Here is a 144,179-nt window from a genome sequence, read left to right on the forward strand (position 1 = left end):
TGACCATTCAGTTAGCAGCCCAATGCCACCAGGGCTCCTAGATTTATGGATAGGAAGACTTAATATCCAAAAGTGTCACTACTACCCAAAGTGATCTGTAAATAGAATGCAATCCTGATTCAGAAATGGTACCAGGCTAGGTGCTCTAGAGCAAAACTAGTGACCTCTATCTGTCTGTCTCTACCTGTCTCCACTTCCACCTCTACCTATCAGTTGTCTATCTCTATCTATCTATCTATCTATCTATCTATCTATCTATCTATCTATCTATCTATCCATCTACTCATTCCTGATAAAAGTCTTCAACAAAATAGGTATAGAAGGGAAATTTCTCCACATAGTAAAGGTCATATATGTAAAAATCAATAGCCAACATCTCGTTCAGTGGGGAGAAATGGAAAGCATTCTCCTTGGAAATAGGAACCAGACAAGAATACCCTTCATAAGCATTCTTATTCAATATTGTGCTGGAACTTTTAGCCAAAGCTATTAGACAACAAAAAGAAATGAAAGGCATCCAGATGGGTAAAGAAGAAGTAACATGTACTATATTTTCAGATAATATGATTCTATATGAAGAAAACCCTAAAGACCCAACAAGAAAACTGTTGGAAATAACTGAAAGACTTGGCAATGTTGCAGGGTACAATGTCAACATACAACATACAACATCAATCGATTCCTGTATACTTAACAAAGAACGCTCAGAAAAGGAAATCAAGAAAATAATACCATTTATAATAGGCAACCAAAAGATGAAGCAATTAGGAATAAGCCTAACCAGGGAAGCAAGGAAAACTCTAAAACCCTACCACAAGAAACCAACAGTGACCTATATAAATGAAAGATTGTCCCATGTTCATGAATAGGAAGACTACATCATAAAAATGTCAGTTCTACCCAGAGCATCACACCCCAGAATCATTCTGTAAAGAAATGGAGAAATGAATCATTCATTTTGTATGGACCAGGAAGAGACCCACAATAAGTAAAGTACTAGTTAGAAGAACCTAGCAGGAGGCCTTTCACTTCCACTTTCCAACCTTAAAATCTACTACACAGTCACAATAGTCAGAAACCAGCTACTGATACAGCACGGTACAAACGGAGGCCATTGAAACAGAATTGAGAACCCATAAATGAGTTAATTTACCTACAGACCACTGATTTTTTTAACAAGGACAGAAAGACATTAAATAGGGAAGATTAAGAATCTCTTCAACAAATGGTGCTGAAAAAATTGGATTTCTATTTGTAGAAGGATGACACAGGACACATACCTCACACCATCATGAAAAACAAACTCAAGATTGATTAAAGAGCTAAATTGAAGACCTATGATTATAAGGATCATTCATGAAAAAACAAGGACAAACTCAAAGATGCTAATACATGATATAAACACACTATCAAACATAATGAAGAACATACAGCAGATGACAAAATAGATGGTTGAGATATCCTGAGATATGACTGATATATCACAAGACACTTAAGTACTTCAAAAGAGTGAAAAGAGAACCAACAGATTGGGGCAAATTTTGTGGCAATGCTATATTAATCAAGGGCCTAATCTTTAAAATAAAATCACTTTATTGGGGGGCTCTTACATATCTTATAACATTCCATACATCAATTGTATCAAGCATATTTGTACACATGTTGCCATCATCATTTTCTAAACATTTACTTTCTATTTGAGTCCTTGGTATCAGCTCCTCTTTTTTCCCTTCCTCCCGCCTCCCACCCTCGTGACCCCTTGATAAATTATAAATTATTTTCATATCTTACACTGACCGCTGTCTCCCTTCACTCACGTTTGTTGTTCATGACCCTGTGTGTGATGCATTGATTATTGTAATTCGTTCTTCCCCCCACTCCCCCTCCATTCCTGGTATCACCACTCCCATTTCTGTTCCTGAGGAGTTTATCTGACCTGGATTCCGTGTGCTGTGAGTTCTTATCTGTACCAGTGTACGCGCTCTGGTATAGCCAGAAGTGAAAGGCAGGACTGGGGTCATGATAGTGGTGTGGGGGGGTGGGGTGGATGGGTGTGGATGTGTGTAAGCCTCAATGAATCCCGGGGAATATTATGTTTCATTGGTGCTATACTGCACGATGGTTGACTCATCCCTTCCTTGTAACCCTTCTGTGAAGGGATGTCCCATTGTCTACAGATGGGTTTGGGGGGTCTCTGCTCCGACCCCCCTAATTCTCAACAATGTTTTTGTTTGTTTGTTTGTTTGTTTGTTTTTTGATGCCTGTAACCTGATCCCTTTGACACCTCGTGATCATGCAGGCTGGTGTGCTTCTTCCATGTGGGCTTTGTTGCTTCTGGACTAGATGGCTGCTTGTTTAATTTCAAGCCTTTAAGACCCCAGATGCTATATCTTTTCATAGCTGGGCATCATCAGCTTTCTTCACCACATTTGCTTATGCACCCCCTTTGTCTTCAGCAATTTTGTCAGGAGGGTGAGCATCACAGAATGCCAGGTTGTTAGAACCAAGTGTTTCTCACATTGAGGGAAGGCTTGAGCTGAGGCTGAAAATCTGTTCACTTCCTCAATGTATTGCCATATAAATATATGTACATAGGCCAATACCACTATTTTAATTAATTAGTGTATTTACATATGCACATACTGATGTTTATATCTCTATCCATACCTTGACTTTCTAGATCATGCCTCTGCTAAGGAACTAATCTTTAAGAGCTATAAGAATCTGCAGCACTCCAACAAGGAAAGCTGAAACAAAAAAAGACGACAAAGCCTTACACGGTTGTAGAATTGGGCAAGTCTAGTGCAGTTCAAGTCCGTGGATCAGATGTTGAACTGGAGGCTTCTCCTGACTCATGTATCTTTGAGGGATGGGGAATCTCGAAGGCCACTTGCTGGTGGATGTAGAGGCAGAGGAAACCACGGTCACCGCGCCAGGCTTCTGTGGGAACCATGTGTGCCTGTTCTCATCGTGGCCACTAGGTTTTCTTTTGACTCGTACCTTCGCCTGTCTTTGGTATCAGAGTTCTATTTGTTTCATGGAATGAACTCAGAATTTCATCCTTTTCCATGTCCTGGAGTAGTCTGCGTAGAATTGCTGTCAGTTCTCAGAATGTTCGGTGCAATTTGCCAGTGAAATCATCTGGGTCAATACGACTGTGGCCGTGCCTCTGTCTCAGTCTCTGGGAAAGGAAATGTCCACTTGTAGAGGAACAGGCTGAGCTGACGTCATGTTTCGGAACAGGTAAAGGGACCTTCTATCACTGGAGTGCTCGACTCTTCAGGCAGTTAATGCAAGTCAAACCAAGAGACTCTGAAAGAGTACTGAAAGAACACGGTCTTGGACTCTCCATCATGCTGCAGGGATTAAGGTGGCTGTGCCTTTTGAATTTGCCAAATTGATTGCCACAGCAGTTATATGCGACATGATCTGCTCTTTCATGTTCCTCCGAAGTTAGGATTCTGGGACGCTGAAGCTGGAGAAATACTTTGGGCTGGTAGGATGTTCCCATACTATCCAAGGATCCCGACTTCCTCCACAGAAAATCATTAACGAGACCTTTTGTCAATAATTACACAGTGCCAGGGATTAACTCAGGTTCTGATTTAAGTCTGCCATAAGGTCACAGCATTCACTCCCAAGACCTTTCACAAATTCTGTTAGTTGAACTTGGAGCCTTTCTTGGGCTAGGATACCTGGTACCCCTGAAATAAAGCCTAGCACAATAGGCTAAAGTTACTTCTTAAGGAAACATTTACTTAAGAAGTTACTTAAGGAAACATTTGAAACAAGGACAAACAACAACAACAAGAAACAAACCCGTAGTCTCAGGAACACACAGGGGAAAAACGAGGATTTTGAAAAGTATTTGCCTGTGGCACATTTTTGTTTTGTCAGCCAGTAATTTGCCACTAATTTTCAAAGAACACGTGAGTGAAAAAAAATGCGTAATTGAGGCCAAAATATACTACTTCCACTTCTGTGGAGATGGAACTCCACACTGCTTTGGACCCCGTGTCTTAAGTAATTCAGTTGCACAAGATCTCTGAAGAGTATTGAGAACAAGGTTATTTTGAGGTTAAGGTGCGGCCTGAACCAAGCCAGGGTATTTCCCATGGGCTCATTTGCATCTGAAAGTTGGTTATTGAATACGGAAGTTTGAAGCAGAATCATTGCATTTGGATTGCTGAGAAGAGCCTTGAAAGTACCAGGGGTTGCTAAAAGGACAAACAGCACTTTCTGTCCCGGAAGACGTCTGTCCAGAGTGCTCCTTGGAGGCAAGGATGGGAAGACGTACATACTTTGAGCATATTGTCAGGAGACACTAGCTCCTGGAGAAAGATTTCATGCTTGGTAAAGTGGAAGGACAGAAGAAAAAAAATAATAAAACGCAGGCCCTCAATAGAAGAAAGAACTAGGAGGCAAAGGGCATTTATAGAGGTCTAAATACAGGCATGTGCATATGTAAATATATTTAGACATGAGGACAGAAAAATAGATCTATGTGCATACATTTATAGGTTTAGTATTAAGGTAGCAGACTGACATTGGGCTTCTACTCAAATACTCCCTCAATGCAAGAACACTTTGTTCTTTAAACTGGCATTCCAATATGCTCACCTTCCAGACACGATTGCCAAAGAAAAAGTGGGTACATAATCAAATGTGGTGAAGAAAGCTGATGGTGCCTGGCTCTCAAAAGATATAGTGTCTGGGGTCTTAAAGGCTTGAAGATAAAGAAGAGACTATCTAGCTGAGAAGCAGCAAAGCCCACATGGAAGAAGCACACCAGCCTGAGTGATCACAAGGTATTGATAGGATCATGTATCAGGCATCAAAGAACAAAATATCATATCATTGTGAATGAGGGAGAAAGCGGAATGGAGACCCAAAACCCATCTGTAGGCAACTGGACATCCCCTTACAGAAGGGTCTCAGGGATGAGACAAGCCAGTGAGGATGCAGTATAGCACTGATGAAACATACAACTTTCCTCTAGTTCCCTAATGCTTCCTCCCTTCTCCCCATAATATCTTGATCCCAATTCTACTTTACAAATCTGGCAAGACGAGGGGATGTACACTGGTACAGATAAGAGCTGAAAACACAGGGAATCCAGGACAGATAAACCCCTCAAAAGTGAGAGTAGTGATACCAGGAGGGTAAGGGAAAGGTGGGGGAGAAAGGTGGAAGCAATCACAAGGATCTACATATAACCCCCTCCCTAGGGGATAGACAACAGAGAATTGGGTGAAGGGAGAAATTGGTCAGTGTATATAGCTATTTATAGCTTTTAACTATAAACTATATTTATAAACTCTCAAGGGTTTGTGAGGGAGGGAAGGGGGAGGGGGGAATGAGGAGCTGATACCAAGGGCTGAAGCGGAAAGAAAATGTTTTGAGAATGATGATGGCAACAAATGTACAAATGTGCTTGACACAGTGGATGGATGTATGGATTGTGATAAGAGCTATATGAGCCCCCAATAAAATGATTTTTTTAAAAGTAGGTCCTCAATGAGATGGATTGACACAGTGGCTCCAACAATGGGCTCAGGCAGAAGAACATTGGTGAGGATGGCTCTGGACCAGGCAGTGTTTCATTCTTTGGAGCATAGGGTCATAAGGGTCGAACTTACTGGAAGGCATCTAAAACCAAAAACAACATTATTTATATGTATGTATGTGCCCATTCCATCATAGATATGAATATTTATATATAAACATATAATATGTACACATAAATTTCAATTGCATCATATACATATGAAAGTTGGGCGATGAATAAGGAAGAGAGCAGAAGAGTTGATGCACATGAAATATAATATTGGGGGAAAATATTGAAAGTACCAGGACCCACTTAATAATACAACAGTAAGTAAAAGAAGTAATTTTGGTAAAAGCGAGTTTTATTCAAAATTGCAGAAGGAGCAGGTTTTGTTTATTGCTCAGGCTTCAGCCATTACAAGTTTATCTTAATATAAGAAAAGTTACAGACTGGTGGGATTATAAAGAGACTTTTCCCCAGCTTTGTCTCCCCCAAAGACATGTCAACATTAGAGGCTGTTTGCCTGCATATGGTGGGAGGTCAGATTCTTAGAGACATCCTTCCTGAAGGCAGTCAGTTGCTAGACTACTGTCTGGTCCTACCACAGGTAGCCCCCCCCCCAACTCCCTGCTGTTAAGGACAATGGGCTACTTCTCCTTAAAGGTTTGCAGTCAACAATTTGGTTCCTGTAGGAGGAGTTTACACCCTACTGATAATGGTTTCTAAGGAGATCCAGGGAACAGGTCAAACCTGCTCAGTGACATCCAAAGTTAGGCTGCCATCCTGAATCTAGGATCCACCCTTCTTGTCACATGTATGCCCCCAATCCCTCCTCTTCCTATTGCGTGTATATCCCTAAATTGTCCCCCCTCTCATTGCTGTATTACAACTCCTTCCTGTGATGTATGTTTTTACCTGTGATTAGGGGTCTTGCATGTCCCCCCAAAGGGATATAGGCCTGGGTTAGCAATAAAGAGCTCTCTCGGGTTCCCCTCTTGGCCTCTTGTCCATTCTCCCTCTCCTCTCCCATCCTTGCTCCTCTGGTCCCTTTCCCCTTGTCCTCCTTCTCCTCCCCTATCTCCACATGGACCACCAGGTGGGGCTGAGGTGAGCATACTACTATGAAATGTGTCTGACTCCATTATTTCAATCTCTCTTCTATCTCTCATGCTCTTGAGGACTTTACTAATATATATATATATATATATATATATATATATATATAATACAATTGTACAATTGTGCCTATCAAACCTATGATTAGTTGTGGGGGGCTGGCCTTCTGCCCACACAGACTGACTGTGACTCATTTGTTTCTATCCATATGTGTTTCAAAAAAATGTGTAAGTGACGTTTAAACAAAAACTCATTTGCAACCAAGTCAATGCTGACTCATAACCACTCCCCGGGGGTTTCCAAGACTGTAACTGTCTTTCTCAGAGCTGTTGGTGGTTTCGAACTCCTGACCATGCTTATCACAGCCCAACTAACAACTACATCATCACACATCCTCTTAAACAAGAGGGCTAGAAATAAGAAAACAAACCCTTATATGGTAAGGTAGACACTAGATTAGGGAAAATATGAATATCCCAAGATGGCGTAACTGCCACCTAGCCAATTCTGGCTTATGACTTCAAATCTTTATAGCAGTAGATAGGCTCATCTTTCTTCCATGGAGTAGCTGGTGGGTTTGAACCGCTGATCTTGTGATTAGCAGTCCAATGCATAAGCCACTACCCCACCAGAGCTCCTTAAGAAGAAAGTATATGGTACACACACACACACACACAGCTGCTATATTCATGTAGAAGCTCTAATAGCATAATGGCTAAATTACTCATCTACTAGCTGATAGGTCTGTGGTTAGAACCAGCCAGCGACTCTGATGAAGATGTGACAACCTGCTTCTGTAAAGATTGCAGCCTTGGAAACCCTAAGGGCTCTCAGATCTGGTATTTTTTGGTATGTGGTTATTTGTCTCTACTAAAAATGAAATAAAGCTTCTCTGTATTTTAACAAAGATGCTTTTTCTTAAAGGAGAGAGAGAGATAAAAAGAAATCCTGTGAGGAAAGTTTCCTGGAGTCCCTGAGCTCCGGTCATGGGGGCCTTAGGGTCTTAGCATAATCTATTTCTTTCTCGCTGAGCTCCAAGGAGCAGCAACTGAAGAAGAGGGTGCTGTAGGCACTGAGGCTGCTGCAGTGAACGAACCAGATAGATACACATGTCTGTTCGCCTGAGCTCATGTCCTCAGTCTTTAGTAGCAACAGGTAACTCTTGCTGAGTGTTGATGTGCATGAGTTGTGTTCTGCAGTGCACTTTCTCAATTGTCAATGGTTTTACATTTTCTCTTCTTCTAAAACTAAACTTGATGTGAGTCATCCTCTACAGAGTAGGGAAAATACCCTATTTTTTGTAGGTTAGTAACTGAAATGCTTGCTCTAAGATGGTTTTCATGAGAGGTAATTTGTTATTTTCTTTCCATTAATGTAGTTGTTGGTAGGTTCTGTTCAGTTTGCTCCAATTCCTTCTGAACACTGCCAGGTCACTTGTCATCTTCACAATTAGTACACTTGAGCCCAGTGTTGCCGCCACTGTATCAACCCATCTCCTTGAGGGTAGTCTTCATTTGTGATGCCCCTCTACTTTGCCAAGCTTGATGTCCTTTCCCAGGGACTGGTCTCTCCTGTTAAGGAGTATGCTGCACTCTGCGGAGCTTTCTCCACCAACACTGTGATCCACAGGCATCATGCCTTCTGAGGTCTCTCTCATTCATTGTCCAGCTTCCGCAATCATAAGACGGGAGTGGAAATACAATGGCTTGGGTCAGGCCTACCTTAGTTCTCAAGGTGACATCAGTAACATCTTAAAGAGGTTTTGTGGAATATATCCTTTGATTTCTCACCTTCACAATGATATGATTTTTTTGTTCTTTGGTACTTGATACCTGATCCTTTCAACACCTCATGATCACACAGGCTGGTGTGTTTCCTCCATGTGGGCTTTGTTGCTTCTGAGCTAGATGGCCGCTTGTTTATCTTCAAGCCGCTTGTTTATCTTCAAGCCTTTAAGACCCCAAACGCTATATCATCTTTTAATAGCCAGGCACCATCAGCTTTCTTCACCACATTTGCTTATGCCCTCTCTTTGTCTTCTGCGATCATGTCTGGAAGGTGAGTGTCATGGAATGCCACTTTGATAGAACAAAGTGCTGTTGCATTGATGGAGTACTTGAATAGAGGCCCAATGTCCAATTGCTACCTTAATACTAAACCTATAAATATATGCACATAGATCTATTTCCCCATCCTCATATATAAATATATTTACATATGCACATGCCTGTATTTAGACCTCTATAAATGCCCTTTGCCTCCTAGTTTGTTCCTCTATTTCCTTTTACTTTCCTCTTATCCCACTATCATGCTCAGCCTGCATTTGGGTTTCAGTAATTCCTCTAGGTTACATTGCCCTTGATCAAGCCCTACCAGGCCTCCTACACCCTCCTCATCACCGATTTTAGATCACTTGTTGTTCCCTTGTCTGTGGGTTTGCTAACACCCACTTCCTTTCCCCCACTCCCTCTCCCATGTCTCCCCAGAACCATCAGTCCTATTGTTTTCTCCAGAGTGGTGTTGTTAAGGCACCATGAACCACAGCATGAAACACTGTTCAGGGGTGTCCCTCCTCATAGCCCTTATGGGGGAGCCCATGGTTGCAGTCGCAGTTTGTCAAATCATTTTCCCTCTATTCCTTGTCCATGTGTGTGCAGTGATTGACAATGTTAAGTCTTGTGTCAGGGGCACTTTGTTCCTCAAGCTGACATCTTTACTCTTCAACACTGAACGAGGTCTTGTGCAACAAATCTGCCCAGTATCCTACAGGGTTCTATTTTTTTCTCCAGGGTTTTACCTCTTAACTACTACTCCCATGAATATTATGAATCCAAGCAAAATGAAATCCTTGACAACTTCACTCTGTCCTCTTTTTTTATTATGCTGTTGTCTGCTGGCCAGGTCGTGAGGATATTTTATTTTCTCTACACTGAGTTGCAATCCTTGGTTTTTATCAGCAAGTGCTTTGAATCCTACTTGCTTTCAACAAACAAAATGTGCCATGTGCCTGTCACAGCTTAATAAACAGCCTTGTTATCAGTAACACAAGTAAAACAAAACTCTTGACAACTTCAATGTTTCCCCTGTTTAGCATGAATTTGTCTATTTGTCTGGTTGGTGTTTTTTTTCTCAATTGATTTGCAACCCATGCTAGTTTTTGGTCTTCATCAGTGAATGCTTCAAGCTCTCTTCACTTTCAACAAGCAAGAAGGTACTGCTTTCATCCAGGGGCTTGTTAATGAGCCGTCTTGCAAGCCTTCCTCATGTACTCCAGCTTCTCAGATGACTTGCTCAGCATCTGGATTGAAAAAGTGAAGTGGAAGGAGGCAACCTTGATGCACACCTTTCCTGGTTTCAAAACATGCTCGATATTGAGAAGGCAACAGCTTCTCAGTCATATTTTGAGTGTCTTCCAACCTGGCACTCCTCTTCTGGCGCTATGCCAGACAATAGTCCACTGATCTGCAGAAGGTTTCAGTGGCTCATCCTTCAGCGTGGACTGCCTATTCCTCCTCCCTACCCTGTTCTCAGTCTGCAAGCGTCACTAAAACCTGTCCACATGGGTGACCCTGCTGGCATCCAAAAGACTGCGGGCATGTCTTCCAGCATCAAGTCACAGGCAAGCCAGTACAATATGACAAAACGACAGTCAAGTGGTTGTTTCTATGAATAAAGTGGCCCAATTGCATTGAACTATTTTACCAGGTACTGCACTTATTTACAATTGCTTCCATGTGAGTTTATATAACTGATAGTTACTGGACATTTATATCACTGTTTTAAAAAGCTAGCATAATTATAGTATATTTAAATTTCTTTAAATTGGCAAAAGATCTTATCATTGTATATGTTGACTACATGATTGAATTTTAATATTAATTTCCTCAAAAGTTGTCAGGCATAATGCATTTCTGAAATGAAATTCTAGTAGCTAGCAGTGATACATCCATACCTATAGACCATTCTATGGGTGCTCAGTAGGTGGCAGTGATTACACTCATATGAAAGCAGTTGTACAAAAAGAAAGAGAAAGAAAACAGTTGTATAGACATGCAGTAGCGGTTACGAGTTGGGCTGCTAACTGCAATGTCAGCAGTTTGAATCACCAGTCACTCCTAGGAGGGAAACCAAGGGTCGGGCGTGGGGGGTGGGGTAGCTTTCTACCCTGTAAAAGAGCTACGGTGTCACAGACTCACAAGGGCGCTCAGTTCTACCCTGCTCTGTAGGATCACCATGAGTCAACATCCACTCGAACGGGTCCAGTGAGTTTGGATTTGAGTTTTCAGTGATAGACATAGCGACATCCGTTTTCATTAGCTGGCAGTGCTATTTATAAACAGTTACATCAAAGTCCAGTAGTTGGCAGTATAAGTAGTTACACAAATACACCCTCCTCTAGAAATACTACAAGGGTGTAGCTTTCACTTTCAGAAACTACTAGATCTTGGCCATGACCGCTTCTTCTTTCCAAAGCTCCGCAGCAGTGTTTGCCCTACTCACCCTGCATGTGGGTGCCCTGAGTACTTTCATAGCTGCGGTGTATGAACATGCCGTCATACTGCCAAATAAAACACAGACACCGGTTTCTCAGGAAGATGCCTTGGCCCTGATGAACAAGAATATCGATATTCTGGAAGAAGCTATTAAGCAGGCAGCTGCGCAGGTATTCTTCTATTTTTTTGGTCAGAATTTGCAGGGTGGCGGGCTGCGGGGTGGGGGTCTCAGAGCTGGTAGAAGATTGTTGGCGTGTGCTGTCTAGTCAAGCTGGACTCACAGCGATGCTGTGGAAATGGAGAACTGCTTCCTAGCGTTTCTTAGGCTGACATCTTTATGGGAGCAGGTTGCCAGGACTTTTCTTCTGGGAGACAACAGATGAGATCAAAGCATGAGCCTGCCACTGAGCACAGGCCCTCTGCATCACAGGTGTGTGGTGAATGATCTGCATCACAGGTGTGTGTACCTGGAGGACTAATTGTGATTTGATTCGTTTTGAACAGGGTGCTCAAATCATTGTGACTCCTGAAGATGCCCTCTATGGATGGGAATTTGGATGGAAAACTGTCTTTCCTTTTTTGGAGGATGTCCCAGCCCCTGAGGTGGACTGGATTCCATGCCGAGACCCTCACAGGTAGTGTAGCGCTCACTGAGTTAAAGCCCTGTGACTGCCCAAACTGCTTGTTCACCAAAGCAGAGGGATTTGGACTCTGCATCGTCATGCATGTAGGTTGTCAGCTGTCTATTGTTATTGATTTCTAACTCTGACATTTCATTAGCTGACAAAGGAAACCTTCTGTGAGGTAATATCTTTAATTTTAAATGCCATTTAACAGCCTTCTGTGATTTAAAATCTTTATTACACTGGGGAAATATGTGAACAGATTCTTAGGAGGAGAGAGGCTCGTGAATGGAATATGATGTTCAATTCTGAAATGGAGAAGAGGAGGAAGCAGCAAAGGAAAGAGAAATAAGCAGCCTATGGGTAGGGGAAACCCCATGGGTAACTTTTGACCCCTTAAGCTCACAGCCACGGAGTGGACGCTGACTCAGAGCCACCCTATCAGGCAGGGCTGAAGTGCCCCTGTGAATGTCCGAGACTGGAACTCTTTACCGATTAACTAGTCACGTCTCTCTCTCAGAGCAGCTAGTGGGTTCCAATTGCTGACCATATGGTTAGCAGCCCAATGTGTAGCCATACAGTAAGAGGGTTCTTTTGGACCCCTTAGATATCATCAGTTCATAACTAGGAACCTTACTGATTACATAAATGGCCAATGAAGACACACTTTGTATAGATACTATTTCTGGCACCCACCAAAAAAAAAAGCTGCAATTTCAATAGGAGGTACAAAGACTTTCACAACGATGCAAGGCTGGCACCCTTGCTGCTGTAATTGCAGCGGCAGCTTCAGAAGACTTTTTCATTGTTTACAAAACAACAACAAAACCCACAGCCATTCAGTCCATTATGACCCAGAGGGACCCACTGTGGGATTTCTGAGACTATCAATCTTTCTTGGGAAGAAATACTCTTTTTTTTACTTCCTTGGGGAGGCTGCTGAGTTTGAACAATCAAACTTGAGATTAGCAGGCCAGTGCTTAGCCAACACCGCCACCAGGGCACCACCATTGTTTTCATGCTGGATTCATTATCTCAAAATGGTGGACGGTCCCAGTTGCAAACCTCAACCTGTGGTACATTATCAAGCAATTCAAGATTTTTTGTTTTTCCTGTAACACACTGACGTTCTCTGCCTCTTGGGAGCACCTCCAGCAGCAGCAGTGGTGCTTCACAGGAGTCCCATGATGTTAGCCAAGGATTACGGTCTTACAGTAGACATGAGGACAAACAGATGAGAGTGGCAAGAGATTACTTTTTCCTACAGGACAAAATGTACTGCGGAGATGAACAGCTCACAATAAGAGGATTAGCTCCAAACAGAGTTAAAAAATTAAAATATGCAAATAAGCCGACCTATGTAGTTCAAACTGGGTTGTTCAAGGATCAACTGCATTTAATTGAATTTATTTTATTTTGATTCATGTTATTTTATTTGTGTTAAGTTACATTAACTTATTTATATTAATTGATGGGATTTTATTAAAGTCATTTAATTTATTTTTTATGTTACTGAGTTGGATTTCAATGTAGCTTTTAAATATAATTTTGCAGTTGTTACTTAATTGGATTAATTAATTTTGTTTCTTCTTCCTTCCCTACATGCTTTTTAATTTAGTTATTTTATTGAGAAAAGTGTGAGGGGGCATGTGTTTGTGTACCTCCATCCTTCAGTAGAGCAGAGGCAATTACTGATGTAGGAGAGTGAATAATCATTTTCTGGAGCTAGACATATGAGATATAACCCGTGGCTTTTCCCCTGCAATTTTTTTTAAATGAGTCGTTTTGACATCAACTTTGGCTACACTAAGGCTCAAACTGTTTTTGTCTGAAATGATGAAAATAGTCTTTGAAACTGAAATGTCTGTATTAAAACTTGATTTAGATTTGGTCACACACCAGTACAAACAAGACTCAGTTGCTTGGCCAAGAACAACGTTATCTATGTGGTGGCAAATATTGGGGACAAAAAGAAGTGTGATTCCCAGGACTCCACCTGCCCTTCCACCGGCTATTTTCAGTACAATACCAATGTGGTGTATAATGCAGAGGGGAAACTGGTGGCCCGTTACCATAAGGTAAGGCATTAAGCCCTCAGTCTCAGCCATGTCTTTCGCTACTTGTTCATTCTCAGTTTCTTTAGTCCCTGATTCAAGACGCTTCCAGATTTGTTAGGAAGTTACAAGATGTACATGTTACATGGTTTCTTTTTTAAGTAACAAACCACAGAAAGAGTTTTGAAATCACTGGTGTAAAATAAAAAGAATATTTGTGTGATTTGATAGAGAGCCAGGAAATTAACCTCAGTAAAACTCATTCATCCAATTTTGAAAGCATCTTTATATCATTTCCATATTAGTTTCTAGATTGAAGTCCTCATAGTATCCTCTTTTCTTTATAGTAAAAGGATTTATTTGATTAATTATAAAAATAATGATCTCAATGAAGGACCATTTCAACACCTTTCTAGTAGGCTATGTATGCATTATATTTCACGTTGATTTCCCTCCTCAAAATAATTTTATTATTTTCATAAAGATTTCTAGAAACATCTTGCTTTTAGGTGCTGGAAAGTTCATGCCATCTCATACAGGCCCTATGTGACAAAGCAGAACTAACTGTCCTATAGCGTTTTCCAGACTAGAATATTGAAAGGGGCAGATTGGCAGTTCTTTTTCTCATGGAACTGTTGGGTGTGTTTTTGATCATTTCTGTTCCTTTACAAAAAGTCAAAGAACATTGCTACAAAATTATAGAGACCTTTATTAAACAAAAATTTCAAAAGTGAAGCTGTGGTTTCTCAACATAAGCTCCATTTTGGTCTCTCTACTTCTGAAGGCTGTGTTTCCAACTCCAGTTCACGCCACGTCGGTAGTTTTGGATTCCCGTGCCTTTTCAATGTTTTTTGAGCTTTGGGAACAAAAAGAACTCTGAATGGGCAAGATCAGGGCTGTAGGGAGGATGGAGCGAGGTTTCCCAATGAAATCCTCACAGGACAAAGAATGAGTAGGTATATTGTCGTGCTGGAAGAATATCCCTTGGGACAAATTTCCTGGCTTTTCTTTTCTTCTCACCTATGTAGTTTTTCCAGTTTCTTCCATTCCACCCTTCCCCCAATAAGCCCCTGCTGTCATCCTGTGTCCTCTGAGGAAATGTATCAGCAAGATAGATTTTTGGAAACTTCCCAAAATTTCGCTCACTTCCTTGTCTTAAATTTAACTGGCCCAAAGATGTCTTCAGAAGCCATTGTTTTGATTGGCCTTTTAAACAAAAGGCATCTTTAAAAGCAGATTAAAACAACAGTATTACCGAGAGAACTTAACTACAGCTATTCACTGATCACAGAGTCACGTTTCAAAAGATTTTGTCTGGATTAAACCTATACATGTATGAACTGGAGCATTAGTTGCAATGTTTTTTAACTTATTCTCTTATATAGGTTTTAATGTTCTCCTTCAAATCGCTAATACAAGGAGTAAAATGTCAATTCTTCCATCAGCTCATTTGCAAGAATGGATGTAAGCGGGTCTGTAAGTGTTGACTTACACTTAGTACAGTTAGTTAACCCAGTTGTACTTGTGTTGACTACCAACTCCTGGTGACCACCTGCGTGCAGAGCAGAACTGGCCCAGAAGGTTTTCAACGCTGTGCTCTCTCAGAAGCAGAAGGTCAGGCCTTGCTTTCAAAGTGCTCCCGGGGTGCATTTGAACCACCAGCCCTCCAATCAGTGGTCAATGCATCAACCATGTGTCCTATCCAGGGGCTCCAGGGAAATTCACGTATCCAGCCTCAAGTAAACTGCAGGATGGCACAGTGCGCTCTAACAGTAGGGGTCAGTGAGGCATCTGGGGCCATCCAAAGTTTTTTGGGGGATCTAATTTTCCCCTCAGGGTGCCATGAGGACCATTTGTGACTCTTTGGACACATGATGGTAAGAGTATCTGGGTCATGAATTTCTTCTATACTTTAGACCAGTGGTTCTCAACCTTCCTAATGTCCCGACCCTTTAATACAGTTCCTCATGCTCTGGTGACTCCATATGTGGGCATATCTGCACGTGGGCAGACCCCCTGGAGACAGAGGAGCAGTGTCCCAGTTCCTAAGACCATTGGAAATGTGGTCTTAGGTGACCCCTGTGAAAGGGTCATTCAACCCCTGCTTTAGACAATCAATATATAAAGAAATTCTAATGATCTTTGCCCCATTCCTCAGTATTTCCTTCTATGGTGACTAGTTTATGAAGCGATTGAACGCTGATTATGATATTAGGTTAGACTAGTTCTTCAGGATTTTCCTAGAATGAATCAAAGAGAATTTAGAGAATATACCCTCTGTCACAGGAAAATTGACAACTAAGTTTACTTTGGTATGCTACAGAGAGGGGCGTGGCCTCCGTCACTTAGATTATGACCCCTTTATTGTTTCTAGTATCAGGAATCTTCCATGGCTCCCAGTTGAAGAAGCTGATACTCTTTGGCATACATGGGCAAGTGTTTGGCTCCTAATTGAGAGGAAGAGAGAGAGAGAGAGAGAGAGAGAGAGAGAGAGAGAGAGAGAGAGAGAGAGAGAGAGAGAGAGAGAGAGAGTATGTGTGTTTGGTATAGACACATGTGGATAGCTCCTACTTGCTTTTCTTGGAAATCTACTCCTAGTCTTTGGATACATTGATCTACCATGATAACACTCTCCTGGTGTGCTCTTGCCGAAAGTCAAGTCTATTACTAGCTTTGGAAAGTTATGAGTCATTTCTTTAATAAACAGCTTTATACTTTTATTTCCCCCTCTGTTTTGTTATAGTACCACCTCTACAACGAGTTTCAATTTAATGCCACTAAAAAGCCAGAAATGGTGACTTTCGACACCACCTTTGGAAAGTTTGGCATTTTCACCTGCTTTGACATACTCTTCCATGAGCCTGCTGTGAGATTGGTGGAAGAGTCCCATGTAGATACCATATTGTTCCCTACAGCTTGGATGAATAGTTTACCCTTTCTGACAGCTATTGAATTCCATTCCGCTTGGGCAATGGGAATGAGAGTTAATCTTCTTGCTGCGAACCTACATCATCCCAGTAAACGGATGACAGGTAACTCAAAACAGGGTGATATTCGAAGATTCTAAGAGGGGCTTTCAAAAAGTTCATGGAAAGATCCCAGGATATCTTCCCTCCATTTTTTCCAAGAACTTTTTGAAGGTCTTTCGAAATGTTATAACCCGGCTCAATTGTTTGCCTTTTGGTTGGGTTTTGTCCCTGTTCATCCCCTTCTTATTCCCAATCTCAAAACTGAAGTTTGATTATAAAGATGATGGTTGTGCTCAGGAGTCCATGTGAATTATGCTGTTTAAATTTATGGCTAACTCTATGGGATGGGTGTTACCATCTCCTTTTTTCTAAATTAGCACCCTGAGTCTCAAAGAATACAGGTCATTTGCCGAAGGCTATCAGCCAGCAAATGGCAAAGCAGAGCCGAGCAGAGATGTCTCAGAAACACAATCGGAGGAGGCTTCAAAAAGTTTGTGGAAAAACTCTATCTTTTTATCCCATTTTTGGATGAATTGTTTGAAGCACCCACCCTTCATATTATAGTAGCAAAGGAGGAGGGAGTGTGTTTTTAATCTATTGTTGTGTAATTAATTGGCCCAACACAGTGGCTTAAAACAACAAGCCTTGTTTATCTTACAGTTTCTGCTGGTCAAGAATTTGGAAATGGTGTCACAGAGTAGAGGTGCCCTTGTGGTGTAGTGCGTACATGCTGGGCTTTCTACTCAGACACCCACACAGGCAGTTCGACTCTGACCTGCCAAATAGGACCACTACGAGTCGCTGTCGACTCCATGGCAGGGAGTGAGAGATGCTGGTCGACTCCATGGCAGGGAGTGAGAGATGCTGGGCGGTCCTAGCTCAGGTTGACAACTGATTAAGTTGCAGGCACTTGGAAGCTGGGCCTGGAGTTGCTGGGCCTGGAGTTACCTGAAAGCTTGATCTGGGGCTTCAGGTTCTGCTGTGAGGAGGGCTCACCCAGAGGGTTATTGTCAGGGGGCCTCAGATCCTCAGGGACTGCTGGTAGGTGGTCTGTTTCCCAGCACTTGGTTTTTCCATACAGCTATGTAATCTAGCTTGAAGACGTGACAAGTGACTTCCTCTAGCGCAGTGGTTCTCAGCCTTCCTAATGCAGCTGCCCTTTCATACAGTTCCTCATGTGGCGGTGATCCCCCCTCCCCCCACCATAAAATTATTTTTGTTGCTACTTCATAACTCTCATCTTGCTACTGGTATGGATTGGGCAACCCCTGTGAAAGGATTGTTCGACCTCCAAAGGGGTTGTGACCCTTATGTTGACAACCACTGCTCTAGAGTAAGGAATTTTAGAGGGAGAGAGGGAAGGAGAGAGAGAGAGAGAACTTTCAATCCAGGTTGCCTTTTATGATATAGTCACTCACTGTTACTTCCATCACACTCAAGGGGAGGGGAATTAGACCCACCTTTTGGTGAGAGGAATGTTGAAACATTTGGGACATTTTTGAAAGCCACCACAGTGGGGGAGCAACAGAGAAGTTTCCATTATTTCCCCTACCTTTCAGGAAACCCTGACTGTGAAGATTTTTATAGTGACCTTAGTTTCTGTGATGTTAGTAAAACAACCTTGTTGTTTTTAAAGTTATTTAAAATGAGACCACCCGTCGATGTCTTCCAACAGAATGTCATTAGATGTTCTGTGGCGTCATCTTTTTTTTTTTTTTAACAATTTATTGGGGCTCATACAATTCTTTTCACAGTTCATACATATACATACATCAATTGTACAAAGCACATCGGTACAGTCTTTGCCCTAATCATTTTTTTTCTCTTTTCTTCTTTTACATTTTATTAGGGACTCATACAACTCTTACCATAATCCATACATATACATACATCAATTGTATAAAGCACATCCATACATTCCCTGCCCCAATCATTCTCAAGGCATTTGCTCTCCACTTAAGCCCCTTGCATCAGGTCCTCTTTTTTTTTCCCCCTCCTTCCCCAGTCCCCCCTCCCTCATATGCCCTTGGTAATTTATACATCGTTATTTTGTCATATCTTGCCCTATCCGGAGTCTCCCTTCCCCCCTTCTCTGCTGTCCCTCTCCCAGGGAAGAGGTCACATGTGGATCCTTGTAATCAGTTCCCCCTTTCCAACCCACTCACCCTCCACTCTCCCAGCATCGTCCCTCACACCCTTGGTCCTGAAGGTATCATCCACCCTGGATTCCCTGTACCTCCAAACCTCATATGCACCAGTGTACAGCCTCTGTCCTATCCAGCTGTGGCATCATCTTATGATCAATATCCTTGATATGATTATAGTCCCAATTCTGATGGTTGCTTTGCTGTTATTAAAAAAAAAATCTCTTCTTCCATCCACAGGGAGTGGCATCTATGGGCCAAAGGGCCCTCTCATGTATCACTATGACATGGAAACAGCATCTGGAAAGCTCCTCTTTTCCAAGGTGGACTCCCAGCCCCGGCGCTCCCCTGACTACCCCACCGCTGTCGACTGGGACGCCTACGCCAGGAGCATCAAACCGTTCCCAACACAGAAACATGCCTTTGGGGGCAACGTTCGCAGCGACCAGTTCAACTTCACAGAGCTGTATGAAAGTGCAGGGAACCTTACTGTCTGCCAAAAAGAGCTCTGCTGTCATTTAAGCTACAAAATGTTAGGAAAAGAAGAGAGCGAAGTCTATGTTCTAGGAGCTTTCATGGGACTGCATGGGAAAAGGGAGAAAGAGTACTGGCAGGTAAGACCTACTCAGGTGACAGAACAAGGTAGGTTTTGTTTCTTAACATGAGTGCATGTGTTGACAGTGTTACACACAGACATACGATATGTACACACAGAAATACTCTGCGATGAATCAAATGGCATTTGTGATGGGAATCAGTATAACCTGATTGCTTGCTGTCAGCACTTTTTTTATTTTCTAAAATTAACCTGCCCATGGGTTGCAGCTCAGTAAGAAGGCTTCCTTAACTGCCTTTACTGATCTATCTATACATCAACAATGTTCATTTTTCATACTCAAAATAAGTAGCATTGTCAGTGTGAAATGACAGATGTCCTATATAGTGCTGATTATAAATTTGTGCTTTATGATGGATTTCTGTAGTTAGAGAGAGAGAGAGAGAGAGAAGCGCCAGGTCATCTTTTAGGAGGTAGTGAAAACTTTTCATCATCCACTTGACTCAGTACCACTGTTGCCCCGTGTCACCATTGGATATGCCAAGTTCATGACTTCAGTCTAAACTTATCTGTGAGTTTGTTTCGCAAATCATTTGTCATTTTCAATAAAGCCGGTAAGTATGAGAACCATGGTCCAGATTCCCTTATCAAAAGGTGAAAGCAAACCATCACCTGCCGAATAAAAATCTCTAGAGGCAGTAACTGGATCACTAAATACCTAGGGACGCTGGGGAGGAAACCGGGAGTCAACAACAAGGAACATGAGAGGAAAATGCTCTGAAATTGATTGTGGTGATGATTGTGTTACGTTTTTGTTTTGTTTTTTTGGGGGGTGGAGGGGTGGATGTTACCTTGGTTCTTGCTTCTCAACGTTGAAAGAATGCACATGGCAAAAGCACTTTTGTATCAGAGTAACTTTATGAGGGAAACAATGGGGTGGTCCTCCCTCCCAGGCCTGCAAAGGCCCCCATAACAGAGGTTAAAAGGATGTCAGGCAACCTTTGGAACACCTATAAAGTCCCAAATTGAGCATGCTCATACTCAAGCCCCGAGCCAGGTGAGAGGTACACCTGGGTGCCCAAATACTAGGCCCCAGGCTCATGACATCACCCATTGGCTTACCTGAGCCAATGAGGGCAACCAGTACCATCACCCACACCTCCCGCCCGAAGGTTTGGAATATTCTGGCTGGGGGAAGACTGCTCTCTTTTACCTTGCTCTGGTCTGTGGCAGGTCAGAGGGTGGGGTGCACATGCTCCGCCCAGGAGTGCCCCCTCAGGAGGGCACCGTGCCTCCTCAGGGCCTGCTGGGCCCCCTCCCCAGCCTCTTGGCGCACATGCTCTTAGCCTCGAGGGTTCTTGGGCTTCTGGCCTCCCAGATTCCCCCCAGTTCCACACGTGTGGGTGCTCTTTTCCACGTGGTTGTTCATGCCCAGTTGTGAATCCCAGCGCAGCTTCCGCGTGGCTGGACACGCTTCCCAGACATAGCTTGTATCCTTTTGAGATGGTAACACCTGAGACTTTTCCCGTCCTTCAAAACAGCCTACTCAGATCCCAAAACGCGCTCTGAGTAAATTCTTTCAGGGTGCGAAGCAGACAGTCTCAGGTAATCGAGGCTCAGCTAGTACATGCTATCTCTGGAGCGTTTGCAAGGCCGGGGCCGTGGGCAAGTTCCCCACTGGAAATGGCCGTTTTAGGGGCGCAGGGAACAACACCCGGAAGGAATACTGGAACAGGAGCTGGGAACCAGAGCAGGAAATCCCAAGAGAGTGCACCTGTGTGATGCTATGTCGCTGGTGCCAAGAGTTGTGTGTGGGCCTGCTTGGATTTTTCCTTAGGGGGTCTAATTAGTGTGCCTGATTTCTTTCCAACCCCTTTAGGCTGCCCCTGCCAGCCGATGCAGCCATCACTGGCATTTGGAGGAACAGTCCCCCCCCCCCCCTTTGTCCCTAATCTAGCTACCTTTAATTGCACAAGTCTTCTTGGCACGACGTCATGAACGTCTCTGACATTGTCCGCATCTCTTCTGCATAGGTCTGCACGTTGCTGAAATGCAAATCGACGAATCTGACATCTTGCGGAGAGGTCGTAGAAACTGCTTCTACACGATTTGGAATGTTCTCTCTAAGTGGCACCTTCCAAACAGAGCATGTGTATCCTGAAGTGTTACTTAGTAAAATTCAGCTGTCACCTGGAAAATTTGAGGTAGGAGAATTTTGGGCGGGGAGGGGGCGGGAGGATGGAGGTCCATTTGATTTGTTCTCTGAAAGCAAGTAAAACTGGCGACAATGTCTGCATCTTTCCCCTTAACGTTTGCCGTGTACAAATCTCACTCAAAGCGCCCTAGCCCTATCCGACCCGCGCCCCGGGGCATCCCTGAGAACCCCTCCCAGCCTTGGGGCTGCTCCCTCCCACTGCCCTCGGGAAACGGGGACTGGGGCTGGCTGCGTTCCAGAGGGGACCTTGCCTCCGCCCACACCCTCCCCATATTCCCAGGTTCCAGCGAGATTCACCGCCTGTGCTGGGGCAGGGGGGCAGGGGGGCAGGGGGATGGGAGGAAAACCCCCAACTGCGAGGCAGGAAGAGGGAGGCTTAGCTGTGGGGGCAGGGAGAGTGAAAGGACCCACTCACTGACTTGTGCAGATTCTTCCACCAGAAGTGCCCCACCTCCACTCACCCGGTTCCTGTTTGTGGAGCTGCTGGGCCTGAGGAGGAGGGGTTAGCAGTTTACACCCCGTGTCTACAGCTAGTGACTAGGTATTGACGTTGACCTGTCCCTAAAAATAATTGTTGTTGTTGCTCTCACGATGTTTAAGACTTCAATGGCATGTCCTGTCTCCAGTTCTCTCTGGTGTTGTTAGAACTTGGGTTGTTTATTGCAGCAGACTGGGATCCTTGGCATTTGCCAAATTCTTCCAAAACCTTTTTTTTTGTGTGTGTGTGGAGGGGGTGGACAAAAGTTTCATTTTGTTTACAGTTAAAGACATCTCTTATCTTAAAAAAAGCAATAATGTTCCTCCAAAGAAACACACACATCTTTCTCCGGCTTGGAAGAGCTCATTCCACGATCCTGTGTTTTAAAAAAAGTTTTTCTGAAACTGCGTGTGTCACAAAAGAAGAAACTAAGTCCGTTTCACTTAGACTTTCCCCTTGTCTGACCACTCAGCTTGTTGTTGGCCTGCTAGGCGGCCCGGGGAACAGGACCAGGTGGTTTGTGAAATCCTAAGTGTATTCCTGCTAGCACTTTCAGAGGAAACACAGCCAGGCTTCTGAGCTGTTTCAGAGTTCAGGCCTGACCCCACAGGTTAATATGCAAGAAACAGGTTTCGTACAATGAATAGGTGGAGATAAGCAGTTGTTCTTTATGATGTCACAAGACGCAACCGATTCTCCCCTGATCATTAGGAAATGATGGACACCAACTTTTTCTCCAAGGAACATGAGATCACCATCCCCTGAAGATTTATTCACCCTTTTATTATCCAAATCCAGGTGGTGTTTCCTGTCTGACTCCTTATCTTACTGATCTTGGTAGCTTCCTTCCCAATCTGGAACATCCCTGTGGATTAAACTTAAAAGGAATTTTTACTGTCCCGGAAGGAAGACACTATTAGATTTTGGACTGATAGCAAACTAAATCTTAAATAATGTTGTATTTCTAGTCTTGAGTTCTCGCTATAAAGACTAGTGTTTTGGTCTGATGGGGCAGGAATCAAAAGGGTTTTTAAGTCTGTGACTCCTGTCACTGGTTTTAAAATATGAACTTTGATCTCCCTCCCCCTCCCTTTCCCCCCCAGCCCAGCCCCCCTTCCCCGCCCCCCCCCCATTTACATGTGGAATAGAACACATGCAAAGGAAAACCTACTGAAGACAGTTGCATAGCCCAGCCCATCCAAAGAGTGACAGGGTCTTATCAACACACCCCATGCCCAGGCCCCCAAGCCTCCTTGTTAGGTTTCTGGGATGGTTGGCCTTGATTCTTCTCAATGCTGAAAGAATTCACATACCAGACGATGAGCCCCTCAGATTGGAAGGCCCTACAAATGTGACCGAGGAAGAACTGCCTTCTCAAAATAATGCTGACCATAGTGTGACGGATGGAGGAATTTCTGTGGGAGGAAAGCCTTCAGGACCTTCACTGGCAGATGGGACATGACTCAAAATGAGAAGACACAGCTGCAAACATCAATTGATAATCACAAGATGCAATATATGAAGTATCTATGCATCTAGGAGAATGGGAAGTCAACACTTGAAATAGAATGCATAAAAATCAACATTTTAGGCATCAGTGAGCTAAAATGTACTGGCATTGCCATTTTGAATGAGAAAATCATATGATTTATTCTCACTGGAATGAAACAATAAACAAGAATGGAATCCCATTCACCGTCAAGAAGGTCATCTCAACCTTGCTTGTGTAAAGTGCGGAGGACTTGAAGCACTTGCTGAGGAAATCAAGTATTTCAGCCTTCAGTGTGGATTAAGACTCCATGTAAGCAAACCAGAAGCCTCACAACTGGACCATAGGTACCATCATGATGAATGAGGAAGAGGTTGAATTTGTCAAGGACTTTATCTTACTAGGACAAACAGATCGGTTTTAGAAGAACTATGACCAGATGCTCTGAAACGGCAAGGCTGGCGAGACTTCCTCTTACACATGATTATGGGAGATAAGTTTTGCAGAGATTTCAACACACTTAACTGTCTAGAGATCCACATTGGTACCTATTACAAAGAAGGCCCACCGGAATTGTCCAATAATTTTTGGAAATTATCCAACAATATCACATGCAAATAAGATTTTGCTGAAGATAATTAACAAGTGTTTGTAGCAGTACATCAACAGGGAGCTGCTAGAAATTCAAACTACATTCAGAAGAGGATGGGGAACAAGGGGTATCATTGCTGATGTCAGAAGGATCTCGGCTCAAAACCGAGAGTACCAGAAAGATGCTTCCTTGTGTTTTATTGACTACACTAAGGCATTTGTGTGGACCAAACAAACGAAGGAATACTGTGTCACGTCCAGTGCACTTGTCAGGAAGGACTCCATGCTTGCTAAAGTAGAGGGTCAGCTAAAAAGCGGGGACCCTAAATGAGATGGATTGACACAATGGCTGGAGCAACAGGGGTCAGGATGACTCTGGGCCAGTGTTTCCTCTGTGGCTCGGAGTTGGCACAGACACCACAGCCCAGAAGAACAGCAAAAGCCTGGTCATTTCCTCTCTCTGGCTTTGTACTGACAGGATGGAGTGTTACAAGTCAGGTTGAAAGTGTAGGGATGCCTTGCTTGATCCTTTTATACACCCCTTGCTCCTCAGAAGCACTGGCTGAGGCTGAAAACAGAAATGTTATCCGTTACACAATCCTAGGAAAACCACTCCATCTTGCAATTTCCTCTCGTAACCTTCCTCATTGTTTGGATGATGTTCAAATACAACAATGTATTGTGATAACACTTCGTGAGGCAAGAAAATCAAGCACACAAACCTCGAACCAAACTCACTGTCACCAAGTCAATGCTGAGTCTTCGTGACCCTCTAGGGCAGGAGAGAATTGCTCCTGTGAGTTTCTGAGCCTGTAACGCTTTACAGGAATAGAAAGCTCTGTCTTTCAGCTGATGGTTTCAAGCTGTTGACCTTTCAGTTACCAGCCCAACACATACCCACTCTGCCACTAGAGCTCCTGGGGATAGTAAAGTATTGCAGAAACATCAGAGTTTCTTTTTGAATACTTACTGTAAAAGGCACAGTGGTTAGGCATTGGGCTGCTACCTTCAAGGTCAGCAATGCTTGTCTGCTTCTGCAAAGAGTTACAGACTCAGAAACTTACCCTAGCCTATGTGGTCACTATGTGTCAGCATTTATGCAATGGCAGAGAGGTTTTTTCTTTTGTTTTTGAGTTTACTGCAACGTTTACCTGGTTAACAAAGCTGTCTATAACTAAGAGGAAAAAACAAAAATAAGTTACAGGTATTGAACATCTTTTAAGTCCAGATCAATGTCAGATTGCACTCCATACTCACGCAATCTAAATTGCTGCAGATGAGACCTATCATTTCACAGAGTCCCACAGTGATTTTCATGGCTAAGAGAATCACCAAATGGGCAAACTATATGCACTGCTTAAGAGGTCAGCCAGTAAAGTGCAAAGCATATTTTAGGAAAATATACAACAAGAAATTGGTAAAAATGTTACGTTCTAGTTAGCACCTAAAAACCAGTCACTAATCTTAAATAGCAGGAGCCAAGGTGGCATAGTGGTTACCTTTTGGGCTGTTAACTGCAAGGTCAGCAGTTTGAAAACCTCAGTCACTCCTTGGGACAAAGATGAGGTTTTCTATTTCCGTAAAGAGTTATAGTGCAGGACACTCACAGGGGCATTTATCTACGCTGCCCTGTAGGGTAAACTATGATTCTGCGTTGACTCCGTGACAATGAGTTTGGTTTTTGGTTTGAATTTTGAGCACTTAATCCTATGAAAGCCCAAACAGACATAACATTATTATATTAGCGATGAATGACCAGAAAATAAAGAATTCCTGTTTAATTCATTTTAAACTTTTACTCCAATATAAAGTAAGATGTAGCTCTGGTATTTTATTTTGTCCCTTCAATGAACAAGTTACTAAAAGAGAAACCATATGAACAGTGAACACTTAGGAAGCAATGACGCTTGTCTGAGCAATCTTCGCTGCACTGAGGGAATTGAATTGATTTCTGCGTGTTCATTGTATCCTGGTACTTTACAAGATGCTTCAATGGTTTCCAACAGTCTTTTAAGAAGTCCTTGGGTTCTATGTATATAAAATCATGTCACCTGCAAATAGCAACCGGTTTACTTCTTCTTTGCTCAGTTGTATTTCCGTGATTTCTTTCTGTTATCTAATGGATCCTGTTTAGACTTTCTGCATGATGCTGAATAAGAGCTGTGTTGGGGGCATCCTTGTCTACTTCCCATTCTGAGGAAAAGTGTTTTCAGTTGTTCCTCATCAAGTGTGATTTAGGCCATTGGATTTTCATACATCGCCTTTATTATGTTCAGGAATTTCCCTTCTATTCCTATTTTATTGAGCGTTTTTATCAGAAATATGTGTTGGATATTGCACTATGCTTTTACCACATCTCTTGATATGATCATGTGGTTCGTAGTCTTTGTCTTGGTTGTGGGGAGGGTTACATGGATTTTTTCCAAATGTTGAGCCATCCTTGCATGCCTCATATGCATTCCATTTGGTCATAATGGATTGCTTTTTGGATATGTTGTTGATTTCTATTGGCTAGAAATTTATTGAGAAGTTTTGCTTCTGTGTGCATGAGGGAGATTGGTCTGTATTGTTCCATCTTTGTGGGGTCTTGCCTGGATATCAGGGTTAAACTGGCTTCATAGAATTAATTTGGGAGTTTTCTCTCCCTTTCTATATTCTGGAATTATCTCTGTAGAAGTGCCAACAGCTCTTCCCTGAATACTTACTGTGTAGAATTCCCCCGTGAATCCATCTAGTCCTAGCCTTTCCTTGGTTGGAAGTTTCCATTCTCTCTCTCTCTCTCTCTCTCTCTCTCTCTCACACACACACACACACACACACACACACACACACACACACACACCACCAACAACAACAACCTTAAATTTACAACAAGGAAGACAAATAGCAAAGCACGTATGTACTTGCTCCCCACCCCCACCCCCAACCCACCCCATTCTCCTCCCCATCCCCATCCCCATCCCATCCTACCTATAGCTCTCCTCAAATTTGGGGTCAGAGGTAGAGAAATTAACAAGAACTTTGAGCTACAACTATTTTTTTTCCCCTGAAGACATCTCTACCCTGGGCATGCTGGGAGACCTATAGTCAAAAGTAGCTGGAAAATCAGAATCAAGGTTGGGGCTGAGTAGAGTCTAGGGGATACCTAGCATGGGAGGGTGTTAAGTTTCTGGATTACCTTCTCTAGTTCCTCTTTTGTTAATGAGGCTGTTTAGGTTTTCTACATCTGTCTGAGCTAATTTGGGTAGATGGTATATTTCTAGTTATTTGTCCATTTCTTCTAAATTATCAAGCTTGCTATAGTTGTAATCTTTCCTAGTAGTGTGTTACTGTTCATTTTATTTCATTTGGATCTGTTGTGATGTTGCCATTTTCATCTCTAATAATTGATGTTTGCATCTTCTCTTTCATTTCCTTTGTTAAGTTTGCCAGAGGTTTGTCAATTTTGTTAATCCTTTTTCAAAGGAACAACTTCTTGGCTTGTTGATTCTTTCCATAGTTTTTCTGTAATAAACGATAATTTAACATTGTCTTTTCTTCTTTTAATGACTAACAGGTAGTGATTGATAACTTGTCAGTGATCACTGTGTATATGTGATCACCACAATACTTACCTACTAGGATATTTAGTTATTTTTCACCATTAATGAAGTATATGAATTATTTGGTTTCCCATTTCTTCCCTATCCAAAATGCAGTTTCTACAACTGATAAATCCATTTCCTTGCTATATTCCTTGGCACATGCACCTTTCTTGCAGAGAATTCTTGGTGTCTTCAGAGTAGACCTGGTCTTCCAATGTTTGAGCAATTCAGTCCCTATTGTCCTCTTTGACCTTAGTTAGGGCTTATTTTCCTTTCTTTTAATCTTCAGTTCTAGTCAGAGGTATAAATTTTAACAATTCATTCTATGGAGGAGCACTTGCGGGATTTGCCAATTTTCATGGTGTAAATATTTCCACCTTGAAATGTCATGATTGGATTTAACCACCAGCTGACAATATTCCTGGCAATTTAACAACCTGTGCTCTATTGGCTCCAGCACACTATTCTGCTAACCAAACTTAGTAGGGAAACAAGCTATCTAGACCTGCATTGTATATTACTGTCTCAGACTAGGTTTTTATTTTAAATTACCACTTTTTGCTAAGTCTGTTATACAGTCCGTGGGAGAAATTCCTAACTGCTTCTAGTTGTCCCAGGTCATACCTCACTCTGGGAAACAAGTTAGTCCGAGTTTTCTCTTTCAGACTTCCTAAACATCCATTGGTTTCCCATGACTCACTTACCTTCTCTCAGATACACGAACCCACCAATTCACGCTTAGCATCTACTCAGTTTTACTATTAACTTTTAAGTTCCTTAATGAAAGAGTATGACTTATACACTTGGAGCTGCTAACCACAAGTTTAGCAACTCAAACCCACCAGGGTGCTCCTAGAGAGAAAGAGGAGATTTTGTGCTCCCATAAACATTTACAGTTTCAAAACCAAAGGAGCTATTTCATTCTCTTCTACAGAGACAATGTGCGTTGGAATGGACTCAATGGCAGTGAGGTTGGTTTGTTTGCTACTTACCGTATGTACTCGAGTATATACCGACCTGAATATAAGCTGAGTCACCTAATTTTACCACAAAAAAACTGGAAACGTATGGACTCCGGTATAAGCCTAGCACCAGCAACTGGTAAATTTCAAAATAAAAATAGATACCAATAAAGTTACATTAATTGAAATGGGGAGCTGATATCAGGGGATCAAGTGGGAAGAGAATGCTTTGAAAGTGATGATGGCGGCATATGTGCAAATGTGCTTGACACACTGGAGGAATGTAGGGATTGTGATAAGAGATGCAAGAGCCCCCAATAAATGTATTTAAAAATAATAATAATGAATAAAAGAATGAAGAAAGTATTCTTAAGTTGATGGTGTTGCTGATTGCATAACACTTTTCAATGGATTTAAACCATAGAATTGTATGAGATATGCATTATGTCAATAAAACTGTCAAAAATTTTAAATTACATTGATTGAGACTTCAGTAGGTTAAATGCTTTTGAATATTTATTTCAAAGAAAGTAGTAAGCTAGCTCTGTAAGTGGAAAAGAGTGTCCACAAAAAACAACATTGTATCAATAATAACTTAAAAGCACAAAAACCTTAGCTGCACCGGAGAACAGGTAAGTGGGGCCCTCACTCGAGTGTAAGCTGAGGGGGGCTTTTTCAGCATAAAAATGTGCTGAAAAACTCAGCTTATACTTGAGTATATACGGTATGTTTTCACTGTTGGGTCAGCATTGGTGTTAGGCAGGGTTCCGTAGAGAAATGAAACCGGGACACTAAGTATGCGTATAGCTAGGTTTATACAGCGAGAAGGAATATGACAGCTAATTAGTCCACACCGCACTACAGAGGGCTCAGTTCAACTCACTTCCTTGGAACAGTTACTATACTGGAAGTCCTTTGACTCACTTGAGCCTCTGGTCCAAGGGCAAGGAAGCAGACAGCAGAGTTTATCCTGGGGCAAGGCAAGCAGAGTCTGCCCGCAGGCAGCAAGCAGCAGGGTGAGTCACCAACAGGCAGTAGCTCCAGAGCTTAGTGAAGCAGGCCCTGATGGACTGTTGAACGCAAGCAATGCAAGCCGACAGGATCCACCAGCCTCTAACTCAAGTGATGTGCCCACCAACACCATGGCGAAGCAGGTCTGATTAATTCCACATGTTCCAATTGGCTAGATGACACAACAAACCTACCTATCACAGCCCTGGGCTACTAATCACAAGATTCAAACCCCTCAGCCTCTCCTTAAGAGAAAGTTGAGGCTACCTGTCTTAGTAAAATTTTACAGCCTCATAGGTTTGCTATGTGTCAGTTGGTATTAACTTGAAGGCATTGGGTTGGCTTTTTTAGTTAGTTCCTGATTTAGTAGCCACGGACTCAAATATATCAGTAATCCTGAGGTTAATGTACAACTGGACAGTGTTCGGTTACATAAAGTGGCCAGGATTTGGAATCTACCTGATATCTTTAAATAATGACCGTAAAATTGAGTCAATTCTGATTCTTTAGGACCCCATAGAACCGAGTAGAATTTCCCCCCAGTGTCCTGAAGTTGTAACTCTTTAAGAGGAAAGAGAGCTTCATCTTTCTCTGAGGATTCAGGGTAGATTTCAACTGCTCGTCTTGCAATTACATCCAACTCATAAACCACCAGACCACCAGGGCTCCTATAGCAATCGTTTCTGATTACTTTGTTTATGAATTGATTCTAAGTTCTTGTTAGTGGTGAGTTTTTAAATTAAGGATACGGTTGATTGTTGAAAGTATCAAACCTTTTACAATCACTCTAGTCTTCATTACCTATAAACTAGCTGCTCCTTTCCTGTCCTGAATACTCCTTCCTCTTCAAGCAAGAGCTTCTAGAGCAGCGATTCTCAACCTGTGGGTCGCGACCCCTTTGGGGGTTGAATGAGCCTTTCACAGGAGTCACCTGGTTCATCATAGTAGCAAAACGACAGTGATGAAGTAGCAATGCAAATCATTTTATGGGTAAGGCGTCACCACGACATGAGGAACTGTATTGAAGGGTCGTGGCATGAGGAAGGTTGAGAACCACGGTTCTAGATTAATAATGGTATCTATGATGGTTTGAAACCATTAGTGTGCATATAACATATATTTTAATAAAGCTGACACTACTGTTTCCACTGTTCTTTAGGTACTAAAAGATGGACGTCTGGTAGACAAGAATGGACCGTCTGGACCTATTCTAACAGTGACACTGTTCGGAAGGTGGTACGAAAGGGACAGACTTCAGAATTCAGGCAGGACCAGCACTTCCGCAATAAGCTACCTACTGATCGCCACATCATTCGTGGTCACAGCTTTGCAAACCTTCGCCATGACGTAGGCGCTTCACCACACTTAACCTTTGCAACATGTATTTTGCTAAACGTGCCAATCATTCGATGAAACTTGGAAGGACTGTGCCAGTAGTAGTGGATCACCAATCATTTCTATTTTTTCTCCAGGAGTATTTTAAGCTTACAGTACATTTGTCCCCTTTGACTACTACCAATCCCTGGATGATTGAGTCAGACAAGAGGGGTGTGTATGTCTGAGAGGGGCAGAGAGGGGACCTTGAAAGCAGCGCTTCCAGGACACTGAACACAGAGCTGTGTCCTTTCGAGGGAACAGCTATGACTGAGTCGGAGTCATCACTGGACTCCATTTGCGCGAAATCAATCCGAACGCTCCTATTTTAAAAATTATTTCTACTTTATTGTGTTTTGGTGAGAGTTTACAAATTAAACAATTTCTATGCACATTGTTCAATGACATCGGCTATATTTTCCACATTATATCAACATTCTTTTTAAAAAAAGGTTTTTGGATGTCGTATTGACAACTCATATATCCCCGTGGTTAAATTGCTTTTAAAGTCAGTTATATATACATCAACGCAATCGGTTCCAGTGCTCACTACCCCCTCTTGTATTCCTTCTGTGCTCCCCAAATCCCCTGTCGTCCCTGTCCCCCGATAAACCCTGGCATCAGTTACTATCCCGATGCGTCAATTCCTACTGTGCTTCACCAAACTGGGACACCCAGCAGTAACCAAAAACAAAAACAAGATGAAATGGCAAGAATAAAATAATAATAATATTAAAATATAAATACAAATAAAGAGCAAGAAAGAAAAGATCACCACTAATACTTCAAAAGCCAGGGAAGAAATTTTTGTCATGGAACAAGCAAGAAATACTTGAGCCCAGATCAAATTGAGGTTTGAACTCTCCTAGATTTCTATGCTAATGATAAGGGAACATTTTCTTTTCAATCAGAGTACATTGTTGGTATTTTCTTAACTGTGAAAGTTGAGGTAGGTCAGGTGAACTAGAAGAACTGACAGCTGTTGCTAACTATTCATATCACCCTGGCCTACTGTATGCATACCCCCAAGTGTCCCATCTGAAGGCTGTGGTATAATAGTCACAAATCCCACAACGCAAGACAGTGACAGTTAATGGTGATGTTATTTTCCACATTGCGGATCTACTTGTTTCAAAATACATATGTATTTTGCTTCTTGGTGTATAATAGTATATTTCTTACTAATGATTTATAATCTCCAAATTATAAGCAACATCTGTGAGTTTTCTAATTTTATTTTCTATGTCCCCAATGTGCATTAAACATTTTCTTTAAAAAGTCACCTTTGAACCATTTATTATTTACTTTTATGTATTGTTGTAATTCCATCGTTTTGGATTCAATCTATATATTCTATTAAAATGCATTGGGAAATTAGGACTGCTTTTCTAATCAAGAAAGGAACTCTAGTGGAGTTGTGGGTTAAGCATTGTGTTAGATTGCCAGATTGGCCGTTCAAACCCACCAGCCACTCCCCAAGAGAAAGATGAGGCTGTCTGTTCCCACAGAGGTTTACAGTCTCAGAAAATCTGTGGAGCAGCCCTGCCTGCTGTCCTTTAGGGTAGCTGTGAGTTGGAATAGACTCAATGGGTTTGGGTTCTAATCCTGTGATTTGCTAATCATTAAGAGAAGGGAATGGTGGTCAAACACCTCCTGTGTTTAATTTTGAGAACAGTTTATATGCTTCATGCTTCCTACTTTGGGATATCAAAGACAGAAATTTTAAGAGTGGTGATAAATGTGCTTGTATGCATCTAATCGATGTCACGTAATGAGAAATCTGGCATTTCATTAAACGTGGAACACTATAGATTTTCTATATTTTGCTTTAGAAAAATTAGATGTGGTGAAATTGTTTTGCGGTGCAGACTCTTGGGCAATGATATGCCACATCTGGTGTTTATTTCACTGGAAGTCAAGAGCTAACCCTTAACACATTGCCTTATGTGAGACAGAAAGGGAGAGAAAGAGCTCCTCCCAGGTCCTTCGAGACAGTCCTGCCCCTGTCTGAAGCGTAGCGTTCATAGCTGTGTCTCGTGCAAGGACAACACAAAAGGAAGTCAGCAGTACTTAGTGGATGCAATTGTAAAGTTGGACTCATCACAATGTTTTAACCTCCTCCTAGTGGCCTTTCACTCACACACACACACACACACACACACACACACACACACACACACACACACACATTTTACTCTACCAAATTTGACCGAAGCAGAGTGTGATCGGAGCTAAATTTAAGAGTCTGTAATGATGGCACCTCCTAATCTTTCTCTTGTTTGTAAATCTTCTAATGCCAGAACCCAGGTTCTTTGATAGTCATCTTCCAGCCCTATCATTAGATTTCCTGTCAGTCCCAGTTCCTTGTGTTCTTTGGGGTAGTAAAGAAAGCTCCAGTGTGGTCTAGTCGGCCTGTCCACAGGAAGAGCTGCAGTTGACAAATCTCCTGGAATTGAAAGGGGTCTTTTGAACACGCTTACGTGTACTGATGAGTGGCCCCCACACCAAAAAAAGTCTTTAGAAATTAAACGCAGACATCAAAGGTTCCTAAGGGAGAGAGGGAAATGAGCTGACACCAAGGGCTCAAGTAGAAAGAAAATGTTTTGAACATGATGATCGCAATTTATGTACAAATGTGCTTGACACAATGGATGGATGTATGGATTGTGATAAGAACTCTAAGAGTCCCAGTAAAATGATTTTGAAAAATGAATAAAAGGCAGACTTGGAACACACTTAAAATATTTCAATGGCTACAAAGGAGCTACTTACCCACAAATTATTTGTTAAGAACACCTACATGACTACCAATTGCAGAACAAGATTTTATTTTTTATGAACAGCTTGTTAATATTTTTTGTTAACGTATTTCTCAGCTTACTTGACATGGACTTTTTTTTCGAGCCTCCAACATTCCAGGTGACAGCCAGAGACATCTACCTGCTGCTCCACCCGGGGACTTGTTTGGAGCATAAATACCTCCAAAAACATAGGTAGTTTCTCCTTAGAGGATAATGCATGGGAGCGGAAGAAGCTACACTAGGCCTAAAAAAGGAACTTGGCTGGGTCTTAGAAATATAAAATGCTAAAAGGCCTTGCCAAATTCCCTTTGAAAACATTCACGTATTCACATACAGATGCATGTTCCAAGTTATATTACATTTATTATAAACTATATAAAGGTTAGCATAGCAATCCCCCATGGACCCACTGTCAGGGAGTTATGAAAAAAGCATAAGCCTCTTATATTTTCCCTTCAGATTACACTCCTTGTTTTATCTTCCTCCTTCCTCCAGAGAAAATCACATATAACATTTTCACATATCATATCCAAGAATTTTTGATCCTCTCAAGTGCTACCTTGATATCTTTAAGTTCCACAGAACCTGGAGGCCAGGCCACGCGTTGCTCTGTTCTCACCACATGTGCCTGTCCGTCTGTCCGTCAGCAGGAAGGGCTCCCTTCCTCCCTTCCCCACCAGGTCCTTCAGGAAACTTCTGGGCTCTAACATTCCACATCTTACCTCTGTCCCCTCACGCCATCACTCGGGAGTGACAACTTCTTCCTGCTACGTGACTAAAGTGTTCCTCTTTTGCCCCTTTGCCGATTGAACCAAATTCTCATATTAAATGAAAAAGAATATGGATTCAGTTTTCTGATAACGTGGATAAAGCATTATTCATTTATGCAAATTGATGGACAGAGTGGGTACAGCCAGGCCTGCTGCACTGAAATCTTGGGCAGTCTGATGATGTACTGACACACAGATAGAGAAACCTAAATTGTGTTGCTGGTGTGACCCTGGCATGTTGTTCTGGTCTCTTCCCAGCCTGTCAGTGAAATGGCAGCATATCCATCGCGAAGCATCGTCTACCCTGACAAGTTCTTCACCCAGTGAGGGCTGCCGAAATCATGCACTTTGGCTGAATCACTGCGAGAACACGTGCATCATGGCAGCTTACTCACCTGAAAGCACCTGCTATGGATGCTTATGTGAAGACTCAATCATAAGCTGAAACAAGAAACACGACTATTTTCTGACTCAGCGCCATTATTTTCAACAATGCTTGAACCTGGACCTGCTTTTCTGGTTTGGCCTATCTCATTATGCATTTAGGTCTTCTGCATTTTCAGGTCTATTATTATTATGTATCCTCACAAATAAAAGGAGCTCTGGTGGTGCAGTAGTGATGCGTTGGTCTGTAAGCCTCAAGGTCCACAGTTCAAATCACCAAGGGAGAAAGGTGTGTTTTCTATTCCAGTAAAGACTTGTAGCTTTGGAAACTCAAAGGGGGCAGTTCTACCCTGCCCTGTAGCCTTATGAATCAGAATTGAGTTGTATTTGTTTTGATTCTAGGTCAGACAAGCCCTGTGCTGGATGTTGATGATGAATGAGATAAAAGTTCTGTTTCTTAAGGGTCTCAATCTAGAAGACAAAATACAGTATCACTATCATCATCATACCACTCATAATCAAATATTGAATAGTTACCAGGAGCCTGACACGATGTTTGGCATTCGCAAGCATCTCATTTAATCTACTTTAATAAAAGTCAGAGAATATGATAGTTATATGGTCAATAATAATGTCCAGGAAGAAGGGCCCAGCAGATGGACAGATTAATTGAATCTTGGAAGACAACAGAGAAGTCACAAATCAGTTGGGTATGTTCATCTTGGCATTGGAGGAGGTCATGTATTTGCAAACAGAGTTCAAGATGGCAGAGTGGTGAAGGAAGGAGAAGAACAGCAGACACTGGCTAACATGTAGGATAGAGAGATGGGCAGGGACCCTATCACTGATGTACTCAGGGCTAGACTCTGCACAGACACTCACTGACAAGTTTTAAAGAGTTGGGTTGCACGATGGACCAAACACTTAAAAAATATATTTGTTGGCTTGGAGGGTGGAGTGAAAGGGAAATCCTAACATGAAGTGGCCAGTCATAAGGGGACAATTGTCATAACCCCCTCAGGGGTGGTGGCAAGCAGGTCAATGCAGCTGGAGTGAAATGAAAAGGGGAAACGTAGTGAGAGTTGATTGATGTCAGGAAGCTGGCTTGTAGTGGGCCTTGTAGACACTGCAAGAAAGCGTTGGTGTTTTACTCTAAAGTAGGCAGGATATCAGTGAGAGGTTTCAAACACAGTTGTGACTAGGGTAGTCATGTATTTTAATCAGATCACTCTGGATGATGTGCTGAATAAAGTCTAAGTAGTGCAACAATCAGGTAGGAGGCCACGATGGTGACAGCCTTGACCACATCTAGGCCAGAGATGCGGATTACCTTCGCCACAGTAGCAGTTACGTGGTTAAAGACCAACTGATGCCACCTTCTAATGCCACAAAGAGTTACAGTCTCAGAAACTCACCAGGGCAGTTCTACCCTCACCCTCCTATGAGTGGGATTCGACTTGCTGGCTGAGTTTTGTTTTGTTTTGTTTTGTTTTGAGAATGAGAGAGACAGTGGAACTCCCAGGGGTATTTGACAAAACTAAAGAACATACAAGTCAGGAACTGAGCTTCTAGGAAAAGGGGTGGTTGAGAGGGCAAAGTCAGGAGTTCAATCTTATTCCTCTTGGTTTTGAGTAAGTTATTTTTGAGCACAGGAGTCAGGCTTTCAGGGGAAGGGTAGGGCTTGAGATGTATATCTGAGTCACTCGTGTGTTGCTGTTACTTAAGACCAGGAAATGGACGACGTCACCTAGAAACTGAATGTAGGTTTTCAAGTATGGAGTTTACCAATATGATACACAGGCCAAGGTGACCCACCCCTGCAGGGTAAGCCTGTCAGGGATACTAGGAAGGAGCAAGGACTAAGTGCCTATGAAAACAAAAGCAAATATAAATAAAAGTCTGAAGCTGAGAATGAGGAAAGAGGAAACCTGGGAGGTTCTAAGAAAACAGTACTTCAAAGAGGAAGTTGAAGCTGTGTCAGAAAGAAGGAGAAAGAATCGCTGAAGCAAGGCCCAGTGCTAGTTCCCGGGGGGAGAATGGCCTTGGGGAGTAAAATGAGGCCGGGCAGTGCTGGCAGTTCGGCTGAGGCCTTGTGGGAGCTTGTGTGGAAGTTTTCTATCCAGTTGGATAAACAGGTGGAGGCTTCTGTAGAAAGATTTGAGAGAGATATAATATTCATTAGTTTGTAGAAGGCAGTTGAAGATATAAAATAGGAAAGGTTCTGTTATGAGTTGGGACCAGGGAGAGGAGCTTTGGTCGAACAATGATCAAAGAGCAATTATCAGAAAAGGTGCCTATTTATCAAAGCGCAATAAGAATTCAGAGAATAGCAGCGAGGACCGGCAAGGTGAGCGGCATGAACCAGAATGTGGAATTTTGTGAGGAATCATGCTAGGATCACAGACGAAATCATCATGTTAATTAAAATATAATAAGGATGTGTGGTGCAATGGTTTGCTTTTGTGTGGCCTTTGTGAAAGCCATGGTCTTACCCCACTAACTGATTGTAGAAAGACACAGTCACTAGACCAAAAAGAATCTGCTAACATTCAACCATTGCAGGAGGTTAAAAACGGATAGTATTGAAGGGAGAAGTCCAAGCTGCACTGAAGGCCATGGCATACAATAAGGCTCCAGAAATGGACAGAATGCCGACTGAGATGCTTCATCAAACAGGGCCAGCCCCGGAGGTGCTTACTCATCTATGCCAAGAAATTTGGAAGAGAGTTATCTGGATCAAAGGGGTAGGGGGGAGCGGGGGAGAGGTGCGGAGGGAAGGGGACACTGATGGCAATGAATGGCACATAACCACACACCCGCATCCAGGGGGAAGAGCAACAGAAACCAGAGGGGAAGAGAGACAGCAGTCGGTGTGATATTTGAAAATAATTAACAATCTATGATCTATCAAGGGGCCAGGAGAGTTGGAGGGCTGGGGGAGGGAGGGAGGGGAAAAAAGCGGAGGTGATCCCAAGGGCCCAATGGAAAGTAAATGTCTAGAATAGAACGATGGAATATATGTATGCCTATGTCGGATACAATTGATGTATGGATTGTAACAAGAGTTGTAAGAACCCCCAATAAAATGATTTAAAAAAAGAAAGAAAGAAAGGTGGTCCAACAGAATGTAGAAGCTGTTGAAAAATACCATGAATACTCCAAGCAAGTAAATTTTTTCTGAAGATAATTAAAAATGATTACAGTAGTACATGAGCAAAGAACTTGCAGAAATTTAAGCCAAGACAGCTTTAGAAGAGGATGTGGAATAAAGGCTATTGCATAGATCGTCGCTGGAAACAGAGAATTCCAGAACGGCATTTCCCTGTGCTGCATGGACTGTAGAAGAACAATTGACTCCCTGGATTGCAGTGAATGATAGATAACATCCAGAAGAATGGAATTACTGACACTAAATTGTGCTCCTGCGGAACCTATATGTAGATCAAGATACAATGATTCAAACAGAATAAAAGAACACTATCTGTGTACCTTAGTGTTGTATCCTTTCACAACGCGTATTCTATCTGGATGTCAAGCAAGTATTCCGAGTAGCTGGGTTTAACGAAACCTGTAACATCAGAATTGGAGGGAGACTCATTGAGAAGCTGTGGTCCATAGAGGACACACCTTGCTTGCTGAAAGAGAAAAGGACTTGAAACATTTATTGATAAAGATGCAAGCTTACAGCCTTCATTATGGGTTACACCTCAGGGAAAAGACAACAAAAACCCTCACAAATGGACCAACAGAGAAAAGATTGATATTGCTAAGGATATAATTTTATGTGAATCCATAAGCCGCAACTCATGGAAGCAACAGTCAAGAAATCAAATGACTTATTGATTAGGCAGATCTTCTACAAAAGACCCCCTTAAAGTGCTAAAAAAAAGCAAAGATGTTACTTTGAAATCTAAGGTGCATCTGACCCAAGCCATGGTATTTCCAATGGCCTCATATGTGTGTGAAATCTTGATGATGAATAAGAAAGACAGAAGAATGGATGCCTTTGAATTATGATTTGAATAAAGAGTGTCAAATATACCACAGACTGAAAATATACCGCAGATTGACAGGAGAACACATAAACTTGCCTTGGGATAAGAACAGGTAGTGTGTTCCTTAGAAGGAAGACCGGTAAGCCATCATCTCAGACCTTAGCCATGTGATCATGCTTGGTAAATAGAGAGGGTTAGCAAAAGAGAAGACTCCTAGATATATCGACCCAGTGCTTCAACATAGATCGAAACATAGCAGTAACTGTGAGGCTGGCACACCATTGGGCAGAGTCTTGCTTTGTTGTACATGGGGTCATTATGGGTCGGCGGGGTTGACTCAATGGCACCTACCAACAATAACATGCAAACAAGGTTGGGGCCCACCAGGAGACTGGACAACTTAATTAAAATGCAAATGAAGTTTGTGGTACACTTGGGGAGGTGGGATCCTCCTACAAATAAGGTGTGTGGACCCTAACAAGGGGCTTGGTCAACTTTGCCAACCTGCTAGGCTTAAAATGAATCCGCTCAGAGGGCAAAATGGGGGACCTCACTATTATCTAGAAGAGATCAGAGCAAAACATGTCCTTTGGTTTGGATCCACATTCCCTGTGCCGAGGACCTTCTTGACACTGGACCAGACAGAATGAGAGCACGCTATAACACTGGAGATGGTGTGAGACAGGGAGAAACAGCGGCACACTCAGGGGGACTGATGTGAGACCAAGTGCTGAGCCCACAGTGTGATGTGCTTACAGTGAGCGAGCTGACTCATGGAACGAGAGACTTGAGTGCCTTTGGGCTGAGAGTGCTGTCCCAGGGGACTTACTGGCAGAGCTAAAGAGTTTCGTAACACTTACCCAAGCAGGAATGAAGCTGGCTGGACCTACGGCCTTAAGAGCCAAGACCAGAGAGAGGCCTGTCTGGGGGAATGGCTAAGAAAAGCTGTCCTGAGTGGTTCCTGGTTCTGAATTGTAATTCTTTGCCTTCTTAAAAAGCTCCATAACTGTGAGTATTGTCTGGGAGTTCTGTGTAGTAATTGCAACAAATTATTGAACCCAACAGAGGAAGAGAGTGCTGCGGGAGGGCGGGCTAGTGCCAGAGTTAGTAAATGGGCATGTATGACATCCCCTTCATGGGAATCAGCCTAGAGGGTGGCTCTTACTTCTCCTTCTCATTTGTGAAGTTATAGGAGGTCAATCTCCTTTTACATAGTGGCTTTAGCTGAGAACACAAAGGTAAAATGAGACAAAATACAATCCTCTTATCTAGGGAAAAGGCCTTATTTGTTTGCCTTTATTTGACAAAAAAACATGGGAAATATTATAATAAAGTAATGTTAAGAAAACATACATGATTTATAGCACTGATTGAAGATTGGAGTAGAAAGAAAACAGTAGACTGATGAAAAACCTGTCCAAGTGACTCCTGACTACCATCAGCACCCTACGATGGAAATGGAGAGGAGTTAGAATGAATGTTAAGTGGCCATCTAGCAGGAAAGCAACAAAGGCCACATGGAAGAAACACACTAACCCTTGTGATCACGAGGTGTCCATGTGCGCAGGATCAGGTTTCAGCCATCAGAAGACCCAAAAAACCATTTTGATGCAAATGAGGGGGGATGCCCTCATGTCCAGAAGGACAGCCAGGATGGACATTGGTAGACAACTGGATATCTCCTCACAGAAGGGTCACAAGGAAGGGACGAGTCAACCGGGGTAGAGTATAGCACTGAGGACACACAACATTCCTTCCTCCCCCACATTATCATGACCCAAGTTCTATCTTACAAATCTGGCTAGACCAGTGCATGTACACTGGTACAGATAAGAGTTCTCTAAACACAGAATCCAGGACAGATAAACCCCTCAGGAACAATAACAAGAGTAAGGATACCATGAGGGTATGGAGAAGGTTGGGGGTGGGGGTGGGGAGAGAAGGGGGAGAAAGGGGAAACCAATTTCAATGATTGACAAGCCCACCTCCTCCAACCAGGAGGCTGAACAATAGAAATGTGGGTGAAGGAAGTCAGTGGATAGTATAAATTATGAAAATAATTTATAATTTATCAAGGATTCATGAGGGTGGGAGGGTAGGGAGAGAGGAGAAAAAAGAGGAGCTGATACCAAGGGCTCAAGTAGAAAGAAAATGATGATGGCAACAAAAGTACAAATGTGCTTGAGACAATAGATGGGTGTACGGATTGTGATAAGAGTTGTACGAGCCCCCAATAAAATGATTATTTCTGGCTACTCAGCTTACAAAAAAAAAAAAGAAAAGTAAAAGAAAATATTTTGGAACTGATGATGGCAACATGTGGACAAATGTGCTTGACACAATTGATGTATGGATTGTAATAAGAGATGTAAGAGCTCCAAATAAAATGATTTATTAAAAATTTAGAAAAGAAAAGGAATAAATGTTAAAAATAGAGACATGAGGAGGACTGAATAATTCCTAGAGATTTTATTCCAGGGCCGCCTTTAAGACTTTCCATCCATATTTAAAATCAGAATATATGCATTCATTTTCAACAGCTCTATTGCCATATAATTCATTAGCATACAATTCAGTAGTTCAATCACATCAACAAGGGTTGTCCAATCATCATCACCATCACTTTAGGACATGTTCTCCATTCTTGTACTCATGGTCATTATCTCCACATTCCCCCAACCTCCCCTGTCACACCCCTCAGGAACCCACTTACATTAACCCAGCTCCTGTCTCTGTAGATTTGCCTATGCTGGATTTCACATACCGAAACACATTTTTTTAAAAAGAAGAAGAATGAAAAAGAGAAGGACATCTAAAAACTTCAATGGAAAAGAAAGAAGAACTATTTTAAAATAGAACAAATATAAGTGGATAATAAGGAAGATCAAATGATAGGGTGCTAAATTTAAACCTAAGTGCATCTGCAACAATCTAGTTTCCAAGGTATAGAATATATTTATTTCAATGTAAAACTTCAGACTCTTCATTCCACAATAGCTCCAAGTGGTCAATTTTCAGACTCTAAAGTTCATCATTCCACAATAACTCCAAGTGGTTGTGTCATTCAAGTAACTTTGCATCTGTAATCCTCCTTGATTTAAAATATATTTATGGAACAGACAATGGCATTCCTCATCACACAGTAAGTAAATATTTGATTCTAGTTTCTATTGATTCACCACAATACAAACTTAGTTCATTTCCTGGAATTAAGAACTGGGAGAATGAAGGGGAATTTCCATGGGTTTGTTTTTGACCTCCTCTATCCAGACAGTTTGGGAGCCTGGTGTCACAGCGGTTACACAAGTTGGACTGCCAACCTAAAGGTCACCAGTTTGAAAGCACTAGCCACTCTGTGGGGAAGGGCTGGATTTCTCTTCCAGTAGAGAGCTACAATACTGGAAACCCACAGGGGCAGTTCTACCCTATCCTACAGAGTCACTATGAGTTATTATCGACTTGATGGCAGTGAGTTTGGGTTTTTTAGTTTATTCAGAAAATGAGGTGAACCACGATAACAGTTAACATTTCAACTTGACACGCGAGAGCAGTTTTCTTCATCTCATCACAAAGCAATCTACTTCTTTTACAGAGTTGCTATTTGGTCCACAGACACCTTTTGAGAAATGACTTCTCATTGGATCTTTCATTTCAGGCATAAAGCCTCATAAAAACACCTTGTCTCTTGGAGAAGAACTATATGTTAGGATGGTGGGATTTGAGAGTCTTCAAATTATAAGAGAAAACAACAACAACAAACAATACAATCTCCAAATGTAACAGTTGCCCTAGATCAATTGAGGATTAGAAAGAAGTGACCCTGTACTAGTGACTCCAATTTACTGCCCCCTACCATCAAGTTGATTCCGACTCAAAGAACCCTTATAAAGTGTTTAGGCAGCCTCATCTTCTCCCCCAGGGGCAGTTGAGAGGTTTACACTGCTGGCTTTGCAGTTAGATCCCAAAGCTTATCCCAGGCACCGCCAGGGACTCCAGAATCATTTAAATCACAGATGTAAACTTGAAAAAAAGGTTTAATATTGTAAATCAATCCACACTCGAACAAACAGGTTTAAGGGAAATCTAGGCCAAGAAATTAGGTTTAAAATTCAGAAGACACTTAAAGAGTTTAGCGTTCTATAAAATTCTACAGGTAAGAATTCTACAGCTGAGAATTGTCCTGTCTTTTATAGAATGATGCATATAAATATAAAGAAAATATTTAGAACATTCCTTCTATGATGTGAAATTTTGACATATGGAATAGAATTCAGAGCTACTATTTTAAATTATGTGACAGATAGAAAATAAATAGGATTTTGGGAATGGTCAATCCTGAAATAGATTCACATATCATGTAGTGAATCCGTCATTTAGCATCCATTCCTCAGTCTTATGCTCCCACCACATGAGAGACTGTGCTGAGAGAGGGTCAGCAGTGTTCACATCCCTGGGGTGCACCCTAGGAAATGACTGAACATGGATGATCTTGAAAGAACCCATAGAGATTTCTTTTGATGTAAGCATTTATAAAGGTAAGACACAGATTTAAATGTTAGTATAAGATCTAAATAAAAGGGCAAACAGTGAAGGACATTCAACAGCACAGCAAATTTACCCTGAAAATCTAGGAATGTTACTTAGGATTGGGATGGGCTAGAGAAGATGAAGAGCAAGCATACTGCAGGGAGAAACGCAGCAGTCATTTGATGGAGTGGTATGGGTAGTATCCAGAAGGCAAGAAATTATTTGGTATCACTGGAATAATGAGTTAATAAAGGCAAGTTGTGGAAAAGAATCTGGAGTAGTATATTTAGTCCAGGTTCTAGAACTTGAACACAGTGAGCATTTCAATCTATCGTACATTATATTCATGATTTTTGCATTAATGATACACAGTTATCAGTTTGCCTAGTATTCTTTTAAGATTGATTGACATCTTTTATATTGCTTCACCCTAAATGGTCGTATCCGTGGATTTGTTAAAGCAGCTATAAACGTTTCTATTGATGTTGGCAGCTAATCTTTCCTAAAATAAAATGTATATCTTGCAAAATATACAACTTGCTTACCACTTTTGGAGAATGTACCAAACATGGTAAACTGGTGTTTTAAAAACACTGCTTGCTTTGGGGTGCAAGTAGGCATTCGGAATGGGAGGAGTCCAAGTGGTATACTTATGACTTGGGAAGCTAACTGTAAGATCAGCAATTTGAAACCATATCTGGAGGAAAATGACGAGGCTTTTTGTTCTGGTCAAGATTTACAGTCTCGGAAAATCACAGGATGCACTTCCCTCTGTTCTAGAGGGTCATTAGGAGTAGGAATAGACTGGCCAGCAGTGAGTTTTTAATTGAGGTGTACTGTAGGGAGAACTCACCTACTGGCTATGTGGGGAATGAGGGAGGTAGGGAAATACATTAGAAAGCTGACAGCAGTTTAGCATAGTAACTTAGAATAAAAAGTGTTATCTAAAACAAAAGAAAAAAAGCTTAATGATGGGTTGGGCATAGGAGCAGAGGGAGACTTAAGATGCTAGAGACCCAGGTTACCTGTCTGTCCTTAATATCTTGAGAATGTTTAGCTCTTTCAATGGTACAAGGAAATAATCTCCTGAACATGAGCTTTCAGGTCGTGTATCATAAGTGGTTAGGGAAGAAGTTTTCACTAAAATAAGCAAACCAGAAACCAAACCAAGCACACAAACTACAGATTTATAACACTGAAGAAACTGCGTGACTCTGGAGCTTGGATGCATGACACTGGGCACCTAAACGTCACAATATCAGGCAGTTTCCCGAGAGTCCCAGAGACTCAGCCTAATGGCCATTCACCATCAGCAACCATGTCATTATCTATTTACTTGTAAGCAATCAGCCAAAGTTCCACTTTTCTCAAAAGATTAGGCAATCTCCTCAAGAGGACTAGTACACATGTGTTTGGCTGATATTCTCTAATTAGGTGAAAATTTCCCAGTGACTATTCACCATCAGCGACCTTGTCATTATCTATCTGCTTGGAAGCAGTCAGCTGAAGTTTCAATCGTTCAAAAGTTTAGGCAATGTAGGACCAGTAAACATGGTTTTTGCTGAAAATTGAGAGTCCCTAATTATGAACAAGGGAATCTAATCTTGAATACCCTTTCTTTTGTTGTTTGTGAACTCTTTCATAACTTGGACTTTATTTTTTTACAGTCTATATTCTGTGTTTGCAGCACTTACATTTATGATATTGCATACATTAACAAATTTACTGTTTATGAATATTCTAATATTGGCGTTATTGTTGAAAATACCGATTTAAGAGTAAAAATCTACTTTATTAAACGGAGGGTGAGTTCAACGTCAGAGCATTTGTACTGAGGTGAACTCACACGGTTGACTTATTAATTGACTTGGAGAGTTGCATAGACTTTGGAACAAGGTCAAAACCAAAACTATTCATTTCCGTCAACTCATCTGTACTTCTGGTTGTCAATTTTCTTGCATAACCTCCTTTCTGAATGTTGCGTTATGGGAAAATATAAATAGTAGGTAGCTGGCAGTACTTCCGCGTCAATGTGTTTCCAGTGATGCAAAAGATAAGAGTTGGAATTTGTTTCTTAACCGATCGCTAAGTTTCAACTATGATTAGACCACATTTTCTAAACTATGGGTCCCTTTTTGCCCTCTGGAGTGTTGTCTTGAGTGCTAGTGCTCTGGACACTTTCATTGCGGCAGTTTATGAGCATGCTGTTATCTTGCCAAACAGAACAGAAACACCGGTCTCGAAAGAAGATGCTTTGCTCCTAATGAACAAGAACCTAGATGTCTTGGAGAACGCAGTACATCTGGCAGCTAAGCAGGTAATGCCTCTTTATGTACTGACTCCGCGATTGGAACTTGGAGTGTCTTAGGAACTTATGAGTACTCCTTTTACACCCATTTGCATGGAGCAGGGCGCACAGATCATTGTGACTCCAGAAGATGGCATTTATGGCTGGGTTTTCACCAGGGAGACCATTTACCCCTACCTGGAGGATATACCAGACCCGGAAGTGAATTGGATCCCCTGCAGAGACTCCCAAAGGTATGCATTGCATTTTGATGTTGGGATAAAAATTATGACGTAAAAATACCAAGTGCAAATCATAAACCCTGGCACTTAATCTGGGTAATAAGTAATTAAGCTAGTTTATATCATTGGACCTAGACTCATCCAATGAAGGGGTCTTTTATAGCCACTCAGGCATGACTCCTGTTGGGGAACTGTCTTGAGGTGATGATGCTTATAAAAATGGTATCCATATACATCATTTTGATAATGTACTTGTCTAATTGGGTTTTTAAGTGTCCAGGATCTGTGTTTCCAAACAGCAGCATGTTGCTTCATCCTTATACATGGCACTTCCTTTTTAAAAATAGTGAAAAGATGAATGAGACTTCTTTTCATAGGAAAAATTGCAATTTTCAATGTAGAGAAATGGAAATTATACCCCACTTGATGTTCTTTCTGATACCACTCTCTGCCACATCCCAGCTGAGTGAGCCATGATAGCTAAATGGCTGACATCTCTATTTCGTTTGTCTGTAAGATGCTAAAAATATCTTCTCCTCCTCCTCCCCCTCCTCCTCTCCCTCTTCCTCCTCCTCCTCCCCCTCCCCCTCCTCCTTTGAAGGAGAAGTAAAACATGTCACATTGCATTAACATTCATGGGACTATATACTATAGTGTTCCCTCTAAGGTTAGTTGTCATGATGAGTTTGTTTGTTTGTTTGTTTAACAGAAGAAACTAGATCTGGCTTGCTTTTTGTTGTTTGGTCTATTGAGAGACTTGGTAACTATTATAAGCGATAGATTAAGCATATATTTTTAAAAGAAAATCTGTCTAATACAGTAAGTACAATTTACAAAAATAGATTTTAAGTGCATTTTTTACTTGAAAAATAGTGCATTTGTCCTATTTTGTGAGTAAAAATAAGGCATTAAAAGTAATTTAATTTCATAATTTGAAATTCAATGATTTTGAACTACATCTATTTCACAAAACAGGGCCATTTAATTTTTTTTCCTTTCTGTTTGAAGTGGATTGGGAAGTTAAGACCAGCATTAAGACGTGAGAGCTCCCAATGTGCATCCAGCCACCCCTGGGCTTTCACCTTTAGACAGCCTTTAAACGTTGCGCTGGCTGCGTTTCCTGGAACCATGTAACCGTGACTCTCTGCCACTGGAGGATTTCCCCAGATAATGACATACAAGGAAGTTCCCAGAACAGGATGATTCACTATTTGCCGTATCCAAAAAGCTTATACTGACAAGGCAGGTTATAGGCTTGGGCTAAAGCACTGCCTTTCCTGGGGGAAGGAGTCCACAAGCCTGCTAAGTAGATGCCTTAAGAAAGTTGCATGTTGGAGTTAGGTGATAGAAGAAATTTAAACACTATTGAGGTTTTCACATGCTGATTTCAGCAAGCTTTCAGCTCTGTGCTGCCAAAAGGGAGGATTTGAATATCTAATATTGTTTTAATATTGGTAAAGAAATGCACAATTTCTTGTCTAGTAATATTCATCCACTAAAGGCTATATGACCATGCACGTGCTGACATACTGTTTGGAATACTGATGTGTCCCTGATTTCCCTCATGAGGAAATACTAAACGACTTGAATTCTTTGGCCAAGAAAATAAAACAAAGTACATGATAGATTTATTTTAAGTTTCACAAATACAAATGAACAACAAAAATAAATACAAATAAGTAGTCTAAAATGGTAGGGCATAAAATTTTCCTTTCTTTTAAAACACTAGCTCAACATCAGTTGCAGAGAAGCAGAAAACCGTTGCGTGAACTCGAATGGCCTCTAAGATCAATAAAGCCATCAGTGTTCAGGATTGTCTTCCTGTAATTATAAAATCCACAGTAGACTAATTATTTATTGACTTACTAGGACCTAGGACCTGAATTTGGGGCAGTAGGCACATTATATTATTCAATAGGTACTATTTTCCTTTTTAGCATGAGTAAAGGGTGGACTTTCTACCGCCATAAAGAGTTACAGTGTTTATGACAACTGCCCACAGGGGCAGTTCTACCCTTACAGGCCACTGTCAGTCGGAATCAACTCGATGTTAGTGAGTTTGGTTTTTGAAGGAAGGTTTCATAATTGAAAATAAGCATGACTCAAATTAAAAGACTTGGTAATTAACATGAATAGACTTCAAACAGGTGCCTCACCTTGCCATTGAGTCGATTCCAAATAATAGTGAACTTATACTTCAAGGTAGAACTGTTCCTGTGGGTTTTGAGATGGCAACTTTTATTTTAACATCATTTTATTGGGGGCTCGTACAACTCTTATCACAATCCATCCATCCATCCATTGTGTCAAGCACATTTGTACATTTGTTGTCATCATCATTCTCAAAACATTTGCTTTCTACTTGAGCCCTTGGTATCAGCTCCTGAATTCTCCCCCTTTCTCCCCCTCATGAACCCTTGATAATTTATAAATTATTATTATTTTGTCATATCTTACACTGTCCAATGTCTCCCTTCACTCACTTTTATGTTGAGACTGCAACTTTTTAGGGCCGTAGAAAGCCTCATCTTTTACTGCAGAGGGGCTGGTGGTTTTGAAATGCTGACCTTCTGGTTAGCAGCCCAACAAGTAACCATATGCCACCAGGGATCCTCCTAGCTCTTCCTGGTAGTTGGTGTAAATAGTTCACCACTAGATGAATGGTTGGCAGCTTGAACTCACCTAGAGATGCCTTGGACAAATGACCCGCTCATCTTCTTCTGAAAATTTACAGCCTTGAAAGCTCTGTGTACTGTCATGAGTCAGAACTGACTCAATAGGAACTAACCACAACAGATTCCAAACAAGACCATATGAGTAACATGTGGGGCACTTTTTAAGCAGAGATTAAACAGAAGTTTCCAGGGACAAATTAATCTATTTCTTTCACTGAGTGTTTTGGTTGCCATCTTCTTTAGAAGACTAAGAACATTTATAAATTTCACATACATTTATATGTAAATTCATTTTTACATATAAATTTCCCCTCACTAAAACTATATGTATATAAATTTATATATATATAGCCATCAAAATGTTCATGGAAAAATGAAATTAAAATATAATTGAATTTTCCCATGAACTTTTAGAAGCCTCCACATGTTTACTTGAAGTAAATGGCTCACCCAGTTTGGAGGCTGGGGAGTCTCAAATCTGTGGGTCAGCTGTCAGCCTGGGGTGTCTCTTGACTCACATGGTTACAGGCCCTGAAAAACCCAAATCTGCAGGTAAGATGGCAGACTACCGGCTTCCATACCAAGAACCAGAGGTCCGAGGACCATGATTCAGATGCATGATCCAGACAGACAGACTGAGAAAGAGCTTTGCCAGAACATCCATTTATAGTCAACCCTTGGATTACAAATGAATTCCACTTCTAAATTTGTCTTTAAATTGAATCTGTATGTAAAAGAGCGCACTTAGGTACTATTTATATCTAATGTCAGTGAACTAAACGCATGCCTCTCTTATTATATTATATGTAAAGAAAACATTAAAGAAGCACTTCCAGGTACTTTAAAGCATTATTAGTATAGTAATACCCAAATTTACTGTTGTTAGCTCTATTCTAACCCCAAAGAATAGAGCAGAACTGATCCACAGTGTTTCTGAGGCTGTGAAAATTTACAGAAACACATTGCCTTTCTCCTTTTAGAAGTAGGCTCAACCCACCCACCTTGTAGTTAGAAAACTAATGCTTCATCCACACCATCACTCTTTGGGTCGGGTCTGAACTAGACAGCCCCGTTTGGACTAGCTGAAGCAGGTCAGGGTCCTGTACGGTGCTTCCCTGCACATCCCAAATGTCAGCAGTAGCTGGCGCCAGAGAAGATAACCAGTGAAACCAGATGTTACTGGCTCAGAGAAAGCTGCAGGGAGTCAACCAGCAATTCTGGTTTCCACGCCCCATATGCTAATTGCCCTGCATTCCTCACCACACTTTAAAAAGCCCTTGCCCCCAGCTGCTGAGCATGACTTCCCTGACCTCCCCCACCTAATAAAGCTATTTCTGTTTCTGCTCTCCCTTGCCCTGTCATGTCCATCTTCCTCCCTGTTCCTCAGTTTCCCCTTTACAATCACCAGGACCAACAGCAGCAATAATAGTAATGACTTGATGCATCAAATATACTCTGAATTTTCAATATAATAGGCTTTATGGGGGCGTGGTCCTTAACTACAATTGTATGGATGTTGCACCTTTGTTATTCAGGGACTGCCTCTATATTGATGCAGGCCACATCCCCAAAGAAATTCTTCTTACACCCGATTTCAAAATAGAGGATAACAGCTTAATACTGAGAGCCATGGCCTAGCCAAATTGACACATATATTCATCATCACAGTTGCTCAAAAAATTTTTTTGCACCCCATTACTTCTCTTGGTCTTTGTTCTACTCTGTGTAGTACATTCACATTTATATCTTTCAAATTAAGGCCTTTCTGAAGCCAGCTAAGACCCTGGCTATTTGATCACTTCTCTCCTTTCTTATTCCTGGGATAAACATTGCTCTTGTGCAAGGCTTTGACATTGGTTTGTAAAGCAACTTGGTAGTCTTTCTTTTAGGCCTTCTCCTGAAGATGCCCGAAGGCAGAACGGAAGCTGTCAGGTTACAGAAGTGCTGGCCCTGACATATTCTCAATGGCCTCCTGCACTTGTTTTCTTTAGAAGATGAACAACATGGGTCTGGCTACTTACTGTTCTTTCTGTTTCGGCTGCCCCACGCTTCAGCAAGTGTGGAAGAACGGCCTTGGACTAGAGCAGCATTCCTCTGCATTAGAGGCTCCTTGAAATTGCAAGCCCTTCCTGGGAGCACTGTGTGAGAGAGAGGGTTGGTTTTCCTGCTCCTCTTCTTTCTTTTCCTCCATTTCTTCTGATCTCTTCTTGAGCTATAATCCGGAGCCTGGAGCATTACTAAGACTGTATTGATGAAAACTATATTGAAAACGAGCTTCTAAAAATGTTTTCTGCTTTTTTTTGCTGTTGTTAATCATTTTATTGGGAGCTCTTACAGCTATTATAACAATCCATAATTCAATTAGATCAAGCATAATTTTACAATTGCTGTCACCATCTTTGATATCAGCTCTTCCTTATCCCCTCCCTCCCTCATCCGACACCCCAGGAACCCTAGTATTATGTATTATTATTTTGTCATATCTTACACTAGCCAATGCATCCATTCACCTACATTTCTGTTATTCATTCCCCTCCAGTGGGGTTATCCAGTCATCATTGCTATCCCCTTCTCCACTTCTTTTCCTGTACCCTCCGGGAATCCTTATTCCCATCACTATTTATGAAGTGTTGATCTATCTTGGATTCCACGCATCGAATGATCTTAGTTATACCAATGAACATATACAGGTCTAACAAGATCAATGAGGTAAAACAAAGACAATAATAATAAGGGGAAGAAATATTAAAGAACTAGAGGATAGTTACGTGTTCTACCAGTGCTATACTGCACCCTGGATATATCATCCTTTCCATGTGGCCCTCTGTAAAGGGACTGTCCAATTGTTTTACAGGTGGGTTTGTGGTCTCCACTTAGTCTATGCTCCTTCAAGACAATTTGATTGTTTTTGAATTTCTGATACCTATTCCCATTGATCTCTCACGATCACACAGGCTGATGTGCTTCTTATATTTGGACTTTGTTGCTTCCCTGCTATATGGCCACTTGTTTAACTTCAAGCCTTTAAGACCCCAGATACTATATATCTATATTTATACCTATATATATATAATTTTTACTTACTTGTTCTTTCCTCTTTTTCTTTCCTCCTGTCCCACTATCAAGAATTATCAGTAATTCTTCACGGCTACATTTCAAGTGATCTGACATGACCAGGAATGTTATACCCGCCCCCCCAACAGTCAATTTTAGATCCCTTGCTATTCCCCTGTCCCTGTCGTTATTGGCTCATGGCTCCCCTCCCCCAACTCTTCCTCACTCATGCCCCGTACCCCCAGAACAATCAGTCCTGTAGCATTTCCTTGGGATTGCTTACCGTGCCTATCTTATATAGATAGACACCAGAAGAAAAAGGAAAAGAGAGAGGAGAGAGAGAAGGAGAGACCATACAAATAGTTCCAAGACTGTTGTCCTGACCCAGAATAGATGAGTATCTCTCTGTTAATTAGCCAACAGTCCCTGTTATAATTTCTGCTTATTCTTAACCTAGATTGACAAGGTAATTGATAACAAGCAAATAAAGTATCACTTTGGTAATTCAGATTCACTCAAACATAGTAAGTATAAAACATTATCTATTGGATTAGGTTTGGCTACACCCCAGTGCAAGAAAGGCTCAGCTGTCTAGCCAAGAACAACTCCATCTACATTGTGGCAAACATTGGGGACAAGAAGCCTTGCAGTGCCAATGACCCTCAGTGCCCTGCTGATGGACGTTACCAGTACAACACTAATGTGGTGTTTGATTCCGAGGGTAAACTGGTGGCACGCTACCACAAGGTGAGAACTACTTTGCCTAACTAAACTGATTTGACTTCTTTGGTTTGTTTATGGTTTTTGTTTGTTTATGTTGAATGTTGGGAAGAGAACTGTAAGGGCAGAATGTCTCAATTATTACAGTCTAATTGAAAAAGTAGTGTTTTTCAAACAGCCCCATGTAAGGATGCTGAGGGCAGAATATTAGGCCGGATGATGGATGTGGTAACAGCCTCAAAAGATTCTAATATGCTCTGGCGAAGAAGAAGTGCTCTGCTTCATGCTTGATTTAATTGCAGGGTTAGGTTTTTTGTTTCTTTTTCTCCTGGCCCAATTAGTTGGTATTTTATACTGAGCTAAACTACCATTTGATTCAGGTAGGATTTTTTTGATGGCTATACTATAAATCCTCAATGAAAACTGGCTTAAATAAAAATGGGGATTTCCTTGCCTATGAAACTACAACAATATAGAAGGGGCCTTCAAAACGTTCATGGACTAATGGAATGACAAGATAATAAAAAATATTCACACATGTTTAGAAGCCCCTTTGTGTCTAACATAAGAAAGTAGACTCTGTAGTTTTAGGAGCAGCATGCCCCAGAAGCTCAAAAGGAGGCATCAGTTTCTCGAACCCCTTTAGTCCTGGTCACAGCTGTCTCTCATGCCTGCATCCTTTGGGAAGCCAAATTCCTGCAATTATACGAAGCTCACATGCCTATAGCAACAAGATCCAGAGATAGAATATACTTCTCCCTCAAAGGGGACCGTTCAAAGCCTCATCACTTCTTGATTGCAATTAGGTCCCCTGTCTTCTCTGAGCCCATCACCATGTGGATGCTGAGGAGAAAGGTCACAGTAAGGGACAGGGCAGGAAAAGGACAGAGGATGTTGCTACAACACAAAAATAATACCCCTTCCCCCCACCAACAAAGCAAACTTGCTGCCATCAAGGGAATGCTGACTCATAGTGACCCCTGTGAGATTCCAAGGCTGTAACTGTCTACGGGAATAGGAAGCCCGGTCTTTCTCCTGCAGAACTGCTGGTAGCTTCCATTGCGGACCAATGCAGACCTCAGCCCAGTGCATCACCAGCACACTACACATGCGGGCAAATCACCGGAACAAGAAAGTTTTGTGGTTAACATCACAGTTAGGAAACTCATATAGAAAGCAGAAGATTCAATATGATTTATAAACATTTGTGTCTGACAGTGTTAAATATGCACATCAACATTCAGAGAGAAAGAGAGAAAAATGATTTTACCAGTGTTGATTGCATCTAATTGCCAGTTTTCTTACTAATTTTCCTTTTTGTTCACAGTACAACCTTTTTGCACCTGAAATTCAGTTTGATTTCCCTAAGGATTCAGAATTGGTGGCCTTTGAGACTCCTTTTGGGAAGTTTGGTCTTTTCACTTGCTTTGACATTTTTTCTCATGATCCGGCTGTGGTTGTGGTGGATGACCTTAAAGTGGACAGCGTCCTCTACCCTGTGGCCTGGTACAACACTCTACCCCTCCTCTCAGCAGCTCCTTTCCACTCGGCCTGGGCCAGAGCCATGAGAGTTAACCTTCTGGCTGCAAACACTCATAACACCAGTATGCATATGACAGGTACCTCACATGGGTCATGACCATCGTGTCTGGGACTCTCTGGGGATATTTTAACTGATGTTCAAGGCAGGCTTTTCTTTAAGGATTTTACTATATCATGAAATGAATAAGAAGACAGATTTCTATACCAACATTAGTGAAAGGATGATAACTTCGTAAATGAAGAAAAAGGCAATTATTATTTCCATTTTTCAGGAAGGCAAATTAGAGTTAGAGAGGTCGAATCACACAAACAATCAAAATTAGGAATTTTCTAGGTAGCATCAGTTTTATTAATAATAGTGGGGAATTATTTTTGCTGCTTCAGGGATGATGGCATTTTAGACCTACCTATTTAAATTTTGTCTGTCTCTTATAGTTTCCACATTCAAAGTAACATAGATGAAGGTCTCCCCTCTTATTGGCTTTGCTGTTTATTTATCCAGATGAGGAAACTCAAGCACAAATAAGTCAGCAGAGCACTGTGGGGTGGTGTGTGTGTATGTGTATTTTTCATTTTCTTGCCAAGTTGGCAAAAACTAAAGGATACGGTATTTTCAGTTGGAAATGATGTTGGTGTTGCTGATATTGTATGCAATTCAGCCCATTCTAATTCAGAGACCTTAGTGGAAGACCAAGTGGAACCCTGTCATGGGGTTTCCAAGACTGTAAGCTATATAGGTTTTTCCCTGATGAGGCTGCGGGAGCAAACAGCAAGGTCACTGGTTCAAAACAACCAGCCACTCTATGAAAAAAAGATGAGGCTATCTGCTCCTATAAATATTTAGTCTTAGAAACCCTATATAAGGTAGCTCTAAGTTGAAATCTATTTGATTGCAGTGGGTTTGGTTTGGTTTCGGGGGTCTTTGCAGAAGCAGATTTTTTAGCTTCCCTGGGGAGTGACTGTTGGGTTTGAACTGTATCCGTTAGAAGCTGAGGACATAAATACTTGGATCCTAGGGCTTCCTTAAGTTGTATAATTCAAGTGATAAATTTATCATGGATGCTGTGTGAAAGATGTGTGGGTCAAAAGGAAGTGTATTCCCCTGTAACAGCTATCTTTTTAACTATCTTGAAAATGGTCATAATTTAAGATTTTTAATTTTTCATGGGAGAAAAATCTCTCGTGTGGGACCTTGACCATGATTGAGACCATTGGTTATGTTTCTTTGCCTTGTCTGCAGGGAGTGGGATCTATGCCCCGGAAGCAGTCAGGGTGTTCCACTATGACATGGAGACGGAGAGTGGGCAGCTGCTGCTAGCAGAATTGAGTGCCCGGCCTCGCCTTGAACCCACCTTCCCTGCCTCTATTGACTGGAGTGCTTATGCCCAGCATGTCAAGCTGTCCTCTTCTGAACAGTCGACTTTTCCTGGAATGATTTATTTTGACGAGTTCACTTTCACGGAGCTTAAGGAAGACACAGGAAATTACACCGTCTGCCAGAAAGACCTGTGCTGCCACTTAACCTACAGGATGTCTGAGAAGCGAATGGACGAAGCGTATGCACTTGGCGTGTTTGATGGACTACACACAGTAGAAGGCCAATATTACTTGCAGGTAGACAGGTTTGCATATCAAGGTCTTAGAACACCTTGGGCGTTCCTGAGTGGTGTAAATGGTTAAGCTGTGGACTGACGAAAACAAAACAAAATCCCCAGTCCCACTGCTGTCTAGTAGATTCTGACTTGCTGTGACCCAGGACAGAGAGGAACTGCTCTACAGGGTTTCTACGGCTGACACCTTCATGGAAGTAGGCTGCTACATCTTTCTCTCTTGGAGCCTACCTTTCCAGGCTCCCTAAGCTCGGGACTACTAGAAGGTGGCATCTGACCCATCCCTAGAGATGGGTCAGAATGAAGACCTGGTGACCTGCTTTTAAAGGCTGGAGCCTGGAAAGACCCAGGGAGCAGTTCTGCTTTGCACACATGGAGCCCGGACGAGCTAGAATTGATTTGACAGAAACAACAGCAACAACAACAACAAAACAATTTTATTAATAGGATTGTTTTGTTTGTCTCCCCCCCCATCCTTTGCATTCCTTTAAAAATTATGCTGGGTTCAGTGAATCTTACAAATGGAAACAGCCAAAATTATGTACAGTACACTCTAATTTTAAAAATCATATTATAGTCCATCTGGCTTCATTAAAATAAAAGTGCCAATCCTGACAAACTACACTGATTTCAGGACTCACTAGTAGACTGTGAACTGGAATTTGAAAATCACCGCTTAAGAAGCAACTTCCTGAATATTCTTCTTTCTTTTGAAACTGGGTTACTGACCTGAGAACATTTCTATATATTTCTTGTTCTAGTGATTTTTACCACCTCTCTTTTGTTCTATTATATAGATATGCACATTGCTGAAGTGCCAAACCACTGATCTCAAAACTTGTGGGGAGCCAGTGGGGTCTGCCTTTACCAAGTTTGAAGAATTCTCCCTCAGCGGCACCTTTGGAACGAGTTATGTTTTCCCCCAGGTGGTTCTAAGTGGGAGCCAACTTGCCTCTGAGCGACATTATGAGGTAGGAGGTTTTCAGGATGAGAAAGTTCTTTGAACAGAAGGGGTAGCCGGGCACATGGAAATCTTTGAAGTAGTGACAGTCTGACAGTACTGTGGCTCACAGTTTACACAAGACTTTGAAGACATGGAAAACTATGATATGTGACATAAGTTGTAGTTCTAGATTGTTGTCAGCCTGTAATAGATCATTTAAAGCTTGTTTTTCTACTTACCGTATATACTCGTGAATAAGCCAAGTTTTTGAAAAACTGGGGTTCGGCTTATACACAGATCAGTGGTACCCCAGCAAGGTGTAACATCTCACAGGTGATTGCCGTTCCTCCACTGTTCATTCAAAGCCCCGCTGACACTGCAGGGCTTTGCATGTTTGTTTACTCACATCTAACCAATCAGAGCCGTCCTATGACGTGGATGGCTCCAATTCGCAGAAGCATCTGTAGTGATTCACTTACGCCAGCTGCTGAACTGGTAAGGATGTTTCTGTGGCAGCGCTCCGTCTCTCCCCTCTAGTCTCTGTGTTAATTCACATCCTGCATTTACCACCCTAGGCTTATACTCGAGTCCATCAGTTTTTCTGGTTTCCCAGGTAATAATTAGGTACCTCGGCTTATTCTCGAGTCAGCTTATATTCGAGTATATACAGTAATTTGATATTGCCACCCAATGGCAATTAATGTTCTCTTCATTTTCATGGTGCAGAGGGCCCCAGATGAAATGCCTTGAATAATGTTTCTACTACCAATGCTTGATGGGAATGTTATTTTGAGAACTTGTTACACTGATGATAATATATTTATTATCATTATATATATTATATATATTATCCTTAAAGAGTTCTGTTGGTGCAGAGGTTCAGAGTTTCACTGATTACTGACAGGAGCCCACCAATTGCTCTGAGGGAAAGAGATATGACAGTCAGTGTCTGGAAGTCCTCAGCATTGGGCATCCTGTGGAGCAGTTTCACTTTGCTCTATGGGGTCACTACCAAGACCCAGGATCACTATGAGTTGGAATGGACTCAATGGCAGTGAGTTTTAGGGTCACTGTGTGCTGAAATCAAGTTGGCAACAAGTTTCCTGAAGTGTTTTACTGACTTAAAGAACAACGCTTTAAAAATCATGATCCTAATTTGACTTTCACCATGTCACACCTAGAGTTATTTGCGACATTTTTCTTCCAATGTCCTTACATTAGTTTTTGATGGGTGCCTTAACGCATTCCTGCAATGAGGGACACCTTACTACAAATCAGCTTGAGGAACAGGCATCAGGGGAGTTGGGGGTCAGAAAGCTTGGTCCCTTAAACTCCCCTTGTCTTCACATTTCTTGGAAAGTCTCCAAGCTGCTCATGTGTGTTAAACCCCAGCCACAACACCTAGCACTTCTAAAACTATTCCCACCTTTGACCCCTTTGTCCCCAGGAAACTGGCAACAAGGGCGAGCACTGGCTGAAGCATCTAGGATTCATTACCTATTTGATTCTGATTTAATTGTTTGGTTGTTGCCCATCCAGAAACCTTTTACAATTGTCAAATGTTCATACCCCTACACTCAGTTCATACCAAATGTTCATACCCCTACACTCAGTCCATACCCCTACTCTATGTGAGAGTCCGCCCAATAACTTCCTTTTACCCTGACTACATCTGCAAAGACTTTATATTCTTTTTAAAAATCATTTTATTGGGGCCTCTTACTGCTCTCATTACAACCCATATATATAGCCATTGTGTCTACCACATTTACACATATGCTGCCATATTTTCAAAACAAAAGATCTTATTTTCAAATAAAGTCACAGTCACAGATATGAGAGTTAGGACTTCACCATATCTTCCTAGGGGGGCATGGTTTAGTCATAACTGTCCCTCGGCTAGGAAGACTAGAGCATGGATCTGTATATTCTGACACCAAATCCCTTTTTTTTTTTAATGATTCTAGAGCCCTGGTGGCATACTGGTTATGCTTTGGGGGTATTAACTGCAAGACCAGCAGTTAGAAATGACTAGCCACTTTGGGAGAGAAAGATGAGGCTTTCCATTCTGGTATTCCACTCCTGGAGGGTCACAGTCTCAGAAACCCACTGAGGCAGTTCTTCCCTGCCCTACAGGTCACTAGGAGTTGGAGTCGACTGGTAGCAATGAGTCTCAGAGCTCTGATAGTGTGGTGGGTTCTGAGTTGGGTTGTTAAACGCAAGGTTAGCAGGTCAAAATTCCTAGCTGCTCTAGGGGGGAAAGATGATGCTTCTTCCCTAACTATTTAGCTACTAGAAACCCATCAGGGCCGCTCTATTCTGTACTATTAGCTGTGAGTTGGAATCCACTGGATGGGTGTGAATCTTTGTTTTCTACTCCTTGTAAAATGCTGGGGCTGCGGAAAGCGCTCTGCACTGAAAGTCAAGCACTACATTGGGTTAACTCTTTGTTTTCTTTGATTAGATTTCAAGAGATGGCCGTCTGAGGAGCCGAAGTGGAGCCTCTTTGCCTGTTCTTGTTTTGGCTCTGTATGGAAGAGTGTTTGAGAAGGACCCTCCCCGCTTAGGACAAGGGCCTGGGAAGTTACAATGATCTCCTTTACAAGTGCCTTGTCAGAATTAACCTGGCACAGACGGAGAAATAAAAGAGAGCCCTTAACAAAACGGCTTATTCAGATCAGATGTCATAGATTTATTAAAGCACAGATACAAGATTTAAAAATCAATGGATATGAGTGTAATTTTATATTTCACACATTTAGTGTAACAGAAATGATGGGAATTGCATAACTCTTCAATATATGCGTGCTTAAGTTCACATACAGTGCAAAGTATATTTATATGGATGGAGACATAGAACACCGCTCTATTTTGTGCCAATGTGACATTTTGAGTGCATTTTGGTAAATCTTGAATATGCAAAGATTTTTTCCCCATTTAATCAAAATAAAGGGAGTTGTCTAAGAAAAGAGAATCTTTTGAAGTAATCATAAATAACCTTTTATCTAAATACAATTGTCCCATTATCTATCATAACTTTTTAACTCTTGTGGCTTATTCATACAGAAATTAGACACCTCTGATGTGGATAAGACAGAAAGTAAGGCCCTTCCTCAGATTTGTTATCGCTTGCAATTATTCTTTTTTTTTTCCTGCACATCTTTCCTGATTTTATTTTATTTTTTAAATCATTTTATTGGGAGCTCATACAACTCTTATCACAATCCATACATATATCCATTGTGTCAAGCACATTTGTACATTTGTTGCCCTCATTGTTCTCAAAAAATTTGCTTTCTACTTCAGCCCTTGTTATCATCTCCTCATCCCCCCCACTCCCCACTCCCTCATAAACCCTTGATAATTTATAAATTATTATTATTTTGTCATATCTTACACTGTCTGACGTCTCCCTTCACCCAGTTTTCTGTTGTCCATTCCCCAAGGGAGGAGGTTATGTGTAGATCCTTGTAATCATTTCTCCCTTTCTACCCCACCTTCCCTCCACTCTCCCAGTATCGCCACTCTCAGCACTGGTTCTGAATGGATCATTGGTCCTGGATTCCCTGTGTTCCCGCTTCCTATCTGTGCCAGTGTATATCCTCTGGTCTAACCAGATTTGTAAGGTAGAATTGGGATCATGATAGTGTGTGGGGAGGAAGCATTTAGGAACTAGAGGAAAGTTGCATGTTTCATTGTTGCTAAACTACACCCTGACTGGCTCCTTTCCTCCCTGAAACCCTGTGTAAGGGGATGTCCAGTTGCCTACAAATGGGTCTTAGGTCCCCATTCTGCACTACCCCTCATTCACAATAATTTGAGTTTTTGTTCTTTGATGCCTGAAAACTGATTCCATCGACACCTGGTGATCACACAGGCTGGTGTGCTTCTTCCATGTGGGTTTTGTCCTGCAATTATTCTTTATGAAAATCTACCCAATCCTAGTTAATCTCCTTCTATACTTTGATTTATGAGTGTACTGTCTTGGAAACGCTATTGAGAGTCCATGTTGATAGGTGTCATTGAGTTGGTTCTGACTCATAGCGACCCTCTTTACAACAGAAAGAAACACTGCCCAGTCCTTGGACCATTCTCACCATTGTTCTTATATTGGGCTCATTACTGCAGTTACTGTGTCAATCTGTCTTATTGAAGGTTTTCCTCCTTTTTGTTGCCCTGTTACTTCATCAAATGTGTTAGGTAGGGTTGACTAGAGAAACAAATCCAGTGACAGTCATATATATGTATAAGAGAGAGTTTTATATTAAGAAGTAAATATATATCATGCAAACATCCCAGACCAGGCCAGATCAAGTCCTTAAATCCAATGTTAATCCCTAAGTCTGATACTAGTCCATAAATCCCTCTTCCGACTCACGCAGCCACATGCGATGATGGAAAATGCAGGAACGGTACCAGCTGGTGGGTGCAAAGTCTTGTTGAACCAAGGATGGTGGTGGCATCACAGGGCTCTGTGGCTCCCATCCTGACTCGTCCACAGGAAGGTGAAAGCTGAGAGAGAGAGAGAGAGAGAGAGAGAGAGAGAGAGAGAGAGAGAGAGAGAGAGGTCCCAGGATTCTCCTTATGAGAAGGCCACATTCCCTAGGAGGTATACCTTCAAATTGACTAGAAATTATGTAGCCACCACACCAAGTAAGATGTCCTTCTCCAGAGACTGGGCTCTCCTAATAGCATGTTCAAAGTATATGCCACAAAGTCTTGCCATTTTTGCTTCTAAGGAGCATACTGGTATACTTCCAAGACAGATGGCAGTCCATCCTTCTTTGCCAGCGCCAAAATTCACATGCATTGATTTTTCTTTGGTCTTCCTTATCCCAAATTTCACATGTATATGAAGCAATTGAAAATACTATGGCTTGGGTCAGGAGTACTTAATTCTCAAAATAACATCCTTGCTTTTCAACATTTTAAAGAGGTCTTGTACAGCATATTTACCCAATGCAATGATATAAGTTGGAATGGACTTGATGGCACTGGTTTTAGGGAGCTATATATTCATATGTACATACTTACATACACATATATCAATATCTGTGTCTATATATATATAGATGTCTATATCTATATTTATATTTGGTGCTAGACTGGGAGTTCCCCTAGAAACACATGTCCTATGACTTATGTCCAACTGCCCTTCACCCTTTGACCCTGGCTCCCTGACTTGTCACTGATTAACTGGGGAGATGTAGATGAGAAGGAACTCTCTCTTAGAGGTTGGGAAGAGTTGAGGATCATTCTGAGTTTAAAGACACTTCTTTTCTCTACGAAAGGTCTGATCTTGCTTTGATGGACTTCCCACCCAATATAATCCAATCCGGTGCCAGGCATTTGGAGACATCCTAAACGGTAGAAATTGCTCTTGGCCTCCTATGCTACCATGTTTCTTACATTCTCTCTCTACCAAGTCTGATCTAGTGACTGTGTCTGTGCCCTGGGCCCTCTGTCTGCCTGCTCCCCTCACCATTACCTTGGGTAGTTCCTATTTGGTTCTTTTTTTAACTCTCTCCTAGACAGTTGTCTGGATGCTGTTATTCAGCTGGTGGCTACAGCTTTTCCCCCCTCCCTATCTCTGTCTCAAGCACTCTTAGGCAAACAGATGTCTGCCCCTTGCTCTGGCCTCTGAGTCATTTCTGAGTCACAGTAATCCTGTAGAGAGTGTACAACTGCCACTTAGGGTTTCTCAGGTTGTCAGTTTTATAGACAAAGAGCATGAGTTTTTTTCTCCTACAAACCTACTGGTGAGTTGGAGCTATGGACCTTTCAGTTAACAGCTGAGCATTTAATCATGGCACCAGGCATCTGAGGTCCTGTCTCTCTGTTATAAGCCAGTACAAACTCATTGCTATTGAGTCAATTCTGACTTATGGTGACCTCATAGGTCACCTATACAGAGCAGAACAGCCCCTGTGGGCTCCCGGAACTGTAGCTCTTACAAGAGGAAACGGCCTCACTGTTCTACTTTCTCCGTTACAGTGGACTTCAGCGTCCCTCCATTCAGGGGGCTGTCTTAGTTTGCCCTCTCAGTGGTGAATCCATCAAGCTGCCCTGCTTAAAGCCGTTTTCCCCGCTCATTTTCTACTGCCACACCGCTTTTATTTCCTTTGACCGCTTTTCCGGCATACCCCCCGTCACCCACATCCCATTTTCTTTCCTCTCCCTAACAGCTAGGAGCTCTGCCAGACTCGGCTTCAGAGTGTTCTCCTTACCTCAGCTCTCCTCTTAGAGAGTGAAGCAACGCTTAGGATTTCAACACAGGTTTCTGAGTCAATAGAGGATCACTCATTAGTGAGACACTTTATTTTTCTCACCTTCCATGAAAAAGTCACACCATAATGTTTGTAGGCTACTTTTAAAATCACAAAAACAGTTTTGATAGGTAGGAAGATTGTGGATAAAGGGGGTTGTCTCCACCAAATGTTTATGCTAAATGAAAATTGGCTGACCACGTCACAATAAAAGGGTTTGAAAGGAATCAGGCACACATTAGACACCTCTGGGAACATTCCGAAGCTGGACAAGCTCAGACCAAGGTCACCTAGACACAGATGAAGGTCAACCTGGGCATATACACTAGGCACCAGCGACATCATGTGTGTCACAGGTATGCCTGAACCCAGCCTCTAAGGACAGGCCTGAACCCAGCCTCTAAGGACAGCCAATACCCTCAACTACGTGCCCATCGCCAACCATGCCCTAAGAAGGTCAAAAGTACAGAGACTGAGGGCAGGCCTCTCCCTTTCAGGTCAGAGGGCGGGATCTCTCCAGTGTGCGCCTTCTAGGGCTTGCAGTCTCTCCAGAGCCCTATTTCCTTTTCCGGTTCAGGCTTTCTTTTGGTTCCAGGCCTCTTCTTGCTGCAGTACTTCTTCCATGTGATTGTTTGCGCTTCCCCCGAAGTGGCCAACTTCAGTCAGGATCTCTCCCAAGGCCCGTGCTATGGGGCCGTGCACACTTTTCCTGGAGAGCGTATACTCGCTGAGACCGTGTTACCGGAAACTCCCCTTTCCTTCAAGAAAGCTATTTGTATTACAAAAGTGCTTCTGCTGTGTGAATTCTTTCAATGTTGACAAGCAAGAAACAAGGAAAACCATCCCAGAAATCAATAGTTTTATGTGTCAAGTTGGCTAGGCCAGTTGTTTAATCAAACACTAATCAAAGTGTTGTGGCTAAGGTATTTTTATAGGTGTGATTAACATCTACAGTCCATTGGTTTTAACTAAAATTACACTCAGCTGTGTGGTAGTGGCTCCATGTAAGGCTTTGAAGTAAAAAAGGGAAGTTTCTTGGTGAAGACATTCTCCTTCAAGATGTTAACATCAATGCCCGTAGAACCGAGCTTCCAGCCTGGGGTTATTCAGCAGGTTTTGGACTCAAACCGTCAATCCCTGCCTGTATTTTCAACCGGTAGAGCCACTCAGCAAATCCCCATAGTTAGCTAAGTCCGTATCTTAAACTTAACCCATCATATAGATATGACATATATCTCCTAGGAGGCCTAGTGGTCTGCGTATTTAACTACTAGGCCAGTGGTTCAAGTTCACCAGTCACTCCCTGGGTGAAGGATGAGGCCATCTGCTCCTGTACAGATTTACAGCTTCGGAAACCCAAAGGGGTGGCTATGAGTCAGAATTGACTATGGAAATGAGGGGGGTAGTTTTCTTCCAGATGCATCCAAAATGGATTTATTGGGATGGCTTCCCACTCATCTTGGTTCAGTTTCTTTTAGTGCTGCTTCCTCCTGAAGGAGCATCCTTCTATGAGCCTTGCTTTTCCTCCTGTAGGCTGTCAGAGGACAGTAGAGCAGCCAACATAAAAACCGACTGTTTGTATGTGATTAAAGACCGTGGTGATTTTATAGCAGCCTGGGCATCTGACATCCATGAAGTAGGAACTGGGGCTCTGCACCAGGCGCTTCTTGTGATTCCTCTTCTCCTTGTTGGAAGAGGGATGGAGGAGACTCTATGTGAGAGGCACGATCACGTGTGGGTGTGGTCACCACCAGAAAAATGGGAAGTGAGTTTTCTACATCCCCTACTGGCTATGTTATTCTGCTCCACTTCTCTGAGGAACAGTGATGGATAAAAGTCCTTTAGGAAAATATGTAGTTTTAAATGATAACCAATTTTATTAATGGGAAAAAATGTTCATGAAAAATCTACATAGTGTTGTAGTTATTAAATATTAATATTTAGGCAAATATGCTTAGTAGCAACAGAGATATATTTCCAATCTTTATTATGCATACCTATACACACACACATATATGTGGCTCTCTATAATTCCACAAAGTTCCAAAGGTCATATCTCCCTTATCTTTTAAGGCCCCTTGTGAATCAGTCTGTATATTATCTTTCCTGGACTGACTGGATTAGCTGGATCAGCTGAGGATCTGATAAATCAAGCAAGCTGTCCAAGGCTCAACAGCAGGCTAGAGGCAATACTGGGTCAAGAATTAGGGTAGTCCATGCCACTTAAATGTCATGCTCTTTAGGCCCTTTGGGCACCAAGCATTGTGCTAGCCGTTGGAGGCAGAGAGAAGTGTGAAAAACTGTAATGCCCACCTCAGTCCTTATTCTCTTCTCTCACTGCCTAGAGTCAACTCCGACTCAGCAAATTCCAGACAGCGGTGGCTCAGGTCTCTCCTCTGGGTCCCTTTTTCCTGGGTCTAGTGGAAAGTCCCACTTCCCCTCCCAGGAGGTAATGCCCTGCCACTCAGCATTGGTTGTAGGAGTCTGGAGATATTAGTTCAGGTGTCCGCCCAGGTTCAATGTTGATTCACTGGATCAAATTCCCCCAGGCTCTCGGCTTTGTACAAACAGAAAGACTCTATTTTGTGACCTTTGGCAGGCTGATTCGCGTATCAAAGGGAGTACAGGCTGTTGTGCTCTAGTTCCAGCTGACAGTATGCTGCTGCGTGCACGGTAAGCTTTCTTTCAGTTGGTAACGCTAAATCTTCAGAAACGCTGGGAGTTTAATCCTCCAGTGGAATAAGATTCAGAATACGTATTTGACAACCTGACTCATTTCACAACCTGGCTCAAAAACCTTCCTTGGTTGAAGAGTGGACTTACCTCAATCCCAACGTCCTTAGTTTCTTTCTCATTAAGCTTCAATGCTGATTCCTCATTCTAAACATACTGGTTTAACTCACCTTGAAGACGTTGCACCTTGCGGTCCCTGTTCATTTCAGACCTGCCTCTCTATCCCCAACACATGAGACGATCTTTTGCCTCAGACTTGTCAACATTCTTCTCTTCCTTCAAATCTTGTTTAAGGTCTACCTTCTCAATGCTCTCTTTCTTCACTGAACTAATGATTTTACCTTCCCACTTCCAGTGACGTTAACAGCAAATGTTATTGACTACTGCTGTGTGTTGGTCATTCACAGGCCTTTGTCTACAATGACGTGGGGGAAAGCTAAATGGTTATAGCAAAAAGGCCTAGAGTAAAGTGGCTTGAAGATGACCTTATTTCTCTGCTTATCAACTGTCCTGAAGTGAGCAGCCCACATGGAACCTTGTTGTTGTTGTTGTTAGGGGCCATTCAGTCGGTTCCAACCCTTGGTGATCCCATGCACCACAGAATGAAACACGGCCTGGTGCTGAGTCATCCTCATACTTGGAGTGCGTCATTGCAGCTACAGAGTCAATGCATCTCCTTGAAGGACTTCCTCTTTTTTGTGGGCCCTCTAGTTTACCAAGCATGATGCCCTGCTCCAGGGACTGGTCTTTCCTAACAGAATGTCCAAAGTTTGTAAGATGAAATCTTGCCGTCCTTGCCTCTAAGGAGCACTCTGGCCGTACTTCTCCTATGACAGATCCGTTTGTCCTTTTAGAAGTTCATGGTATTCTTAATATTCTTCACCGGTACCACAACTCAGGTGCATCGATTCTTCTCCAGCCTTCCGTGTTCAGTGTTCAACTGTCACATGCATATGAGGCAATGGAAAAGACCATGGCTCGGACAGGTAGGGGTAGCATAATGTGGTCATTAAGCTTTTGCGTTTCTTTCACTCATTGGATGAATCAGAGTTGAAGGTATGGTCCAGGTAGGTCCGCGAGGTCAAAGCTGAGTTGTAGCTACGTCCATGTTCCTGTTCTCAAGAAAGGGAGAAAGAGAAGAGCGGACCCCAATTCCGCTCTAAGTGAGTAATGCAGAAACTGCTCACATTCTGGACCGTGGTCCTTCCCTTCAACAAAGGAGACTGGGAATGCAGTCTCTACCTGGGCCTTCATATTCTCAGGAAGAGAAGACCATGCTCAAGGGAAGTACCAATGGTCTTCCCTCTGTTTCGTTGAAACACCATGGGAATTTATGAAGAAGCTTTCCTTTTAATTCTCATTTTACAGATGAGGAAACTGAGGCTCAGAGTGGTTAAGAAACATTTCCAAGGTTTTATAACTAGTAACCGGGAGAACCTAGATTTTTATCCAAGGGTGTCTGGCTCCAGATTCTAGATGCTCACCATACACAATAAACGTATCAGTTAGCATATGTTTTCTCTTATTTAAACTTGTGTGACTCGTGACAAAAATGCATGTTCCTTGGCTGTAGGAACAGGGTTTATTTTTCATTTGAAGCCCTCGGCCATTGCACTGAATATAATAGAAATTTGGGTGGCTGTTACTTAATGTTGTGGGTTTTTTGGGCCATAAAAACTATTTTAATATCTTTTTCTCCATGATTGAATATATAAAGATAATGGAAGTAATGTATTCTTCTGCTGTAAAGTTGGGTGGAATATATAAAAATCCACTCGTTGGATATTCTTTAAATAGTCCTCCAGAGCAACCGTCTGAAAAACGCAGGAAATGCTTTCACAGGAACATTTTTGTGGAAGGACCTAGCATGCTTTAGATGCAAGTGTGTCTGGCTGGCAATGTCATATATGACATCTCTTACATTTTTACCTAGATTCTTCCGTATAAAATCCTCTTGTGAAACACCATGCAGCATACAAATATCCACGGGAAGGAAGACCTTCCTTCTGCTGCCATGATAGGGAGTTGCTATCATGGCAATGCCCTGCGCTTTTCCAATGTGACTTGCGGCGTGATCTGCATGAAGATCTTTTATGCCCAATATTTCTAGTGTTAAATAAAGAAGAGAGCTCTGTGTGTTCTCAGCGTAAGTTTCTAGTTCCTGGATATTTCGATATACTTTGTCATCCAAATTTTCTTCGCTTTCATCAATGATTCTCAAAAGCCATCGTTTAGTCAGATTATGCCTTTTGATAGTCTGCTATTGTTCAAGGGCCACTTGGTTGATGTGGTGGCTTGTCCTGGTATAAATCTTCCACAGTGGTTTTCCAAAACTGCAGTCGCTTCAGCCCAGTGGGTTTCTCAGACGCTGAGTCCTTAACCAGCAGGAGCCAGTTCTACACTGAAGGCTCTCAGTGCGCACGCACGCAGCACGTCGGGATTCTGCAGGGAGCAGCAGGGAGCATAAGTAGCTTTCAGAGTCTCGTCTCCGCAGCAGCTCCAAGCAGTAGAGGTCCGTGCCCGACACTCCCCGGCCGCTAAGCGCGGCTACGCTCCGCCGCCGGACACTGCGAGCTCGGGGAGCCTCCGCGGGCGGGTGAGCGCGGAATTCCGGGGCGGCCGCGGGAGGCACACGCCGGGGACGCGGAGACGCAGCAGACCGCAGGCCGAGCCCAGCGTGGAGGACGCCGTGATGGCGACCGTTACTTAATGTTTTAAAATACTTTTTAAACTTCTTTTTTTTCTATCTCCTTAATTTTAAAAATATTTATTTTAATCTCTTGTTAATTGGGAGTTAATTCATACATCATCTCAGTCTATAGTTCAAGCACGTCCAACAGTACTGTACAATGGCTTCCCAAACAGTTTCCAAACATTCTTTTTCTTCTGGACTCCTGGACATCCTCTCCATTTTACCCACCACTACCACCCACTGTGCACATCCTCCCCCGCCCAACACAACAAACAAACAAACAAACAAACAGAAAAAACACCTTATTCTACTTGCTGTCTCTCCATAGGTTCACCAGTCCTGGGTTTCATATACCGAAAGACAGAAAGACATATAACACAACTTTAAGAGGGTGACCCCCCCAATGACATAACACCTCTGAGACAAACCCTAATATGAACAAACAAAAACAAAAAATACAGAAAATGGTGAAAACCAAATCAGGTCCAGCATGCATCAGACGGGGAATCAGCTGATAAAATTTTAACTGTTCAAGTCAGGATTATCCTTTTAATTTTATGTATTCATCTTTACAATGCACTTCATTTGGTAGCCACTTTCCTCCCATTCCTCAATTATGGAGAGAGGGCAATCACTGGGGACTTCTTTCCTATGTAGATCCCATAAATGTATCTCGGGCTCCCACTGTCAGCCATGACCTTCCGAAAACCGGATTCTCACAATTTAGGATTAGATACTAATCCATCCTTTGACCTGGGTTATATGATTTACTGTCATTCAGTGACTACTGATGATGTGCTCTTCCATGTGGACTTAGTTGACATCTCACTTAGAGTGTTGCTTGTTTGGAGACAAGCCTTTAAGACCCAAGATGCTACTTTATCAGATCTAATTTCTTCGCCACATTTTGCTATAGGACCTGTATCTTCTGTGTTCCCTTCCCGAGGACAAGTATCAAGCAGGGCCATGATGTAAGACAATTGTTCTTAAATTGGAGCTAGGACTTAGTGTACGCCCCAAACCCATTTAGGAATCTTTGTTTGTTTTCTGCGTTTGGATCCTGTGTTAGTCTGGGTCGACTAGAGAAACTAATTCATAGACACTTATAAGAAAGAGCTTTATATAGAAGAGCAATTGCATATTGAGAAAGCACTAAGCCCAGCCCAGGTAAGTCCCTAAGTCCATCATTAGTCCATATGTCCAATATCAGTCTATAGATTCCTCTTCAGACTCACACAACACATGCAATGACACCAAATGCAGGAAGGTCACAGGCTAGTGGGTGGGAAGTCTTGTGGATCCAGTGGCAGAAGCATCTCAGCGCTGGCAGGGTCTCCATGTGGCTCCTCCAGCTCCATGGCTCTGGCTCCATCAGCGTAGTTCCTGTGGCTTGTCAACATGAATGTCTTGCAGGGAGAATGTGTCTGGCCACCAGTGAGCTCCGTCACACCTCCAAATGAGGTCATCAAACTGCGACCCGGTTGACAGGTTAGACTCCGCCCCTTCCTCAAGTTACAGTTGATTAAGTAACTGCCACAGCTGCCTTTCAAAACCTCCCTGTTAATTTACAGTAGGAAGTCTTATCAGTTGTTGATATTGTCTTTGATTAGCCACTGGCACTAAATTTTTAAAGCTCACTTGAGACAGGGATATTGGACCGGTGTAGGCTATTACAGTACCTGAATTATTCACTTTAACAAAATCGATCCTTTCTTGGTTGGACACTATTTACATAAACAGTGGGGATTAATTGTCGGGGAAATTTATAATAATAATCACAGAACACGTCCGTCACAGGTTTGCTGGAATAATAATACATGTCCCAATACAGCGTATCAGTCATTGAAGTAGCAAGACCATGTTTGCCTGCCAACTAACACTGCACCGGTCTTGGGACTGCAGTCTTCCGCTTCCTCGGCTATGTATTTTCCATCTCAAGTCCTCAGATAACAAGTGTGTCTGAGGTAGAGTCTAGTTCACCCCATAGAGTTTCTGCCTCAGATCTCACTGATGCCGCCTCTGGAGAATGCTGTGCACTTTGAAGATCCAGGATTCAATGTCCCAGCCTTCCATAGCACCGGTCTTGGGTCCCAGGATGCCCTCAGAAGCCCGGGTCATTGTGGCCCATTTGGTGCATACCATCAGGCACACGCCAGCCTAGGGTCTCCCAAAGCTTTTTCAGTCATTCTTCCCCCCAGCTGGAGGTTGATCCTCCCTCTTTGCCTACCAACAAACATGCATTTGTGGGCCCCCAGGCAGGTTTGCTCCCTTCCCATCTTGACTTGTTTTTCCCATGGGTATTTATTCCACTTTAAAACTTTTTCCAGAGCTCATTTTTGGCAATTATTATATAACAGTTTGTTTGAGGTAGTTTTCATCCCACCATCCCACCCAAGCTGTCTCCTCTTTGGGGCTTGACCCTGCCCCAGTTTTTCTCCTTTCTCTTCTTTTCTCCACCTTTCCTTGCTTCCTGTCCTTTTTCTCTGCTTCCCTCTTTACTTCTACTTTTCTGTTATTTCTCTTCTTCCTCTTCTTTTACATTTACGTTTAGCTATTATTTACTACTCTTTCCCCCTCTGTATAGTGTTTCTTATTGTAACTTTTTTCTTTTTCATTTATATCCTTTTGATTTATTTCTTTCCTTTTTAGTTAGTAAATTCATTATTTGTGCTGCTGCTCCTCTGTGTCCACACCCATACCTTCTATAATCCCACCCGTTGGGTGAGGGCAATTATCCAGTCCTGTATTACTTGGACATGACTAGACAGCGGCCAACACTTGCCAGACTCACCCTCACCTGTTACATGACCAGCAAATGAGAGAACATATTATGCACGCACTTACATTCTCTATCACACCCAGCAGGAAACAGGATGAGTGTCGATGAACACACCAACAGAGAATAATCCATTAAATACGCATTTAATGACACCACTGTGCCTCTGGGAGACAACAGGCACTTCATAGTTCACATGAAGAAACAAGACAATCAAGTACAGAGCCAGACCCATGGAGGCACAGGGAGCTGCTAACCACAAGGTCAGTGGGTTGACTCCCCCCCACCCCCTTCAACTGTTCCCTGGGAGAAAGGTGAGGCTTGTCTATGTCTGTAAAGATAGAAATTCTTGAGAATTCAAAGGGACAGTTCTACCCTGCCCGACAGGATTGGTGTAAGTGAGAATTGACAATATAGCCGTGACTTTTGTTTTGGTTAACAGACTGAGAGAAAGATTGAATATGCTTCAGACTATGTCGGAGCCAGCCGACGAGTCGAACAGTCCTGAAAGGGGGAGTGAGGATTAAGGGAAAAAAGAGAGACAGAAAGTATTGGGAGGGCAACAGTCTGATGGACTGAAGCACTTGAGTTTATTCTATACACTCTTTATACACATAAAGAAACAACCCGGGGTTAATTATCTCACTGTTAAGCAAGCACATTTGATACACATAGCAACTCTATCTTCTGCCAAGCCAGACATCCTTGAGAAAATTAAGCCACCTGTTTTTCCCAGACCTTGCATACATTCTTGTCCTTGACAGTCTGTTTGAAACGTAAAGTCACAGAAGAAATCAGAAAACACTGACACATAGGTCATGAGACTTCTCAGCCATTTCAAGGCTGAGTCTTAATGGCCTTGAACAAGTCTAAATCAAGATCAAGTAAACAAAACTTTTCAAAAATTGAAGGAAAATCTATAAGAGTAAATTTATGGAAGTAGATCTTGCAATAAGAACGAATCATGGGTTGTCCAAGACTGCTATGAGATCATAGATTATGTAAGCTATGTAAATTGGTTTATGTAATTTGTTTTTCAAGTTCTAAAATCTGGGAACCATGTGACTGATTATATTTTCTCTCTATAAATGTCAGGAGGCTCAGCTTTTTCATCATTGTCAGGCTTCAGCATGATTGCTTCTCAGTTGCTGGCTTACGTGGCAATTTTGGTCCTCTGCATTGTCAAAGTTAGTACCTTGGACACTTTCATTGCGGCTGTTTATGAGCATGCAGTGGTAATACCAAACATCAGCCTAATTCCAGCGAACCATGAAAAGGCATTGGCATTAATGAATCAAAATCTGGATCTTTTGGAGAGAGCCATCTCATCCGCAGCAAAGCAGGTACTATCTCTTGAGTGTGCTGGATTCTTTATAGATCAAGGGTGTGGTTTTAGGGACTAGGTCACTGCCAGAGTCTATTATGTTTTGAAATTATATATGTGGGGGCTCAAAAAATTTGAGGAAAGCGGACATTAAAATATAATGGAATTTCTCCACCAGTTTTTGAAGCATCCCTCCTATGTGTAAGGTAGACTTTAAGTTTTACTTTCTTTTAAAAAAATCATTTTATTGGGGAGCTCATACAGCTCTTATCACAATCCATACATCCATCCATCCATGTGTCAAGCACATTTGTACATATGTTGCCATCATCATTTTCAAAACATGACTCTCCACTTGAGCTCTTAGTATTAGCTTCTCATTTATTTTCCCTCCCTCCCCCACCTTCCCTTCCTCATGAACCCTTGGTAATTTATAATTTTTTTCATGTCTTACCCTGACTGATGTCTTCTTTTCACCCACTATTATGTTGTTCACCCCCCTGGGAGGGGGTTATATGTAGATCATTGTGATTTGTTCCCCCTTTCTCCTCCCACCTTCCCCTTACCTTCCTGGTATCACTATTCTCATTAGTGGTCCTGGAGGATTTATCTGACTTGGAATCCCTGCGTTGCAGGCTCTTACCTGTACCAATGAATATCCTCTGGTCTAGCCCAATTTGTAAGGTAGAATTGGGGTCATGATAGTGGGGGTGGGGCAGAGGGAGGGAGCATTAAAGAACTAGAGGAAAGTTGTATGTTTCATCGGTTCTATACTGCACCCTGACTGTCTCGTCAACTCCCAGTGACTCTTCTGTAAAGGGATGTCCAAATGCCTACAGATGGGTCTCCATTCCGCACTCTCCCTCATTCACATTGATATGAATTTTTGTTCTGGGTCTTTGATGCCTGATACCTGATTCCAACAACACCTCATGATCACACATGATAGAGCAGGTAGTTTGGTTACTAAGAGGAGTATTTGTTGGACAGTGGGCTATGCACTGAGCTGCTAACAGCAAGGCCAGGAATTCTAACCCATTAACCACTGTAAAGGAGAGGCATGGGATATTTGGCTCCCATAACACTTTAAACTCTCGAAACCCAAAGGGACAAGTTCCACTCCTAAGGAGTCTCTATGAATTGGTGTCAACCCCATGGCAGTCAGTTAGATAGAGCAAGGGTGTGGTTTTAGGGACAAGGGATTTGGTTTTGAAAGTTACTTTGATTTTGAAGGTTACTATGTTTTAGTATTTGTCTGTCAGTTTGTTGCACTTTGGTTGCTTGTGTGCTGCCCAGGTGCTAAAACCTATGGCCGTGGTGTTTCAGATTCTAGCAGAATCCCCCCGGGTGAAGAGGGGTCTACAGAGCGTCCAGACTAAGAACAGACTATGAAGAAGGGACAGGCTGCCCACTTCGAGGAATTAGCCACTGAAAACCTTATGGATTCCATTGAAATATTGTTAGTTACTGGAAACCTAGTGAACAGAAGCTGAACACTGTCAGAAATAGCACAAGAACGTAAACCCCTCAGGCTGGAAGGCACTCAAAATATGAGAGGGGCAGAGTCGCCTTCCCGAAGTAATCAACCCGAAGGAGGTGGATAGAATAGAGCCTCTAGGACCTTCATTTGTTGGTGGGCTATGACTCAAGATGGGGGAAAATAGCTGTACACATCAATATTTGGAATGTGGCGTGTATACAGTATGGACCTAATATTCTAGGCATTAGTGGGCTGAAATGGACTGATACCGGCCATTTGGAACCAGAAAATCATATGGCTTACTCTGCCCAGAATGACACAAGCAAGAGGAAAGGAGTTGCCTGTATCACCAAAAGGACATTTTCAGACTGATAATGAGTTTAAGCCAGATTCAGAAGAGGATGAGGAACAAGGATATCATTGCCAATGTCAGATGGATCTTGGCTGAAAGCAGGGAACACTGGACATATGCTTACTTGTGTTTCCTTGACTGTGCAGAGGCATTCCACTCTGAGGACCATCACACACACTGGGTAGCCTCGAGAAGACTAGCAATTCCAGAACACTTCAATGTGCTCCCGGGGAACCTGCACAGGAAGCTAGAGGCAGTTGGGCCAACCAAACAAGAGCATGCTGCATGGTTTAAAATCAGGAATTGTGTGTGCCAAGGTTTTGTCTTCTCACCATACTTCAATCTGTTAGCTGAGCAAATCATCAGAGAAGTTAGCTTATATGAAGAAGAAAGCTAGATCAGGACTGAAGGAAGGCTTACTAATAACCTGCATTATGCAGATGAAACCACCATTCTTGCTGAAAGTGAGGAGGACTGGAACACTCCAGATGAAGATCAAGATTGCAGACTCAGGACGTGACAAGCCCTGCTCTCAGGCAGAGTTCAGTGGTATGTGTTGTTGTTTTTTTGGAGGGGGACGTAGGTTTTCCTGTATCTGAAATCCAGGATAGGTAAAATGATAGAGACACCTTTTTAAAGTGTTGAAAAGCAAGGATGCTGCTACTTGGAGGGTTAAGGAATTTTCATGGAATTTTCAATTATTTCCTATGCATGTGGAAACGGGACATTGAATAAGGAAGATGGAAGGAGATGGACACATTTCAACTATTTATCGAAAGTATCATGCACTGCCAAAAAGACAAGCAACTTTGTCTTAGGAGAAGCACAGCTAGAATGCTCCACAGAAGCAAGGAGGACAGACTTTATCCCATGTCCTTTGGCATGTTAACAGGAGAGAGACCAGCCCCTGGAGAAGGACATGGTGCTTGGTAAAGTAGAGAGGCAACATAAATGAGGAAGGCCCTTGATTGGTTGACAGAGTGGCTGCAACCATGGACTCAACATAGAAATAATTGTGAAGATGGCACAGGGCCTGGCAGTATTTCACTCTGTATGAGTGGGAAATGCCGCAATGACACCTAACAACAACATTTTGAAGAACAATGCTTTCTGTGATAAGATAACGTCTATGCAAATGCAAGGAAACCCACCCAATGCAATCATTATTCTTTAAATATGTGCCCCAACCCTTAACACTAGCGAGGAAGAATTGAAGAATTCTACCAATGTTATTCAGTCTGAAATTGATCAAGTTTGCCATCAAGTATTAGTAATTGGGCTGCCAAAGTTAGTAGCAGAGAGGAAAGAACAGTCCTTGAAAAATATGGCCTTCATGATAGATGGACATTGTATGATAGACTTTTGCAAAAGCAGCGATGACTTCATCACCAATAACTGTTCAATAACACAAAAGGAGACTACACACGGGGGCGTCTCCATATAGTGTACACGGAAATCAAATCAACACCATCTCTCGGGAAGAGATGATGAAGAAGCGTCATATTAGCAGCTACAATCAGGTCAGGAGTTGACTGTGAATCAAACCATCAATTGCTCATATGTAAGTTCAGGCTGAAGCTGAAGAAAATGAAATCAAGTCCATTAGAGACAAAATCCAACCTTGAGTCTATCCCACCTGATTCTGAGACCACCTCAAGAACAGATTTGGTGAATTAAACACTGATGATGGAAAAGCTGATGAGCTGTGGGAGGACATCAAGAACATCTTAAACGAAGAATGCAAAAGGTCATCAAAGGCAGGAAAGAAAAGATCCAAGTGGGTTCCAGAAGAGACTATGGAACTTTCTCTTAAGCATAGAGGAGCTGAAGCAAATGAAAGAAATGATGAAGTCAAAGAGCTGAACAGAAAATTTCACTGGCTGTGATGGTTTCGACCTGCTACGCCATGATTCTCAGTAGTTCGGTAGTTATGATATGAGAACTTCAAAAAGTTTATGGAAAAACATCATTATCTTTTAATTCCATTTTTTTTCACAAACTTTGTGAAATCCCCAACTATAGTCACACTCAATTTTGTGATCTGCCATGATCACTCTCTACTTTCACATAAATCCATTTTTCACATAATGGCTTGGATTTTGGAACCCAATTATCTTGATAAGTGAGGCGTGAGTATGAAGTTTAAAGATAGAGGAAGCAAAGACATATAACACAAAGAAAACAATCCTGAGTGAAGGCATGTAAGCAGAAGCAGGGCCGGCAGACTCAGAAAAATATCTTTTTTCTTGAAAGTAGTTTGAAAGAATGAATAAGATGCAGATGGGCTGAGATACTTCTGAAAGGGGATTCCTGGGTGACACAAATGGTTAGGGAGATCTACTAACTGAAAAGTTGGTATTTCAGGTTGACCCCGAGGCACCTAGGAAGAAAGGCTTGGCAATCTACTTCCCCAAAATTCACCCATCAAAAAGACTGTGGACCAGCATGCTACTGGCACATATGGAGTCCACGTGAACAGGAGTCAATGACAAATGGCAGTTCTTCAAAGAATGATAGTGGCAGAAATGTGGCCCGGGTCCTTCGCTTTGATTGCTTACTTACTTGAAAAATGTATTAATTAAGCTTTATTTTCACAGGGTGCACATATTATTGTGACTCCAGAAGATGGGATTTATGGCTGGAGGTTCATATCAAGGAACGCTATCTACCCATACTTGGAAGATATCCCAGACCCTCAAGTGAATTGGATTCCTTGTAATGACCCCCACAGGTAAAGAGCCAGTTTGTGAAACATTCCACCATGAACATTAACTTGTTTTGCCTAGGAAAATGTTACTGATCATTATGGAATAAGATAGACTATTATTTCCAAATTTCATGGTAGTTTTCACTATTTTCCATTATTCTATGGATATATTAAAGGAACCCTGGGACCACCTGGTATTAGGCATTGAGCTGTTAACTGCAAGGTTAGTGATTTAAATACACCATACTCGTTAGGGAGACATGAAGCTTGCGGCTCTCATATAGATTTACAGTCTCAGAAAACCCATCTGCCTTAGCAAATGCATGTTCCTCCTTCCTTCCATTCTTAGTTGTCCTAGGACAGAGCTCTGTACTCATTAAAGATCCAGCAAACATGGATTAAGTGATGAACTAATTTTAGGCTCACATAAGCAAATGTCATTTTTAAAATCTTGAATTATGAAATCATAATTCATGTGGCCTGACAAAGAATTTAAGGGCCTTTTCTAGGTCTAAGAAATGTCATTCAAATAAAAATTTATTACTTCTCACAGTACACTTCCATGATGAACACGATAGTAGGAAAATATGTTTGTAATTAGGACTGTTTCAGAAATCCAACACGTAATGAACCTCTTCAAGTAGTTCCTTGTATTTTATTAGTCTGTGAATTACAGCTATTAATTCACGCAAACAAAGAGGGGTATGTCAAATTTAGTATAAATGCATAAAAATAATACTTTTCTAGATATGGTGCCCAAGAGTCTACTCTTCTCCAAGGGTCTGTTTCATAGGCAATTGCTATGGTGTTGCTTCTGTAAGTTGTACGAAGTTGTCTTAGATGTGTTTGCTATGCTTTGATACCCAGGGAATTGTCCACTATCCATTGCCTACTGCATTTCCTTTCATTGACATTAAATTGTTTGGCCTTCTCGGTTAGGTAACAACCATTTATTGTGTCAAGGTTGTGGCACTAGCAGTGATTCTAAACCTTCCTAATGCTGTGACCCTTTAATACAGTTCCTCATGTTGTGGTGACCCCAACCCTAAAATTGTTTTTGTTGCTACTTCATAACTGTAATTCTGCTACTGTTTTGAATCGTCATGTAAATATCTGATATGCAGGATATGTTTTCATTGTTACAAATTGAACATAATGAAAGCATAGTGATTAATCATAAAAATATGTAATTATATATTGTGAAATATTTATTTCTAATTAGACATAAATGAAATTTTGTCTTTTTTCATAATCATTTTATTTGGGGGTCTTACAACTCTTGTTACAATCCATATATCAATTGTATCTGACATATTCATACATACATCCCATTGTTCTTTTCTAGACATTTACTTTCCATTGAGGCCTTGGGATCAGCTCCTTTTTTTGTCTTCCTCCCCTCCCAACCCTTGTGGCTCCTTGATAGATTGCAGATTGTTAATTATTTTCAAATCTCCCACCGACTACTGTCTCCCTTCTCCTCTGGTTTCTGTTGCTCTTCCCCCTGGATGGGGGTGTGTGGTTATGTGTCATTCATTGTGATCAGTGTCCCCATCCCTCCTGACCTCTTCCCCCTATCCCCATTCCCTTTTGTTATCTCTATTCCCATTCCCGTTCCTGCGTTCCATGGGTTGTGAGTTTTAGCTCTTGTCTGTACCTATGTACATGCTCCCGTCTAGAATGGGAGGCAGCATTGGGGTCATGATAGCAGGGCGTGAGGAGGCCTCAAGGGATCAGTTGTATAGTGTGTGCCCCATTAGTGCTCTACTGCACCCTGATTGACTCAGCCTCTCCCTGCGAACCCTCTGTGGGGATGTTCCATTGTCCACAGATGAGCTTTGGGTCACTGCTCCAACTCCCCTCCATTCTCAACAATGCATTTTTGTTTGTTTGTTTACTGTTTGTTTTGAGTCTTCTGATGCCTGTTGCCCAGTCTTGATGACACCTCACAAGTGCACCGCTGGAGTGCTGCTTCTATATGGGCTTGTTGCTTCACTGTTGGATGGTTGCTTGTTTAACTTCAAGCCTTTAAGATCCCAGATACTATATCTTTTAATAGCCAGACGCCATCCTCTTGCTTCACCACATCTGCTTATGCACCCATTTTGTCTTCAGTGTATAGTGTGTGTGTTTGTGTGTGTGTGCGCGTGCATGCATCACAGAATGTCAATGTGCTAGAACAAAGTGTTCTTGTGTTGAGGGGAGGTATAAGCCGTGGCCCAGGGCTCATCTGCAGCTTCAGTGTATGGCTTTATAAATATATGTACATAGGCCAATACCATGATTGTTATGGATTGATGTATTTACATAAGTGCACACTTCTGTTAATTTCCCTATCTATGCCTTGATGTAGCACGGGTAACAGTCCTCACACCGGAAACTCGAACTCATCTGTGGGAATATCTCCATGTGGGCAGACCCACCTGGAGACGGATAGAGGAGCAGTGTCTTGGTCCTAAGATGGTCGGAAATATGTGCTTTCTGATGGTCTTAGGCAACTCCTGTAGGGTTGCGACCCACAGGTTGAGAACCGTTGCACTAGGGGATACATGTGGCAGAGGATGCATTTTCTCATATGCAATTTAATTGTTTTCCTGGGATAATACATAGTACTGGTTACTATGATGAAGAAAAAGGAATTAAGCCTTCACATATTCTCCAGTATTTCCATCTTCCCATGCCTGTTAGTACTACCGCCGACTGGGCCTCCACCTACCTGGACCATTGCTGTCACTTCTGAGCGTTTCCTCTCCTCCTCTCACTCACCAAGCTGGTTCCTTTTGCACTCCATGACTAATTTTCATAAAGGAAAATTCCAATGTCTGTCCTCAAATGGAATTTTAATGGCACTTCTTTGTCTATTAAATTTGGAACAGGTTTCTTAGCTTCTTGTGGAAACTTTCTTATGTTGTGACATTGAAATGATCTTTTAAATTTCCCCCTTTATATTTTTCCTGTGAAGTGTACTTCTCCTCCGGCCAGATATACTAGTTCTCTGAACAAAACAGTCCCTCTCTTTCACCAGTGTTTTGATTCATTCATTCGAACATACTTGAATTCTTTTCTGCCAAGCATTGTGTTTGGTTCCATGAGCAGGAGTGGTAGATGCTTGCCCCATGATGCCTACTGAATATGAGAACCATTTTAAGATGAACACATATTTATACATGAAAGTGGGATGATAGATTATGATAAATGCTATGAATTAGGGGAAACAAAACAAAAACAGTCTTGGTCATGTCTTATGTCAAGGTAGCCAGCCCCTAACAAATCATCACAGACCCAGTAGGCACAATTGCACAGCAATAACAAGTAAAGATTATAGAAAAGTCATAGAGAATAGGAGAGATAGAGAGAGATTGAAATAATGGAGGCAGATACATTTCGTAATAGCATGTTCACCTCAGCTCCTCTTGGTGGGATGGAGGAGGAGAGAGGGCAGGAGATACAGGAAGGGGAAGGAGAACAAGGGGAGAGAGGACTGGGAGTGAGGACCAGGGGAGAGAGACCGCAGAGAGAGGGGAGGAGAGAGCACTGGGGGAGAGAGGGACCAGGAACCAGGGAAGAGAGAGGTCTGTATTGTTAACCAAGGCTTATATACCTTTGGGGTGTATGCAAGCCTCCTAATTACAGATAAAGACATACATCACAGGAAGGGGTTGTACTATAGGTAATACAGTAATGGGAGGGGGACAGATCTAGGGGTATCCACACAATAGGAAGGGGAGGGATTAGAGTATACATGTGACAAGATGGCGAATGATAGGTTTAGGATGGCAGCCTAACTTTGGATGACACTGAGCAGGTTTCACCTGTTCTTTGGCTCTCCATGGAAACAACTATTATACATATCAGTAGGGTGTGAATCCTACCCACAGTGGACCAGACTGATGTCTGAATGCCTTCAGGGAGACTATCTCTAAGCATCTGACCTCCCACCACGTGCTGGCAAACAGCCTCTAATGTTTGGCATATCATTGGGGGAGACAAAGCTGTGGAAAAATCTTTTTATATCCCACAGTCTTAGCCTAGAATATTGTGTATGTGTGTGTGTGTGTGTATATACATAGTCAAATTCCCACAAATATGTTTTCTTCTGACTTCTCTTCTTGCCTTAATCCTTTTGTCACCTATGTCATTTAGAGGTTATATTGTAAATATTAATAGTTACATAATTAGATAACTATCATGCATTTCACTGAAAGTTAAGTTACATGAGGCATCAACGAAGTCCACATGGAAGAAGCACACCAGCCTGCACGATCCAGGGGTTTTAAATAATAAAACCCAAATTCTGTTTACACCTGGTTTTCAGAAGGCTATGACGACAGTGAAACCCCCAAATCCACTTGCAGTGTCCTCGGGTGGATTCAGCCGCCAGTGAATCCCCTCTGAGCACAGTCAGGGCACCTGAGTAGCTTGCTGTCAGTCGGCAATGTAAAGTCAATTATGGCAGATGTAGTTGGCTTCAAATGTGATGCCTTCTTATTTGACCTGCCTTTGGACCCATTTTAAAGTTGTTTTAGATTTTAATATTTTCTGCTGACTTTCTGATTAAAGTTTTTCTATGTTTTTTGTCTGGCATTTTTCTTGTTTGTGTTTGGTGTTTTGTATGATTTTCTGAATTAGAAATCCAGGATTAGGAGCCCCACAGAGATAGTCACTGGATTGATAATTGCTGAGGGGCACGGCAGGGGAGCGCCTGGTGAGACGGGAAGTTAACCACAGTGAGCACGAGAAGAAGACATCCTGAAATTGACATTGGCATTGACGGCACAACTCTTCTTAATATGATTGAACAACTAAATTGTATGATATGTTAAGTATAGGCTAATAAAACCATTTTTTAAAAGGTAAGCTTTATGTTTTCTTTTTCCATGTCCAATGAACTCTTGCTAGGTTTGGCCGTACCCCAGTGCAAAACAGACTCAGCTGCCTGGCCAAGGACAACTCTATCTACGTTGTAGCAAATATTGGGGACAAGAAGCCATGCAATGCCAGTGACCCCCAGTGCCCCCTGGATGGCCGCTACCAGTACAACACCAATGTGGTGTATGATTCTGAAGGGAAATTGGTGGCACGTTATCATAAGGTAGAGTCAATTTTCAAATAATTCATTTTACAAAATAAAAGGAGCTAGTAGAAAGAGTATCGTTACTGTAATCAATTTAAGTCCCGCTGCCATTGAGTCAAGGCTGACTCATAGCGACCCCCCACCCCGGTGGGTTTCTGAGAATATAACTGTTTATGGGAATAGAAAGGCCGACCCTTCCCCTGAGGAGATGCTGAAAGTTCCCAATAGCCGACCACGCGGATTACAACCCAACGTGTAACCACTACACCGCTAGAGTTACTATAATGGTAATAATAAGCTTATTTTAGAACCAAAACAGACAAAGTCAGTATAGAAAGTAATGATTCGATCACTTAAGCTCTTTTAAAGATCCTCCAGAAGTTTCTTGTTTAAAGTCGGGTGGGAGTGTGTGAGAGCCCCAGAAGCTGTCTGCACTGAAAGTGAGATCGCCTTTGTGTTCTGTCCTTTAAAAATACGTCTTGGAGATGGGCCCAGGCAAGAATGAAAAGTTCTTTACCAGACAGAGTTGGCGTCCACAAGAAAGGAGCAAAGAAAGTATTTTTTGGCAAATAGAAGTGATCTGTTTTGCTTCTAGTAAGATTCAAGAAGGCTTTGGAGCTAAGTGTTGCCCATGTATTTGTTACCTACTGAATGTGGAGGCTGAGCCCAAGGCCCCTCCTAGCGTGAGTTGCCTCTGATTCTCTATCATACGCTCTTTCCCTTGGCAGGGAGTGGCCAAGATGAAATTGGCCAACTAAGAGATGTGAGTTTGCATTAGTTTATATTCGGTGATTTTAGGGACAAGTCATGAAAGACTTTCTTTTAATTTCCCTTTTTCTTTTCTCCCTTCCTCTTCTGTGTATCACAGGAAAACCTTTTCATGAGTGAAATTCAGTTCAATTCACCGAAGAGACCTGAAGTAGTGACGTTTGATACCAAGTTTGGGAGGTTTGGCATTTTCACATGCTTTGATATACTCTTCCATGATCCTGCTGTGACCCTGGTGAAAGATTTCCATGTGGACACCATCCTGTTCCCGACGGCTTGGATGAATGTTCTGCCACATCTGTCAGCTGTGGAATTCCACTCAGCATGGGCTATGGGCATGGGTGTCAATTTTCTTGCGGCTAATTTGCATCACCCCCTGATGAAAATGACAGGTAATTTCTGAGTTTTGAAATTTTTAGGTATCTTTTAATAAAGAAAACAGAGAGTATCCTATATTTAACATGTTCCTTTCATACATGTTTTCCAGCTCCTCATTGTTGAATATCTATCTAGCAGCATACTATGGAACCAATATCATCAAGTTATTTTTTTGTAGGTTTAGGAATTTACTTATTATTTTATTCAACTTGGATATATACTATCTGTCCTTATTTCCAAATTTGAACCATTTATTACTTGGAAAGCTTTCTTCTTTTATTTTAAATTTTAAAAAATCATTTAAAAATGATTTAAAAATACTGCGGGCTCATACAATCCATCCATCCATCCATTGTGTGAAGCATATTTGTACTTTTGTTGCCATCATTCTCAAAACATTTGCTTTCTACTTGAGCCCTTGGTATCAGCTCCTCATTTTCCCCTCTCTCCCCAAACCCCTCCCTCATGAAACCTTGATAATTTGTATATTATTATTATTTTGTCATGTCTTACACTGTCCAATGTCTCCCTTCACCCACTGTTCTGTTGTCCATCCCCCAGGGAGGGAGTTATATCTAGATCCTTGTGATTGGTTCCCCCTTTCTACCCCACCTTCCTCTTCCCCTCTTGGTATTGCTACTCTCATTATTGGTCCTGAGGGGTTTATCTGTTCTGGATTCCCTGTGTTTCCAGTTCCTATCTGTACCAGTGTACATCCTCTGGTCTAGCTAGATTTGTGAGGTAGAATTGGGATCATGTTAATGGGGGTGGGGGAGCATTAAAGAACTAAAGGAAAGTTGTATGGTTCATCGGTGCTATACTGCCCCCTGACTGGCTCCTCTCCTCCCCGCGACCCTTCTGTTAGGAAATGTCCAGTTGCCTACAGATGGGCTTTGGGTCTCCACTCCATACTCCCCCTCATTCACAATGATATGATTTTTTGTTCTTTGATGCCTGATACCTGATGCCATCGACACCTTGTGATCACACAGGCTGGTGTGCTTCTTTCATGTGCATTTTGTTGCTTCTCAGCTAGATAACTGCTTGTTTATCTTTAAGCCTTTAAGACCCCAAATGCTATATCATCTTTTGATAGCCAGGAATCATCAGCTTTCTTCACCATATTTTCTTATGCACATGCTTTTTCTTCAATGATCATGTTGGGAAGTTGAGCATCATGAAATGCCAGTTGAATAGAACAAAGTGTTATTACATTGAGGGAGTACTTGAGTGGAGGCCCAATGTCCATCTGCTACCTTAATACTAAACCTATAAATAAATATATGCACATAGATATATTTCCCCATCCTCATATCAAAATATATTTACATATGTACATGCTTGTATTTATACCTCTATAAATGCCCTTTGCCTCCTAGTTCTTTCCCCTTTTCCTTTCCTCTTGTCCCACTATCATGCTCAGCCTTCATTTGGGTTTTAGTAATTCCTCTAGGTTGCCCTTGATCAAGCCCTACCATGCCTCCTATACCCTCTTTGCCATTGATTTTGGATCACTTGTTGTCCCTGGGTTGTCCCCACTTCCTTTTCCCCGCCTCCCCCTCTTCCATGTCACCCAGGAACCATTGCCCCTATTGTTTTCTCCTCCAGATTGTTGATCCTACCTATCTTATTTGATAGACCTGCAGAGATAATAATATGCACAAAAAACAAGACAGAGCAAAACAAAGCAACAAAATAACTACAACAGCAGCAACAAAACACCAATGACCAAAAAAAGAGAAAAGAAAATTCTGTAAATAGTTCAAGGTCTGTTTGTTGACCTTTAGGAGTGTTTTCCGGTTGAGTCTGATGGGATGCTGCACCCTGGCCCCAAAGTCTATTTTTGGTATTCCCTCAGAACTTCCTTGTTCTGCCCCCCTTGCTGTTCTGTTGCACTCCTTAGTGTTTCGCCTCAGTGTGGTGGGGTCAGATTGGGAGCAATTCCCGCATTGCGTCTCCAGTGTTGTCCCCTGTAGGGCTATGGGTCAGTGAGGGATGTCGTGTCTCAGAGTGGGGCAGGACATATGGTCCTCTCTGTGCATTGGCTGCTCTGAGCAGGGATATCATCCTCAAGGATTGGTGGGCCATGATGTGCTCCACTGTCTTCCTGCCCTTTATTTGCTCCCTATTGCTCGATCAGACATGCCGCTCTCCCTGAGCTGTAGCTTCAGTACTGTCCTCAGAAGTAAATTCTGCTTTTTGGGGGGTGGGGTGCTGTCCATGTATTTAGGATTGGGGCCGGTCCCTCAGACTTCTCTATTGGGCACTCTTTCTTCATCAGCTTTTACTTGCTTTACTCAGCAGGATTTCTTTTCTACTGCCTTTATTATAATGGCGCTTTATTGAAATGTATATATTTCAATGAAGCAGTAAAATGTTAATGTTTAAAGCTTAAAGTAACAGTAATAACCATACAATCATTTTGTCTGTTAGAAAGACAAAACAAGCCACCACCACCCCCCTCCACCCCCCCACACACAACCAAAGGTTTCTAACTCGATACTCTCCCTTTCAGGAAGCGGCATCTATGCACCAGATTCTCCAAAAGCATTTCATTACGATATGAAGACAGAGGAGGGAAAACTCCTCCTCTCCCAACTGCACACCCATCCTCAGCGCCCAGTGGTGCACTGGTCCTCTTATGCCAGCAGTGTGAAAGCACACGCCCCAGGAAATCAGGAATTTAAGGGCACAGTCTTTTTTGATGAATACACCTTCGTGGAGCTCTTGGGAGTCACAGGAAATTATACAGTTTGTCAACGAGACCTCTGCTGTCATCTGAGTTACAAGATGTCTGAGAAGAGATCAGATGAGCTTTATGCCCTAGGGGCATTTGATGGACTACACACGGTTGAAGGAACCTACTATCTACAGGTGAGGCTTGGTTCAAGGGCAGGAAAGTGGTCAGAAGAAACACAAGGTATACAATTCAATTAGAATTTTGTTCAAGTGGCATTTTCAACTACTGGGACAAAGTTATGTTGCAAATTTATTTGCTGTTCATCTAAAGCTCAAATTTACCTGGGTATCTTGTATTTTTGCTCAAATTTACCTGGGTATCTTGTATTTTTATTTGCTCATGGGTCCTGGTGGCTTAGTAGGTTACACATGGGGCTGCTAACCCCTAGACAGCTGAAGGAGGCTGGGAATAAGTTTGGAGTGGCAGATGCTGTATAATTAAAAACAAACAAACCAAATTCATTGCTACTGAGTCAATTCTAAACCAAAAGGGCAGAGTAGAACTCCCCCTGTGGGTTTCTGAGACTGTAACTCTGGAAGTAGACAGTCTCATCTTTCTCCCTCTGAGTGGCTGGTGAGTTTGAACTGCTAACCTTGTAGTTAACAGCCCAATGCATAACCACTACACCACAAAGAGTGGATGTTGCATACATGGAGTAAAATGGATACAGATGGTCCCTTGTGGGATTTTACATGGCAAGATGACACGAGTTTAGATTTTATCATTCTTTCATTCTAATTGTTTAGATAGTACAGGAGACGACATCAGGTGGGGACAATGGCAATCCTTGCTCACATCGAAAGTATGTGGCTTTTCTGGATCACAGGGGCAGATTCTGATTCACCTCTAGACTCCCTTCCAAATTAAGGATTTCCTCATTGTATGTCTTGGAAGTAGGATAGAGATGGAACTATTATCTATCTAAGTCAGCTGTTCTCAACCTGTGGGTCACAACCCCTTTGGAGGTTAAATGATCCTTTCACAGGGGTCATCTGATTCAGAACAGTAGCAAAATTACAGTTCTGAAGTAGCAACAAAAATAATTTTATGGTTGGGGGGGTCACCACAGCATGAGGAGCTGTATTAAAGGGTCGTGGCATTAGGAAGGTCGAGAACCACTAGATTCTAAATGAATAAGCATTTTGGCAAATGGAATGCTCTAACAAGTGGAGTCATTAATGACTTTAGAGCAAGCAATGAGGGTGCAGTTGTCTGTGAATATAAACCAAAGAGCTAACTGGTTCTTTATGCAGTTTGTTTCTGAATGCATTTCAGGAAACCTGGGAGCCTAAAGCCATACATAGTTAGCAACATGAATTGAAAAGTAGTTTAAAAGCACCAGCTGCTCTGCGGGGAGGAAGGAGGAGCTCTCCTCTCCTCCTTTAAAACCCATGAGGGAAGTTCTACACTGTCCTTGAGGCTCACTGTGAGTCGGAACAGACTCAGCGGCTGTGAGAATGAGGAAGTTAGTTTGGCTTGTTTTACTAAACAAACGGCATAGCTGTTTCTCTAGGTCATGGGAGTTTGTGGATGACTGGCTTTGCCATGACTTACTGTTTTGTGTTCGTTTGCTCTAGATTTGTACCCTGTTGAAGTGTAAAACAACTGACCCCAGTACATGTGGTCAGTCAGTGGAAACAGCGTCCACCAGGTTTGAGGAGTTCTCCCTCAGTGGTACATTTGGAACCCAGTACGTCTTCCCGGAGGTGTTGCTGAGTGAAGTTCAGCTTGCACCTGGAGAATTTCAGGTAAGAATCTGTGACAATTCATTTCATCCATGAGACAGAAACGGGCCCAAGTGCAATACAATGAAAACTCACTATCAGAAAGTGTAAATCGCCATGGGGAATCACCAAGAACATTGAGTAGATGGAATTTTCTGTCTGAAAATTCTTAAGAATCGCTTACCATTCACTAGTATATAGGTCATGAAACTTTCATGTTGAAAATGGAGAATTGTGACCTCTTTATTAAAAAAAAGGAGTAAATAAAGATATTTATTTGGGGAGTGGGTGATATGAGAGGTGACTAGGCTGCTTAAGGTCTATCAAATAGGAAGGAGCCCCAAGAACAGCAGTTTCAGGGGCTGCCACATCAAGGACCCCTTGGGGCATTACCAGAAAGGAGATGGCCAAGCAAGGGGAAGGGCAGGGGCTCCTCGCAAGGTCTGGTGGACGTCTGGTGCCACCATGGCCATAGAAGAGAAGAGGAGAAGCCATAGTGTTTTAGAGTTCAGAAACAAGTCCTTGCCTACAGTCACTCGGCCTGGCCATTATCGTCCACCAAGTTTCCCTGAACATTTCTGCCTTCTCAGTAGAATCGGAGCCCTGGCGTTGCAGTGGGTTAAGGGTTGGGCTATTTACCACAAGTCTGTAAGTTCAAACCCCACAGCTAACCCATAGTCGACAAATAAGAGTGTCTGCTCCCATAAAGAACCAGGAGCAGTTCCATGTTGTCCTATAAGGTCACTGTGAGTCAGAATTGACTTGGTAGCAGTGGTTGGGTCAATTCAGAGGGGCAGCATAGGGTATAAGGGAGTGGGAAAATTACAAGGATGTGGGGGCTAGATCGCTGAACCACAGGGGTTTGGTTCAAACGCCCCTTCTGACTTTTATGTGGGGAGGTTCTAGCTCGTCTGACAGGAACAGATGTTTCTCATATTCTCTTGAATCTATTGCTTTCTGTTGACAAAAAAGGCTTATAAGAGGCTTCTTTAGATAGGTAAATTATAAGATATTTATTGCAAACATTTCCATAATAAATGAGTCAGTGCCAATTCCTTGACTCCATTTTGTCCTGCACACTATAACATTTCAAACATTTATGATAGAGCAGCATTTTATCCACGTCCTAAAAATACGGATCAAATGTTGCTTCTTTCATCATCTAGTTAGGCTCGATAAAAGTAATTATGGAATTATATAACACTTTTGTGGAATTAAAGTTAGATCCTCTCTACCTTTCTTTGTGCTCGCTAGGTGTCAAGTGATGGGCAATTGTCTAGCCTGAAGCCAACATCTGGACCTGTCCTAACCGTAACTCTGTTTGGGAGGTGGTACGACAAGGACCAGACATTAACTACTTCCTCAGACCTTATAGCACAAGCAAAAAGTGTACTAATGTTAATGCAAACAGTTGTCTCACACTTATTAATTTGGTGGAATAATTAAATTTTTTAGTTTACCTTTATGCTTCCTTTCTAAATAATAGAATATGAGTGTTGGAGCAAACAAGAATGCTCTGATAATCTTGGTGCCAAATAAAAGTGAATGCCCAGTCTCTCTCTTACACACACACACACACACACACACACCCCTTTTACGTAGTACAAAGCAGATAAAGAATAGCAAAATTTAGAAAAATAGAATCTTTAAAAGTGGAATAGCAATTATGCTCACTTGGTGTTTCCCATGGTAATTCAATAAGTTAATAAATTTAGAGTGCTTCAAAAAGTCTCTGATTACTGAAAAGCACTTCATATATGTTCGCTATTATAATAAAATGTGACTACAAGAAGAAAATCAATTGTAACCTGTTTATTTCTCTTTTTAAAAAAAACAGACACAAAACATTTTCTTCATTCTTGCCCTTATCATTATTCGTTCCCCATTTCCTGCTAACTTTCCCTGCTGTACCCTCAAAGAACCATTAATCCAATTACTTTCTCTATAGATTTACCTACCTTTGAGTTTATACACAGAAAAACATTAACAAAAAATTTAATTCTAATAACAATAATAAAGTAAAACAGAAACACCTCAATCAAAAAGAAATAGAAGATCATGAAAATGCAAACAAATGTAAAATGGTTCAAAAGGGAGATCAAATGATAAGGTGTTTAATTTTAACCTAACTCTATGTGCGAAAATTCACTTTCCAATGCATTTTACATGATGTTTACATCCCTGGTCTTTGGTCAGGGGGGATTCACATTATCCACCTTGCTCTAGATCAGTGGTTCTCAACCTTCCTAAGACCACTACCCTTTAATACTGTTCCTCATGTTGTGGTGATCCCCAACCATAAAATTATATTCATTGTTACTTCATAACTGTAATTTTGCTGCTGTTGTGAATTGTAATGTAAGTATATGATATGCAGGATGTATTTTCATTGTTACAAATTGAACATAATTAAAGCATAGTGATTAATACAAATCAATATGTAATTGTATATTGTGAAATATTTATTTCTAACTACAAATTAAGGAAATTTTGTCTCAAAGCATGGTATAGCATGGGTAACAATCTTTAAGCCAGGTACTCTTATGTGGGCATATCTGCATGTGGGTAGAGCCGCTTGGGGATAGAGGAGCGGTGTCTCAGTTCATAAGAGCCTCAGAAATAAGTGTTTTCCAATGGTCTTAGGTGACCCCCGTAAAAAGGATCATTTGATCCACCAAAGAGGTTGTGACCCACAGGTTGAGAACTGCTGCTCTAGATATTTTCTTAATATTTGTGGATGCTTATTTTATGCTATTTTTGATGCGCCTTTAAAACCTTCTTATTTCTTCTATAGAAAACTTTTGTGGTGTTAATGTGATACAAACAACTTACTTTAAAAATCATTTTATTAGAAGCTCATACAACTTCTATCACAATCCATACATACATCAATTGTGTAAAGCACATTTGTGCATTCATTGTCTTTATCATTCTCAAAACATGTGCTCTCCACCTAAGCCCCTGGCATCAGTTCCTCATTTTCCCTCCCCCTCCCTCATGAATCCTTCATAATTTATAAATTATTATTTTGTCATATCTTGCACTGTCTGACATCTCCCTTTACCCACTTTTCTGTTGCCCATCCCCCAGGGAGGAGGTCACATGCATATCCTTGTAATCAGTTCCCCCTTTCCAACCCACGCTCCCTCCACCCTCCCAGTATCGCCACTCACACCACTGATCCTGAAGGAATCATCCACCCTGGATTCCCTGTGTTTCCAGTTCCTATCTGTACCAGTGTACATCCTCTTGTCTAGCCAGATTTGTAAGGTAGAATTCGGATCATGATAGTGGGGAGGGAGGAAGCATTTAGGAACTAGAAGAAAGTTGTATGTTTCATCATAGCTACATCGCACCCTGACTGGCTGGTCTCTTCCCCGAGACCCATCTGTAAGGGGATGTCCAGTGGCCTACAAATGGCCTTTGGGTCTCCACTCTGCACCCCCCTGCTCATTCACAATGATATGATTTTTGGTTTTGATGATCCCTGATACCAGATCCCTTCAACACCTCGTGATCGCACAGGCTGGTATGCTTCTTCAATGTGGGCTTTTTTGCTTTTGAGCTAGATGGTCACTTGTTTACCTTCAAGCCTTTAAGACCCCAGATGCTATAGCTTTTGATAGCCGGGCACCATCAGCTTTCTTCACCACATTTGCTTATGCACCCATTTGTCTTCAGCAATTGTGTTGGGAAGATGAGCATCATAGAATGCCAGTTTAATAGAACAAAGTATTCTTGCATTGAGGGAGTACTTGAGTGGAGGCCCAATCAAACAACATACTTTTATGAAAGGCCTGTGTTCAAGTGTAGCTTTAAAAAAAAAAATCTACCTTTTTTTTTAAATGCAAAAACTAGTGAGGAAGAAATTGAAGAATTCTGCCAATGTTTTTGGTCTGAAATTTATCAAATATACAATCAACATGCATTGACAATTATTAGCAATTGAAATGCAAAAGTTGGATACAAAGAGGAACAAACAACAGTTGGAAAATACGGATTTGGTGATATAAATGAAGTAAGAGATTGAATGATAGATTTTTGTAAAACCAAAGATCTTCATAACAAGTACCCTTTTCAACTGCACAAAAGTCAATCTCACACATGGACTTCTCACGATGGAATACACAGAAACCAAACTGACTACAACTGTGGAAGGAGGCAACAGGGAAGCTCAGTATCAGCAGCTAAACCCAAACCATGGACTCTCTGTGGAGCAGATCATCAATTGCTCGTATATAAGTTTAGAATAAAGCTGAAGAATAAAACAAGTCCAGACAGGAAAGAAAGAAAAGATCAAAGTGGATGTCAGAAGAGACTCTGAAACTTGCTAAAGAAAATGGAAGTGAGATCCCTTCAGGACTAGGGGTGTGAGTGGTGATACTGGGAGGGTGGAGGGAGAGTGGTTTGGAAAGAGGGAACTGATTACAAGGATCTACATGTGACCTCCTCCCTGTGGGGATGGACAGCAGAAAAGGGGGTGAAGGGAGCCATCAGACAGGGCAAGATATGACAAAATAATAATTTATAAATTATGAAGCATTCATGAGGAAGGAAGGGGAGAGCGGGGAGGGAGGGGAAAAAAGAGGACCTGATGTAAGGGGCTTAAGTGGAGAGCAAATGCTTTGAAAATGATTAGGGCAAAGAATGTACAGATGTGCTTTACACAATTGATGTATGTATGGATTGTGATAAGAGTTGTATGAGTCCCTAATAAAATGTTTAAAAAATTTAAAAAAAGAATTTTAAAACTTTCTTATAATCAAAAAAGAGAGAGAAAAAATGGAAGAAATGATGAAGTCAAAGAGCAGAATAGAACATTTCAAAGGGCAGCGCAAGAAGATGAAGCCAAACATTATAATGAGAACTATAAATATCTAGAATTACCGTATATACTCAAGTATAAGCCAACCTGAATATCAGCAAAGGAACCTAATTTTACCACAAAAACTGAATTAAAACTGTGCTGAAAAACTCGGCTTATACACGAGTATATATGGCAATAAAGTCAAAAGGGAAGAGCACACTCAGTATATCTTAAACCAAAAACAATTTCAAGCCTTGAGTTGAAATCTTGGAAGATTTTATGGGCAAAATATTGAATGATGGAGGAAGGCCGCGGGAGGGAGGGGGAAGAAATGGGGAGCTGATATCAGGGGCTCAAGTAGGAAGAGAATGCTTTGAAAATGATGATGGAGGTATATGTGCAAATGTGTTCGACACACTGGATGGATTTATGGATTGTGATAAGAGATCTTAGAGCCCCCAAACGTTTTGTTTTGTTTTTTTAAAGAGAGAGATGATGGAAAGAATACAGAGTCACTGTGCCTAAAAGGACTGGTGGACAGTCTACCATTTCAGGAGGTATCATATGAGCTAGAACCAATGGTACTGACAGATGTCCAATCTGCACTGGAAACACTGGCTACAAATAAGGCCCCAGGAATTAATGGAATATCATTTGAAATGTTTTAACAAACTGATGAAGCACTGGAAATACTCATTCCTCTCGGTCAGGAAATTGGGAGTACTTGGCCAACTGACTGGAAGAGACCCATATTTGTGCCAAATCCCAAGCCCTAGAGAATGCTTAAACTATAGAACAATATCATTGATGTCATATCCAAGTAAAATTTTGCTGATGGTCGCCTGACAATATTTGCAGCAATACTGTGACAGGGAACTACCAGAGGTTCAGGCTGAATTCAGAAGAGGACATGGAACAAGGGATATCATTGCTGATGTCACATGAATCTTGATTGAAAACAGAGAATACCAAAAAGATGTTTACTTGTGTTTTGTTGACTATAGAAAGACATTTTCCTATGTGGCCCCTGACAAACTATAGATAATCTTGAGAAGAATGGAAATTCCAGAACACGTCATTGTGTTCATGCATAATTTGTCCATGGATAAAGACACAGTTGTGTGAACAGAATATGGTAATACTACATGCTTTAAAATCAGGAAATTGTGAGAATGTTGCAGGACTGGCCAGTGTTTTTTCCCCTGTTGTATATGAGGTCACCGAACCAACTTGAAGGCACCTAACAATAACAAGTCATGGCAGGGAAGAGGATTATTATAGTTAAGATATATACTTTTATGGGTAATGATAGTATGGTGCTGTCCAAGTTGATGTTGTCCACATTGATGCCAATATGTTTTTAATGTTCTTCTCCGCTACATAATTCAAATGTATCACATCTTTAGTCTTCCTTATTCAATGTCCAACTTTTTTTTTTTTTTGCTGTGTAATCCCTCATATGCTCTGGACCCGTCACAAAGACAGACAGAAAGTGCAGGGACTTTGTATTCTTTCGCATCCTAGTGCAAACCAGAACAACGGTCAATTGTCCCAGGTCTATCAGAGGATGCTCTCAATGTCCAACTTTTACATGCACATGAGGTGATTGAAAATGTCATGGCTTGGAGCAGGAGACTTGGGTATCATGTGCTACTTTGTAATACCCTAGTTTATCCAGAATAATATGTACATATGATAAAGTTTAGCAAAATGAAAGAGAGTACAGCATATATGGGGCAGTAACTTGATGTTTTATTCCAACGCCACCACTTAAACCTAGGCGACCTTGAGTATATCACTTAATCTCTCTGTGCCTCAATTTTATCCTTTTAAAATGAAAATAATAGGATGCTTGCTTCATAAGGCTACTTTTTGTTTGTTTGCTCTTTCAATTTATTCTTACTTGGGATTTGACCCAAATGTCATGTCACTGTATCATTCATTCTCATCAAGTAGAAGTGTGCCATTGCTTCCGTTCCCCAAAATCCCATTTCTTCCTGGACACCTTGAAATCATCTCCCTTTTAATGGCCCCTCCCTGAATTCCCTCCCTTGTTCTAATTGTTATCTCTATCGGTTCATCAATCCTGGGTTTCATTTACTGAAAAGCAGAAAAACTTATTTCACAACTTCAAGAAGGTGACCCCCCCACTCCATAGCACATCAGAGATATACGCTGATATGAGCAACAGAAATGAAATACATCAGAATCATCACCCAGGTTTTCCAGAATAATACATATTTTAATACAATATAGGGGATTGATGTAGCAAGACCTTATTTGTTTGCCTATTAACAGTTCTCCAACATTGATACAGCTGTCTTCTGCTTCCTCAACACCTTGTATTTTCTGGCTTAAGCCCTCAAGTTCTAGGTACATCTGAGGGAAGAGTCCAATTCACCCAGTGGAATTTCCATGTGGGCTCTCCATGGTGCAGCCTTCGGAGCTTTCTGTGTACCTTGAAGATCCAGGATTCAGTGTCCCAGTGCACCACCACACCCAGCCTGAGTCCCCAGGAGGCATTCAGATGCCCGAATCAATTTGGTCCATCTGATGTATGCCACCAAAGGCCCTTCCCACCTAATGGCCCCCAAAGCATTTTCAGTCATACTTCCCCAGAGTTAGAAGCCAGGCCCCCCCCTCTTTTCCTACCAACAGATGTGCCAGTGTGTTCTCCCGGGCATGCTTGCCCCATTTCCCTTCTCCGGTGTTGCTGTTCCATCCATATACTTCCTCCCTTTGATGGGGCTGTCTACCAGTCTGGGGGACCTCATCAAAGGTGCACATGTCATTCTCACGCTGCACACCTCCCTTTCCCGTCCCTTGACCGTTTGACCCCCGCTGACACGAGGCGCCCTCTGGCCTAGTGTTTCTAAAAGCTTATCTAATCAAACTACTTCCCTGGAGTGGATGGTATATGGTTTGTTGGTACCCGTCAGGCTCCCTGCCAAGCTGCCTGGCCCCCACCCCATCCCCTCCAGTCAATAGGCTGGGTGCCCTATAAGCCTGGTCTTGTGCCCATTTTGCTGCTTGATTCTACAGCTGTGGATGGATACAGTGGATGTGTCCTCTCGTGCTTGACTAATTTTGCTCAGCATAAGGACTTCCTGACCTATTTTGAACTGTACTGCAATGAACAAGGGGGTGCAAAGGCCCATTTGTGATCTGCTCCCTGTTCCCTTTCGGTATAAGCTATGGTATGTCAATGGTCATGTTTTAGGTATTGCCACATCACTTTCCATAGTACTTATACGTATCTATAAGACCACCAGCAGTGGATAAGGGTTCCAGTCTCACCACACCCCTCTCCAGCATTTGTTGTTCTCAGATTTTAAAAATTTGGCTAATGTTATGGGTGTTAGGCGATACCTCATGGTTGTTTTGACTTACATTTCCCAGATGACTAGTAAACGGGACCATTTTCTCAGTGTTTAAAAGCCATTCGAACGTCATCCTTAGTGAATTGTCTCTGTACAGGTCGTGTAGGACTACTTATGTATGAGAGAGTACTTGATATTTTGTAGGCACTCAAAAAGACGTGATTATAATATATGCAATAATACACATATTTGACAATCTCAAAAGGAACACAACAGGTTTTGTAGAGGTCAATACACATGGACAGCTGAATGCACATGCCAGGTGCTAAGGTGCTGCTGAGGATGGGTAACAATGGTTAGCCCTTGGAGCTGGTGGGGAGCCAGTCTGATGGCCCTGGATATTAGGGCGAAGGGACCATGGTATCCTGCAGGAGCATGTTGGAGCTGTGCGATCATTTGGATATTTTCCTTCTTTAAACAAACAAACAAACAAACAAACATATTGACTGTGTTGTGAGCCTGCGGTTTAAGGCAAGCAGGAGCATTTCTCACTGTAGATTGTTCATCTCGAGGCATTCTGTCACAGAACCCGAGAGGCTGTGTCTGTCTCTTATTTATGTCTTTCTGCAGATGGCATTACAGACATGCAAGGAACTGTTGTCTTCCCTAACATCTGCGCCAGTGGCCCTGGTGGTGGTGTGGTGAGAGGCTGGGCTGCGACCCGTGGGTCAGTTCATCTGGTCAATAGCCTTCCTCGTCTGCACTGACATTTACTTTACAAGCATGGTGTGCTCTACCAAGGACTGGTCTCTCCTGATAGCGTGTCCAAAATACTCTATGAAGTCTCAGCATCCCTACTTCTAACATGTGCTCCGTCTGTACTTCTTCCAAGACAGATTTGTTTGTTCTTCCGCCAGTCTGGGCTACTTTCACTAGTTTTCACCAAATACATCTATTCTTCTTCGGGCTTCCAGACTTTTTACCTTGCCAACTTATGCTCCGTATCTTGGGAGTGTGATAAAATGATATGGAGAAATTGCACATTGTCTCTTGAATATTTCCATCCGGAACAATATTCGCTACTTCAATGCACATTTTCCTATCCAAAGCTAGTTACGAGGTTGAAGATATGTGAATTAGCTGGTGTTTAGATGCCATTGAGTCCGTTTCCACGACTCGCCATCACCATAAAACACAACGCTTGTGATCATGAAGCGTGGCAGAGGACCAGCAGTGTTTTGTTGTTGAAGCCACTGTGCCAATCCATCTCATGAAGGGCCTACCCTTTTTCAGTGACCTTCTGCTTTACCAAGTATGACCTCTTTCTTCAGGGAGTTAGCACTCCCTATCTGGAAGATAGCGTAGTAGCCAATTCCCTCTATGTACAGGAAAGGGCAGATATTCGTAAATGTCCGTGAGTTTTAACAATAGCTACCGCAAATTTAAACCCAAACCCATAATTATCATCAAGTCAACTTTACCTCACAGACCATGCAGGACAAAGAACTGCCCCATAACATTTCCAAGCCTAATCTTTATGGAAGCAGACTGCCGCATCTTTCTCCTGTGGAGTGGCTGCTGGGCTCCACTGTGGAACTTTGTGTTAGCAGCTGAGAACTTAACCTCTGTGCCACCGGGACTTTTTTCTTTAACTTTGTAGTTGTGAAGGCTCCTACCAATCCTCTGCACAATAGAACCACCCTCATAATGCTCTCTGTGTTTGAGTGCTCAGCTGTAGATATTGCTCAATAAATGATTGTTCGCCGCGAGTCGTCAGAGCTATTGATCATCTCATTATTTCCCAACCTGTGGTATCATTATACTGTTTGCATCCTGACCACCTTCCTCGTGGTGAGACCAATGCTTAGTACCTTGCCAACCAATACCACCAGCTCCCTGAAGGACAAGGTGGGCATCAAGTTCATACTTTCCTTGTATCTGGTCAATTTCATCTGTATCTTTTTGCCCAGAAAATGTAGTGTAGTTTATGCAACATGTTATGTACATGATCTTATTTTTCTCTTTGCCACAAGCTCATAAGCTTTTAATTTTCATTTTGCATTGCAGTGTGTGTCATGTTAAACTTTTATAACTTACAATATACCAGATGTCCCAAACTAAATATTTGAAATCTTCTAACTTTATGACCAATGATTTAGCTATCAGTCTTTGTTATTGTTAACCTGTTATTATTAGCTTTTGTTAAATCACACCCTCCCTCCTCTTTGCCCCACCATGCACAGCAGGATCAGTGTCCTGATCCATAGAGTTTTCATTGGCTGATTTCCAGAAGTTGATTGCCAGTTGTCAAAAGCCCTAGAAAAATATATTCGACATCATAAAAATATATGAGCCTCCTCTCACAATGAGCTTCATGTGCACATTGGCCTCGAATCAAACCCAGGTCTCTCCAATGAAAGGAAAGAGTTGGTTGCTAATATTCTTCTACATGCCACTTAATTTTAGTTTGGGGAGACTTAATATTAATCTACAGAGCTTGGTAGCATAGTATGTTACAAGCCAGCTGCTAACCTTAGGGTTAGCAGTTTGAAACTATGGAGAAAGAAGGGGCATTCCACTCTACAGTCTCAGAAATCCACAGGGCAGTTCTACTCTTTCCCGGGGGTCACTATGAGTCAGAGTTGACTGGTGGTGGTGAGTTTGGTTTGAAATATTCATCTATTTGATTGAAGTGCTGAACACGGATCTGCTGTCGACTGATTATTAAAGGTGGAATTCAATTGTCCCATTCACCTTTGTAACATAGATATCTCACATTCTTCATAATCCATCATGCAGCTTTGATAACTGCAGAATGTGATTGGCTACAGATTGAGGGCTAAAGCGGAAGCACACAATCCAGAGGAAAACAAATACCCGTCCTGGAACTCAGAGCGAGATTAGCTCACGTCTGCTGACATAGCCTGCAGACAAATGTTGTTCCTTAAGAAGCTGGGAGAAGCACGTCAATATAAAGAACAGAACATGTTCAGACTTGGGAGGTAAGTGGAAAGGGAACAATGAAAGTGTGATAGCAAGAGAGTTAGCACTTTCAATTTTTCTATCTTGAAAGCAGTGTGTGTGGTGGACTAGACACAGAAACAAGAGCAAAACTCTTCTCTGCATAAATTGCAATGTAGCAATAATAGAGAAAAAAATTTTTGAAACTCACTGTCGTCAAGTTGATTCCAACTCACAGCTACCCCAGGGGGCAAATCTACCCCAGGGGCAAAGCTATCCCAGGGGCAAAGCAGAACAGTCCCATCGGGTTTCGAGGCTGCAGATCTTTACAGAAGTAAGCTGCCAAGCCTGTCCTCCTCAGAGCAGCTGGTGGGTTTGCAACAACAATGTCTCTGCTACTAGTAACCAAATGTTTTAACTACATGTGTTTTAGAAAAGTACAACCCCTGGCGCAGCCTAAGCCATCTGTGCATCTGGTGTTAATTATCTGATAGTTGCTGTTTGGTCAAGGGCTTTGAGGACAGGGTGACTGCACAAACTTTGAGTTGAGCTGCGAGAATATTAGTGTCACAAAGTGCTACTATAACAAATCCTGATATTGATTTAAGTAAAATTGGTTGTGAAGCAGCTGTTTTTTTTATCCTGTCTATAATAAAACCTCATCTTTCTTTATCAGACACAATTAACCGAGGGTTTATTTGCTGTTGCAATATGATTAAAATTGAACAAACAGGTTTGCCATCATGTGGACCTCCTACTAGGAACCTGATAGACCTACATTATAAAACTATTATAGAAAGAAAATAAATCTTTAAAAGTGTGAGAATACTTTTAACGTACATACATGAAGTTTAATTTTAGCTGACATGTATTAAAATTACCTGATTTGCTGATAAAATATATGGTAATGAAATTAATAAATATTTTGAAATCGCTCAATATGGAATGATCTTATTTGTCAAGCATGTAATTATGATTTCCTTGCTTATCAATGGTGCAGGTTGAGTAAAGTGCTCTTGAGATAATAATCTCATTTTTTTCTATTTAAAAAATTGAAAACTCTTATTGGCAAAGTCAGATAATTAGAAGAGAAAACTATCTGTATGAATGTTTTCCAAATTTTTGGTAGTGATTCCAAACCAAATTCACACCCAGTGAGTCGCTCCAACATGTAATGACCCTATTGGACAGAGTAGAATTGCTCCCGTGGGATTCAGAGAGTGTAACCATTCTTCTGTGGAGTGGATGTTGGATTCAAACTACTGACCTTGCATTTAGTGGCTGTTGAACTTGAAACCTACTCTCCCACCAGGATTCCTACGAAAATGGGTAGTTAGAATTCTGAGGTAAGACATGTCTAGCATCTAATTCCACTGCTGTTCCTTATTGTCTTTAAACCATCCCCAACCCCCCAACCCTCAACTCGACCTACCACCATCTGGTCTAATTTTATTTGTAACAGTGTACAGTTTTCAAAGCTGTAAATCTTTATGGGAACAAATTGCCTCATCATTCGTCCATAAAGCAATTGGTGGGTTTGAACTTCCAACCTTGTCATGAGCAGTTTAAAACTTACCTGACAGTGCCCGCAGGTAAGTTACGGTTGTTGTTACGGTTAGTGCCATGCCATTGGTTCTCACTCTCAGTGGCCCTATACACAACAGAATAGACACGCTGTGTGGTCCTGTGTCATCCTCACCATCATCGGCATGTGTGAACTGAGGATCTTTTATCCTGACCTCTGCTTTAGGAAACAGGGTGTCCTGCTCCAGGGACCACTTCCTCTTGATAATGTCTAACGTAGTCTCTCCATCCTTGTCCATGTTGTTTTGTGGCGTCATTGAGTTGGCTAACTCACAGTGACCTATCTATGTACCACAGAACAAAACATAGTCCAGTCCTATGATTTCCTCACAATTTTTTAAATCTCCTTTTTCCAGCCATGGTGTCACTAATCTGTCTTGATGAGCATCTTCCTCTTTGATGCAGACCCTTTACCTTATTAAGCATGATGCGTTTTTCCAGAGACTGGACTCTCCTGACAACACGCTCAAAATAGATGAGAGGAAGTCTCACCATCCTCTCTTCTAAGGAGAACCCAGGCTGTGCGTCTTCCAAGACAGATTGTTTTTAGAAGTGCAAATGCAAGATTTAGTACACAATACCGGTCCTACACGACTTATTTATTGAAATCACAAAAGCAGTAAAATATCAAAACCATACACTAGGAAAAAGAGTTACCAGCTAAGTATAAAAATCCAAAGTGTTCCTATTTTTAATTTTATAATTATAAAAATATAGTCTTATTGGCATGTACTTCACATATTCATGCAGTTTAAGTTTTCAGTCATATTAAGAAGCTTTGTGTGATCATCATGATGATCAATTTCAGAACATTTTCTTGTCATATACATTCTTGGTTGCTCTTCCTCCCCCCTCCAAACCCTCTCCTGCCATGCCCCTCTCCAGTTACTGTTTCTATAGACCTACCTATCTTGCAGAAAATCATACAACACAAGATAGTCCTACAAAATCATACAAGAAAAACAAAAAACCTCAAGAACAATTACCAGACAAAACATAGAAAATCCTCAATCAAGAAGAAAGCAGAAAATATTAAACACCAGAACACTTTAAAATAGATCAAAAGGAAGATTAAATCATAATGTGTTACATTTTAACCTAATCACATCTGCCATAATCTACTTTACAATGCTATCCAGTAGCAAGTTTATTCACATCCTTTAACTGTGGTCAGAGGGAATTCACTGGAGACTTAATTCACATGGGTCCCTGCAAATTGACTTTGAGCTTTCACTGAGATTCATAGCCTCCTGCAAACTGGGTGTTCACAATTTAAGCTCTGATATAGTCCCCTCTGGATTTGCTGGGCTTCTTGGGTCACTCAGGCTTGTGGGATTTTTCCAGTTGGGCCTACTTGACACCTCACCTGGTTGGCTGCTCGCTTGAAGACAAAACTTTAAAGCCCCAGTTGTCATTCTTTCTGATAGCCAGGCACCACCTGGTCTCTTCACCACACTGTGCTCTAGCACCCAGGTCTTCAGTGATCTCTTCATGAGGGTGAGCATCAAGGAGGGCCATGTCATAAGAACTAATTGCTCTTAGATTTGGGCTAGAATTAAGTGAGCCCGAAATCCATTCATATATCAATGGTTTTGATATGTCTCTGGTTCATTTTAGAGACTTAACATTCTATGATAGAGAACATTGTAAACCATGCCTGTAGGACACATGTTAATTCTATTGATATTGTCATTAATTTAGCCAATAGTATAACATTTAAAATACTGTTTAGAAAAGAAAATTTTATAAATATAGGTTAGCTTCCAACTGCAATACATGAATTATTAATTGATATAGATTAAGTTCTTAAGTGACTGGACACTGTTTATACAACAAAGAGGTTAGGGATAGGGCAAAATTTTCAATAACTCTCATGCACAAAGGCAGAACCATGGTTTCAAGATAATTTAAAAGTCATAAGAAGCCAAGAGGACATTGCAATTGTGAACATGCAGCAGTCCCAGGCCACCCTCACAGCAAAGGATCCAAACCAAAGTCCAGCAATTGCCAGTTCCCTACGGATGGAATAGCAGCCATCTGTCGCTCCTTACAGTAGGGTGTTTCAGCTCTGAGTCCAAGGGAACATGTCATTTCCACAACTCTGCTATAGGTGAGTTTGAGGTTAATCCCAGGTCACTTAGTGGGGTTTCCATATTCAATACCTCTGGTATGGCCTATGAAGGATGTTGTGCATTTTGAAAGGGCAGTAGTTTAGTGTCGTAGTTTCTGCACACAGCCTGGATCACCATGGACTGCACAGAAACTAGATTTAAAAATTGTCAATGAGGAACACAGTACTGGGTCTATTCTCCCCTTGTGCTCTATGTATGTATTATTAAGCAATTTTTCCCAATGGGTGGTTGCTCCTTTCAGTTTACCCACCAACAGTAATGTAATTGCTTTCTCTGAGATATACACACCTCTTCCCCCATCTTATCTTGAATTTGCAGTAAGGCTTGCTTATCACTCTTGTGGGAGTGTCTGTTGATTTGAGGGGATCTCAGCACAATGTGGTATGGCAGAAACGGAATGGTCTTCGCCCTCTCCCCCATCTTGAAAAACTGATGTGAGTTGATGCTAAGTCTTCTCTGATATTAAAAAAAATTTTTAATTGAAAGTTAGGTGGTGGTGGGGGGTTTACATTTCACCCCAACTTAGTATCTAATAATTTTTGTTTGTCTGAGATGAGCTTGCTTGTCATGAGAGACTTCAAGTCCATTTCAATTTTACTTTTCGTCTCCTTATTCTTTTTTTTTTAAGCCACTCAAACATTTCGTTTGAGGGAAAAGGAATCTGGTGGTTTTTTTCTTTTATGTGTTTCATTTTTCTAAAGAAACACAAACATACATACCTATTACACAGCACATCTCGACAAAAGAAATTAAGAATAATATTAAATCCTCCATTTTTTTCTCCACTCTCCAACCCCTCCACTCTCTCTGTTCCCACCCCTGTCCCTGGCCTTCTATGTAGTCCATGTCTTGTCTTTTGCTGCATAAGCACATTTATTCTTTGTTTTTCTGTGTTAGAATGACGATATTAAATATTTGTCATTGTAAGATGGAGTTTGGTAAGCATAATGTTCTCTAGTTTCACCTATGGTTGTGACATTTAAAAGACATCATTATTTTTCATTGGTGAATAAAATTACATAGTATGAATGTACCAAAGTTTGTTTATCCATTCCTCTGTTTCCATGTTTTTGCTCTTGTGGACATTTCTGTTGTAAACACAGGTGTGCACATGTCTGTTGATGTTGTACTCTTGATTTCTTCAGGGTGTATGCCCAGCGCAGAGATGGCTGGTTCAGAAGGTATCTGCACTGGTTTAAGGAAGCGTTATCCTGATTTCCATAGTGGCTGGCAATTCTAAAGTCCCATCAGCACTATAAAAGCGTTTCTGTTTCCCCATATCCTTGCCAGTATTTATCAGTTTCTTTTTTATTGTATTTTAAAAAATGTGTCGGTGTGAGGTGATATCATTGTTTTAATTTGAAATTCTCTTCTTGCTAGAGTTCAAGAACATCTTCTGAATTTTGGAAACGTGCAGGCCAATATATGACAGACTGACTGAAGAGTGGCCCATTGTTGATCAAAATTCTTTGCTTATCTGTGGCATATAAATTTTTAATAAACAATATAATTCAAATGCACCTCCCTCAAATCTTGATGTATCGTTCTTCATACTATCCAGCTTCCTAAAATTACTTGCTCAACATATAGGCTGAATAAGTATAGTTAGTTTTCTAACTGCAGGTGTTTGCACATTTCATTAAAATACTTTATACATATAATACTATATATATATATTTTTAATGCACCCTTTAAAATCTTTTGTTTATGTCCTTTACATCAACCTTTTTTCTGTTCTGACCTCTATTTTCATCTTTTCTTTTTTTAACCTATATTTTTAATGAACTCTAAAAATTTTCAGGTCTGATGTCCTTGATGTCATCCCACAACTTGTATGATCTTTGGGCAAAGGCATTCTTTTTATGATGAACGTGGTGCTAGTTTTCTTTAACTTGTCATTTCAGGCAGTGTAGACTACGTGCTTGTCTGATTCAAAGTGGTCAGAGCCAGTCCAAAGCAGCTCACTCAATGCCTAGGAAATCAATCTTTCGTTTCATTTCGACATCAGCATTTCCTCTATTCATACTCTGGGCATTCACACGGTGGTGGTGGATTTGTGCTGCTCTGACGCGGAAAGCTACACCACCAGTATTGGACAATACCACCCGGCCGCCTGCGGTGGATGTGTGTCCGTGGAGTTCCAGCGTAAGGCAGATTGGAAAGGAGGATTTGATGGAAGGTGACCAGACGTTCCGATTTTGACCAATGTTTCCCGCGTCCCGCGGTGTTTTAAAAAAAGTCCCGCTTTTTTTGGAAAGAATGCACGACAAGCTAGGGTATACGGTTTTCGGCTGTCATGTGGCTATTTCGCCAGGATTTGAGTATTATCAATGGTGTCCCGCTTTGCCAATGTTAAAATCAGGCACCTTGGCGGCGAAGACCTTATGAATAGCAACAGGAGATTGTCTGATTGTGCTGGAAGATGAGCCGCCCTGTTTGAAAGACAATCACACGAGTCCGGAAGAGCTGCCTCCTCAAAGGAGAGTTCACTTTAATGTGGTAGATGGAGTAAAGCCTGTGCGGCATTCATCTAAACAAACAAACAAACAAACAAGTAAGTAAGTAAAGCAAAACACGAACGTCAGCCCGAACTAATCAGATTAAATTTAAAGCTGAAATCGGTTTTCTTACTCGTTCAATCTTCCTCTCATTTCTAGGAGTTGGGAAAAGTGAAACGAATGTTGTTGGTTCCTGCTGGGTCCACCCTTCCGGAACCGCCGGGAGGAGAGAAGAACCACGAAGGAAAAAGAAAACACCTTATGAAATTTGTAGAAGGCTGCCCTCTACAGGCGCGTTTGAGTACAGTGCAGGCATCAGGGAAACGTTTAGCGAGACATGAACAAAGTGCTGTGTAAATTCTTAGAGAAACCTCAGACTCCAACAGAAAACAAGAACACTCCTGAAATGCATAAGCTGAAAACCTAGGCGCTATTTAATTCTCTTATATGTGATGGCTACAGAGAAATCACTGTCCGATTGCTGGCTTTGCCACTGGGAAACCAGATCATTATTATTTTAGCTTCTAACCACAAGGTCAGTAGATTGAAACCATCAGGTACTCCGTGGGAGAAAGAAGAGGCTCTATAGTCCTGTAAACCGTAATAATCTTGGAAACCCATAGGGACAGTGCTACTTTGTCCTCCAGGGTCAATCTAAGTTAGAATTGACTCGATGGCAGTGAGTTTGGGGCATACTCTTTTCAGTTAGCATGGGAATGATGTTTCCACTATTTCAGAGTTGGCATGAGGATTGAGTGATAGAACAATACAGGGCTTTCACAGGTGATTGTGCCTGTCAGTTTGTCAGACTGTGGTGACATGTGCTGCTGCGATGCTGGAGCTACGTCACTGGTTTGCAAATACCCCAGGGTCACCCCGAAAGAACCGATTTCAGCAGAGCGTCCAGACTATGAGCAGACTACAAAGAAGGAGTAGGCTATCTACTTCTTAGAAATCAGCCACTGAGAATCGTATGAGTAGCAGCTGAACATTGTCAGATATAGAACCAGAAGCTCAGTCCCTTTGGTCCAAAGGCCTCAAAATAAGACTGAGGAAGAGCTCAAATTAGAGCCAACCATAATAGTGTGGATGGAGTAAAGCCTTTGGGACCTCCGTTTGTCGATGGGGCATGACTCAAAATGAGAAGAAACACCTATTCGTAATTGGCACTTGCAATGTAAGAAGTATGAATGCAGGAAAACTGGAAGTCATCAACACTGAAATGGAACACATAAAGATTGATATGCTAGACATTAGTGAACTGAAATGGATTGATACGAGTCATTGTGAATCAGATAGTCATATGGTTTGCTATGTCAGCAATGACAATGAATGGCATTGCATTCATTGTCAAAAAGGGCACCTCACATCGATCTTAAAGTGCAGTGCTGTGTCTGTAAACATAGTTAAGTGAGTACATGGAAATCCAGTCAATACAATAAGTATTCAAATTGGTGCACAAACCACTAAAGCTGGTGATAAGTAATAAGCTGAATTCTCCCAATGTCTGCAGTCTGAAATTGAGCAGACATCATATTAGGATGCATTTCTAATTCTTAGTGATTAGAATGAAAAAGGTGGAAACAAAGCAGAAGGAGCAGTAGTTGGAAAATGTGGCTTTGGTGATGGAAACAAAATTGGAGATTGCATGATGGACTTTGTAATAGCAACGACTTTTAAAAATCAAAATACTTTTTTCAACAACAGACATGGCAGTTGCACACATGGCCTTCTCCATATGGTGTCCACAGAAACTCAATGGACTATCGTTATGGGAGGAGAACATGCCACTCAATGTCAGCGGCTAAAACCAGGGCAGGAGATTACTGTGGAGCAGACCATCAGTCGCTCACATGTAAGTTCAGGTTAAAGCTAAAGAAAATTAGAACAAGTTTATGAGAGCCAAAAGAAGACTTTGAGTATATCCCCCCTGAACTTTGAGAACATTTCACGGACAGATTTGATGCAGTGGACATTAATGAAGGAAGATCTGATGATCTGTGGGAGGACAGCAAGAGCATCACCCATGAAGAAAGTGAAAGATCACTAAAAAGGCAGGAATAAAGGAAAGATCAAAGTGGACGTTAACAGTGAATCTGAAACTTGCTCTTCATCATAGAGCCCCTGCGGCCAAGAGAAGAAATGATGAGTCAAAGAGCTGAATAGAAAATATCAAAGGTTAGTGTGAGAAGACAATGTCAAATATCCTAAGACATGTGCCCAGACCTAGACTAAGAAAACAAAAAAAGGCAGAACGCGCTCAGTTTATCTTAAACGGAAAGGACTAGAAAAAACTTCAAGCCTCAGGTGGCAATATAGAAAGATTCTATGAGAAAAATATTGAATGATGCAGAAGGTATTAAAAAAAGGATGGAAAAAAGATGCGGAGTCACTGTGCCAGAAAGAATTCAACCGGCATTCAACCGGGTCGAGTTTGAAAACGAGCAAGGACCAATGGTGGAAGAAATCCAAGCTACACTGAAGACATTAACCAAAACAAGGTTCAAGGAGTTGAGAGAATACCAACTGAAATGTATCATCCTGCTGATGGAGCGTTGGAAGGAAAGAGCATGAAATCTGGAATGGCCAGTAGTCTAGAAAACCTCCCTATGTGTGCCCATTCCAAAGAAAGGTGACCTCAGAGAAGGAGGAAATTGTGGAATAGTATCATTGATTTTACATGCAAGTAAACATTTGCTGAAGATCATTCAACAATGCTTGGAGCAGTATTTTGACAGGAAGATGTCAGAGATTCTGGCCAGATTCACAGTAAGATATGGAAGAAGGGATATCATTGCTAGTATCAGATGGACTTTGACTGAAAGCAAAAATACCAGAAAGATGTTTACTTGTGTTTTATTGACGATGCAAATGCATTTGACTGTATGGATCATTAAAAAAACCAAAAACCAATTATGGATAGCCTTGAGAAGAATGGGAATTCCAGAACACTTGATTGTGTTCATGTAGATCAAGCGGCAGGTGTGTGAACAGAACAAGGGAATATTGCACGGTTTAAAATCAGGAAAGGTGTGTGTCAGAGTTGTATCTTCTCACCATACTTATTCAATCTGTATGTCAAACCAATAATCGGAGAAACTGGAGTATAATCCACAATCGATGCTCATGGAAGCAGCAGTGGGAGATCAAACGATATACAGCATTAGGTAAATCTGCTGCACAAGGTCCCTTTACCGTATTTAAAATAAGTGGAACCTGCCTTTACAGTAAATACATTTAAAGAGACTGTGGTGGTTAGATTTTATGCCAAGATGGAGTGGGGGTCGAAGTCCAGCCTGCCAATCAGGTGGCTGACTGGTGATGCCCCTTGGAGGGCAGCCTTTTTGTAATAACGATAGTGGCAACTTTTCTGTCTCCAGCCCTTTTCCCCACCCGCTTGTGGGATTCTGCGGCTTTCTCCAGGGGTCTCCCAATGCAGACCGGGGGTACTGAGAGCCCTCCTGAGAGCTGCTGGCATCCTGCCACATTCTCATCAAACTTGCATCCATGGACTCTGCACTGACTGGGCGGTGATTGTCCTGCTTCAGCACTTCATCTTCCCGTGTCATTCACCTGCAGCAACAGGAGTCTGAAGCAGGCTCAGGCTAGCATCAGATTCAGCTTTGAACTGGGTTGGAATGCCTTCTTGATATAAAATTACTTCTTGATACAAAGTTATTTCTTATTCAAATATGAATGTCACTGGTTTTGTTTTCTAGACAACATAGCCTAACACAGAGACTGTGGTAGTTTTTTGTGTTCTCTTTCTTACACATTGAAATGGAGCTGCTCAACTGACCATATGCATGTCCCACAACCCCACTAGGAAATGTTCCCAAACCAATTGCTGTTGAGTTGATTCTGGCTCAGAATCACCCCTGTGGGCAGAATAGAACTGCCATACAGGGTTTCCAAGGTGACATTTCTTTATAGAAGCAGACTGCTACATCTTTCCTCCTTTTGAGCCACTAGTGGGTTTGAACTACCAACCTTTTGGCTAACAGTCAAATGCTCTTTGTAGGGCTCCTTTGGAAGTACTCAGTCTGGAAAATTTCAGGCATCCTGCCTTCTTTTACATTGAGTATGCAGTTGAACTTAAAGCCACATCTTTTATTCCAAGGTATTTTACCCAGCTGCCAGGGGAAATGACATAGGAGACAACTGCTACGCAAGGGGACAGGGAAATCCAACTCCACATAGCATTCCTGTGACGCAGCAGTCGGGAAAGTCCTCACCTCCAACATTATATACCCTGTGCTGAGACCAATCACTCCTCTCACAACATTCTACTTCTCTGCTGGATCAAAAATCCATTGCTGTGGTCACATGGAAGTTACAGACAATGCACAGTTATGGGGGTTCTTGGGGAAGTTAACAGATGACAAGTCAATATCAGAGATGTTAATAGTGAAGCTCCTTGTTTGTAGTGTTTATTTTCAGCCATGCTGGCACGCAGTTTTCTTTCTGGACCTCAACTTCTCAACCACGTGGCTCCTTGACCTCTGCCATATCTGAGTGTTACCCAGTGCTTGAAAATGCCAAAGGGCACCCCCTTTGAGATCCTGAGCTTTACTTGCTCAGGTGCTGGGAAGCCCATCACATGGTCTCACGGCCTCGGCGCTGCGCTGCTCTCCGGCTGCCATCTCTGAGGATATGTTTTGCTCTTGGCTCTTCTTGATGGACAGGACATTCCCTCTTTCCTGCTTCTAAGATGGTTTACTTTATTCCAAGTAGAGCAGCACAACTGTCAATCCCATATTAGAGTTCTCTATAGCGTATTTGCGTTTTTCCACCCAGTCAGTTAGTGGGAGCTACAAAGACAAGGGAAAGAAGGACCCTGCTAAGTCATTTCACTTCATCACACTGCCCCAAATTTCATTTTCCAATGCATCCCTTCAACATGCATTGACGCTCTCTGGTTGGCTTAATGATACATGTCTCTGGTCAGGACCATAGCTCACTTGGAACTTTCATCCTGTACCCCTGAAAAGACGGACTCTGAAATTCGAGTAGGGAGAAGAAAGGGAGAGGTAAAGGGGAAACAGCTAACACAGTGTTTGCCAGCTTTGTTATTAAAACCAGCAACCATAAGAAAATAAAAGGGCCTCCATGTAAGCGAATTCCTTTTAAGCCTGAGATATCAAGTGATAACCAGTCATTTCCAACTTGTCTGGCTTAGGTCTGCTAAGATAAAGTTGTTTCCTTTTTGTCAGTCAAAAAAGCCCAGCCAAATCAGAGTGTAGATGAAAGGCTGAAGATAAAAGTGAAATGCAAGTATGAAACCTGGTACCTTTGTTCCTTAGTCTTACCTCAATCAAATAAATGATGTTTCCTTTTCCTTTCCAAGTGGCATTTCTTGGCACGTCTACTTGTCATCTCTATATTTATTATATTTTGGGGTATTATTATTATTTTTTATTAATCATTTTGTTGGTGGGCTCTTACCAATCTTATGACAATCCATCATTCAATTGTATTGAGCACACTTGTACATATGCTTCCATCAACATTTCCACCACATTTTCTTTCTGCTTCAGCCCTTGATATTAGCTGCTCTTTTTTCCCCTCCCTCTCCCACCCCCCCCCTAGTGAATCCTTATCAGTTATATATTATCGTTGTTATTTTGTGTCCTACTCTGTTTGTTATCTCCCTTCACCCACATTTCTGTTCTTCATTCCCCTTGGGGCTGAGCTCTATATCTACCCTTGTGATGGGTTCCTCCTTTCTTCCCCTTCCCAATCCCACCACCCACCCTACCCTCATGAGATCACTTCTCCCACTGTTCCTGAGGGTTTTACTTGTTCTGAATTCCATGTGTGGAGAGCTCTTCTCTGTATCAATGTGTGTCTTATGGTACATTTGGGAGTGGGGTACTAGAAAAACAAATCCGAAAGATGGAGAATGGGTGTTTGTTTGACCTCTCCCTCACGGTAGTGTCTCTTCTTTGGCTAGCCAGAAGTCAGGCATTTCCATGCAGTTTACTGGGTTGTTTTCTGGAAAGAATATGGGAAGTTAAAGTTTTGATGATTTTGTTTGGTTGTAGTCTTTGGTTATTCCTGTGTGAAATGGCAAAAATGAATGTTGTTAATGCATACTTTGAGCTCGGGGGTAGACATCTCCTCTTGAATTTCTCAGACCATGCTGGTTGGAGAAAATGACTGACTGAGGTCAACAGGGCTGAAGACCTGACCCTCATCTGAGGCAATGCTCTCCGAGCCCTAATTCCATAGTTTGTATCAATAGAATAGTTTACGTAAGGATTTAGATAAGCTAAATAAGAATTGAGTTTACAATCTGATTATACTTTGTTTATACTGATTTCATCTGCTTATTATTGTTGATTATAATGATTGATAGAAATGATTATTGAGAAATATGAAAATAGAGAGCTTGCAAGCCCACTTGCTTTGAGCCATTAAAATTTGAATCTTTAAACGGGTTTAGGACATGCCTGCCAAGAAGGCTCTGAAAAGATAAGCCCCACTCAGTGCTCTGGAGTACTCAGGATATTTGCAAGAGACCTGCCTAGGGTATTGTTGACAGATTAAAGTAAAAAGGAACTCTTTGGAATTTTGAACTTTGAACTAGTAGTTTTTTTTGTCAGAAGCTGGAAAAATATGGAATCCTGAAGAAACTCTCTGCTCTAGGACCACCTTGATCCACTTGTTGAGTGGAAGTGGGAGAAATGAAGCAATAAAGAGCAGATTGAATCTGGTCACTGACACCCGTGGACCATAGTTTATGGGACCTGGAGGAGAAGATGAGAGCAGGTTGACTGGTCTGACGTTTGTGACCTCACACAAGGGGGCTAGGGTTCTTGAGAATCTGTGATGGGGCCCGTGGTCTAAAGGTGAGGCGACCAATGGACACCCTGGTGAGGCTAAGTAAGGGAGCCCACATTGAGCTGGCCAGAACCCGACCAGATGAAGAGAAGATATTTGAGCCTGTGAACTGGTGCATACGGTGCTGGCTTATGGGTGGCTTGTCCTGATTTGACCTTGCTTATGGATGTGGAGTTCACAAAGTTCCAACTGGATGAAGATTTTTCACATCCAAGAATATGATTGTCTCCTCAGAGCACCAGGTTGATGTAAGTGGACCAGATAGAAATTGAATACCCAAAATAGGGCAGATAAAGGCATGAAGTGACTGGCTTACAAACTGTCATAGGTGGGGACTTAGGTGCTAAATGTAGGATTAGGCTTAGGGTTAGTTTTAGTGTTAGTGTTAGGATTAGGGTTAGTGCTAGACTTAGGTTTAGGGATAGGGTTAGTGCTAGACTTAGGGTTAGGGATAGACTTTGGGATTGTGGTTAGTGTTAGGGTTAAAGTTAGTGCTAGACTCAGGTTTAGCAGTTGGTTAGGCAGAGGATATTTTTGCTTTGTTCACTTACAGACTGTTATGTTTAAATGAGGGTGGCACATATGGAATTGAATGCATTGTAGTTTTATCCTGTGAGGTACAGATATGATTTTAATATTGTTTTGTTAAAAATTTGGTATGGCTAAAGAGTTGTGTGAAAGTGTCAAATTGACAAGGGTGGTCTGTGATTGTTACATAATCTGTGGTCAATTTGAATATTAAGAGTGAAGGGGTGGAGTTTAGTCTGTCAATCAGGTGCTAAGGAGATAAATTGCTCAATCCCTGTAAGACATTCTTGTTGACCAGCCACATGAAGACAGGCTGATGGCAGTCAGAGCCTCAGAGCTAGAGAAGCAACAGGGTGAACCCTGCCAGTGCTGAGATGCTTACAACGCTATTGTATCCAAAAGACTTCCCACCCCCTGACCTGTGATTTTCCTGCATTCATCATCATTGTATGTGTTTTGTGAGTCTGAAGAGGACTTTATTGATTGGTATCAGACGTATAGGCTAATATTGGACTTATGGATTTGATCTGGACTGGACTGAGATAGATTCTCAATATTCAACTGCTCTTGTATATAAAGGTCTCTTTCATACACCTTTGTGTGTTTATGAATTTGTTTACCTGGACTAACACAACTCTGGTCTAGCTGGATTTGTCAGGTAGAATAGGTCATGGTAGTAATGGGGAGGAAGCATTCAGGAACTAGAGGAATTATGTGTGTCATGTTGGTGCTATACTGTACTCTGGCTGAATTGTCCCTTCCTTGTAACCCTTCTGTGGGGGGATGTACAATTGTCTACAGATGGGCTTTGGGTCTCTGCTCCAAGCCCCCTCATTCACATCAATATAATTTTTTGTTTTGGATTTTTCGATACCTGATCCCATCAACACCTCATGATCACACAGACTGATATGCATCTTCCATGTGGGCTTGTCTTCTTTAATTTTAACAGAGTTGAGAGAAGGAAAATGACTCTGAATTTCCATTTTTCACTTTTATTGGAAGTATACAATCCAATCACGACTCTTAAATCATTTATATTTAAAATTGATAAATTCTTGTTTTAGAAATAAACCTTTATAGGAACTCAGGAACATCCCTTTGTTCACCCGTTGTTTCTGGCTGCTTTTATGCCATCATGGCAGGGTTGAGGGTGCACAGAACATATGATCCCTAAGGCTTAAACTATGTACTTCTTTAGCCCATCCCAGATAGTTTTCTGGTTCCTGAGCTATAAGAAGAAAGCCTGTGTATCTTTAAAAGCTGAATGCTATTTCTTGCACATATTCTTCACAAATTTGTCATCCTTTCTAAGGATTTTATTTATGGTTCTCACTTCCAATATACTGGAAAATAATTGATATTCACTTGATTTATTTTACCTTGACTACTTTTCTTAAAAGTTCAGCATACCTTGAATATATCTGCTTTTGGTTCTCCTAAGACTAACTCCTCTTCCTAAGAATAACCAAGAAACATTTATACCAATTCACACCGTTATAGAAGTGGATAAATCCAGTCTTGTTCAAGTCCACAGGTCAGACGTTAGATGGTCTGAATCCTGTAGTTGCAGGCTCTGGCTCTGATAAACAGGAAGTAGGACTATAAAGCAAGAAGGCCATAGGCTGGTGGATGGCAAGTGAAATGAATCCGAAGTCAGCCGAACAAATCTAAGGTTGGCAGCTCACTTATGGCTTCTGGAATTGGCAGACGATATGGAGGTGGACACACCAGATGCAGAATACGGATCCAGCAGTGGAAGTGAGTTGGCTTCTATGCAGTGTCCATCTATACTAAGCGTAGACCGCACCCTGAATGGAAACTCTCTTAATTGTATCAAGACTGGGACCAGATGAAGGAGGTGGTACTCTACCATATTCTTCCCATAACTGTTTGGCTAATTCACAGAAGATTCAATCGTGGGGTTGAACACATTTTGTTAAATCCTATCATAGGTGAATCCTGGCCTGATCAAGTTGACATAAAACCTAACTATCACTCTCCTCAATTCCTAAGTGTGTCCTAAACCCTTCTCCCCATTTTAACGTTGGGATACCTGGGAGCTCTGCTCTCATAAATAAACATTTTCTAAATATCTATTAATGTTCATTGAGTATAATTCTTCAAGAATCTTTAATGACTGAGGACGTTAGTTTATTGTGCCAGCCTGGCCGATAAACACATGTGGGATTGATTGTATGGCGGAGAGGTAAATGGCTCTGTGAGCCTCACCTTTCTTGTCTCTCGCTCTTTGTTCACTGGATCAGTGTGTGGATGCCTTGCTTGTTCTGTACCTCAATTTGCAAGCTACTCTACCTGTGGGACACCTAACCTATGGACTGTGTTGTTGTAATTTGAGGCCCCTTTAAGACCTGCTTCTCCAGAGAATTGGAATGTACACCTCTGGAGTTGGGGACTGACTGTCGGTGACGTGGCTGACTGTTGGTGACCTGCCTTGCTGTTTGCTGCCTGTGCCAGGATAGCCTGGATCTCTCGACAGAGCACTACCTGGCGGCCCTCAAGACTTGAAGGACTGCCAGTGTCTCACAACTCTCTCATGGGAGTGAGTTGCCTTGAGCCATTTGTACTGCTTTATAATCTAACTGTTCATTTCTTGTATTATAAATCTAACTATATGCATATAATTTAACTGTTCATTTCTTGCGTTATATATCAATCTATCAGTATAAATATATGTGTAAAATTATTAGCAATTTGGTTTTATTTCTCTAGAGAACCCTGTCTAAGAAATTTCTTCCCATATGTAAGTGGTGGTGTGGACTTAGGATATAATTAATGGCTACAGATATTTAAAAGCTGGTCTCTGTAGGCAATTTAGAACTGCCATCAAGATCACAGGCTTGGCAGCTAACAGAAAGAATAGTTTTTGAGGACTAAAATAAGCAGCTATCTAAGTGAGAGGTCAGCTAAGCCCCCATGGAAGAAGCACAATAAACGGTGTGCACAAAGGCTTGTGAATAATAAAATCCAGTATCAGAGAGGGAATCATATTAGAGTTTAAATTCTGAGCACCTGGTATACAGAAGGCTATGGATGGCGATGAAAGCGCCCAATCCATGTAAAGCAGTGGTTCTCAACCTGTGGGTCATGACCCCTTTGCAGGTCAAACTGCCCTTTCACAGGGGCCACCTAAGACCATCAGAAAACACATAAATATTTCACAATATATAATTACATATTGTTTTGTGATTAATCACTATGCTTTAATTATGTTCAATCTATAAGAATGAAAATACATCCTGCATATCACATATTTACATTATGATTCATAACAGTAGCAAAATTCCAGTTATGAAGTAGCAACGAAAATAATTTTAGGATTGGGTAGTCACCACAACATGAGGAACTGTATGAAAGGAGTCCGGCACGAGGACGGCTGAGGACCACTGACTTAAAGGGGCCGCATCGTGATGAAGGCCCCCAATGAATTCCCTCAGACCACTGACCAGGCATGTGAACAGCCCGGCCGTCAGGGAGAATGCATCAAACACTGAATTAGCGCAGCTATAGTTAGGCTAGATGTTAACATTTTATCATTTGTTTTCCCTTTTTGCCAATTTGACTTTTTGTCTAGTTTTTATGTGGGTGTGTGTAGGGCAGAAGGAAGCGTGGTATTTTACAGAAAGGACAAAGAAGCCTTCTTTCTAAGCGTTCAGTACACTTCTTACGTAAGTGTTCAGTACACTTCTGGTGATTAAAAGAAAAAAGGTTGCTGGCATGATTGCTCCTGATTAAATGATTTTGATCATCCACAATACAAGTAGCTTATCAAAATTAAATTAAAATTGGTCTGTATATTTCCCTCATTCTAAATTTAGCTGCTTTGTGAAGTCCTTTGAGCAATTCTTTTCCGATTTTGTTTATATGAGACCTCATGCGTGACGTCTCTCCTGGCTACCACATGTAGTCCCACGATCACTTTTATATGTTCCCATAACACAGCTTTGATGTGTCCACTTTGCCCCCTTTCTATTGTACTGTATCTGTTTACACATCTATCTCTCCATTGGCCATATATTCCTGGGAGGAAGTATCATAATAGTGCTTTATTCCACAAGCCCCACACCTAATATTTGTCAGTTAAGTGAATTTTCAGATTACAAGAAAGAACAGCACAAAAAATGAAAGATGATTGACTTTCGGTGCAGTTTTATAATGACTACAAACTGAATGAAGAGAATTTCCTGTTAATCTAATGTTGTGACTTAAAAGCTGAAAAAAGAACAATTATTTATTTACCAATTAATTCAATATTATTTGACCAATAGCTATTCACTGAACATCTAGGATTTATCAGACACCTTTTTAGACCATGGAGGGAAAGTAATTAATAGAATAGATAAGATTTCTGATTTACTATAGCTAAATAACTCCAATATACGAAGCATTATGCTTGCTTACGAGGAAAGTCATTCTTAAAATGTGTATGTGTGATTTAGGCAAACACAGAATTCACTTTTTTTCAGAAAGACAAATGATAGTTTCTGTATACTACTAACATGGAGTGAAGTTGGACGTTATTGTTTGAATCAATCATTAATATATTTCTTTTCTTTTGCGATGGCTGCTTTTGCTAATAGCTGCTTAGACCACTGGTATGTGTATTAATGAATCTCTGATTATACCCAGGGCCAGATCACGGGGCAGTAGATCTCAGTGGCTGCTTTCAGAAATATGATTGCTTCAGTTACTTATTGTCATGTTATTGCTAGGTAACAGAACATCCCCAAATTCAGTCGCTTAAACTAGTACCAATTCATGGTTACAGATTTTCAGTTCAGTGAGGGTGGGTCTCCTTTATGCTTTGTTATTGTTGTTGGGTGCCATTGAGGTGGTGCTAAACTGACTCGGCATCATAGAGCCAAACACTGCCCAGTTCTGCACCATCCTAACAATTGTTTCTGTGCCTGAGCCCATTGCTGGAGCCACTGTGTCAGTCCACCTTGTTGACGGCCTTCGTCTCTTTCACTGCCCCTATACTTCCCCAAGTATGATGTCCTTCTCCAGGGACGAGTCTCTCTCCAGACATTCCCAAAGTATGTGAGAACTTTTTTTTTTTATCATCTTTGTCACTAAGAAGCACTCTGGCCATACTTCCGAGGCAGATTTGTTTGCCCTCTTATCGGTCCATGGTACTTTCAATATTCATTGCCAACAACACAATGCAAATGCACCACTTCTTCTGTGGGCTTCCTTATTCATGCTTTAGATACTTAAATGCCCCCTAATCTACCAAGCCAATGCTGACTCATAGTGACCCCTGATGGTTTCAGAGACTGTAACTGATTACAGGATTAGAAGGTCCAGACTTTCTCTCAAAGATTTGCTGGTGGTTTTAAACTGCCGACCTTTTAGATCGCAGCCTAATGTATAACGACTACACTAACAGGGGTCCTTAAGGAAAATATATTCAATCATAATCAGGCAAAGGTGCAGACACCAGGAAGAATGAAGCATGGGGACCAGTAATTAATCTCTCAAAATGTTTTGATGGTTTATATAACAAAGAGGAATCGTTAGGTACATGAAAGCTCTGGTTCCATGCATACCCCACCCAAACCAAGGTCTCTGCCCTTGAGTCGATTCTGACTCATAGGGAACTAACGTTCAGGGCAGGGTAGGTGACCTCTGTGGGTTTCTGATGCTGTGACTCTTTTAATTGATTTATTAAGTCATTTTATTGGGGGTTCTTACAGCTCTTATAACAAGCCATACATCATTTGTATGAAGCACATTTGTAGGAGACTAACTCCTTATGAGAGCAGAAAGCCTCATGTTTCCCCCAGTTCCATTCTGAATGTTTTATATGTAGGATTTTAAAAATATAATAAGTATGGATGTATGAATATATCTATATAACAAAAATGCAATGTTTCTATAATTGTGGGTAGTAACATTATTGGGTTGTAAATTCCACTAACTAAAAAATGGGAATAAAATATTAAGCAATGAAGTAAATTCATGTAGCAAGAATTTTTTTTTCATAAAAATGTTCCTTTTTCACACCAACATCAGTCACCGAAGGACTGTAAATCATATAACCTGAAGTTGAAGGAGGGAGTAGTATCAGAGCTTAAATTATGAGAATCTGGTTTACAGAAGGCTGTGCATGACTGTAGGAGCCCAAAATACATTTGTGGGACCTACATAGGAAATAATCCTCCTATGCTTTCCTTCTATCCATAATAGGGGGATGGGAGAAAAGTGGTTTACAAATAGAGTGCATTGGAGAGATGACTATAAAAGATAAAAATTGATAAACCTGACTTGAATGATTAAAACTTTGTCAGTTGATCCCCCTCTGATGCACTTCAGACCTCATCTTGTTTTCAATATTTTCTGTGTTTTTTTGTTTTTCGTTGGTTCATATTGGGGTTTATCTCAGATGTGTTATGTCACTGGATTCACTCTTTTGAATTTTTGGTATCTGTTTTTCTGTTTTCACCCACACTGGTGAGCCATAGGGACAGCCAGTAGAATGTGGGTTTCTGTGGTGGGTGGTGGTGGGTTGGAGTGTGTGTGTAAAAGGGAGTTCATAGAGTATCGGCAGGAAGAGATTGTATTGAAATTGATAGTGGCAGCAATTGTACAACACTGTTTGATGTGATTGAATGGTAGAATGATATGACATCTGAATTAACTCCCAATAAAAATGGTTTAAAAAAAACAAACTTTGCTTTCTTACAGAGGTTCACTAATATGTGTGTAAAGTGACAATATAAATGTTCTTCCTTTCTATAGATTGGTTGCAAAAGTTTGAAAGCCAATTTTCAACTATTTTCCAACTCTAAGATGTAGTTAGGTTTAAATTCATTCCAAATTTCATTTAAGAATAGTCGTTTGTTGGGTACAAGTTATCTGCTTTGAAAATGAACTTTTAAGCACTAGATATTTCCTGTTAAAGGGGTCTAGTACAGGCAGAGTTTTTTTTCGAGACTATTAAAATTAAGGTCATTTTCATAGAGATGTGTGATTTATGTCCTATTAGTACTCTGTGGTTAGGGATGGCCCTTGCTTGGAATTACTCCAAGCAAGTCATGGTAATATTTGCCTTCTCCATTTTAGCCGCTCGCTGCTAGCTTCCTGTTGCTGGTTTAGAATAAAAGCACCTCCCAGTTATATATCTCAGCAATTAGGCCTTATTACCAGAAAGATTAATTATCTTCCTATCTTTTCCAGATTATAATATTTGCACCACTTAATCTATGCTAACTTGAGCCTGTTGTAGAGCTACCCTGGGCTCTTCCCAGCAACAGCTGCACAGCAGACAGACACAGAAAGCCCGTTCACCTCAGAGCAGCGCCCTCTCTCCACCCTTCCCGGAGCAGGTAGGTCTACGGAGAGGAAACGGCCACACTCAGAGTCAGACTAGCCGGGGCCCTAGAGTAGTCATTTGTTAGAAGAACGCTGAAGGAAATGATGTGTGAATGGTTTAGTACTACTAATGTGAAGAATAATAAAGTTGATTTCATTTAATTCCTTAATACCCATCTTAGTAAACGAATGTAAAGAAATAGTTGCATATTTTGAAAGCTTGCTTTATGTATTTAAAATGTTTCTGTTTTATTGAAATTCATTCATGGACAGGAGGAAATTTAAAAGTGAAAGTATATTTTAATTTTCTTTTTTCATGTAAATTAAGAGGTAATTTCACATTGGGTACAATGTCTGGTTCTTACATCATGTAGGGAGATTTCACAGAGCTCTACATGTCTTGAAAGGAAAGCACATCTTATTATCCCTATGTATTAAACTCCGTAACTGAAGTCTCATTAGCATACATATTTCTTGGTTAGAAAAGTCCATCACATTTCCAATTAGTTCATTTTTTTATTGTGTGTGTGGGTATTAGCTCAGCTATATATGATCAATATGTGTATTACATACCAATGGTTAGGGTGGTATAACTCCTATATAAGAGGTCATCAAAAAGTGCATAGAAAAGTTCCATTAGCTTTTCATTCCATTTTCCATGAACTTTTTGAAATCTCTTCATATACATTAGATCAATTAAGAATCTTAGAGTTATGATTGCATCAATCTGAATCAGAGTATTATATTCATGTCTACACTGCAGAAACATCTACATGTACATGTTATTTATTTATACTATGCATTTTTATTTACTATGTTATTACTGGAGATTGCCTTCCTCTTTTATTTATTTGGCCTATGTTGAAGCATCAGCCAACAGTGATTTTCTTATTTCTTTACAATGTGACCAGTTTTGCTTCTGGGATGCCTCACTACAAGAATCAATACTTTAAACATTTTGGTATTTTAATAACCAGCATTGGGTACTTATAGAGCCGCACACATATTCTTGTAATGAAATTATTGTCAAGTTCTAGTTTTCCACAAAAATTGCATAGAGAAAAACTGGATAGGTGCTCAGTTCACAAATTCAAAATAAGTGTGATTTTAATTTGAAAATAAAATGGGTAAGTAAATTATGCAAATTTGCATACATTTAAAATAAGGCTAATTATAATAAAGGTTTAATTTTTTCCTGGTTATAAAAACGAAATGTGCTCAAACTAGAAAACTTGGAATCTATAAAAAATGAGAAATTTCTTGCCATCCAGAAAAAATATCATTGCTAATATTTATTTATTTCATTTTGCTTTTGTCTGAAAAGTTTTTAAAAATTTCAATCTCACCACAGTGTTACAAATCTGTAAGCAGAAATAAAAACTTGAGTATATCATTCCATATTAATTTTCCATGCTTATACAAATATGTGCCCATATATGTGAATTAAAAAAAATTAAACATCATTTTATTGGGGGCTCTTGCAGCTCTTATAACAACGCACACATCAATTGTATCAAGCATATTTGTACATATGTTGACATCATTATTTTCTAAACATTTACTTTCTATTGAGCCCTTGCTATCAGCTCTTCCCTTTTCCCTCCCTCCCCCACCCCACACTCATGACCCCTTGAAATATTATAAATTATTATTATTTTCATGGCTCACACCAACTGCTGTCTCCCTTCACTCTTGGTTTCTGTTGTTCACCCCCCTGGAGGGCGTGTGTGTGTGTGTGTGTGTGTGTGTGTGGTTATGTGTCAATCATCACAATCCATTCCCTCTTCCTCCCCTTCTCTCCTCACCTCCCCCCTACTTTTCTGGTATTGCTACTCCCATTCCTGTTCCTGGATTCTGTGTGTCATGGGTTTTATTTCTTAGCTGTACCTGTGCACATGCTCTGGTCTAGCCTGCAGTTAAAGGCCAGACTGGGGTCATGATAGTGAGGGGTGAGGAAGACTCAAGGAACCAGATCAATACGTGAGTTTCATTGGCGCTTTCCTGCACCCTGATTGACTCATCTCTTCCATGTGACCCCTCTATGAGGGGATGTCCTATTGTTGATAGATGGGATTTGTGTCTCTGTCCTGATGCCCCTGTCTTTTTCAACTGTATGTTTTCTGGTTTGCTTTTTGTTTGTTTGGGGTCTTCTGATGTCTGTTACCCTGTTCTGTGACACCTCATACTCGCACAGGCTGGTGTGCTTTTCCATGTGGGCTTGTTACTTCTCTGCTAGATGGCTGCTTGTTTACCTTCAAGCCTTTAAGACCCCAGATGCTATATCTTTTGACAGCCAGGCACCATCTGCTTTCTTCAACATGCTTGTTTGTGCACATATTTTTGTCCTCAGTGATTGTGCCAGGAGGGTGAGCAACCCAGAATTCCAGGTTGTTGGAGCAAAGTGATTTTGCATTGAGGGAGGGCAAGAGCAGAGGTCCAAAGTCTGTCTACTACCTCAGTGGATTGCCATATAAATATATGTACATAGGCCAATACCTATATGTTATGAACTAATGTACACATGTACACACTCATGCTTATACCTATATCCATAGCTTTGCTTCCTAGATAGGTCTTCCCCCTATTTCTGCCTCAGTAATGCCTCTCAGCTAGATTGTTGTTGCTCCAACACCCTCAGGATCGCTACTTCCTCCTTGTTGTTGATTTTAATTCCCTAGTACTTCCGCTGTCTATGGGTTGTTTGCTCACTGCTCTTTCCCCCCACGTCCTTCTCCTCCCAGTCCCTCTGGGATTATTGGTCCCATTGCTTTCTCCTCGAGCTTGCTTCCCATGCCTAGCTTATATAAGTAGGCAACCCAGCATTAACAGAGACTGAACAAAAAGAAAACAAAAGATTGAAGAAAAAAAACAAACCCAAAAAGACACAGAAAGAAAACCCCCCATTCATAATTGCAGGTCTGTCCGATGACCTTTATGGCTGTCTGCCCTTGGTCCTGCGGGACTCTTCAGGGGCTTTGTGGCTTTCCTTTGCTCCTGTTGCTGATCCGCCTTGTGTCCCCAGTATTGTCCTCTGTAGCGGGATGGTCCAGTGAAGGGACATCAAGTCCGTTGCTCGCCCTACAGTCCCCTCTGTGCCTTAGCAACTCCATGCAGGGAAGCCATCCTCTGGGCTTGGGGGGCCGATATGGGGTCCAGACTGTCCCTCTCTCTTTTTCCGTCTTGTTTTTTTCCATGTGGGCATGGTAGGACGGTCCCCTTCCCACCCTGTAGGTTTAGTGTTGTTCTCTGTAGCACATGCTTCTAGGGAGGGGTGTCAATTTGGCTTTGATTGGGGCAGATCTTGTAACTCAATCTTTCTATGCTTTTCTCCACATGGTTACGTTGCCCTCAAGATGTGTTGTGCTGTGGTGGTGCCTGCATGCACACTCCCAATTCTGTGGAGACGTAAACCCTGGGTGGGTTAGTGCCATGCTCCCATGTGCCATCACCCCTCACCCCCCACCTTTTCTCTGTCTCTCTTCCCCCCTTTCCACCTCTTTGTGTTGGAATAACATGCACCTCCTTGGGCTTGGTCCAACCTCATGCTGACTGCCTGTACCTCAACTTACATAGTGAGAGAAAAGTAGTTTTTCTTCTGTGCTGCTTTTACTTACCTCAGCTAAGTGCCACTCATGTTGTACGTGTCCTTTTGTGATTGGCTAACTTTGCTTAGCATAATTTCTTCCAACTCTTCCTATGAAATGGTACGCTTCATGTGATCATCAGTGCTTTTTAGTGATTTGTAGTACTCCATTGTGCGTATGTGCAGAGTTTACTAATCCACTATGGATGGAAGTTTAGGTTGTTTCCATGTCTTTGCAATTGTGAATTGCGTCACAATAAACATTGGAACGCAGATGACTGTTCAAGTTCTATTTCTTACCTCTTCTATTTGCCCAGTCGAGGGATAGCTGGGTCATAAGGTAGCTCAATTTCCATTTGCTTTAAATATTGCCAGATAGCTTTCCACAGAGGCCATACTTATCTACCAGCAGTGGAGGAGAGCTCCTATCTCATCACATCCCCTCCAACATTCCTTGTTCTCTGATTTTCTGCCTTGGGCTATCTTCAAGATGTTAGATGGTATCTCATGGTTGTTTTGGGAACATTTTTTCATATGTTTATTGGCCATTCGGGTCTCCTCCCTAGTGAAACTTCTGTTCAGGTCTTGTGCCCACTTCCTCAGGGAGTTGACTGTTTCATCTTTTCACAAGCTAGGAGAGTGTTGTAGATTTTAGTAATAAGCCCTTTGTCTGTGGTGTCATTGCTAAAAATCCTCTCCCAGCCCAGTCGTGTGTTCTCTTGTTACCCTCTGGGGGACGTCTTCTGATCCACACAGGCATTTTAGCCTTAGTATATCCCATTTGTCAATTTCAGATTCACCTGTGTGTACCCTTCCCTATTGCAGCTGACCTTTGTATTCTCTGAACCAAGATTCTTAGGTTTGTCCCCATTCCTTTGTTGATGGTCCTGATACTTTGGCGTTTTACTTCTAGGTCTGTGATCCACCTTGAGTTTGTTCTTGTGCATGGGGTGAGGTACACATCTTGGTTCATTTTTCTACTGGAGGATATCCATTGCTTCCAGCACTACTTGTTAAAGAGGACATCTGCCTCCCACTTGATGTTTTTTTTGGCCTTTTCCAAAGATCAGTTGTCTATATGCTGCCGGTTTTATTTTTGGGTTTTCTTTTCTTTGTTGCATATTTGTCATTACACTAGTAACATGCTGTTTTGACCACTGTGCCTGTGTAGTAAGTGTTAAAGTCAGGTAAGGCGAGTCCTCCAACTTTGTTCTTCTTCTTGAGGCGTTCTCTGCTAATTCTGGGCTTCTTCCCTTTCCATATGAAATTGGTGGTCAGTCTTTCCAATTCTTTAAAGAAGGTTGTTGGTATTTGAATCGTGTTGATCCTATACAGTGTCTTGGGTAAGATTGACATCTTTACTATATTGGCTCTTCCAATCCACAAGCACGGGATTTTCTTCCATTTGAAGAGGTTGTTTTTGGTTTCCTGTTTTAGGATTCTGTAGTTTTCTTTGTATATATCTTTTATTTTTTGGTAAACAATATGCCTATATATTTCAATTTGTTTTTGGCTATTGTGAAAGGTACTGCCTTCTTGACCTACTTTTCCATGGCCTTGTCCAATGTACATAGCAAACCCATAGACTTCTGTTGGTTGAACTTGTATCCTTCCATATTCCTCTAGTGCTGTCAGTTCTCGTGTTGTGGAGCTTTGGGGCATATATGTGAAAATTTAAAGTTCTTCTTTACAGATTGTCTTTAGCTTAGAATAACACAATTGCTATCTTTCTGTGTCTCTATTTAAAAAGATGCAGCTTATTCAACTTCTTAGTGATTCTCATTTTACTTTTTATTCTGTTGCTGTTAAACAAACTGTTGCATTGCACATTTGGTTGAATACGAGATTTTTGAATTGTCTTCCTAATCATATCTAAGCTCTCTTCACTATCTTCTGGCTTCCATAATTCCAAGTGAGAAAATAGCCAAATCCTTGTTTCCTTCATTGTAACCAGTTGTTTTCATTTTGGTTCCTGTAAGATTTCCTACTTTATCTCTGCCATTCACCGTATGCAATTTAATTTTTATTGGCCCTCTCTCAGTTCACTGCTCATTTATTCAATGACTAATCCATTTCTTCAGTTTTTCATATGTTCTGAATATTACCCAGACTCTGGGGCTAGAGTAGTGAACAAAACCCCCCACGCACACAACTCAACACGGTTCCTTTATTTGTTTATTCTCCTCTATTCTTTCTACATGGACATCCACCAAAGTGCATCCTTATGTATATGTACTTTCCTTCCATATGTGTGTTCCTGAATTGTAACCCTCATAATACAGTGAGTTAAACGTTGGGCTATTGAACTCTCAGCCTTTCCATTGGAGAAAGATGAATCAGTCTGCTTCCCTAATGAGTTACACCCTTGGTAATCCTATGGAACAGTTCAACTCTAGCCAATAGGTTCACTATGAGTTGGAATAAAATGGATGATTGTGGGTTGGTTTGGTTTTGAAAGAAGTTTCTGGGTGGTACAGACAATTAAATGCCTGTCTGCTAACTGAAAGGTGGGAGACTTGAGGAACCTCAGAAAGAAAAGGTGCTGACCTGCTTCAAAAAAAAAAAAAGATCTATTGACAACAAAGGAGAACATATCGTCAGATACATAGGGGGCTTTCTGGGATGTCTTCATTAGTCTGATGAGCTGCGTTGTGCAACTATGCTTTTCCCTGTGTGTTTTACACTCTACAAATAAAAGTGAAGAGGAAGAAGAAGAGAAGAAGAAGGGTCGAAGCCTTCCAAACCCGATGAAACTCTCCAGTTTCCCTTCCTCTTAGATCTAAACCCTGGTCTGAATGGTCAGGAAAGGAGGTAGAGTGAAATTGAAGCTGACTTCAATGTTTCTGTAGCACGTGGGCTGGTTTAAAACAAAAAGAAAACCCTATGGGATGCAGTTCTATTTGGTTACACATGAGATTACTTGATTCTGAATAAGATGGCAACATATATATTTTTTCCTTGAAGCGTGAAGAGATGGGTATAGTGCAAGTGAGGAAGAACAGCCAGTAACAGGAGACTGACTGTCAGTTTATCTACACGTACTATTGGAAGACAACCTGAGAATGTGACAAGATGTAGTCTTACGGGTAGATGTGAATATGGGTATGGGGTATTCTCTTCTGGTTGCATTTATTTCTCAGTGAAGCAGGGTGCCGGGCCAATAGCTGAGAGGGAAGCTGAGAGAAGACTCTCAAGGTTCAAGGATGCAGATAGTGTGAAACAGTCATCTCAGAAAATGGAAGAATGAAATTAACAGATAAATCAAGTATGGCGTTGATTAATTATTAATGGTCTGTACATTTTGTGAGATGGACACGGGGCTGCTTAAGTGTTCTTCTCCATAATGAATGGAATATATTCAAGTGTGGAGTGGAGTAAAAACTGTATTTGACTGAAGTTCTAGTTTAGCTAGGGAAGTATGTTGTAAGGAGAGACTATGCTAGACAATATTGAAATTTAAATAGAGTCAGATGTGGGTATTAGTAAAGGCAGAACAATAAAAGTTAGTAAATACATGAATGGAGGCCTTCATGGTGCTTGAACAGTCATTAGAAGAAGTTCGCACGTGGCAGTGGTTGAGAAGTTGTGGAATTGGAAGCCAACAATTGGATGACCCTGGGATACGATTCTGACAGAGTGTGATGAGATGAAGTGTAAGACATGCTTTTTGGAAGACAGAAGATTAAGGAACTGAAAGTTTATTATCAAAAGGAGCATTTACATAGACAATAAATGTATCAAGAATTTTGGATTGAGCAGCATTGGAAACAGTGACAGTAAACCAGCAGCTAACTTAAAAAAAATAATAACCTAGGCATCTATAGATGACTTTTACCAGAAAAAGCAGTATGTTTAAATAATCTAAGGGCTATGCATTGAGATATTAACTGCAAAGCTGGAGTTTTGAACCAGTTCATTCCATTCTACCTACTTTTGAGAATGCATATTTTCATCCCAAGTATATGGAATCAAAATCTATATTTTAACAAGATCTTCAGGTGAATTTTAAGCATATGAATTTCCTGGAGATATCTGAGAATTAGCTGGAGATCTTGTTAAACTGTGGATTCTGATTTAGTATACCTCGGATGAAACGAAAACTACTCAGAAGGAAATAAAACTAGAATGGACCAATCAGAAGCCAAGTTCAAAGCCTGCAAGGAAGGAAAGACATGGAAAGGCAACGAGTTCATCATGACGGTTAACCCACTTCAAGGTAGTAAATTTTTGTCCTGCCAGACAGATATATATTCAACATGTATTTAAACATTTTCAAGCATCAGTTTATTATCTCATTTGCTTAGAACTGTTTGCTAAGCAATCAAAGGGAGATTAACATTATTACTATCATCTATTCACTCAATAATTTGTGTATATAGATGATCATTATATTTCACTGAATTTTTAGAGCCAGAAGAAAAGAAACAGAACACCATTTTCCATGTTCTTTGATAAACATTTAACTCATAATATCACCATAGGGCATTTGTTGAAATAAGAAAATCTATTTAAAAGCAAATCATGATACTTTTCAAAACTACTCATAAAATAATTGTATGCAATATTCTTATGTTGGGAAAACAACTTATTTTATTAAAATTATATTAAAATTTTCCAGATAAAATGCATCTGGGGTCTTAAAGGCATGATGATAAACAAGCAGCCATCTAGCTAAGAAACAACTAAGCCCACATGGAAGAAACACATCAGCCTATGTGATCATGAGGTGTCGATGGGATCAGGTATCAGGCATCAAAGACTCAGAGCAAAAATAATGTGAATGACACGGGGAGTGTGGAGTAGAGGCCCAAAGCCAGTCTGCAAGCAATTGGACATCCCCTTACAGAACAAGTGTGGGGAGAAGACAGGGCAGTGCAGTATAGCACCGATGAAACATACAGCTTTCCTCTGGTTCTTTAATGCTTCCTCCCTCCACTATTATGACCCTAATTCTACCTTACAAATCTGGCTAGACCAGAGGGTACAGATAAGAGCTGGAAATACGGGGCATACAGGACAGATAAACTCCTCAGGACCAATATTAAGAGTAGCCATACCAAGAGGGGAAGGGGAGGGTGGGGATTGAAAAGGATTACAATGACCTATCTCTAACCCTCTTCCAGGGGAATGGACAACAGACAAGGGGGTAAAGGGAGACATCAAACAGTGCAAGACATGAAATAATAATTTATAAATTATAAAGGGTTCATGCGAGAGGGAGGGGGAAATGAGGAGCTGATACCAAGGGCTCAAGTAGAAAGAAAATGTTTTGAAAACAATGATGGCAACATATGTACAAATGTGCTTGACACAATGGATATATGTATGGATTGTGATAAGAGTTGTATGAGCCCCCAATAAAATGATTTTTTTTTAAAAAGAGAAGGCAATAAGGGGATTTAAATAAACAGTATCTAAATTGAAAAAATGCTTAATTTTCTATTTTTTTCTGAAATCAGGATGTACAAATAGACATTTAAGGACTCAGTTTTTCTGATTTTTGTTTGAAAATCAGTATTTCAGATCCACAAAGAACAAGCATACAAGATTCTCAGCTAGCACTCGCATCTATGAAAACTAGTCTTAAGACTAAATAGCAAGTTGCGCATTTTGTTTGTTTTCCATCTTACTCTTTTGTTTGCTTGTTTTGCTGTATAGTTTCTGTCAATATAATGTCATAGGAATGTTTTTTACCTTCAATAATTAACAAACTTCTAAACCGCATAATTAAGAGAATGAAAAATGAGCAAAAAGGTTGAAGTAAAGGACATAACAAGGAATAGAGAGCTCAATGCATGCTTATAAATTTCATAGGAAAAAGATACAATATCTTCATTGAAATTTTAATTATAATAAAAAACTTCAATAGTTTTATTTGTTGTTTGTTCTGCCATGAAAGTAGCCTAAAATCAGTAATGAATCTGACTAATTCATTTGACAAATATTTTGTCCTGGGAATAGAAAGCAGAAGGGGACTGTGGAGAGAGATGCTCTTTCGCATGTATTATAATATGGATTTCAATACCTAAATATCTTATGAATCCAATTTTAATTCAGGTACACTTGGATTTTATGTGGCCTTGATTTAAACTGTGGCCAGTGGTAAAGGGAAAGAGTGAAGGGGAATGTAGATCCCCAGAATACTAGGATGTGTTGATCTGTGTTGAAGCGTTCTTACAACACAGTGTCAAGTTGTACAACTTCTCTGCTTGTCAGATTTTTCCATTCTTCCCCTAAGCTGTTATTTATATTACTCTGTGACATGAAAATTCCAGAATTGTATTTAGAATCATCCAAATACATAGAAATAAACAGGACATTTCAAACAGGATTCTGTGGAGCCTTAGGATTCTTTATTGGCATATGAGAAAGTCACCTTGTTAAATAAGTTTTATCTGTGTTACCAATTGGAATTGCCTGGAAACGAACAAAGATTAAATGGTAATAAAGTTTACCAGACAGAGAGAGAGACATCTGGAGGCCCTGCTCCTAGTCGGCATCAAAGTTAGGGTTCCAAAGGTTCTCAGCCCAGTATTCGTCTCTCTAGACCACCTCATCTCTTATCATATGCTCCGCTGTAGATGTACACTCCTTAGGACATTGACCACGGTACCGTACTTCCAGAATGGGAGATCACGAGCTCCCATATGAAATTCCAAAGGTTCATATTCTTTAGAATCTTTTTTCTTGAGTTGGTTCTTTCTGAAATGGAAGGGGGGGAAAGCCCACTTGTAATTGAGATCTCAGATCATATTCCAACGTTAATGGCTTTATGAACTAAGTTCAGCACCTTTACTCATAAAATAAGGCTAACAAAACATATATTCTCCCCCTCCCCCAAGGAATTGTGCTGATATATAAATTCCAAATAAGATGTTAAAAAAAACACAACCTATGGCTCAGGACTGGATAGTGTTTTGTGTACTATAAGCAGGAACCGTCTCCACAGCGCTTGACAGCAGCATATGCTTTGCAAACTCAAAGGGGTGTAAGTTTCTGCTCATTATTATCAGTTATGCAATAAAACATCGTAACTTTAAGAAAGTGGAAGAGTGGGCACCAGTGAGCACGTTTACACGGCGCGCTAGGGCACGGTGCGTTCCGTGGTGCGCAGGGTTGCTGCGAACTGGAGCCGACTCGATGGCACCTAATGAGAACAGCAGCAACCCTGTTCTACTTCCCAAAGGAACATTTTATAGGAAACTTTCTAGCCTTGTAGGCATCGCAGTTCCCTGTGGGACTGCCAACTCCAAAGACAGCAGTTTGGACCACCAGCCGTTTCATGGGAGAACGCAACTCACTGCCATCGGGTCAAACCTGACTCGTGGTGAGCCTGTAGGACAGGGGAGACTACCCCCGTGCGTTTCCAAGACTGCGACTCTATGCGGGTAGAAAGCCTCATCTTTCCCCGGCACAGTGGCTGCTGGTTTCGACTTACCAGCGTTGCCATTAGCAGCCCACTGTGTACCCACGATGCCACCAAGACGGGATTTTCTACTCGAATTAAGAGTTATTAAGTGTCCGAAACTCACATGGAGTGGTTCGACCCTGTCCTTTGTGTCTCTGTGGGTCGGAATCGACTTCCTGGCAATGAGTTTGGTTTGTTTTCATAGAACATAAACCTCTGTCCTAGAGTGCGACATTGTAGGAGGAAAGAATGTTTCTGTGCGTTAATGTGCATGATATGATTTTTATTTGACTTTGGCTAGCCTACACAAATGACAATTCCATATCATTAAAACTAATAGTTCTTCTTCGCAACCACAGCATCTTAACCAAGGAGATGCTCACCAAAGATTTGTTGAGCTGAATTCTTGAACTGAACTTGGAAATAAAGGTCTTACCAAAAGGATTTATTCTTAAACAAGATGTAGTGAGTAAAATGTGCTCCAAGTGAGAGGAAGTAAATAACCCACACTTTCCTTTTCCTCTCCCCACCCCCAGATTTCCGGGAAAAGGACATGCAAATGGAGGAGAATGAACCCTGATCTGATTACGGACACAGGAAAAAGAATCCTTGAGACACAACGGGAAGAATAAATTGGTGGATACCCTTCAGACATGAAGTCCCTTTGCTATGATGTAGTTAACGTTTCCTGTGTGAAAAGCAACTGGTCAAAAGATATCCGCGCTACCCTGTACAGTTTAATGGTGCTGGTAATTCTGACCACACTGGTGGGCAATCTGATCGTTATTGTTTCGATATCACACTTCAGGCAACTTCATACTCCAACGAATTGGCTCATCCATTCCATGGCCACTGTGGACTTTCTGCTGGGCTGCCTGGTCATGCCTTACAGTATGGTGAGGTCTGTTGAGCACTGCTGGTATTTTGGCGAAGTCTTCTGTAAAATCCACACAAGCACCGATATAATGCTGAGCTCAGCATCCATTTTCCACTTGTCCTTCATTTCCATCGATCGCTACTGTGCTGTGTGCGACCCGTTGAGATACAAAGCCAGGATCAGTATCTTGGTTATTTTTGTGATGATCTTCATCAGTTGGAGTGTCCCTGCTATTTTTGCCTTCGGGATGATCTTCCTGGAGCTAAACATCAAAGGAGCTGAAGAGATCTATTACCAACACATTCACTGCGTAGGTGGTTGCTCTGTCTTCTTCAGCAAAACATCTGGGGTGCTGGCCTTCATGACATCTTTCTATATACCTGGATCCATCATGCTGTCTATCTATTATAGAATCTATTTCATAGCTAGAGGACAGGCTAGGTCAATCAATGGTGCAAAACTGAAGCTTCAAATCCGATCGGAGGCGAACCACGGAGTTTCACAAAGCAAAGAACAGAAGGCAACAAAGACCTTAGGGATTGTGATGGGGGTGTTCCTGATATGCTGGTGCCCTTTCTTTGTCTGCACGGTGGCAGATCCTTTCTTGGACTACACGATCCCACGCACGTTGAATGAAGCTTTGATTTGGTTTGGCTACTTGAACTCTACTTTTAATCCAATGGTGTATGCTTTCTTCTATCCTTGGTTCAGAAGGGCACTGAGGATGATTTTATTCGGAAAAATTTTCCAAAAGGATTCATCTCGATGTAAATTACTTTCAGAATCAAATCCATAGAATGATTATGTTTGATTGCTTTACTAAACAGCTGATGATCCCATTTGTGAGCCCAGTACCATCAGAAACATGGGGATACAGGCCAACCTCCCAAGCAGATCAGAGCCTGGTAATGCCTTCGGGGGGTATCCTTTTTATGAGAGAAACCGAGGACTGAGCATTGTCTTGTCCCCTTCACCTACCTGCTTGGATTCTGCATCCAACTCCAGAGCCAGGACTAGGGGTCTATGGGGCTTGCTGAACCAGGAGGTATCAGTGCCCTGCTCCGTCCTGCTGACCATGGATCCACCTGACTCTGCACCATCTCCTGCATTACCCACCATTCAAAAGCAGCCTCCAACAAGAGCAATGTGCAGGTGCCTACATAGACATACACTAAATAAACATGTATTTATGTACATATATAATACTGATATTCATATATCAGAATATCTATCTATGTATCTATCCACCTCATGAGGTTAAATCAGTGGTCCTCAACCTTTCTAATGCTGGGACCCTTTAATACAGTTCCTCATGCTGTGGTCACCCCCCCACCATAAAATTATTTTCCTTACTACTTCATAACTGGAATTTTGCTACTGTTACAAATCAGGCGACTCCTGCACAAGGGTTGTTTGATCCCCAAAGGGTCACAACCCACAAGAGGAGAACCGCTGATTTAAATGAAAACTTACTACGATGTACTAGAAGCTGGGCTCTACTAAGAAGAATGGGCCACCTGGAGTACCGGATCAGTGTGACCTAAACCTCCGTGGTGCCAGTTGCCTCCCATGCCTGCAACAGATGGGCAAAGACTCAGGAAAGGAAGAAAAGGATGGATGCCTTTGAATTATGATATGGGAAAACAATATTGATTATACCATGGATTTCTAGAGAAAGGAAAAATGTTTCTTAGAGGAAGTTCATTCAGAAGGTTCCTTAGAAGCAAGAATGGCAAGACTTCGTCTCACATGCTTTGGACCTGTCTCTGGAGGAAGAAGCGATGCGTGGTAAAGCGGAAGATCAGTGGACAGGAGGAAGCCTCCCAAGACATGGATGGACACAGTGGCTGCAACAAGAGGCTCAGATACGGCGACAGTCAGCGTGGTGTGGGACCAGGCATGTCCCTTGTGTTAGGGTTCCTATGAACTGGAACAGACTGGTCAGCACGAGCTACAGCAATTTGAAAAGAAAAGTTGGCTTTTCCCTGTATATAATGTACTCATAATTTTTTCAAATATGGAATTTCTTAATCAGTAACAAACAAAAATATTCTCTATTTCAGGTTTTTGGATTTTGTTTAGGTCAAATAACAAGAGACTGAGGCGTGATACTAGTTCAACAGTGTTCCTGAGATAGGGGGCTGCTTGCTTGTGCGCATGCCAACTTAGTCTGCGTATTAGCATCAAATACAAAAGTAGACTAAGGCAGAAGTCACTATGTTGCTTCTCTTGCGTCAGCTAATGTTTTCTTTTTCTGATTTATTTACACACTGCCCTTGGTTAGTAGTCTGAGAATTCCCCAAACATTTCACTTCTCAAATAAAGTTCTAAGATAAATGCTTTCCTATCTCCACTATGTCTACTGATTTCCCCAATGATTTTGTTGCGAAATTATTCCCTATCATAACCGGAACTGGACAACAGACCTGTTAATGGTGCCCTTTGGGCTCTATTTACGTAGGCATTTGGCAAATGAGAGCAAAGTGAGAGAACTGCTACGTAGCCTTGTCTCTTTGGACTAGACACTTAAGTTAATCATACTGCAGCTTCTGAGTGTCAAACTGTAAATGCAGGGTGATAGGGATTAGTAAATATCTAATCAACACATGTAATTGCGGCTATTAGCAATTATCTTAAGACTTTACTTTTAACAAACAGAAGGGTTTCCAAACAGTGATGTCAAGCACTTGAAATGTGTTGATAATGTTGTTCTTAAATGGCTTAAAGTTTTTATCTTGCTATCATCTTCATTTTACCAGAGCACAGAAAATTATAGGGTTTGGTGAATAAGAAACACACACACATATCACAATCGTTGGATTTCTCCTTTCCTGGCCTACATTACTAGGAACAACAAGACAAAAGACACCAAAGGAAAATACCACAGAAACACGTATTTTTACTACGATGTAGTTAGCAAGACTTATACTTATTGATATATTGTAAAATGCTAAGTTGGAATTTTCAGTTATATCACAGGTAGGTCTAAGTAAAATGAAAAGTGAAGAGGAAGATGAGTCGTTACCTGAGCAACTGAATCATCTAAATTATCTCCGTCATTGCTCTCTTTATCATCACCAAACAAAAGCACAGGGAGACTTTCAGTATCATTGCTTGATAGGTACAATGTAAACATACTGGCCTGGGTTTGTATTCAAACACTAGCAATTATTAACTGTGTGGCCTTTAGTAGTTTACTAACGCTCTATAAACTGCCATTTCCTCAATTGTAACACGAGAAATACAAAACTTTCAGGTTTGCTGTGAAAGTTCATTCTTATGTTAACACCTTAATGTAGTCATGTAATAAATAGTTATTGGACCTCTATTTTATGCTAGCCAGAGATCTAGCTTGATGATACTCACACAAATGGGAGCAAAATGTACATGTTCCCATTCCACTGGAATTTTTTTCCCCTTTCGTGAGTTTTTATGGAAATAAAGAGATCATATGTTTAAAGTGTTGGTATAAGGTGCAATACATATTCATAGCACACAATCAATGAAATAGAGGCATTGCAACTTAAAGTTCACATTGTTATTGCCAACCTTTCATAGTTGCAAAGATAGAACTGAAATATCCATGCCAATCTCAAAAGCATTGCTCCAAAATTATAGAAATCTTCATTAAACAAAATGGTCCACATGTGAAGTGATTTTTCTGAACAAATCTTCCATCTAGGTCCCTAAACTTCCAGAGGCAGTGTTTCCATCTCTCTAACCATTTCCCAGGGAAGTCCGTGCTCTTTCATTCCCACGGTGGCAACATGTCACTTTTGATGTCCTTGAAGGACTCAGATTGTCTTCCCGTGAAATGTTGCTTGAGTTTAGGGAACGACAAGCCCAAAGAGGCAAGATCAGGGCTGATGTTTGAATGGGGTATGATTTCTCTATAAAATGCATGTTGGACAGCCCTGGCTCCTGTCACAGAGAGAGCAGGCACACTCTCTGATGCAAAAGTATTCTTAGGCACAACTTTCCTGGCCTTTTGCTTACCAACGCAGTTCTATTTTCTTTAAACATGTGTTCATGATAAGTCCTTTGACAGTCCTGAATTATTTGAGAAAATCTATAAATAAGACACCTTTGGAATCTCAAAAACAAACAAACAAAAACCAGTTGTCATGACCTTCTTTTGTTGTTGTTGTTTCTTAATAGTTCTATTGACATATTACTTTACATATCATACAATTTAATTGCCGAATTGCATTAAGATTAGTGCAATCATCACCACAATTTCAAAACATTCCCTTCTCTTACTCACTGTTGTTAGTGCCCCATTTCCCTCCATCCGTCCCCGACATGACTAGGCAATTGTAATCCAGTTACTGTCCCTATAGGTCTGTCTCTATATGTCCTGGATTTCATAAACAGAAAACCATTCAAAACACACTTAGGAAGCAAACAAACAAAAGAAAAAAGCAACAACAATGACTAGACAAAACATAGAAAATCCTCATTCTAAAAGAAAGCAGAACATATTAAGAATTAAACAATTTTAGACTAGTCAAGAGGGAGATCAAATGAGTGATTACATCTTAACTACATCTGCCATAACAGACTTTACAATGCTCTCTGTGTGATGGCAAGGCGAGTCACACGATTATCTGTGGTCAGAGGAGATTCATTGGAGACTGAATCCATGTGTGGACCCTGAAAATGGATTTTTTAACTATTTTATTAGGAGCTCATACAACTCTTATCACAATCCATCCATGCATCAATTGTGTAAAGCACATTTGTACATTCATTGCCCTCATAATTCTCAAAACATTTGCTCTCCACTTAAGCCCCTGGCATCAGCTCCTCATTTTCCCCGCCCTCCACACTCCCCCCTCCCTCATGTACCCTTCATAATTTTTAATTATTATTTTGTCATATCTTGCCCAGTCTGATGCCTCCCTTCACCCACTTTTCTATTGTCCGTCCCCCAGGGACGAGGTTATATGTAGATCCTTGTAATCGTTTCCCCCTTTCCAAGTCCCCTCCCTCCATCCTCCCAGTATCGCCACTCACACCACCGGTCCTGAAGGGAACATCTGCCCTGGATTCCCTGTTTTTCTGGTTCCTATCTGTACCAGTGTACATCCTCTGGTCTAGTCAGACTTGCAAGGTATAATTGAGATCATGATAGTGGGTGGGGGCGGGGAGGGAAACATTTAAGAACTAGAGGAAAGTTGTATTTTTCATTGTTGCTACATCACACCCTGTCTGGCTCCTCTCCTCCCTGAGAACCCTCTGCAAGGGGATCTCCAGTGGCCTACACATGGGCTTTGGGTCTCCACTCCGCACTCCCCACTCATTCATTATGGTAAGATTTTTTTGTTCAGATGATGCCTGATACCTGATCCCTTCAACACCTCGTGATTGCACAGACTGGTGTGCTTCTTCCATGTGGGCTTTGTTGCTTCTGAGGTGGACGGCTGCTTGTTTACCTTCAAGCCTTTAAGACCCCAGGCACTATATCTTTTGATAGCCGGGCAGCATCAGCTTTCTTCACCACATTTGTTTATGCACCCATTTGTCTTCAGCGATCATGTCATGGAGGTGAGCACATAGTGATATGATTTTTTGCTCTTTGAAGCCTGATAACTGATCCCTTTGGCACCTCGTGATCACACAGGCTGTTGTGTTTCTTTCATGTGGGCTTTGTTGCTTCTGAGATAGATGGCTGTTTTGTTTTGTTTTTAACCTTCAAGCCTTTAAGACCCAGATGCTATATCTTTTGATAGCTGGGCACCATCAGCTTTCTTCACCACATTTGCTTATGCTTTGTCTTCAGCAGTTGTGTCGGGAAGGTGAGCATCAAAGAATGCCAATTTTATAGAAGAAATTATTCTTGCATCGAGGGAGTACTTGAGTGGGGGCCCAATGTCTTTCTGCTATCTTAATACTAAACCTATAAATAAAAAAACCCTATAAATATATGCACATAGATCTACTTCCCCATCCTCATATATAAATATATTTGCATGCATACACGTCTTTATCTAGACCTCTATAAATGCCCTTTACCTCCCAGCTCTTTCCTCTATTTCCCTTGACTTTCCTCCTGTCCCACTATCATGCTCAGTCCCCACCAGGGTTTCAGCAATTCCTCTTTGTTACATTACCCTTGATCATGCCCTACCAGGCCACTCACATCCTTCTACCACCAATTTGGATCACTTGTTGTTCCCTTGTCCCTGGGTTTGTTAACACTACATAGTATTGGTACAATGACAGATACTCAGACCAATGGAAAAGAACTGAAAACCCAGAAATAAAATCATCAGCATACAGAAAACGTATCTTTGATAAGGGCCCCCAAAATATCAAATGGGAATCAGATGCCCTCTTTAACAAGTGATGCTGGGAAAAAATGGATATTTACTTTCAGAAAAATTAAGCAAGACCCTTATCTCACTCTATGCACTAGAATAAACTCAAGGTGGTTCACAAATCTTGAAGTTAAAACCCAAACTATTAGGGCCATCAATGAGGGAATTGGGAATAACTTGAGAACTTTGGCACAGGAAATATATAAGCTATCAGAAATAGGGAAGGACACAAACACAGAGGAGGTACAAATTGACAAATGGGATATACTGAAGATCAAACATCTATGTACACCAAAAGAATTCACCAAGAGTAATAAGAGAGTCCATGGACTGGGAAAACATCTTTAGCAATGACACATCAGACAAAGGCCTTATTACTAAAATCTACAATACTCTACTAGCTTCCAAGAAGTAAAAAACTAATTGCCCACTTGAGAGGTGGGCAAAGGGCCTGAACAGAAGTTTCACAGGGGCAGAAATCCGAATGGCCAATAAACATATGAGAAAATGTTCCCGATCTTTAGCCATAAGAGAAATGCAAATTAAAACAACAATGAGGTACCACCTAACACCTTCAAAGGTAGCCCAATTCAAAAAATCAGAAAGCAGTGCGTGTTGGAGGGATTGTGGGGAGACAGGAACTCTCATCCACTGCTGGTGAACTAGTAAGTATGTACAGCCACTATGGAAATCGATCTGGCAATATCTAAAACAGATGGAAATTGAGTTACTATATGACCCAGCAATCCCTACTGGGCATATACCCAGAAGAGGCAAGAAACAAACCAAGGCCAGACATCTGTGCTCCAGTGTTCATTGCAAGGAGTTGGAAGCAACCCAAATTTCCATCAACAGATGATTGGATTAAAAAACTGTCATATATACATACAATGGAGTTCTACACATCGCTAAAAAGCAGTGATAAACTTATGAAGCACATCGCTGCATGGGAAGAACTGGAGGAAATCATGCTAAGTGAAGTAAGTCAAGCACAAAAGGTCAAGTACAAAATGAGTCCACTGAGGTAAGCTTTTAAAAAAAAAGTGCAAAAGGGGCATAGGGAAAAAGCTACTACATGCAAACATTCCTGGAGTGAGGACCAGGTAATATGGCAGAGACCAGATCAAATACAGTGATACACATGGTAGACAGTTAAAAAGGAGGTGGGGAAAGGAAAATAAATAAATAAATAATAATAAAGAAATGGGTAGCGGGGGCACAGGGCACTAACCCACCCAAGGGGAGGGCATTCTTTATATATCCACAGAGAAGGAGGGATCAGACTTCAACCCAGACTTCAACCCAGTGCTCCAAGATGTGAACGCAACATGCCGGCGTGGAGTAGGAAACCAGTGGAGAGGTCTGGGGCGTCGGCCCCAATCCCAACTACTAAGTGGACACCTGCCCCTCCCCCCAGAATAATTTATTTCAAAAGATGACGTTGAATCTGCAGCTCCGGCAGAGGGACCTATCGGGTGCTGTTGAAGGGGGAGGAGGAGAGAGTGGAGCACATCTTGGCCTACCAGGCCTTGAGGATGATGACCCCAATTAGAGCAGCCAGCCCATAGAGAGGACCACATGGCCAACCCCACTATGAGACATGATTCCCCTCACTGACCCATAGCTCCACAGAGGACAACACCAGACACACAGTGTGGGAATTGCACCCGATCAGATCCAGCCACACCGAGGCAAATCACTAAGGGGGTGCAACAGAACAGCCAGGGAATGGAGCGGTGGGGTCCCCAAGGAATGCTGAAGGTGGACTTTGGGGCCAGGGCATGGTGTCCCAACAGACTAGACTGGAAAAGCACTCCTAAAGGTCAACAAATGATCCTTGAATTAACTACAAACTTTTCTTTCGTGTTGTGTTTTGATTTTTTTGTCATTGGATTGTTGTTTTGTTGTATAGTGTTGCTTGGTTTTGCTCTGTCTTGTTTTGTGCATGTTATTATCTCCACAGGTCTGTCTAAATATGATAGGCTGGATGAACTATCTGGAGGAGAAAACAACGGGACCGGCAAATGGATTTTGGGTTTCCACTGTCATCCAGAGGCTTCTGTAAATTGGGTGTTCACAATTAATGCTCTGATACCATTCTCTCCTTCAGATTTGGATTTTGTAATTTATAATCCTTGGATCCTACACAGTTGCAATAACCTTGAGTTGACCTCTCTGTCTTGAAATCAAGTGACCCAGCAGATACCTTCATGAAACTTTTACCTGAAGGCACTCTAAGGCGACTAAGATAATTTGTTATTTTTTCACAGTTATTTACTGATCCAAGAAACGTGTGTTCGTGTGTTCTGTTTGGAACAAACCTGTGCATGTCTGAACTAGAACTATAGTGCAATATATTTTACTTATCCTTGTCTATTTTCCTAGATCAGAGTTGGAAAGTCTATTTATTATATGAATAATGTAGCCTCTTTAGCAGATTTCTTGATCTGTTTAACTATCCTTATCCAAGGGCCACACTGTCTTAATTACTATAATATTATAATATATATTGAAATCAGGCAAAGGATAGTTCCCTTCACTCTATTTTCTTCTGATGCTGCTCTTTTTTTCTTTTCTAATCTCAAAAGTTTAATTTATGTGACTCTGTTATTCTTATAATTTTTTAATCATCTTTTAAAATATACATACATAACCTTTGTTGTTCGGGTGGAAAATACATTATATCTACAGATCATTTTGTACAAAATTAAAACCTTCACCATGATGACTCTTCTGAATCCTGAAGATGATTTATTTATTAATTTACTTAGGCTTTCATTAATGCCCTTAGAATTTTTGTCTTTCTTTTGTAAAGAAATTTCATATCTATTTTTAAGGGAACTTTATGTATTTTGATGGTATTATAAAGATAAAATTTAAAGTTATAATTTCTAATTCTTTCTAATCATTCGATAGAAGAACAATATATTTCTACAAGCTTATCTTTTATCCTGTTACTTTGCTAATCTCTCATATTATTGCTAAAAGTCTATATATGTATTTTGGATATGTTAATAATATTCCTATCTTTAGCGAGTAGTAACAGTTTTCTTTCTTTCATATTCTGTACGCTTTCCTCCCTGCTAGGACTCCAATAAAAGAAAGGATTGAAGGGGTTTTAGAGGGTTTTTAGGCTTATTCCTCATCTTGGAGGAAATGCTTTTAATATTGCACAATTAAGAAAGAATTTTGGTGACTTCATTTTTTTGTTAGTCTTAATCAGGTTAAGGAAATTGTCTTTATTTCCCTAACTTGTTAAGAGTTTATGATAAATGGATCTGAATGTCATCATGTGTGACAGTTAGGTTTTTTTGTGCCAACATGGCACCCATCAGAAGATATGGGTGGAGTTTAGCCTGTCAATCAGTTTGCAGCTTGATGACCTCATTTGCAAGTGCCACCAAGATAATTGGCTCACTGGAAGTGGATTACTCTCTCCCTGCCTTCACCTTCCTGTGGACCAGGCACACTGAGACCTGTGAGTGCCCTGGAGATGCATCTGCCACCATTATTAGATCCATGGGACATTGCATCCACCGGCCTGTGATCTTCCTGAATCCTGCATCCTTGCATGCAGCTTTGTGAGTCCAAAGTAGCATTGGACTTATGGACTCAATCTGGACTGGTCTGGGATGTTTCCTTGATATATGATTGTTTCTTGATATCAAGCTCTTTTTTATACATATACGAGGATGTTTCTGGATTTGTTTCTCCAGTCAAATGAGCCTAACACACCATGTGTCTACTGAGATAACTAATTATTCTCTCTTCATCTGGTATTGTGATTAATTACTATGTGTGACACCATAATGTCACACCAGGCTGATTTTCCTGGGATAATTTATCTTAAAAAGAATAACTCACCTATGCTTATGAGCAGAATTAAACTTCAATTTTGCTAACTTAGAGATGCTTGTCAGTTGGCAAATTCTCCACTTTGTATGTCTAATGAATTTGTGTTTGATGGGAGTTGTTTGGCCCTTCAATATTCTGAACAATTTGCCACTAATCCCATCATCATGGGTTGTCTTTGTGGAGTCATTAAAACTACCCACTCATTTATAGACGCCATGTGCTTATTTGGTGACAGGTGTTTCTGCTTTAATCTGCTGTGAGAGCAGCTGAAGACAAAACAAAATGTTCTAAAAGTTATGCAGCAAAAATAGAAGGATTAATGGGAAAAGGAGTTAATGTTGAATGATTAAAGCATGCGTAACACAGTAATCAGTGCTCTAGTTAAAGCAATAATCATGCTAATGAAATGTAAGCAGAGTCTATATTCAGTGTACTCAGCTTCACAATCAATCAGAATCTTGGCGCACGGGGCTCGCAGCTTCCGGATATGGATCCACGGATACATTTGCTTCCAAAAAAGACCCGTTTAATAACAGTCAAGTAAAAAATGGAATCTTCCCGGGGTGGTTAAAGACATGAAGCAATTATTGATAACGATCAACGAGTGCAGCCTTCAGAAGGGATTGGACCTCAATATAAAGAAAACAAATATCCATACAACTAGACCAACAAGCAACATCACGATCAATGAAAAAATAATTGACGTCAGGATTTCATTTCATGAGACATTACATCAGGCAAATCTACTGCAGGAGATTCTTGCAAATGTTAAAGAAACAATGATGTCACTTTGAGGATTATGATCTGACCCAAGCCATGGAATTTCAGTCATCTCTTACACATGTGAATGTTGGACCAAAGACTGAAGAAAAACTGATGCACTTGAATTTTGCTGTTGGCAATGAATATTGAAAGTACCATGGACTACCAGAAAAACAAACGTACATTGGAAGAAGTGTAGCCAGAATTCTCCTTAGAAGAGGGGATAGAAAGCTTTCATTTCATATATTTCGGACCTGTTATCAGAAGAGATCTATTCCTGGAGTATTTCATCATGCTTGGTACAGCAGAGGTCAGGAAGGAAGACCCTCAGTGAGTCGGATTGACACAGTGGCGGCAACAACGGGCTCAAACAGAACAATGTTGAGCAGGACCAGGCAGTATGTCCTTCTGTTGCACATCAGGTCACGATGAGCCAACCTTAACTGAGCTACACCAAAAATGACAGTGTAACTGTGACCTAAAGTGACAATGCTTTATATACCTATACGCCGATCTCTACGCACCATTCCTATGGGCTTATTTTTCTCTCAATTGTCTTATCGTGTATATTTAAGTGACTAAAATATTATTTGTTTTCATTGCTTTTAGAATCCTCTTCAAAAAAAGAGCATCATGTTATGAGTGTTATGTTAGGGGTTATAATTATGGGTGTTCATTATGCCAGAAAGCAAGCAAGACAAACATAGGCCAAATAATGGTGAATAATTAAAATTTTGTCCACTTGAGTATTTTCTCCTCCCAAACTGTTTTACTGGGAGCTTATACAGATAGGATATAATTCCACAGTTCAATCATATCAAGCTATATTGTATAACTGCTGTCACAACAAGGTTCAAAATATTCTCTTACCTCTTGGACTCTTTTATATCAGCTCCCTTTATCACACCTCCTAGCCCCCACTGTCGTCCCCAGGAACCCTTATTCCACTTGCTGTCTCTACAGGTTCACCAAATCCTGGGTTTCATTTACTGAAAATCAGAAAAACATATAAAAAATTCAAGAGGGCTATCCCCAATGACAAAATACATCTGAGACAAACTTCAATATGAAAAAACTCAAGAAACAAAAACAAAAATGTTGAAAACCAGATAAGGCCCAACATATATCAGAGTGAGGATCAACTGATAAGGTTTTAACCAATCAAGTCAGTTTTCTCATTTTGATCTCCGATAGTAATCTCTCCAATGCACTGTTTGGTAACCAGTTTCTTCCCATCCCTTTATTATGGACAGAGGGAACTCATCAGAGGCTTATTTCCCATCTAGATCTCACAAATGTATCTTAGTGTTCCACTGTCATTCATTGCCTTCTGCAATCCAGAATTTCACAATTTAGGCTCTGATACTCTTCCCTCTGAATTCGAAGTATATGATTTACAATCCGTTGGCCATTAATATTGGTTTGCTTCTTTCATGGTGACTTAATTGGCATCTCTCTTAAATGGCTCACTTTGTTTGGAAATCCCAGCTGCTATTTTTAAAATATTTTTTAATTATCATCTTATTAGGGACTCATACAACTCTTATCACAATCCATACACACATCAATTGTGACAAGCACACCTGTACTCATGT

The 144,179-nt window shown here is 41.3% G+C and overlaps 4 protein-coding genes, 2 non-coding genes and 1 pseudogene across 7 annotated transcripts; 5 read left to right on the forward strand and 2 right to left on the reverse strand.

Moving 5' to 3' along the window:
* The first annotated feature begins 10,863 nt into the window (after positions 1-10,863).
* VNN2 (vanin 2) lies at positions 10,864-32,383 on the forward strand. The gene is made up of 7 exons (XM_075554529.1): positions 10,864-11,327; positions 11,662-11,792; positions 13,666-13,858; positions 16,578-16,866; positions 19,188-19,561; positions 21,537-21,707; positions 30,993-32,383. Exons 1-7 carry the CDS (start codon positions 11,115-11,117, stop codon positions 31,182-31,184), a joined length of 1,563 nt encoding a protein of 520 aa, XP_075410644.1. The 5' UTR covers positions 10,864-11,114; the 3' UTR covers positions 31,185-32,383.
* A 7,674-nt stretch (positions 32,384-40,057) lies between these two features.
* On the forward strand, positions 40,058-59,463 carry LOC142452695 (vascular non-inflammatory molecule 3-like). 2 transcript variants are annotated; one of them, XM_075553917.1, is made up of 8 exons: positions 40,058-40,165; positions 45,908-46,001; positions 46,095-46,225; positions 52,497-52,689; positions 53,990-54,281; positions 55,445-55,818; positions 56,612-56,785; positions 59,222-59,463. In XM_075553917.1, the coding sequence occupies exons 2-8, from the start codon at positions 45,948-45,950 to the stop codon at positions 59,348-59,350; spliced, it is 1,347 nt and encodes a 448-aa protein (XP_075410032.1). In that variant the 5' UTR covers positions 40,058-40,165; positions 45,908-45,947; the 3' UTR covers positions 59,351-59,463. The 2 variants fall into 2 exon arrangements, with proteins under 2 accessions (XP_075410032.1, XP_075410031.1); XM_075553916.1 differs by lacking the exon at positions 40,058-40,165 and having other exon boundaries at positions 45,775-46,001.
* A 7,975-nt stretch (positions 59,464-67,438) lies between these two features.
* Positions 67,439-70,566, reverse strand: LOC142452329 (NADH dehydrogenase (ubiquinone) complex I, assembly factor 6-like; annotated as a pseudogene).
* A 1,788-nt stretch (positions 70,567-72,354) lies between these two features.
* On the forward strand, positions 72,355-89,217 carry LOC142452330 (pantetheinase-like). Its single transcript, XM_075553712.1, has 7 exons — positions 72,355-72,567; positions 76,978-77,111; positions 81,987-82,179; positions 83,030-83,321; positions 85,823-86,181; positions 87,625-87,795; positions 89,026-89,217. Exons 1-7 carry the CDS (start codon positions 72,355-72,357, stop codon positions 89,215-89,217), a joined length of 1,554 nt encoding a protein of 517 aa, XP_075409827.1.
* Positions 89,218-94,021: 4,804 nt separating this feature from the next.
* Positions 94,022-94,151, reverse strand: LOC142454028 (small nucleolar RNA SNORA31). Its single transcript, XR_012785566.1, has one exon. It is a non-coding gene; the product is annotated as a small nucleolar RNA SNORA31 (small nucleolar RNA).
* Positions 94,152-126,114: 31,963 nt separating this feature from the next.
* On the forward strand, positions 126,115-126,235 carry LOC142454086 (small nucleolar RNA SNORA61). Its single transcript, XR_012785615.1, has one exon. It is a non-coding gene; the product is annotated as a small nucleolar RNA SNORA61 (small nucleolar RNA).
* A 5,188-nt stretch (positions 126,236-131,423) lies between these two features.
* Positions 131,424-132,443, forward strand: TAAR1 (trace amine associated receptor 1). The gene has a single exon (XM_075553918.1). The coding sequence runs from the start codon at positions 131,424-131,426 to the stop codon at positions 132,441-132,443; it is 1,020 nt and encodes a 339-aa protein (XP_075410033.1).
* The last annotated feature ends 11,736 nt before the right edge of the window (positions 132,444-144,179 follow it).

The sequence above is a fragment of the Tenrec ecaudatus genome, chromosome 7 (assembly GCF_050624435.1).
Source record: "Tenrec ecaudatus isolate mTenEca1 chromosome 7, mTenEca1.hap1, whole genome shotgun sequence".
In the NCBI taxonomy this organism is placed as follows: domain Eukaryota; kingdom Metazoa; phylum Chordata; class Mammalia; order Afrosoricida; family Tenrecidae; genus Tenrec; species Tenrec ecaudatus.

What these genes read in the sequence shown, in the direction of transcription:
- TAAR1 (XM_075553918.1), top strand. Translation starts at nt 131,424, where the DNA reads ATGAAGTCCCTTTGCTATGATGTAGTTAACGTTTCCTGTGTGAAAAGC.
- VNN2 (XM_075554529.1), top strand. Translation starts at nt 11,115, where the DNA reads ATGACCGCTTCTTCTTTCCAAAGCTCCGCAGCAGTGTTTGCCCTACTC. An exon ending in TGGTGGCCCGTTACCATAAG is followed by an intron (nt 13,859 to 16,577) that starts GTAAGGCATTAA and finishes GTTTTGTTATAG; the next exon opens with TACCACCTCTACAACGAGTT. An exon ending in TGTCACCTGGAAAATTTGAG is followed by an intron (nt 21,708 to 30,992) that starts GTAGGAGAATTT and finishes ACTGTTCTTTAG; the next exon opens with GTACTAAAAGATGGACGTCT.
- LOC142452330 (XM_075553712.1), top strand. Translation starts at nt 72,355, where the DNA reads ATGATTGCTTCTCAGTTGCTGGCTTACGTGGCAATTTTGGTCCTCTGC. An exon ending in AAGGAACCTACTATCTACAG is followed by an intron (nt 86,182 to 87,624) that starts GTGAGGCTTGGT and finishes CGTTTGCTCTAG; the next exon opens with ATTTGTACCCTGTTGAAGTG. An exon ending in TTGCACCTGGAGAATTTCAG is followed by an intron (nt 87,796 to 89,025) that starts GTAAGAATCTGT and finishes TGTGCTCGCTAG; the next exon opens with GTGTCAAGTGATGGGCAATT.
- LOC142452695 (XM_075553916.1), top strand. Translation starts at nt 45,783, where the DNA reads ATGATTAGACCACATTTTCTAAACTATGGGTCCCTTTTTGCCCTCTGG. An exon ending in CACCAGTATGCATATGACAG is followed by an intron (nt 54,282 to 55,444) that starts GTACCTCACATG and finishes CCTTGTCTGCAG; the next exon opens with GGAGTGGGATCTATGCCCCG. An exon ending in CCTCTGAGCGACATTATGAG is followed by an intron (nt 56,786 to 59,221) that starts GTAGGAGGTTTT and finishes TTCTTTGATTAG; the next exon opens with ATTTCAAGAGATGGCCGTCT.